This window comes from Microchirus variegatus, assembly GCF_963457635.1.
Source record: "Microchirus variegatus genome assembly, chromosome: 2".
Taxonomy (NCBI): Eukaryota; Metazoa; Chordata; class Actinopteri; order Pleuronectiformes; family Soleidae; genus Microchirus; species Microchirus variegatus.
In genome coordinates this window covers 12,858,368-13,002,546 of record NC_139803.1, presented here as the reverse complement: position 1 = coordinate 13,002,546, position 144,179 = coordinate 12,858,368, and the positions used below count along the sequence as shown (strand labels likewise).

The following is a 144,179-nucleotide window of genomic DNA, read 5'->3' as shown; positions in this document are numbered from 1 at the left end:
ATGATTTACACACGTCTTTGATGCAGGTGAGCGGGGCTCGAGTCCTACTTGGAACAAATACCTTTGTGCATGCTGTTTTTCTCCCTGTGTGATTGACACACACACACACACACACACACACTTTGAAGTCTGTTGTGAGTGGGGTAGTGGGGGCGATACACAAACACAGGGAGAACATGCAAAACTGCATGCAGGAAAGCCCATGTTCCGACCGGGATTTGAACCCTGGTCCAAAGACAAGATTGCAATACTCTTCACAGCGCTCGACCAGCTATCGTGGTGAGCTATTCGTCCTGATATACTTGTACATAAAATTTGGAAGCCTTTCAATAATAGAACATGACTTCAAAGTATTGAACTATTTGTAGACGTCCGTTCGGCAAGGGCAACCAATCAGTTAGTGTAATGGTTTACACACTCGTCTGTGAAGCAGGATCAAGTATCGCTTGGAACAAGTACCTTTATTCATGCAGTTTTTTTCCCCGTGTGATTGACACACACTGTGTACTGTAATTTAGTATTGATGGTCATACAACCAGTGAGTGTGTCAGTACACAGTGTGTGTGTCAATCACATTGGGAGAAAAACTGCATCCACAAAGGTACTTGTTCCAAATGGGAATCAAACCCTGCTCTCTTGCTCCAAAGACAAGTGTGTAAACCATTACACTAACTGTTTGGCTGCCTGTGCTGGATGGATGTTATCAAATAATTAAATACGTTAAAGTCATGTTCTATTATTGAAAGGATGCCAAATTTTCAAATAAAGTGTTCAAGGACAAATAGCTTACCTTGTTGAGCACTCTTGTGTAGAATGTTGCAATCTTGTCTTTGGACCAGGGTTCGAATCCCAGTTGATACATGGGCTTTCTTGTGTGTGTGTGCGTGCGTGTGCGCGTGCGCGTGCGCGTGCGTGTGTGTTCCAAATGTTTCAAGTTCACTTCCAAGGACAAATAGCTCATGGGATTTAGATTACAACTTAAGATCATGAGGTTTCTGTAAGCATGGGTTCAAATCTTGCATGGACTGTCTTTTAAATACAATATTCAACCAAAAAGAGTAAATAGGAGTTCGAAAAATGAAACCTAGAGTGAGGTCTTAGCTCAAGTGGTTAAGGAGCAGTAGTGAGGATCTCAAGGGTATGGGTTCAACCCTTGGTTCCTGTGAACATTGGTTTGAAATTTGCATGAACTGCTTTTTGAATACAATATTCAACCACAAACACTAAATAGGAGTTTGAAAATTGAAAGAAGAGTGTGGAGTTAGCTCAACTGGTTAAGGAGCAGTTATCAGGAACTTGAGGTTATGGGTTCAACTCCCTTATACTCCAACATTTAAGTTTCCACATCCAAAGTGAACACTGAAAAGCACCAAGAGCTCCTAGATCTCTCAGGGATGTGTGGCGTAGTGGTTTCGTTCACAACCGAAAGGTTGTACCAGTTAGATGGTGACTGGTTCGATTCCACCTCGTGGTTCCAAGAGATTACTCACTGGTGGTGGTGTGGTGGTAGGAGAACGGGGCTGGGCTTGTGTCCCCCCGGACTTCCACAGACATGAGAGGAGGGGGTTATGACATTTTATTTCACACATTTTTCCCCAAAATTCATAAAAAAAACCTTAAAAAAATGAATGGGGTTCACTCCCTGGAAAGTCCACCAGACAGTTGGGGTCCAGGTGTCCAGTAACTGCTGCTTAAAAATCATCTGCACATTAATTTGACTTCTGTGTGATTAATGTGTGCACATCATTTTGCATGGTTAACAGGTGACTTTAGTGAAAACCACATTCACTTATTTGCTGCTTTTTCATGCTCAAGCCAGCGGACTCAACTGCAGCTGTTTGGAGCTCTTCAGTGTTGGGATGTTAACACAGAAACTTGATCAACACTCATTCTGGACAAATATTGTGTTGATCAAGCTTCTGTGTGAACATTCCAACACTGAAGAGCTTCAAACAGCTGCAGTTGACTTGGACTGACTGAAACATGAAAAAGCAGCAAACAGGTGAATGTGGTTTTCACTAAAGTCACCTGTTAACAATGAAAATCAATGCAGACACATTAAACAGAGGCTCTGTTGACAAGTGCTGTTAACGTCCGTCTGAGGTGATGAAATCACAGGTGAATCCTACTTTACTGCTCCATAACCAAATACACATGTAAACCATTTGTGTTTGTTCTAGGGCTGCAACGAGCCATTGTTTTCATAATGGATTAAACTGTCCATTATTGTCCGGATTCATGGTTTGGTCTATAAAATGTGAGAAAATGCTGATCAGGGTTTTGGTGTTCTCAAATGTCTTGTTTTGTCCACAAAGCGAAAATGATTGAGTTTTAATGATTTCTTTGTTTTTATAGAGTAAAGAAATCAGAAAATGTTGACATTTACGGTATGGGCAGATATTGGCTTTGAAAAGTTTGATCAGTGACTAATATGACTAATGACTACAGTAGTGGACTGAAAAAGCTTCTACCTCCTTTTTAATTTATTTTGCAAAATAAAGATATTGTGACTTACTGTGAAATAAGTATGAAAAATAGTACATAAATAGTATGTTAATTTCACTACAGAAGAGACTTAATGACCTCTGCAGTTGGGCAAAAGGAAAGACATATATATCGGTATTGATATCGGACCAAGCACTCTGATATATGGGCATATTGGATATGGGCAAAAGGTCCAATATCGTGCATCCTTAAAAATGAATTTTTTGTGATGGGATTGTAATGGGATCGTGCATGACCACTTGCAAGTACAGGTGTAAATGAGCCCCAAGGTCAGATTTTTATCCGATTTGCCAAACCACTACGGAAGGTGGTCGGAGACACATTGTGACAACATTTTACACTGCTGTTTAATGTTGTCACAATGTGTAACTTAATGCAACGAGACACTGATATGTCAGTGTCTAACGTGAAAGCAGCGACAAACCCTGCGTCCATACAATATTGCAACTTCCCCTACAGCTAATGTTTTTGTTCTTTGGAGACAACAAACTTTTTTTTAAACATATATTTTTTTAACTGATGTTTCAAATAAACATCAAACGTTTTTGGCATTATAAAAATAACTAAATAAAGTAACATTTCAGTCCACTAGATGGTGCCAAGTGCTCACTTTCACTCACACTGTCAGTATAACCGATATATATGATTTTGCAAATATCGTAATAAATATGGAGTCTCTGATGATTTTTGAAACAAGTAGGGATGCAATGATTACTGCATTATTAAACCATTATTAAATCAATTGTTAAATACTTTCATCATTAACTGTTGTTGTTTCTTTAATTGTTTTATTTTATTACACATGTTGGACATTTTCTGGTTTCTTTGTTCCTTCAAACAAAGACATAATTAAAACGGAATCATTTTTGGCTTGTGGATAAACCAGAAAAGAGAAGATATTTGAGAATCATCAATTCCAGGTTTGAGAATCATTGATGAACATTTTTCCAAACATTTTCTGGACAAAGAAAATAATAAAATTAACATTTCTTGGATTCTTTGTCTTTCAGTAACAAACAGAAAACAACATCATTTGTATGTGAAGAGAAATTCAATGAAAGGTTTGTGTTTACTGTGGAGCAGTGATGTCACATTAGCATTAGCATTAGCATTAGCAGCAGATATAATCTGAACACCTGTGATCAGATCACTCAGGTCGGATGTTAACAACAGTTGTAAACAGAGCGTCAACAGAACATCTAAGAAATGTGTGGATCATTTTTAAGCAGCAGTTACCACGTTTGTCCCCGCTGCTCCTCGTCCTCTTGGGTGTCTCCTCCTGCTCCTGCTGGCTCCTCATGTGTGGAACTTCTGAATGGCAAACAGGAAGTGGATGATTCCAAATAGATTTATCTAAACTGCCCTCCGGTGGACACACGTGATATTACATGCAGAGAAAGAGTTGATTCTTCTACTACTGCCCTCTGGTGGACAAACGTGATATTACATTTTGAGGAAAAAGCTGAAGGAGTAGCCTTCAGTGCAGTGGGGGCTGGTCAGCAAGGGTTGAGGTTCAGTTCCACTGGACATAGCCTCCTTGCCACCAAGGCCACCTTCAGCTAGATCTTTTCGTCTCATCTTAATCTTCACTTTGGAAGATGTACTTTAAAAGGTCACGGTCCTCACAAGAACCGAACTTACGACGTCAGGGTCTTCAGAGCTGCATTCTTGTCCACTGAGCTACCTGCAACTTGTCTTTCTTGGCTTCTCTTCGAGCTTTTGACTGTTTACTTTGAACATTGCACTCAAACAGCAGTTGACTATAAGGATTGAAGTCACAACCTCTGACATACAAGTCTTCTTCTTCCAGCACAAGCTATTCTTACTTACGTTCAACACAACACGTTGCTGTTATTTTTAAATTCTCATTTTGGTCAGAAGTTCTAAGAAATTTACATGATTGGGAGTTTCAAACTCCTAACCTCAGGGACGCCTGTGAACTTCACAGAAGCTGTTTTACCCACTGAGCTAGCTGCTCCCACAGGTCTTGAGATTCTCTGAGAGCTTTTGACTGTTTACTTTGAATATTGACATCAGTAAGTCTTGGCTCCCTCTAGTGGTTGGGTTCTGTTTCATACACATATTTAGCATGAACCTTATAATCATTATTTAATTAACTCACTCTGTTTACACCATCGTCTTTGCCTGTTCATTTAGCATCTGACACACTTCATCATAGATTAATTTTTGTGTGATCACTAAAAAATACAATAGTGTGTCGCCCAAAAAGTCATACTATAGCAGGTTGTCCAAAATTTGACATTCTTAGATAGTTCAATAGTTTGAAGTCTCCAAACATTGAAGGGTTCTATTATTGAAAGACTTCCAAACTGCTGCTCTCCGGTGGACACATGTGATATTACATTTAGAGAAGTATTCCAACTGGAAATAAATAAATGGCAAAACCAACGTTTTGATGTTTGTCATGAACCAACAACAAAATATCAACATATTGAGTGAAGGTATCGGTAGTTGTAAAACTACTTTTAACACGATGTTATTGTTCCTAATAATGACAATAATTGTAAAATGATATAATGGAAAAAACCTCATAAACCTCATTATACTTTCAACGTACTGTATTCGCTTCACTATCGTTGGTTTTGCCATTTATTTACACATCCATGATTTAAACCTGAAGCTAACGTGACGTTGGTATTCATGAAAGGCCGGTGCTGTATCCAGATTTTATAATACATCCATGGGTTGCATTTTTAATGAGCAGCTTTGCATGAAAATAATATTCTATAGAAGAATGCACTGTAGTAAATTCTCTTTCTCTGGATGTCGCAGACTGTTTCTCACTAATAATCAATACTGTATGGGTAGTGAGACAATACAGAAGTAATATCTCATTGTTGTTGTTGTTTGATCTTATGTCAGTGTATGACAATAGACATACACACAATACTTGTGTACATACAGTTAGGCCCATAATTATTTGGACATTGACACAGTTCTCTTTATTTTGGCTCTATACACCACTACAATGGATTTGAAATGAAACGAACAAGATGTGCTCTCATGGTACACTTTCAGCTTTAATTTGAGGGCATTTACATCCAAATCAAGTGAACGGTGTAGGAATTAGAACACTTTCTATATGTGCCTGCCACTTTTTAGGGGACCAAAAGTAATTGGACAATTGACTGAAAAGCTATTTCATGGACAATTGTGGGCTATTCCTTCATTATTTCATCTTCAATGACACAGGTAAAAGTTCTGGAGTTGATTCCAGGAGTGACATTTGCATTTTGAATCTGTTGCTGTTAACTTTCTATATGAGATCCAAGGATCTCATAGCCATCATTAGGCTGAAAAATCTAAACAAACCCATCAGAGAAATAGCAAAAACATGAGGTGTGGCCAAATCAACTGTTTGGAACATTTTTAAAAAGAAAGAATGCACTGGTGAGCTCAGCAACACCAAAGGACCTGGAAGACCACGGAAAACCACTGTGGTGGACGACAGAAGAATTCTTTCCCTGGTGAAGAAAACACCCTTCACAACAGTTGGCCAGATCAAAAACACTCTTCAGGAGGTCGGTGTTTGTGTTTCAAAGTCAACAATCAAAAGAAGACTTCACCAGAGTTAATACAGACGGTTCACCACAAGATGTAAACCATTAGGGAGCCTCAAAAACAGGAAGACGAGATTAGAATTTACCAAACAACACCGAAAAAAGCTGTTACAGTTCTGGAAGAACATCCTCTGGACAGATGAGACCAAGATCAACTTGTACCACAGTGATGGGAAGAGAAGAGTGTGGAGAAGGAAAGGAACTGCTCATGATCCACAACATACCACCTCATCAGTGAAGCATGGTGGTGCTAGTGTCATGGCGTGGGCATGTATGGCTGCTAATGGAACTGGTTCCCTTGTGTTTATTGATGATGTAACTGCTGACAAAAGCAGCAGGATGAATTCTGAAGTGTTTCCAGTAATATTATCTGCTCATATTCAGCCAAATGCTTCAGAACTCATTGGACGGCGCTTCACAGTGCAGAAGGCAAAGCAAACTGCAAAAGCAACCAAAGAGTTTTTTAAGGCAAATATGGAATGTTATCAGTCAATCACCTGACCTGAATATGATTGAGCATGCATTTCACTTGCTGGAGACCAAACTGAAGGGAAAATGCCCCAAGAACAAGCAGGAACTGAAGAGTGTGTCAGTAGAGGCCTGACAGAGCATCACCAGGGATGAAACCCAGTGTCTGGTGATGTCTTTGCCTTCCAGACTTCAGGCTGGAATTGACTGCAAAGGATTTGCAACCAAGTATTAAACAATGAAAGTTTGATTTATGATTGTTTAGTTTGTCCAATTACTTTTGGTCTATAAGTGGGAGGCACATATAGAAAGTGTTGTAATTCCTACACCATTCACTTTATTTGGATGTAAATGCCCTCAAATTAAAGCTGAAAGTCTGCAGTTAAAGCACATCTTGTTTGTTTCATTTCAAATCCATTGTAGTGGTGAATAGAGCCAAAATAAAGAGAACTGTGTCGATGTCCAAATATTTATAGACCTAACTGTATATATTGTTATCACTCCATCACTGTGGATTCTGCTCAATCAGCTGTAGATCTTGTAACATGTTGTAGCTCCACCTGTTGGCAAGACATGCGTCTGAACATGGAAGACTGTCATGGAAAAAGACATTAGAGCAGTCATTAGCAGTATTTAAACCAGTTTATACAATTTATATACAGTTTATACAGTCTTCTAGACCAAACAGATTCAACGATTATGAAAATAATCGTTAGTTGCAGCCTTACATTAAAGTAACAATGGGGAGATGATAAAGAAATCAAACCTATATAGTCCTCCAAACTTAGCATGGATGGATGGATATACATTTTGAGACATATTTTTATTGAGATGTGACCATGGAGAGATAGAGCAGCGTCAGCCATTTCAGTCCCTTTTTAATCTTGTGAGCTGCATTTTGACTTGTTATAGCAGGGAAAGCACTGGTGACGTCATACTACTCAGTTCCATCTTGTATGCAATTACAACACAAGCAACTAACCAATAATTAATTATTTAATTAATAATTATAATCTCACAATTGCTTATTCTGTGAAATATTACTTGCATGCGTATTCTCAGTTGTTTCTATTGCCTTTTGTATTTATAGTGATGTATTTATTATTATTATTATTATTATTATTATTATTATTATTATTATTATTATTATTATTGTTGTTGTTGTTGTTGTTGTTGTAAATGTAGTGTCAATAAGTGTCCTGAAAGATGCCAATAAATAAAATATTATGAATATAATAAATGTTATTTAGGTCAGGGGAAATGTAGGCCTTGCCAGTGTTTGATTCAAACGCCAGGGGGCAGCAGTGAGCAGTGTTGAGATTGCATTGATTTGACGGTGCGGAATTCTGCAGCCAAATGTCGATTACATCAAAATTAAAACACACATGCATTCAAAGGCACTTTGGTGACGCCACTAAGTACCTAACTATCGGAATAAGCGCTTATTTTCACACGCATGTATCGTAGTGTCGCAGCAGCCCTTTTTTCGCGTGTCAGACGGTGACGCGCTCCAGCAGCGTCGTCTGCAGACTCGTGAACGCGCGCCGTCGCTCGTTGAATGGATGGGGATCAGCAGGAGGGACGCGGATGAGAGGTAACGGCAGCCTTCCGGGTTTTTTCCCCCTCCTCACTCGGGACACCACGGACACGGTAACTCGCGGTGACAGACGCTGCCGAGCACCGGCCTGTCTCGTACTATGTCGGGCATGTGGTTAAACGTGGGCGCCGTGGGGCTTTCAGGTCCACGAAGCGACCGTTACATTCACTTTCTCGAGGAGAGTAGTTTGAATGGCGCGGTAGTTCAACTACAGTTAGCTTACTGTTGTTTGTCGTTACTACTGTAACTACAGTGTCCAAGTGCAGTGGCGGTTTGTTTAAGCTAACTTCAGCATTAGCCTAAAATTTCACTATTACAGTGATTTCTCCTCTCATGTGTGTGATATAATGTCTTAAACTGGGCCAGTGCTTTGAGTTAAAGTAGTCTTGACACCTGATATTGTCAGGCTTGCTGACTGAAGACGTATACACCACATGTCCAGACCATTTGGAACAGCAACTTTGACATTTACATGAGAGACACACAGTGTGTGAAGGAGGCTGTTACACTATCCTGGCCCTGCCTGCAGCTGCTCATGTAAATATAAACCATCTTCACTACAACCACCAGCATGGAGAACAGTGTTCCTCTGGAGAAAGTTAAGGCCAGATTAATGCCACATATTTGAGAGTCTGTACTGAGATTTAATACAGCAATATTATAGCAAGACAATCATAATAATTAGGGCTGAAGTACAATAATTGCCAATTATTTATTTTTTAAATATGGACGTGTCAAATGTTGCCAAACTGCATTGTGGGTCTGTTGCTTTGATCACTGTGGTCATTTAGTCTCTTATAAGATCCTTTTGTGTTTGCTGACATCCAATAATACATTTTAAAGCCATTATCTGCCGATACCGTGCCAATAATATGCACATCCCTCCTCTCAGACGTCTGTGTTATTCTCATTTCTCTGATAAGCTGGCCAATCTAATATCGTATGTCGTATATATGATATCGTATATTCATTATCATATCGCCTGAGTCAATAGAACAACATATCGTCGCAATTGTAATTTGTCAACCCTTAGTTTGTGCTGATTGTTGATTGATTGCAGTCAAAGTGTCAGATGGAACATTGTCAAAATGCTCCTGACCACTTAAATTAGCCTCTGCCTGAAAGTCTTTGTTATGTTGTTTTTCGTTTCCACACTGTTGTAACTTCTCTCTCCTTTGTTGTCCTCTGCACACAGCAGCAGATAGACAGAGAGTCCAGCCTGCTTGAGGAGAGGCTGATGTATTTGATCAAAGCTACGTCTGGTTTGACATCGTGTTCTCCTGAGAGCAGTCCAACAACAACACCTGTCGATACCAGCCCTCCACTCAGCCAGAGGATCCAAATAAAAGACCCAGTCTGAGGACATTATTGTTGTTTTTCCTTGAAGATTTTTTGTTGGATCAAGTGCAGCCATGGCGGGTTACACTTACTATCGGGTCGTCATCTTCTTGTGCATGTTCACCGGCTACGCGCTGTACTTCTTTAACAGGAAGACGTTCTCCTTCGTTATGCCGTCCGTGATGGAAGAAATTGACCTGGACAAAGATGACTTGGGTAAGGAGGCTGTATTAGACAGAAACATTGTGCCGAAGTGCATGCATCTGGATTTATACTCACTACAAAGGTATTAAGTGTGTAATTCAAGTGTGGATTTTTTTTTCCTTCACATCCTCCACATTCTGACTGCATGTTAAATGTATTATTAAAGCTGCTGTTAATGAAATGCATGTGTCAAATGGAGGGCCTGTCCTCTGGGCTGTTATTCACTGACAATAAGTGAGTAATAATGACCTCATAAAATGACATAAGGAGCAGGGAGGGAGCGGAATGCTAATGGCGGCAACACACAAAAAGGTAGCCAAAAAGTCAAAATTAACTTAAATGTCTAAAGCGGCAATTTACTCTTAGCAGATGTCCTTATCATTTCACCTGACACCCCCCAATCTTCCTCTGGTGTTACTTGGAGGAAAATATAACATATACTATTGTATATAGCACGGTATGTGATCAAACGGTCACCTTATCTCTCACTCCATCTTCAGCTAATTTCGCTATACCAGTGTCTGTAGTGTGTGGAAGAGGAGGATGATGAGGGAGCATAAGTATCTTATTGGGAATAAATCTGCCTCCTAAAAGTTAACAATCTGTAGCTGACTTTGCTCGGCCTATTTACACCACTATAATTTCACGTTTCAAATGCACACAAATTGTTAGATTGACTATGCATCCATGGAAAATTGGACTATTGCATACTCTCATTTTAGTTTAAATGGAACCACAGTCATGTACTAACAACTAACTTGACATATCAATAACCGTGTTTTCTACAGGTCTGATCACCAGCAGCCAGACCATGGCCTACGCCATCAGCAAGTTTATCAGCGGCGTGCTTTCCGATCAAATCAGCGCCCGCTGGCTTTTCTCCATCGGCCTCTTCTTGGTGGGAGGCATCAACATCGCCTTCTCCTGGTCCTCCACCGTGTCCATGTTTTCTCTGCTGTGGTTCATCAATGGCCTGGGACAGGGTTGTGGCTGGCCCCCCTGTGGGAAAGTGCTGCGCAAGGTATTGCCCTCCCGCCTGCCACTGAGTGCATCAGTCACTTCATGGAGGCTACTGTCTTCCACCACCACAAGTAATGCAAAATGTTAATGTTATTAAGTTCTATGTGCAGTAGATTTTATACATTACATGCATGATTTTAAATGGGCAGCCTCTCAAGAAAATTGCCATCAAAGTAACAGTGTTTTAAAAGTGCGGAATAAATAGGCTTTGGCATGTGTTCGCTGTGGGGTAAGGGATCAGATTACAGGAGAATGTATTTTTAGTAGGTCCTTCATGGATCCTAAAGAAGAAAAAAAAAACTTTTGACAAAGATGTTTTCCCTCCTCAGCGAGAGGAAATGCCTCGTAATGTCCATGTCAGCAGTTTGCTGCAACAGCTGAGTTAACGTCCACACACTGGAGTCACACTGTGTTAAATTCACCTGCGAGCTGTGTTTTTAGTGTTTGACAAGCCGTTTGTGAAGTTACTGGTTTTCTGTTTGCCGCGCTGGTCGTACTGTGCGAGGAATTTTAACGGCTGTCTTCAGTTACTGTTACATGACGCTGGTGATGAGGTGTTGTCCTGATGCCATTTTGCTGAAGGCACTTTAGAATAAGAATAATTAGTTATAAATGCTGCTAATCTGGAGATGATCTGTTGACAAAGATGTCACGTTTGCTTTCTATGACTCGGTGGAGATTGTAGGTAGGGTCCTCCCAGGTTCTTGAAATCCTTGAAAGTTTGTGAATATGAAAAAAGTTTTTTGCAAATCGATCTAAATAGACGTGGCTCATCGAAAGTAATAGAATTATGTGCAAGAACGAAGTTAAGTTGATATTTATTACGACGCCACCTCCTGTTTCACGTTCTCTGCATTGCTTGACGTACAAAGATGACTTCACACTCCACCGTTGATGTGAAATTCCATGCAGAACAGTAAGAGAGTAATGTGCCCTCCCATCTTAAGCTGTTTCAGCACATTCATTTCCTTGAATTTGAGTAAATTGGTCCAGGAAAGTCTTTGAAATTGATTTCAACCAAGATGTTGGAACCCTGTGCAGGATTTTTGAAATGATGACTGTGTCCGTGCTTGCTCTCTCCTCTTCATCAGTGGTTTGAGCCCTCCCAGTTTGGCACATGGTGGTCCGTGCTCTCCTGCAGCATGAACTTGGCCGGGAGTCTGGGTCCAATCCTGGTCACAGTGCTCCTGCAGTACTACGACTGGAGGACGATTCTGACCATGTCGGGCATTTTCTGCGCCTCCTTCTCGTTCGTTTGCCTGGTGTTTGTGAAGAACGAGCCGAAGGACGTGGGCCTGCCCAGCGTCGGGGTGGTGGCAAAGAAAGGGGCGAAGGGAGGTAAGGAAACAGAAGTGATGCATCTCTTTAGGGACAAACAAGACATTAGAGAACATCATCATTTCCATCTTTGACAAACACTGATGAACGTTTTTTAACCTTTTATGGACCAAATCATGAAAATAATGGACAGATTAATCGATTACGAAAATATTTGTTAGTTGCAGCTCTAATTCAGATTTACTTGATCTCTTCTTAACATGAGTGTGTTCTCCCCTCACAAGGCTACAACGAGAGCACACTGAAGGAATTCCTCCTCTCTCCATTCCTGTGGGTTCTGTCTTTGGGCTACTTGGTGGTGTTCGGGGTGAAGACGGCCGCCACTGACTGGGGACAGCTGTTCCTCATGCAGGAGAAAGGCCAAACCGCTCTAATGGGTAGGCAACTCGAGTGCTTTGCTCCTTTCGGCTTTCGGTTTAATGTGACCCTAACCTCAGCTGTGTGGTGTTTAATAGGCAGCACTTACATGAGCGCCTTGGAGGTGGGAGGATTCGTTGGCAGCCTCGCGTCAGGCTTCATCTCAGACAGAGCAGTCGCTCGGGTGAGTAACAATATTAGTTTGACTGAAAGGCATTATTACAGTTTTCCAAACATCCCTCCTTTTTCACTTTCTCCAGCAAGGTCTGGGCACACACGGCAACCCCCGACATGGTCTGCTCATTTTCATGATGGCTGGTATGTTTGTGTCCATGTACCTGTTCCGAGTTACCATCACACCAGACATCCCACAGGTAATTTTACCATCACATTGTCTATGATCATTGTGTAAAACGTGCTCAATGTACATGATTACAGTAGATTTCATTTTCTCAGGAGGCTCCTCTTTGGGTTCAAATCATCCACCCGGTGTCTGTCCTCATTGGAGTGTCCGAAAAAGAGGTAGGCTCCAAATTTCTCAAAGATGGGGAGTGAAAATAGAAAGACTTACAACACGGCAGTTAATTTTCTTGTAATCCTTTTCAGATTTGGATCCTCTTCCTTGGTGCTGTATTTGGATTTTCTTCTTACGGACCAATTGCCCTGTTTGGGGTGATCGCCAGTGAAAGTGCTCCTTCCAATTTCTGTGGAACCTCTCATGCTGTTGTGGCCCTGATGGCTAATGGTAAGCTACAGATTCATATAACCAACAAACTGTATCTTCAAGAACTAATATGCTAAATTGTATTTAGCCATGCCAACAGGAGATACTTAAAACTTACCTTCATAGCTCTGTGGGTGGTCTTAAAGATGCTCAGTACTTCCATCATAACCTCTTAGCATAACGTCTTGAGGAAAATTGTGAACAAATGCCACTTCCACATGCCTTTGGGAGGAAAGGTCACAATTCCATCATTAGTAACAACTGCCTATGCTGCAAAGCAACCTCAGGGTGCTTACATACCAAGCTTGTTGTTCCGAAACCGGCGGGCATTTTTCCCCTGGATCGGTTCTAATGAGCTTGTGTGAACACAGCAATCAATCGCACATCGTTCCTGCACAAATACAGAAACACAGAACAGGTCAATGAATCGTGGCTTCATCAAATTGAAAATTTTTATATTCTGAACACAAATTTCCCACAAATCTCTTTACAAGCACTAAGATAAAGTGCAAAGTTGTAATATAATACTCCCTGAATCGGGATGGACCTACAGGTGTGAAATCACCCCTAAAGCTCCCATAGAGTGGTCCTATCGCACATATACGCGAGTTATGGAGGTCTACTTACATACAGTAACTTGTTTTTATGGTCAAAAACCTCCTAGTTGCTGGAAACGAGCTGATAAAAATTTCCCCCTTCACTGAAGCTCACCTCATCAGCTGTGCTGTTTCAGACTGAACACTCGCACCCAGAAGACAGACTGTTTTGTGATTGGCCAATACCTGGAAGTGACATATTCAGCACACCAGCTCTCAGAAGCGCAGCTCCCCCTCTGGAGCAATGGATGTACTGCTACTCATTATCAAAACATTATTTTAACAAATGATAAAAAATGGCTTTGTCACAACTCCCCGCCACAGTCGCTTTTATGACTTTGACCCGGAGTCAGACCCAGAGTCAGAAGACACTTGTGAAAAACCTCCACGACGGATGTCCTTCTTCTTCTGCGGTACAATGTACACAACCGGATGTGCCCGGAAAAGTGCCCTGAGCAGGAGGATCCGCTGTTTAGGAGAACTGCTGTTTACGTAACCGGACCAGGGTTTTTGCTGAGCCCGAGATTACAATACAACACAGCATTCTCAGTAGTGGCTGAACTGTTTGTTTCAAACCTTCAGTGCTTCATAAACGAGATAATGGCGCAGATACACACCAAAAAAACAGCGCTAATTGGAACTTCCGTTCTAGTTCCGCTTTAAAAACACAGAGACACAAACAAAGTGGGCCAGACAGTACAGTAAATAATAGACATGTTAATACAAGCAGAGCGTTTCAGAAATTAAGAGATTAACTCTGTTCATTTTCCGTGTCTGTGCTTATCTGGTGGGAGAGGTTCAAAACAGAGAGCCAAAATGTTACAAACTCAATTATTGCTTTAGATATTCTTTCTGGTTTAAAGGAGTAGTTTACCCAATAAATCACTTTTTGGTGGACTGTGCTTTTAAATCGACTTCAGTGTGATAATCCAGCATTGTCTGTAATCCTGTAATTCTCTGTCTCTTGTGTCGCAGTGGGCGCTTTCATGGCAGGGCTTCCCTTCAGCAGGATTGCCAAACAACACAGCTGGGACATGGCGTTCTGGGTCGCCGAGGTGGCAATGGCCGCCGCGACCGTCGGGTTCTTCCTCGTACGGAACATGCGCACAAAAATGGGACGCATCGCTGAGAAAATAGACTAATGGTCTGAAACTAGCCTGACACTCTCCGGTTTTATGATGAGACAAGCTGTTTTTGCACTGTCAAGTGCCCCACGTATACAGAATACTGCACATTGATACAGCTCCAATCTGACCAAAATAAATCAAAAAAGAAAGAATGTAGATGCTCAGGGGTGGGTGAAGGCTGTTAAATAACATTTGAAGTCACAGGCGGACAGATCATAACCGTTTAATTTTATTTAAATGTCACAACGTAGACACAAAGGTCTGTCAAGGTCTGGGTGGATTTAGTTGAGATCAAATGAATGTGTGCTGCTCACTCACTTACAGTTACACGAAACTTGAATATTTACCGATGTTTCCGTTCTTTATAGATCGCCTATCTGGCCAGGTATTTGCACACATGTAGCACGTATTTGTAGAGAGAATAGGTTCGATTATTCCACTCAGTCTAAGAGATGTGTTATTTTTATACCAAGTTCTTTGATGCAGAAGCTAAAGTCTTAGGTGTAAATATATTAGTACATGATCAAACCTTTGCTACAGGTGTTCGGTCAATGCCTTCGTACATAGTTGTACATACTACTGCAGTTACACCTATTTATTTTAAACGTACATCACTTAAATCTAACACTTATGTGTCGACTGTGAATGCATCTCTGCCAAATCTGTATCTGACTGGAATTGTGCAATGGACGAAATGGTGAATGACATTGATTGTATCTGTAAACTACACTAAACTAAAGATATAAAAGCTTCCTCTGGTATAATTCTTCTATAAAATTAAGGATGCATTAGAGTATTTCCACTCATATTTCAACCCTCACAAACGCAGTTTCTAGTCTTCTGTCTATATTGGCTGCTAAAAAAATTCTGTTATATCTTCATTTTGTGTCTTTATCTCCTCACCCTCTGCAAGTCAAAGTCTGCAGACACAAACATTTAGATAACAACAAATAGTGGTTGGTGATGACACAGCACTCCAGCACAGTTACAGTGAATAGGATTGTGGTCATTATTTGTCCAAAACTCTCGAATAATCTGTCATAATAATCTGCCCAATGTACATGTCAATCAAGTGATCTGAGAGAATGAAACCTCTAGGCCTCTGGGAGTAATATTCTGCAAAGATAAACTAAAATAAGGGGAAAAAGTCTTCAGACAAATGCAATAAAAGACATGTCAATAATGGCGGAGTTTAAGAAATGAGGGGAAAAAAGCTTGTTTCCAAGCTAGACGGGCCTGGTTAATGAAATTCTAAAAACTCGATACGCAATTACTTCTGGCCACCAATTTCGTTGAAAATGTAAACTGCATTGAAGGCACATGTATATATGGACATGTCAAGGGGGGGATATTATTATTCACAGCATTAAAACAAATAATTGGTAATAATTCATGAAAGACATCATCAGTAAAGTAAAGAAAAAGAATAGGGAATTGATGACAGATTAAAGTGACAAAACTCCAATGCTTTACTGTCCTGAATGGTTACGTTCTGAATTATGTGCAAGATGAAATGAGTGTGTGTTAATATATTTGTGAGGACCAAAAAAAAACCATGTAAACCATAGTGAAGCCATAACACGATGTGAAAGTCAGGACAAGGGGTTTAGAGTTAGAATTAGGTACTTTATGTTTAAATAAAACCATAATTACTAATAGGAAAACAATAATATCAATGTATGAATACATATGCATAAACACATACGTGCACCTCCACACTCTTAAAAATAAGGGTTCTAAAAGGGTTCTTCTACAAGGGCTGAGGTTCTACCTGGAACCACTTGCTTCTGAAAAACCCTTTCCTAAAGAAAGGGGTTTTCAAGGGCTCTTGGTAACACTAATGGTTCCGGTAAGAACCATTTTAAGAAGCGTATAAAAAGGTTCTACCTGGAGCCAAATGGGGTTCTCCTATGAGGACAAGCCAAAGAACTTTATATGGTTCTATTTAGCACTTTTATTTCTGAGAGTGTAACAGGGTTTCCACACATTGGTTGACATCAAATTCAAGGACTTTCCAGGACCAATTACCTAATTTATTTACAATCTGGTACAGTAAAACCATAGATCTAGAATATATAGAATATTCATTTAAATACAGTCACCAGCTCAGTTAAATTATAGCCACACCAACAAAAAAAACAATACTGACTTTGTCTTGTGACAGAAACTTAAGTGAATTTCCAGAATGAAGCAAAATAACAACTACCAACTGAGTTTTATTGGTTTGTTGATAACAATCATTACACAGGTACATCTATAAACAGATAAAAAAAACTGCACACTTGTACTTAATACAGATACCTAAAACCCACATGAATATTGCTACTGCTGGTATGCATTTGACATCTGAAATAAATGTACACTTTGACAGTTGGCCCTAAACCAGTCTCAAGTGTTTTTTTTTTGTTTCTTATGGATACACACCTCAGATAGCTTTGCTAAGAAAACAAATTCCATTTTTACCATCCTTACAATGTACCATGACACACTGCATATAGAAAGTTTGAAAACCCTTTTCACAGCAGCTATACAAATTTATTGCAATGCTATCACAGAACAGAGACAAACCAACACACGCGATGCACAGTTCTGATAGGGAGAGCTCCAATACTAAGGATTTTTAGCTTTATTGATCAGGTTCATTAAGAAAACTGCATCAGTACAAGAGTTAACACATAGGAACAAAGCTTACACACATCCTAAAACACTGTTCATCATTTCAAACAATAAAACAATGAGTCGCCCTGTGTCTTCATCCATCCCCACCCCAGCACAGATTACATACAATGTCCCTTTTAAAGCATATGGAATGTAATCCACGCAGGCAAGCTCTTGTGGTTGTTGCCCCTGCTCCTCGTCAACGTTGTGCTTGCGTGTGGCCGTGGTAACCTGTCCTGCGCCCCCCACCCTCCCCCTTCCTTCACATTTAAAAACTGAAATGATATCCGCTGACAGCAACAACAATGACCGCAAAATTTATGGCGATGCAAAATTGTGGGACGTGATGAAATTCCCACCTCCAAATTGATTTTGTTTTGTTTTTTTTCATTCTTAAAAAAAAGTGTTCTCTACAATCAAACTACTAAAAAACCTGTATTTAGAAAATAGTTGATAAAAATATTCCCCTGAATTGTACAAGAAAAGAGGTACAGGGAGCACTGGTAAAAGATGTGGTTTGAGAAATGTTATTCTGCGTCTTTTTTTTCTTCAGCTTCATCTTCAGCTGGTGCCTGGAAGACAAAAAAGTTACCAATCAGTTACCATAAATTTGAGAACTTTCTCTTTGTGCGTTTACCTATGATGGAATGCCTTATACCTCTTCCTCAGCTTTGGCTTCGCCATTCTCCGCCGGAGCTTCTGGTGTTTTCTCCTCAGGCTTGGCCTTCTCTACCTCCTTTGCTTTCTTTGCAGTCTTAGCAGGTCCCTTCTACAAACAAAAACACATGCATAATCACATTAGACACTCACAATCTAGTAAATGTCTAATCAGAGTTAATCAGCACAGGAAACCCACCTTTGGCTTCGCTTTGGGCTCTGGGGCTGCAGTTTCAGGCTATTGGCGGAAAGAGAAACACTCCAGTCAGCGTCAAAAGTGCAATGACACATCAAACAATCAAATCATGCATTTAGTCTGCGACCATTCTGGTCGTGTGTGAACTTACACGTTTCAACCTGAGAGATCTCCTCTTGGGCTGCAGAGAGTGAGAGACAGAATTGTGATTATTCACATTCATTATCAGCCGGTGGCTCGAGTTAATGGTGTGTTACTGACCCCTGGTGGGCACACAGTCAGTCTTTCATGATCAAAAGTATGAATTTAAAAAAAACAAAAAAACAAGAATTATCCCTTACCTCATCTGCTGCAGCTGCTGCTGCTGCTGCTGCTGTTGCTCCCTGTGATTGGGGGAAAAGAAGGAGGGAAAATTAGTGCATGGAATTCATGCTACCAATGGTGACTGCTTTAATTAATAGTGTGGCATGGGCTTTAGTTATGTAACCCAAAGGTGGGCGTTTCCACACAGAGTATTAGCCTATGGCTGCACATGCAGCTCCATACATAATTTAGATTAACACAGATCACTGGGCTAGGAATAGGAAGTGGCGCTCACGTGCATAATAAACAACATAATCACAGACAAACAAAGTAGTTCTTTTAATAAATAACCCACCAAATTAATTAATCCAAACAACATTTAAGAAGTTGAACGGAAATTTGTTTGACTTAATTTGTGTGTCAACAATGGTACAAATTAAGTTAACCATTTCCCCCCCTCCAGTGTAGTCGTGCGCTCTCTCTCTTTACAGCCGACTGTACCACTCCGGTGGAGGAGGGGCGGGCCCCGCCTCCTCACGACACATCCATTCATTGGTAATAAATGGGATTGCCGATGTTGGGAGAAAACCGAGCGTTCCCGCCATTCGTTTGAAAAACCGAAGTTACTCCGTCGGCCTGGTAAGCAGAATCCACTGGAACCCCCAGCAACAGGAGCAGCGCTGCGCTGACGGAGCCTCGCCATTGCATAACCTCAGTGGTCTGAGCCGACGAGGACACGCAGCGTACACGACGACGTACTCGCACCAAACACACGTTATTACCCACGGAAACACGGCGCATTCACGAAAAAACAACCCCACGTACACTTTACGTGAAGAAAATTAAGCCGTATCGTCACAACAAGACATTTACAAGTATTTTTTTTGGGTAAAAATTTACACGACACGATACCCACACAAAACAACATTAGCGTCATAGCTCAACTTTCGCCGAATAACACGATAATGAATGCTACTTTAATTAATACTATTATCACAGGGAAACTTTACTATCGAGCCCGACGACCCTCCCCCCACCCCCCATTCAAAACAATCAATATGCCGCCAACTTTCTCTGCACAGACGCCATGAATAGACCGAGAAACGACCCGCGCTTTGTCCCAAAACACTGCTCACAAATGTGAAAACAAATGCAACAACAGTGCATGTCCGCCTTCGGTTAAAATACAAACAGACATTTTAACAAACAGACGGTGGAGAGAAAGAAAGATCCCTCAATACAATGATTATCACATCACCGAGAGATAAGAGCAAGAACGAGTCTGTTTCACACAAAATCAAAACAGACCCAGGATAGCAAACTAAACTGTGATCTTCACGGATCGACGCTGACATACAAAAACAGAACGATTTAAAGCGACATTTCAACAACCGCCGGCGCCGAAGCGTCCATTTAAGCAACTGCTCCCGGGGATTATAAACGCTGTGTTAGTGAATGCACGAAGGATGTCGGTATACTCACTTTGCGTTTAGGCATGGTTGGTTTGTGTGGGGTGTGTTTTTAAAAAAATGGAAGAAAAAAGAACCCCAGGTAAATGTTATTGAATACAGGCGTAAATACAGTGGTATGTTCTGGATAAAGCTGTACCAGTACAGTCTAATACAGCGCTGCGAGACTTAATGTTCCATAGGAAGAAAAACTAGCTCAAACCGGATTGGATTCTCCCCCTCCCTCCCCTCTCGAGTCGCTACAGTTACTGCGTGATTGACGGCGCTTTGTCCCGCCCCCGCTGCGCGCTGATTGGACGAGGCCGTGATCAGCGAGACGATTTAAAATGTAGGCCTTTACCTGTGTGGGCGCGCCGCACGTCAATCAAACAGCCACTGCGAGCCATTTGTCTGTCGGTGCAGCCATCTGCTGTAACAAGGCGACATTATCACCAAATCAGGCTTTTACCGCGCGTTTTATTTACCCAGGATATTATGTCTGGGGCATAGCACGCACATGCATGTTTATAAGAAGCCCGTTCTGCGTTTGCAACGATGTTTTGTGACGGAAGAAAAGAGGCATATGTGGTGGCAGGAGATTGAGAAAGGGGCGTGGTCTCCCTTAGCCAAAGTCTTTTGTATTATAGCTTTGGAAATAAAATGGCGACAGGAGACGTGAGGTTACTGATCTTACAGCATGTGTGCGCTTGTTTTGTGCAAGTCCAGTGTCTTAATTCTCAATTTAATGTATCTCTGGATACCCTGTATGTTGGGAAAATATAATAATGTTGCATAGATTCATGCATTTTCCATATCTGTGACAGGGAACTGACATAAATTTGATGCAGGAATTTCACTACAGATTAGGGCTGCAACTAACGATTATTTTGTCAATCCAATAATCTGTAGATTATTTTCTCAATTAATCGAGGTTACAATTTGGTCCAGAAAATGCTACATGGAGCAAAGCAACCAGAAAAAAAATGTTTTAATTCTTAAAAAAACAATGCTTATAGATAGATTATCAAAATAGTTGAGGATTAATCAATTAATTGTTTCAGTTCTACTATAAATTGTTAATTTTTACCAGATTTGAGGAGTAAACTCGAGTGCATGCTTCAACCTGAGCTGGTATGAAATCATAATAAGGAGCCTTTGCATACTTTTGTGTCAATTCTGCAGAAAAAAAAAACTTCAAACTGTGATGTAATTGTATATTATTTGGTATAATACGGTATTAACGATAACCACACTAATGTACACTAATACAATCTTAAGAAGAGAATATTAATGTGTACAACTAAAGTAGTAACAGTGCATGCATAACTGAAAACAAACTCATCTTCTGGCTTCCATTCACCTTGGACCAGCCATAGAATCATGTGACTGGTTATAACCTGTTTTTTTTCCCCCTCTCGCTTCTACTTTATTTATTTATTCCATGCAGCGATGCAGTAAAGGCTCATTGCCCTGAACTCACCAGATCTTGCATGCTTCTTCATCTGGTGTGAACACCATTACAACATACAGACTTGAATTCACAGCAGAGTGGTATTTCCTGCAGGCTTTCTATTCAGCGTCAGCCTGTGAACACAACACATTTCAATTTGTTTGGGGGTATTTGTCTGTGACATTTTACTAACAAATGCTGGAGTATGTGCATATCTGAGTGGCCACTCAGACAAGTATCTAAGAACAAAGTTGTTCTAAGTACTGGGATAGTTTCTTCAACGTTTAAGAACTCCTGTATGCAAAAGAACTGCTTGTGATTGATTTTATTGCCAGAGACATGCACTCCTGACCTGAGATTTACTGTCATTTAATGAGATCTGAGATGTTTAAGTGGTTACGCTAGAGGATTATAACCAGTTCTCCCGTACGGGATGAGATTGTGACCCCGATTTTTAATTACAGACAATATTTGATGTATAAATACACTTTTGCAAATTTGCATCAGACACTGACTCCCACACCCAGTTGATTCCTGTGGGCGCAAAGGTGTTAACAATCAGACCAAGTCGTATGCGTGATGTTTTCCAGTATTATCATGGTAATGACAGCACCCACAACCCCATTCAACAGCACCAAGGACAGGACAGGGGGTGAGTGCATTAACTACAACCATTTGCAACAGAATCATTCTTTGTATTCAAATTGTAAATCAGCATCATCACAGCAACCTGTTCCACACGTTGCATTGAGTATACTTCTTTGTCAACTAGTTAAGTTACTGCAGGGTAATTACAGGCCTGGAGTCCAATCATTCACCTTCTGGTGCCATCTATGATTAAACACACATGATAAAACATGCTGAAAAACGGCACAGATGTGTGAAGTGATGCGGCTATGTAACAGGAATAAGTGACAGGCCTTTGACGTACTGCAGTGTAAATACAAATCTGACATAAGCGATAGCTTCTAGCTGATGTAAAACAGGCCGATTCAATTCATTTACCACAAGAGCTATACAATTCCACAAAAATTATGGACTGGTCTAGTTCACTGGAAGAAAACCCTATATTACTATATTAAAGGTGCAAGGTGTAAGAATGTGGCCAAAAAACGATTACTACATTCAAATTCAAAATACCGAGGTCTTTTAGGTTTCGTTTTCTGGCATAACTGGCAACCCGTGGTTGCTCAGCAGCTGAGACTCCACTGACTGCAACGATTGGTAGACGGCGGTAGGTGGCGCCACATGCCAAAACATGATTTCAAAACATAAACATGATTTGCAGTCTGCAAATAAAAAAAATGTATGCAAATATATTGTCTGTACTGTTGTTGTTGGTGAGTTCAGTTTGTTATATGAACATTATTCCTGAGTCTCTGTGACATATTAGGAGGATTTTATGGCCAGTTGCTTTAGATTTATTACATAATGCACCTTTAAATCCCACTGAGGAGGAAAATGCTGGCTTGCTGTGTCAGAACTATCAATGGCCGTTGTTTTTTGTGCCGTCAGTGCATCGGATAGGAATAAAAATCTAGACTTTCAACACCTGTAACACTAGAACACATGGTTTATAAGTGTTTATAATTGTTTTTGCTACAACACTTATTATTACTGTGGATGATAGAATATAAATAGATGAGGAAACTGAAAACAATAACTAACTTCCCATCAATAAAAACCTTTGATTGTCTATTTACATCTGCATTACACTGTGTTTATGGTTAAATGATGATGAGAAGATTTATTAGAGTTAGAGATAGAGTAATTTAAAATAATTTCATCGTTCAAGCGGCCAAATAAGACTACAGGAGTCTATTTATAGCACAGCCTGCTTTCCCTTTCAAAGTGGAAGGACAGGATGAGGTTGCCGCAGAGAGAAAGGTACACAAGTTAAAGTTTTGTAGCAAATAGTTGCGGAATAAAAACAGCGTTGACACAGTATATGTATAAGACAGAGGAAGGCCACGTAAAGGAAGGGCAGGAGGCAATCAGCCATTAGGTACTGTATAGGTGTCATATAACAAAACTGCTGTGTGTTGGATATATGGAGGAGGCCTTCCATCACAGCTGCTGCCTGTTGGTGACCTCTCCCTCCTTTTTTTGCTCACTTGTCTTCCTCCTTAAAGCCGTTACAGAGCAGGTTGAAACTGTTGCTCCACCTGCTAGTTTTAACTGTTTTAACCCACATGAAGATGGAACAATGCAAAGCACTTTTTTAGTGTTGTTTATCATTAATAACTCATATTTTAAAGGTGCCATATGTAAGAATGTGGCCAAAATTGGTTACTGCATTCAAATTAAAAATACCGAGGTGTTTCAGGTTTCGTTTTCTGACGTAACTGGCAACCCGTGGTTGCTCGGCAGCTGAGACTCTTCTGACTGCAATGATTGGTAGACGGCGATAGGTGGCGCCACATGACAAAACATGATTTCAAAACATAATTTGCAGTCTGCAAAAAAATGTTTTAATGCAAATAGTTCAGTTTGTTATATGAACATTATTCCTGAGTCTCTGTGACATATAAGGAGGATTTTATGGCCAGTTGCTTTAGATTTATTACATAATGCACCTTTAACACTTAAAAAGACAGAACACACAGAACACTGAGCTGTCTCAGAGGAGATGTTGGCATAATCCCCCCCGGGGAAGGAAGGGTGAGAGAATGAGAGTAAAGGTGACCTCAACCAAAGCCTCTTTGACGGAGGGCGATGTGCGCTCCTCGCTCACTCTTCCTTTGCACACATGCAACTGCCACTCGTCAGTCACAACTGGTTTTTAAGTCTTGTAGACCAGAAACAGGTGAGATGGAGCAACTGTGCACACACACACACACAGTGTCACACTGTCAGCCTGCAAATCATCAGTAGTGACAGGGAAGACTGTGACAGGTCAGCTGCATGCAAGCAAAAGCTGAGTCCTTACCCTCTCCCTCTCACTTAAGTGGATTTTCTTCCATGCGATAAATGGAATAGCCTTCCCCATATGGAGCACCGTGGGTAAAACCAGATTACACCAGTTTGTTGTGAGGGGTTCTGGCACCACCAGAACCTCACAGCGTGACTCCACATGCATGTTGAGGATAATTTAACGCTACGCAGCAACTTTTTGTGCAACGACTTCAGATGTGTAAACGTCTGTTATCAGCGAAAATACACTTATAAATATGAGGGATAAGAGGCCAAGTGCTCTAACCGAAAAGGAACCACACTCCTGCACAGATGAAGACTTGTTTTATTTTTAAATAAAGGTTAAAGGCACAAAAGTTCAATGGCTTATGAGTATATTTGGGAGGTCCAGTCAATATCCAGTGAGAGTTCTCCGGCTTATTCCAAAGATAAGATATTGTGTTTTGGTTTCAGAAGGGGAGTGACCTTTACCTGCCTTGAGCGCAGTATTTTGCATGCGACAGAGGGCGGAGACTTGCCCCAGTGGCGACACGGCCTAATAAGCTCACTAACAACGAACCTAGTCGGCTTTAACCATTGATCAGCCAACTGCTGACACCACAAATACAAATCCCACTATGGCGATTAATGCATGCTCTCGAGGCGTGCCCTCGTGTGAGAAGGCGTTTGCATTGTGTAGTCATATCTCATTAAACTTACGTAATTGTATGGAGCTACACTCACAAACAAAGACGCTAAACAATGGGCTGTTTAAGTGAAGCAGCGTACACAAGGAGGATCGCGTATGATGACTTATGACTCATGATCCATGACACGGCGTCTCTCATGGCAGAGGAGGGCCCCTGAATCACTGCTACTGCAGGCCATGTGTGGAGGGATCTGCGCGCAGCGACCCTCCCCCACTATCTTCTTCCTGTTTTTCATGGTTGTCTGCTTTGCTTGCTCCTGCCTATACAATACCAGCTGTGTCTGGAGACATTCCAGCTCCTACTATACTGCTCCCCCCCATAAAACCATGAGTGTGGGCCAGAGGAGCTGATAAGCAAGAACAGTGACGTGACACGACACACGGCCGGCTTCTCAGTGCATCCTGGAAGATCTACTACCCAGGAGGCAGTTCCACCAATGACGCTTTCCTCCTTTTTTTATTACATCATATTTATAATTTAACCTGTCTTTACAATAAAACCTTCTGCAAATTAGTTAAAAAATAGATCTAGGTTTGCATATATTTTTCATTGTACCCTATAAAAATGTACATGCATGCAAATTATTTCATAAACACACAAATTACTTTGCAAATATAGTGTTAATAGTGTCATTAAAAAAAAAAAAAAAAAAAATCATTATATGATGTTACTTTAACAATTCAGCAATTCATTCAATTTTTTTTTTTTACATAAATGATATAATAATTCTTCCTCATGTGTATTTTAGCCACTATGAACAACCAGGCAGCTTAAATTTAAAGTGTTTTGAAGATTATTCTATTAATTCCTGATTATCAAAAAATTTGCAATACTTGAATTTGACACATACAACCTTCCAGCTGGTGAATTTCTTCAGTTTTTTTTTTTGAAGTGTGTTTGCACACAAACAAATGCAAGTGCATGTACAAAAGTGTACATTTCTGCATGAACAGAGCACAGGACTCTATAGAAAAACATAATCCTACAATGGCCTCTAGTGGTGAATTTGCACAACAGCACTGAATATACTGTACACGGCAGCTCAATGCATTGGACTGTGGAAATTATCTTGATGGTGATGATGTCATTTCCGTCAGAGTGTAATAATAGCTCTGACACATAGAGGCTCTTCTTCTTCTCTCTTATCACTACAGAGCGATTAAAGGTCAGAACTCACATTGACAATAAAGATGCTGTTATACGTACAAACAGAAACCCTCACAACCCTGGTCACTATGAGACAAAACACACCCGAGGGCTTGAAGCTGAAACACTTTGTCTATATATGTGTAATTACACTGAATTGACTCATATTTTGACCTGGTTATGGAGAGGAAAACTCAATTTGATGTTTCATTAGGACCCTGAAGGTTTGGCTGCAGAGTCAAATCATGAGAAAACCAGACTCTAAAATGAGCCTCACTCAAATAACGCAGGGACACACAGGAATCAAAATTAGAATATCTTTTTCCATGTTGAGCAATAAAAACATTTTATAACCACCTCACCTGTGCGGTTGGCAGGTGAACACACACACGCACACACACACAGACGGCCACTCAAGACTCCCTATCACCATTACTCACTGACAGGTATGCTGTGTAGATTATGGCGCGGCTTCAGCGTCCACACAAGAACCTGAACCTTGCTCCATGAGAGTGTCACAGCCACAGGTGGAGAGACCTGCTGCTCACCTGCAGTTTCAGGAAATGAAGCTTTGAGCCATTTTCACACAGACACACAGAGACACACACACACACACACACCACATCCGGAGAGCCATCGCACAGTAAGTCTGTTCTACTGGATTATTTTTGTTCTGAATGCAGAGAGGATTTCAGAAGAGTTTTATTGTTTGGTATAGATAAACGTCACGCCGGCAGCATGTATCGCATTAACGGTGTTGTTCCATTATAAGGAAGTGACACTAATTTGGGATTATATTATAGTAATAAAGGGATAAAACTGGATGATATAGTTCTTTTTGTGTGAATGTGTGACAAATATGAAATAGTCCTAGATTGACCGTATTTGTCACTGTATTTTCATGATTTCATAATATCATATACACAGCTAAGGGTATCTACTCCAGCCTGTACTGTCATTAAAAAAAGACGCCATCATTTTGTCAATTCAGTTTCCATTACCAGTCAAAATGTGGAGGAAAAACTAAAAATAACATCAAAAGTAACCTAGTCATCAAATAGTAATAGAAAAGAACTGAGCCGTAACATCAGCCGGAGCCAACGTCCAAAAATCCTCTCACTATCCTTCTCCTGCTTTTGTGCTTTAACTCCAAACCACTGTGTGCATGTGGAACACATTTTATTTTAACTTTTATTTTTTTGTATGATATGCTTTTCTGATCATTTTAGCGGACGGTGTATCTCTCCTTTGTTTTACAGGTCAACAACACAAACATGAGTCTGTCCTGGAAATCACGGGCCATGCTTCTCCACATCTGTTTACTTCTGTGTGCACATGGAGGTCGGAATGTTTTTTATTATTATTATTATTATTCAGTTTATTACATAAAATATGTGCAAAACTGCAAATTCTTGACTAAAGTTTGCAGTTTTACAATACATGCTATATTTGCCCAGATACAATGAATGTTTTATTTCTATTTTATAAATAGAAGAATGTTGTGGTTCATCATCAACGTAGTAACTCTTAGTATAGAGTAAAAGCTTCTGTACAACACATCAGGTCAGACTTACTCTTATTAATCATTTCTGCTGTCCCAAAGACAAAAACACTGAATCAAACCAAGCTGTTCAGTCAGAATGTAAGAATTTTTGCTCTGAAGCAACAATAGTGGGCAAACAATCACATACTCACCCATACGTGACCTCACAGCGCTAATGTTCGGCTGAATGTTGTGTTTGAGTTTCAGTCATATCAAAAACCAGCTAAACAAGACTAGTGTATAACATTTATGTACCTTGGGCAAACACATATACATCTCACGTTCTAACAGGCCGTGCCCAATGGGCCCCCCAATCAATCAGTAACATACGAGTGGGTTTAAAGAAGTGCTTTCAAATTGCCTTCCAGTGCATCAGTGACTGATGTGGCTCAACATCTGCATTGTACACAAACTGAGGTGTAGTGCAGAGGCCCCAAGTCTAAAGGGCTTTCATGGGCGACCTCACAGTGACATCTACGTCAGTAGCTCCTCCAAGGCCTGGAACAATTCACCTTGTGATTTTGAAGGCCGCCAAATGCAGATGTCTGGTCCTGAGAAAAAGTGTGAGCAGTTCAGTTTTAACCTGGGAAGGCCACAGAGACAGAAAAGCCAATCAAGAACCTTGGGAACCTGAGATCTTGCCTCATAAATCAGAAAACCTTGACCTGATACTTTGGCCACTTCTAGTATTTGAGATAACGACATCAACTGTGGAGGCAGTGGTAGAGAATTATCTGCTCCCAGTACCTCAGGATGTGGTTGTCCCCAGGAAGTGGACACTTCCTGTCTCTAAGCACCATGTACATTCCCCCCAAAAGCTGCAGCTCACCATCAACAGTGTGTCGGAGGAATTCAAGAATTCAAGTGAAAACTGGCAAGAAGTGGCAATAATAATAAGAGCAGAGGCAAGGCTGCGGCACAACGCCGCGATAGGCTCCGTGGCAGTGGGATGGGCAAGACTGGGCAGTTTCCCTGAAAGGGCCCCAGGGTAAAGAATAAGAGCAGGCTGAGGCAGGATGTGAAGTATGTGCAGAAATGTAGAGAGCACAACAGCGAGATGCTAAGTTTGTACCATCATGGCACCAGGGCCAGGTGAGAGTGTGCCCTAGCCAGAGATCTGGGAAGCTTAAGCCACTGGAGCAAAGTGTGTAGAGGTCCTGGTCGAGGAATGGTTGGAGAACCCAATGGGCGGCACTCAGAAAATGCCTATGGATGGTTGTGGATCCAGGGGGTATTACATCAAAATGTATATTTATTTATACATTATACATTATTATTTATACATTATTTATATATATATATTTATCAAATATGTAATACACCACATGATTATGGATTTTTTTGCACCACAGCCAGGTCACAGCAGAAAACTCCCAAGTGGAAATAAGTTAATTAACAATCGCTCCCTCATTTTCAGTGATGAACTGAATTGCTGATTAATTGCTGTGATTAACTCTGTGGCTCAAATATAATTCCTTACATATCTTTTCCTGTGCGTTCAGTGATGTTGCAGCAGTTCTCGCTGCAACCGCAGAATTTAACAGTGCTGCGCGGCACCGATGCAAACTTCCAAGCCACGGTGGATGGAAGCTGGGAGGTCATGACCTGGCACGTCGGAGGGTTCCTGGTTGTAAGTGTCCCCGTAGACGGCAACATAACCTCATCCCCGCAGTTTTCTGCCAGATTCTGCTCGGCCAGTGACACCAGCTGTGTGCAGCTCACCATCCACAACGTCACCCGCAAGGAGTCTGGGCCGGTCATGTGCACCGTGCTGGGGCAGATAAAACCCCAGACAGCACAGCTTTATGTTGAAGGTAAAGGAAGTAAACTGGTCGACCAATACAAGGTCACATACTCTAATATTTCACTGAGTTCTTATAGTTTAAGCCTTTGGGAGCAGTGTTGTGATGTGGGGTTCCTTCAGTTCTATCTAAACATTCTCAAAAAAGGGTTTTTAGAGTCCAGAGAGTAAGTAAGACAACTGGGGATGGACTGACATTTTAAGTTTATGGAAACAAAGCCACAGTGAATACATGACATCAAGCTAAAGGTGGTGTGACAAAATATTTGAGTGTGCACCGTGTAACATTTATTTGGTCTGGTCCTCAGAGGCGATTCTAGAGTCTGTAGGGGCCCGAGGCAAAAATTCCCAGGGGGCCCTTCCAACCAGAGTTCATCACCATTATGTTACAAATAATCTGACACCAACGAAAAATGTATGAGTTCAAAATATTTATTTTCAAAATGAATGAAATAACATGGAAAAACCTTATCATTAAAAAGTATGTGAGAATATAGAACATTAAAATACTGTAAATAGCTTTTAAAAAACGATATAAACTTAGTAAAAAAATGCATTACACTGTAGAGAACCCACATTATAAAACAATATAAATATATAGAACAATAAATTACTGTAAATAACTGAAAAAAACATATATAAACTGAGTAAAAAATATATGCATTACACTGCAAATAATCCTCTTCATTTTCCAACTTGCAGAACCAGAGGATAAACTGAGGTGGGGCCCCTTTAGGGAGGTTTCCTACTGAGATGTCATTGCAAATCAACCATTGTTGTTTAAGGGTGACGGGGAATCGGCTGGTCACTGCACATTTCAGAAAAAGTGTTGAGTGTCGGGGGGCCCCCTATCGGCTCGGGGCCCCAAGCAGTTGCCTGCCTTGCCTGTTCACAAGCTGCGCCTCTGCTGGTCCTTCATTCTGGCGTTCAACTGTATGCATTATGTGCAGTACAAAAACAGTGGTGTAATGTTTCAGACATACTGTGGAGGGCAGCAGTGTGCTCATTTAGTCTGCTTAACTCACTCAGCAACAGCATAAAGACTCAGACATTAAGCTTTAGCTTCCCGTGATCTTGACAGGACATTTCTTTTCCCCCAAGAAGCTTGAACAATAACGCGAGAAGAAACGATCGTTTCTGTCAGCTGATAATCACCATGAATCTAAATGTGCCTTTGTGCATGTGCACACAAGCTTGCCTTTCATCACAACGTGACACCCGTGGCCCTTGTAGGACTCATTATCTCGCCATCACCTTCACTGCAGAGCAGTGTTCAAGAGCGAACGAGGGGGAAAAACCCACCAGCTTATCCACGTGGTCACGTCCTCTGAGCATTTTTGTTAGAGAATAGCTATTGTTGCTTCTGTAATGAGACAGTCTGATATACTGTCCTCTACAGGTTATATTTAAGGAAATCAAAAACAATAGGTTTAAATGCAATGATGTCCCGTTATGACACATATTACAGCACATAAATTGACATATTCTTAAGTATTTGAGGCAGAATTCTCTCATTGGAGTTGGTTGCGTGCAAGTGAGCAAGAGAGAAACATCTGTCAGTCGGCAAAAACCACCCTTCAGAACCAAACGTTGGTGGGTTTTTTTAAATTTTGTGTGGTTTTGGTAGTATTATGAATCTGTTTTTGTGTCGCAATGCATTGTGTTAGAGATTATGTGGATTATGAGGCTAAACTTAAAAACACCCATAACCAGGAAATAGTTATCCTCACCCTTTGTGCCTCAAAACATGAGTTAAATCACCACGTCCATATGCACATCTGTACACAGAACAAATAACAATGTTTAGAATGTAGAACATGTGATTCTGGTTATTGGGTTATTTAATGAAACCAAGCAATAATCTCACTGTCAAACATCTAGCTATCTCATCTGTGGTCCTTGGCTGTGAATGGATATTGATCGCGAGCCCTTTTCTCATGCCCGCCGATTAGGACTTCCCTGATAAAAAGACATATTTACGTGGCATGTACTAAAGCCTGCTGCTAAAGCTAATAAATCCGCTTAATAGACCTGCCATTGAGCACATTGATTGCTCTCTTCTGCACGTTGCGGGCGTTAATGAGGCACACCGACAGTTCAAAAGCAAGCAAAGTTTTAACAACGGACTGAAGTATTGTGAAGAACACAGAGGGCTCTTAAGTCAGTAAGATAACTGCTTTCTGTATCAAAACACAAGGCCCTAATTTATATACTGTGATGAAGGCGATGCATGCAGCATATTTGACACAGCAACTAATAAAAAGGTGTCAGGAGATGAAGCATTTATGCAAAATAGGAACCATAGATGCACAGAATCACTTGATGAATTCTTTATCTAATCTCCATTTATCTCAGAGACTGGTACAATCAACGTCCTGGGAGGGAACCTGGTCGTAACACAGGACCAGGAGGTGGAGTTCCAGTGCGTTACCACCGCTTGGTTCCCTGCACCGACAATAACCTGGACACTGAATGGACACGCCGTTGACAGCAGCCTGCACAACACCAACAGCACGGCGCACGGGGATTACTTCAACTCCACCAGCGTTCTCACATTTCATGCAGTTGGCAACACCACAGTGGCGTGTCAGGCAACTGTGCCAACATCAACAAACCCACTATCCAGCTCCGTCTTCTTGGTGGTTGGTAAGAAAGTTTACTTTTTTCTTCTTTTTTTTAAGCAACCACCTTCCTCCCACACTTTCTGCCTCTGTGCTATTCCAAGTTTGGAGCCAGAAAAAATATGATCAAAGCCCTTCCCCATGGGCTTGCTGTGAGGAGATGCTCAAGCCCACCACACACACACACACACACACTGTGCTCAAGAAAGTACACATTACCACCAAAATCCCCAATCAGTGGGAATGGAGCTGAATTAACAACTGGTTCGATGCAGCAACTCAACCATAAAATTTAAATAAATTAACCACGGCAAGAATATATGAAAGGTGACACGATTAGAGAGTTCACCACCTACCGAACAAACACTGGATTAGAATAAAAATTGATCCAGATACTGCCACAGAACAAGGAAATGCAGGTAAACCCACTTTTAGTGGCTCTTAAGTTACAGTATGTGAAATACTGAGGGGAAAACCGGTAAATGGTTTGTATTTATATAGCGCTTTTCTAGTATTAAAGACCACTCAAAGCTGCTTTACACTACATGGAAAATTATTTCTTTTAATTTTTTTTAATTTTAATTTATTATTATTTTTATATATTCCCTTATGATAACCATCATGACAATCAATTTTTTTTATTATTATTTTTTAAAATTAGACCCTACAGTATTTCAGATACAGGCCTCTACTAAACGGTTAAAACGTCTGTTCATAATAAACCTGGTTTGCATAATTCATAAAGTACAACATTCAGAACAAGTGACATTAAGTGTTAGTGAGTTCAGCTTGATGCATTTTTCAATGAGATGTAGTGACTTAAAGTGTGGTCGACCAAATGGTTGAGTAGGATTAAGTGTCTTGCTCATAGCAGCACAGATTGTCTGTTGTGTTGTTATTGTTCATTTAACATGCTCGGCACAGTGCACACACCCCATTTACCAAGTAAAGGTGCTGTTCTCAGTTAAATGCAAGCCTGACTCAGGCCTGTACCATTCCAAACACACCGTACTGTACCAAACCTGACCAAAATAACATTTGCAGGGCTTAAAGTTTTCATAATTATATTCAATGCTTTAAGTTTTTCCTTCACTAAAACACTACAGCACGATGTTCCTGGCAAATACGAACGATGCAAAGATACAGAATTCGAATAATCACAACTAAAAAGGTGAGCGAACTATGAACTAAGGAATTAAAGTGAACTCAGCTGACCTCAAATGAACTCAAACTCTAAGACTTAAACTTGCTCGCTTCAGCGTAATGAAGCAGATCAAGTGAGAGAGAGAGAGAGAGAGAGAGAGAGAGAGAGAGAGAGAGAGAGAGAGAGAGAGAGATGCTGCTGCAGAGGCCATCGTCATTAGCTTCTGTGTCTTTGTCTCAGACGACTTCTCACACCAATGGAATCACCAGCACCACTTTGGCTAGAGTTTTAAAGTCAGGGAACTGTTTTTTGTTTTTGTTGTTGATAGATGTAGTTACCTCTGTGGTGTGCAAAATGGAGAAGGCCTGCACATCTACTTATGTCTAGTATATATAAGTGCCAGAAGTTACAGTAGATCACGCTCAGTGTTCAATCTGTCAAAATGACGAACAGTCTTCAGATTTTTTCCGTCAGGGCAGAGATAAATCCGTCAATGATGGAGAATTCTTGGTTAAAGGTGCATTATGTAATAAATCTAAAGCAACTGGCCATAAAATCCTCCTAATATGTCACAGAGACTCAGGAATAATGTTCATATAACAAACTGAACTCACCAACAACAACAGTACAGACAAAATATTTGCATTAAAAAAAATATTTTGCAGACTGCAAATCATGTTTATGTTTTGAAATCATGTTTTTGGCATGTGGCGCCACCTACAGCCGTCTACCAATCATTGCAGTCAGTAGAGTCTTAGCTGCCGAGCAACCACGGGTTGCCAGTTACGTCAGAAAACGAAACCTAAAAGACCTCGGTATTTTGAATTTGAACGCAGAAACCGTTTTTGGCCACATTCTTACATATGGCACCTTTAACTTGACCCTAGACTACTATGTAGATGTTCAGCAAGACTGTAGTAATGGAACCTTTTGCACGACAGCCATTTTGACACATCTTAGCAGGAAAAGTACAGGTGTTACGACCCAAAATGGAAGCTGAGGAAGCTAAATGGAACTCAGATAATCATTGATTTGATTGCTCATGTCTGGGATTTTGCAACTGTAGCCTGACAATGACCATGCATTCAGAGGCTGAATGGATTTGCTGTAGGGCATGTGAACAATAACATAAGTGGAATATAGTTCCATACGTCTCATTATAATAAAAGGGTAAAAGGAGGTTTGATTCCATTTACAGGTACTACAGAGTTTGGGTTGACCATCTCCTGAAGTTATGATTTTCAATGGTGTAGGGGGATCTATGCAATGTTCTTTTCTTTACAGTATCTCTGTTTATATTATATTTAATGTATTGTGTCTTTCCTATTGCAGTTCCCAAGCCTCCTGACTGGACCGTGCTGATCGCTGTGGTCCTGTCGTTTTCAGGTTTCGCTCTGCTGGTTTTGCTCATCCTGTTAATCGTCTTCTGCTACAAACGGCGAAAAGAAAAGCGTGAGGCTCATTAAAAATTCTTCTGTATGCGAGACTTGTTGCGACAAGTTGTTAAACTAAAATCTGTTTGTTATTTCACATTTCACCTCCAGAATCAAGCTACCAAGATGCAATGAGGTGAGGAAACACTCAAATTAAATGACATTCTTTAAGTACTCAGCTTTCATGTGTTTCTTCATAGAGTAATGCTGTGTTTACCTTCATGTGTGTGTGTGTGTGTGTGTAGCCGCAGAGTGAGGACACAGAGTCAGATAAGCAGCATCAGTGTGCCTGCACAGAGACAGGGTCAGGAGAACACAGGATTTGAACTGGAGGGTCAAACAAGTAAGTCCATCATGTGCATGTACATGTGTCTTCTTTACTGAAATATTTTAGAATCAAATCTAGATTTTTATCACACAACCATCATAGCTGTGATATTATAATGTCTAAACGTCTCTCTGGCTTTTGTCTCTTTTGTCCACAGGCGTCCGAGCTCCGAGTGAACCCTCTGAACGCAGCTTTCACCAGGATCATTTTTATGTATGGAATTAGATTTGTCTCACTATTTTCAAACAACACATTTCACGAATCAAACAACACTTTTTCAGAAGCAGAAATATATTATTTTATTGTTTGAAAATACATTTGTTCTTTGCACTCCCAAACGTGTTCTTTGCGCTCCATGATTTGTTCTTTGCGCTCCCTCACTTGTTCTTTGTGCTCGCCAATTTGTTCTTTGCGTTCTCTGATTGTTCTTTGCGCTCCCTCACTTGTTCTTTGCGCTCCCTCACTTGTTCTTTGCCCTCCCTGATTGGTTCTTTGCACTCCCAAACGTGTTCTTTGCGCTCCCAAACTTGTACTTTGCGCTCCCCAATTTGTTCTTTGCGCTCCCTCACTTGTTCTTAGCGCTCCCTGATTGGTTCTTTGCACTCCCTGATTTGATCTTAGCGCTCCCTGATTGGTTATTTGGGCTTCCTCACTTGTTCTTAGCGCTCCCTGATTGGTTCTTTGGGCTTCCTCACTTGTTCTTAGCGCTCCCTGATTGGTTCTTTGGGCTTCCTCACTTGTTCTTAGCGCTCCCTGATTGGTTCTTTGGGCTTCCTCACTTGTTCTTTGAGCTCCCAAACTTGTTCTTTGCACTCCCTCACTTATTCTTTGCGCTCCCTCACTTGTTCTTTGCACCATGGTTTTTTGTTGCCGGGCGAGTGACAGCGCAATGGAACGGAAGTCGCCACGGTCTCGGAGGCGCAGATTAACGAGATTAAAAGTGGCAAATATACAAGAAAATAAAGTCAAATCCCAACCCCTGAGGACTGTACACATGTACAATTTTTGTCAACCCGGTGCATTGACCCGCTGCCATGCTTTGAAGAATGACCTCTCAGTAACAAACTGAGCTAAAGCCACTCATTAAGATTGCTCCACAAAGTCCTGTGTGTTATTTGAAATTGGGCGTCCTCCTGCCTCTAAATCGTGTCACTGTTTGTCAGTCATGCACCGTGCACAGGAGCAAAACTGTGCAGCCTCTGATCAGAGCCCACGCTGAACACTTTGCATTTTAAAGCCCCAGAGGCGATCATTTATATTGATCTCTCAAACAAAATAAACACTCGTCAACCACGAGAATTCATCATTTTTAACTCTGAGGATACTAATCACTGGGTGCGTCATTTATCAGCGAGGCTGAATCAGTCACTGCTGATGATTGTTGATCACTCAACTTAATTTAACTACTGTAATGGATGAGGTGGCTCATAAACACATGTGTATTCAGGGCTCACAATGACAGCTTGTTAATGGCGGGCTGATTGCATTTTTCATTTGAATAATGCACAGCGGTGACATATTTCATGTGTTATATAAACTTTGTTTTGAAAAAGCATGGGATGATGGTGATAATGGGCGCGCACTGTATGCAGATCCTATTTTGAGAAGCAAATCAGATATATTATTAATGGAACCTTTCTATCTTTCTTTCTTTCTTTCTTTCTTTTAGATGCCTGATGTCGTCAACAGTAACCAGGCAGGTGACGTCCACGTTTATGTTAACAACTACATGCATCAATCGGGCATCAGGAAACACAGACATGCTACTATGGTGTGAGGACAGACTGCAAACAACAAACACTGCACTCCACGGGATGGAAAGACTGTAGAAAGGTGGGAAGACTGAAGGCTGGACTAAAGTCAAATCTGGTGACACTGGGAGACCAAAGGTTTCATTATTCCCTGTTTGTTGTGATGACGTATTGGCAGAGTGTACTGAATTCTTTGGAAGCGAGCAGAACAAATCTATAAATAGATGAGCCTTTTTGCACATTGGACATTCTGAATGGAACCTTAATGGGGGTTAAATGGTGCACAAGGAACTAACAACTAATGCTGCATTTGATGTGACAGCATAAACTGATTTGTTTGTTTTCATATGGTGGACTAATTAGTTTATATTAAACTCTACTTTAAATTCTACTAAAGGAGTTATGTAATCCATATTAAAATTCTCTCTTCCTTTCTGTTCTTTTACATCTGTAATTGTCTGTTCTTAGAACAGTCACCGTGTGGATCGTAATGAAGGCATTTTTCATTTATAATGTATGAAACTCTCCGTCTTGAACGTTGCATTGCTGACACAGGCATAAATATGTAAACAGATGCAGTTCAAGTTTTTTGGGTTTTCCAGTCAGAAAATGTTGTCTGACATTAAGATAAAGTGGCAAAGATGACAGACTTATGCACAGATTTCATCAGGTGAGCGGGGTTTTGTTTTACTCGTGTTTCCACTGACTGCAAACAGCCATCTCAAGCTACATGGTTCTCTATCAATACTTTATGCATTCCCATTTCAAAACATCGCTTACATTGAACCTCCAAGTTTATTTGTCTCTTGTCACTTGTATCATTCAACATTACATCTATGGGTCAAAAAACACACAGCAAAACCACCCCCAGACAAACACAGACAACTGCTCTGCACCATGCAAAGGCAAAAGACAGGAAACAGAGAGACTTTATACAACAGGGAGCTGATGAGACACAGGTGGAGTCAGTTAGTCACAGGTGTGTGTGTGTGATCAGGGAGGAGAGAAACATGGAAGGGAAGGAAGAAATGAGACATGATACACACAATATAGAAAATATAAGAAATAAACCAGGCAAAATACCAAATAAGAGGAAAATATAGCAAAACCCAAAGCTAAAAATAACTGAAAAGCTATATCTGCAAGCTCAAAATGAATATTAAAAGTATGAAAGTACTTAAAGGTGCCATATGTAAGAATGTGGCCAAAAACGGTTACTACATTCAAATTCAAAATACCGAGGTCTTTGAGGTTTCATTTGACATAACTGGCAACCCGTGGTTGCTCGGCAGCTGAGACTCTACTGACTCTACTGCTTGATTTGCAGTCTGCAAATTATTTTTTTTAATGCAAATATTTTGTCTGTACTGTTGTTGTTGGTGAGTTCAGTTTGTTTTATGAACATTATTCCTGAGTCTCTGTGACATATTAGGAGGATTTTATGGCCAGTTGCTTTTGTATTTATTACATAATGCACCTTTAAAGAGTTAAAAACTGGAAAACAAACAAGATTACCAGGGCTGAAGTGACTCAAATCTGATTTTTGTACATCACATGAAACAGTATATCCAATGCACTGCCATGTGACATGAGCATCGAAGTGGCTTTTTGCCTACACACATGCATCTACATTGTTCAGATTTAAATCTAATTCAGTGCAGATTACCGCACAAACCTGAAAAGAAGCAAAAATACACAGACACTACTTAGAAAATGTGTTGATGAGGAGAAGATTTGAGAATATGAGGATAATGTTCAATTAAATACGAAAACAAGAAGGTGTAAATAACTCACTCTCAGAGTCACTCTGTGTCAGCGTGACATGCTGAGGATGTTTTTGCCCCGTGTCGTTCTTTCAAAGCCTTTCTCTAAGAACCCTTCAAGCCAACACTAAATCTGATTACCTTGCTCTGTGAATCCACCTTGGAAATGACATTAGTGCCATTAATGTTCTCCTCGATTTAGCTCCTCTAACGTGTGATAAACAGCACGGAAAGATCCTTTTCTGTCTCAATCTGTGTTTCCTCTGCTGTGAGATTACATCGTGGTAATTTTATCACGTTTTCAAACAGAGGAACACTTCTCTACAGACTCTACAGACAATCACTTAAGCAGCATATGCTGGCACTGGCTGAAAGAGTTAATGAATAGGACCAATAAAATGAATAAATAGAGCTGTGGTAATGACTATTGATAAGCCATATATATAGTGTGGGTTGTCAAGCCACTCAGGCTTTTAAGGGCTCGCTCTAAGCAGTTTTACCGTTGCATAAGGAAGGTCTGGCAAATTAATTTAGCACAGCAGAGTCCAATCATCAAATTGGCTCTGCAGGGAACTGGGATGGCACGCACGTCTCCTGCTGGCATCAAGGAAAATGGTTTTGTGAAAAGTAATGGAAAGCAAAGTGTTTTAAATATGATGAAGTGAAAGCAGCAAACTCCTTCATAATCACTCCTTTATTTGAGTGAATGATCATTTCTTTTTCTGTGACTGTTTATAACTCTTAAACCTGATCACACCATCTTACAGCTGCTCCACACTTTTATTTAATGGTCTCCTCCTCGGCGTGCTGAGTTCTTCTAAGGAATGCGTGCAGCATTAATCAAGGTTGGTTGATTGATGTTGCCATGGCGATGCTTCCACTTTCTTTGGCCGCGCGAGGATTTATCTCGGCGAGCAACATTCGCAGTGCAACTTTGAGGACACCGTCGTGTATCACAGCGAAGTAGACGTGCAGTAATTACAGCAGGAAAATATTATTATTTTAATATGTGAAGCTGTGTTTGTGCAACCAAAAATAATGTATTGCATTGTGTTGTCTTGGATGGAAATAAAACCTCGCCTCTTACAGTAAAATGCACTGATCAAGACTGACAAAGACGACTCCTCAGAGCAGCATGTCTAAAAATAGCAGTTCTTGAGGCAGCAGATATTATACTATAAAAGCCTCCCTAATATAATAAGAGTCGGGATGAAACAAGGTGAATTTGAGGGAGGAACGAGAGAAGGAACGAGAGCGAGAGCACACTTGGCATGTACATGTATCTCGTAATGGAAACCCTGCAACTTAGAGAGGCCGCAGAGGAGCGCTCACCCTGTCAGATTGTCGATAATGTCCTCGGGACACGGGGCAGAGGAAGTTTAGAGCGAGTTTGCAGAGCTGAGCCACGTGAAAGTGCCAAAGTGTTCACCAGCTGCTGCACACTGAGCGCATCCACACTCAGCACTCACTGTATATACACGTCTATAGTGTTGTCCTTGACTGAAAATGGCCAAAACTGTTTAATATGCAGCATAAATGTGCTGAGAATTTAGTGACATAAACGTCCGAAGACACAGAAACACATGGGTGGTTTTCAGGAGTGGTTCTCAAACTTATTATACCAAGTACCACCTGAGCAAATATTGAGTTCAGCAAAGCACAAGCAAAGTCCTCTCCTTCCTCACATATACTTCACACACTCAATACACATACATGCACGGTTTAATCCAGCTAAGGCCATAGTCTGACTAAGACAGGCAATCGGACAAGGTGCCGAGTACGAGTATAAATGCGGAGGAGAAAGTCGATTTATTGGCCGCGTACGTCTGACTCCGCCTCTATAAGATGCACATTGAAACTGTTTCCTGTTGACCTTTACATCACAGAAAAACAACAGGTATGGTAGTCCGACTAAGACGAGCCAGATTTTAGTCTGGCTAAGGTGTTTACATGACATTAAGGAAACTAAATTATTGTCTTAGTCTGACTAAAATTGGACTTTTAACATGCATGTAAATATATGGTATAGTGTAATTAGATTAAGATGGATTGCGAGATAAGGTGACTCTAATTATTATTATTGTTTTGTTAGTTTGAGAACCATGGGGTGTAACCAATGATATTAAAGTGATCATTTTCAGGTTTTTTGAAGTGCACTGACTGTACCGTATGTGTTGCCATCACAGAGAACCAGCCTGAGACCAGCAGGGACACACAAACAAAACAGATGTTTAACTATTTAACAAAAGGTCTGTGACATTTTTCTTCCAGTGATATGTCAGCGTTTGAAGTTGCAAGCTTCTTTTATCATCTCTCTGCAATTCCTGCAGTGTCAGGATTCAAGACAACAAAGACTATAATTCTGTGTAGGCTCAATATTCACCTTATTACACAGTGTGTGCATTTTTATGTGCAACTTGTGATTAGTGAACACATATTCACTATTAACTAGATGATTACTAACTTAAAGGTGCATTATGTAATAAATCTAAAGCAATTGGCCATAAAATCCTCCTAATATGTCACAGAGACTCAGGAATAATGTTCATATAACAAACTGAACTCACCAACAACAACAGTACAGACAAAATATTTGCATTAAAAAAATCTTTTGCAGACTGCAAATCATGTTTTAGCATGTGGCGCCACCTACTGATCATTGCAGTCAGTAGAGTCTCAGCTGCCGATCAACCACGGGTTGCCAGTTACATCAGAAAACGAAACCTAAAAGACCTCAGTATTTTGAATTTGAATGTAGTAACTGTTTTTGGCCACATTCTTACATATGGCACCTTTAAAGATTACTAATAAAGGGCTAGTATGCTACTTGAACCTGCATTAATCTACTGGATTGAGGTTAATAATAACAACCATTGCACCCAAACAGACACTTACAGTTTGCCATGACATGTAATCGCATGCATAATCATAAAGTGAGGATAGTTATGTGCTGTTTATCTTGAACCTACTCAGCGAAAAATGTGAGTTTCGAATGGCTACAGAGTAAAAAGCTATTTCTCCTGGTAAATACATTCACAGAATATTAACAAGCGTGGAACCTAAGTTATTCAGAAACATTTATCAGAAACATAAAGACATAATAAATGGGGACTAACTAAACGATGCACACGCCTTCGCCATGCGATGCTCAAGAGGTAAGCTTTAATTCTCTGTGTGTGTGTGTGTGTGTGTGTGAGGGCAGTCCAAATAAATCGATTCTCAGGCTGACTGGTGATCAATTAGTCTCAAAAACGTGGATCCTCGGGGACTCTGGCTCTGCTGGATCTCCACGCAGCAGAGAGCTCTGATTAAAAAGTGACTGATTTATGCCAAGTCAGCCTGATTAATGACACACACACACACAATTAATAAGTACTAGTATTAAACCCTTTCCCTCCCTGAGGTTCTGTTCCGTCTCGTCAGAGCAGCCACAGCAACCGACAAGAAGCTTTTAATACAGAAACGCTCGCAATTTAATTTAGTATCAAACACTTTTACTGTGTTTAGATAAAAAAGACACGCCGCTCTGCCTGCATTCCTTCTTCAAAGCCTCTATAAAGGGATCATACTGTTGCACCGGGGTGAGAAATCCTTTTATTACACCTCACACGGCCTGTGTAGTTTATTCTGAAAACAGCTCAGCACTTTTATTCTCTGTAGAGCAGAGACGCCCGCAGCGCCGTTTCAAACTGGATTTGCTGATAAAACAAGTCAACGCCGCACCAAGGGAAATAGGGTTTACTGTTAAAATGAGAAACAGTCGACTTCAAATGTGTCCGAGCTACTCAACACGGTAAAAAAAAAAAAAAGTGAAATAAATCGTATTAAATTTCCATTTCCCTCAAGTCAACAGTTATGCCCCGCCCCCTTTTAGCCTTGGATGCTGTAGTTTTTACAGATGAGAGCAGATAAGGTTCAGGTTTAAGATAGGGAAAAACCAAGTACTGCTCTTTAATCCAGTGTTAAGTGCCTCATTTCTACTGTATTTGTTGCTTTGAACGAGGGCCGAACAATTAAAGGGTCATTTTGTCGATTTTAGATGAAATATCGCCTCGATCTGTACACGTCAGGACGTTAGATCTGCACAAATATCACACAGTAATCATTTTAAAGCATGTTTTTCCAATGGAAATGAGATTAATGAAGGCTTTGTATTCAGATGCTGTGAGGATTCAAGAAGCTCTTTACGATTATATAATATAGGCTGTTTAATTGTTGAACGAGCAAATTGTGTAATAGCTGGATAAAATCTACCTCAGACACTTGACAGTGCTTTAATGCATCATCTTAAAAGTCCATCTGTATCTGTATGTATGACATGGTCCCTACTGTAATGATCTGACAGAGTGATTGATTGTGATGTTTCAGGGTGAAGTAAAACAGGGTGAGCGGGTGAATCCATTCACAATCACGTATTCTGTGTGTAACATGTCTCACTTCATTACAATCAATTTGGAGTGACTGTGAATCTACGGTACAAGGGTTTTGGGGGATCTCTCTATATTGATCCAATCAGAGGAGGATTTGGTTCTTTACACCGACTCACTTTATTTAATCAATGTGCACGAAAACATTTTCATCGTATTTTAATGAGTTTAGATTCACATCATCATTATCAAATGGAAGAGTATTTTATTTGCTCATTCCATCTGTCAGTATCTTGCAACAGTATGGAAGCCCGTTTGTGCCACTTGAAAAATAAAAATAGATATTAATAAATCACAATTATGAGATAGTATCACATAATTATGACTTAGTATCTCATAATTATGACTTAGTATCTCATTATCATGACTTAGTATCTCATTATCATGACTTAGTATCTCATTATTGGGACTTAGTATCTCATTATCATGACTGAGTTTTTTCATAATTATGACTTAGTATTTCAATGGTATGACTGAGTATCTCATAATTATGACTTAGTATCTCATAATTGTGACTTCGTATCTCATAAATATGACTTCATGTCTCATTATCAAGACTTAGTATCTCATAATTGTGACTTAGTATCATACATATGACTTAGTATCTCATAAATATGACTTAGTATCTCATTATCATGACTTAGTATCTCATAATTGTAACTTAATATCTCATGAATATGACTTAGTATCTCATAATTGTGACTTAGTATCTGATTATCATGACTTAGTATCTCATAATTGTGACTTAATGTCTCATTATCATGACTTAGTATCTCATAATTGTGGCTTAGTGTCTTATAAATATGACTTAGTATCTCATAAATATGACTTAGTATCTCATTATCATGACTGAGTATCTCATAATTATGACTTAGTATCTCATAATTGGGACTTCGTATCTCATAAATATGACTTAGTATTTCATTATCATGACTTAGTATCTCATAATTGTGACTTAGTATCTCATAATTGTGACTTAATGTCTCATTATCAAGACTTAGTATCTCATAATTGTGACTTAGTATCATAAATATGACTTAGTATCTCATAAATATGACTTAGTATTTCATTATCATGACTTAGTATCTCATAATTGTGACTTAGTATCTCATAAATATGACTTAGTATCTCATAATCATGACTTAGTATCTCATTATCACAACTTTCTCATATTTATGATTATTATGACTTAGTATCTCATTATCATGACTTAATATCTCATTATCATGACTTAGTATCTCATTATCATGACTTAGTATCTCAGTATCATGACTTAGTATCTCATAAATATGACTTAGTAACTCATTATCATGACTTAGTATCTCATTATCATGACTTAGTATCTAATTATCATGACAGTAACATAAAGATACAACAGAGTGAGGGGAAAGTCAAACAGGAGGCGGATTATAAAAATAAGGAGGTTGGTGTTGAGTGCAGCGCTGGAGACAAGGAAACCCCGTATCTACTGGTTTTGATGGAGATGAGATGTGAGAGAGAGAGAGAGAGAGAGAGAGAGAGAGAGAGAGAGAGAGAGAGAGAGAGAGAGAGAGAGAGAGAGAGAGAGAGAGAGAGAGAGAGTGAGAGAGAGAGAGTGAGAGAGAGAGCGAGAGAGAGAGAGAGAGCAGCTATAAAAGCAGCCGAGCTCTGCGTTCTGGAGAACTAGAGAGGCAAAGAACAGAGGACTGAGCTTCACTCACTGACTGGTGCACCACCACACACTCCTGGATCCACACGCAGACACAGCGCGACACAGCCATGAGTGAGGTAGGAGCATCTTTTAGTCATGCAAAAATGAAATTTAAGCTCTCAGTTATTCTTCAGTATCAAAAAAAGAGAAAAACTTCTCAGCAGGGAGTGTGGAGACATTCTGAGACGCTTAAATCTCAGAGGAATTATTGTCCAAATATGCGCAAAAAGAGTCATAATAGCTTCATTTTCCATGCTGTTTCGAAATATTGTTTGAGAATAAAGAATGGATTGTGGTTTTGTTTTGAAGTGAGTGGGTTTTTCTTTCAGTGAGAGACCCACAGTTCTGCACACAACCACCATTCATCTGCTGTTACAGACAAACAGTTTATAGTGTTGAGACACTGAACATCAAAATCAAATCAAATTCTACCCACTAACCAACACACAGTATGAAAAGAGGGAAGATGGTGATGAAAATACTACATTATTGTCTTTTTAAAGAGAATTTAAACAAGTTTCTTAAAATGTGAAATTTTTCTGGTTTCTTTGCTCCATGGAACAAAGACATCATTCTTGGGTTTGTGGACAAGACATTTGAGAACATCATTATGTCCAGGTTTGGTAAACACTGATCAAAATTCTTCAACATTTCCTGACATTTTATATTATGCCATTATGAAAATAATAGTTAGTTGAGAGTCTGTCCTTTTGGGCTGCAAAGCATTAAAAAAAAAACAAAAAAAACAATCGAGTGCAATATCGGGATCGAAAAATGCTGCAATTTGTTATCTGATGAGTCAGAATGTGTCCAAACAGCATTATGATGACATTCAGGATTCAAATACAGGAATTAAATGGCCCAAAACTCTTATCTAATATGTTTTTATTCATTTCCAGACTCCCAAAAATGTCCCATCTTTCAGATTCTCATGTTGTTTCAATGAAAATTTAATTAAATCACTAATAAATAACATCACAATTGCAATATCTTTGATATTTCAGTCATAAACAGGCCTGCAGCGACAGAACGTGTGGAGCTGTGTTTACATAAAGCCATTCCAACTTATTATGTATGCATATGTGGACTTAAAGAGAGAGAGAGAGAGAGAGAGAGAGAGAGAGAGAGAGATAGAGAGAGGAGCTGATGTCAAGACCTGAGTGAGAGTCTTCACTGGAAAACAATTCAGTTGCAAAGAGCACATCCTTTCATCACTGAATTATTCAAAGCTTGTGCTCAGCAGGAGAAATAAAGCACGGTGATAAGAGCGGGAGACTCTGGCAGGACCTCGTCATGACTTTGTTCAACTGCACTGACTAAACAAAAGCATGGAAATGTGTAAATGCGTTGAGTTAAAGACGATGGCGTCCACTCCTGCTGACCATTTAATCAATAATATGAGATAAAAACGTGCGATTGCTGCGATAATGTTATCCTTCATCATCTAAACACCCGGTCTTTATGAATCTGTCATTGCAGACTTGCTGCACTAAATAAATGAGACGTTATTGTTTTTATGGATAATAAGAAGGATTCTGCTCAGGCCCACACACACTAGTTTATTTTAAGGTTAATTAAGCATTCCAGTCCAGTTTGGACCATTTACAAAGCGAGATAGAGGAGAAAAATCGTTCTTAATCATCACTCATCTCTCTTGTCAATAAGTCTATATTCTCACCGGACACTTAAATATTGATAATATAACTGCAGGAAAGCATAATATCGACAAAACAATAAATAGCCTTCGCAGAGGAAGCGTCATAAAAAGGGTTGAATGATTATAGGGAAATCATCCACATGCTATCACTTCAAAATTGCTGTATTTTAAAATGAAAATGTCCAAACTGAGAACACTGGTTCATTGATTGTGTTTTAATTCTACATAATAAGCATATATTCTCCATTGCCTTTAAGAATATCACTATCATGACGGCCACTTTGCTGCGATTCTCGTGCAGAAACCAGACAGACAGCAGCTGATTTATGTTCTGTAGGATCCGTAATCGTCAAACAGCTTGAGCAGCTTTAATGTCTCTTGCCTGTCACCATAGTAATAAACAGCGCGGCATTTCCTTCCAGGCTCTGCACCAGACACGGATTGGAGAATTTTTAGCGTTAATGTTACATTACATGGAATAAACTAGCCGTTAAATCTTGATTCTGGATCTGTCAAAGTCACCCTCGGCGACTGCGTCTCATGTTTTGTCCATGTCAAACCAAGTCATGTGTGAAGTGGTGTCACAAACGCTGTAATAATTTCATTTATTCATTCATTCATTGTCTACAGTTTGTCTACTGTAGAGTGTCCACTATTTCGATAACATTTTAGTAAGTTAGTAAGTAAAAGTACTGGTCTAAAAATGTACTCAAGTTAAAGTAAAACAAGTAGCTTGCTTAAAATATAGAGTAAAATTTACTGAGTTACTCGCAATTCTTACATCAAAATACGATTTTGAATCAAATCGTAGGCCCAAAAATCGGAATCGTATCCAATCGTGGGATAGTAAAAGATTCCCACCCCGAATTGCAATGATTATAAATACTAGCCCACTGTTTTAGAGCTTCATAAAACAACTCAACAGTTACTATAAATGCTTTACATTTATTTATTTCTGTATTTCTTCATCCATAGTTGACTTTTTTCCACCCTGTGTGTGAACTCTTTAAAGACAGGACGTGTTCTACACTCTTAGAAATAAGGGTTCCAATAGGGTCCTTCTACAAGGGCAGAGGTTCTAACTGGAACCATTTACTTCTGAAAAACCCTTTCCCCGAAGAAAGGGTTTTTCAAGGGTTCTTGGTAACACTAATGGTTCCAGTAAGAACCATTTTGATCCAGAGAACCCTTTAAATCCCCTTTCCTGAATAAATGGTTTTAAAAGGGAACCTTTATAAAAAGGTTCTACCTGGAGCCAAAAAGGGTTCTCCTATGAGGACAAGCCAAAGAACCTTATATGGTTCTACTTAGTACTCTTATTTCTAAGAGTGTAGTGATATCTAGCATCTTTTCAGACTTGACTTCAGTTACTATTCATTGACAGTATTTGGTAAAACTGTCCAACAATCTCCAAAACACACAAGACAATAAATGACAGAACAAGAGAGAGCTTGGAATATGACGTCATCATTTTCCTAAAAGCAGCGTATTCTCGGTCTAAAAATACAGTTCCAGGTCGTTGACGGGGCCATAAGTTGTGTCATTTTTGTTCAGAAACATGAACCACAGGTAGGAAACGTATGAATTTGTTGTGATTTCACTCTCAGTTCATTGCTGCTCCCTACGATGAAATGCCGCCTGACATCAGAATTTACTGCCCTCCGTGATGTGAAGTCTCTTTAATGCGTATATGCGTATATGTCGCATTTATGTGGGAGGGAGCGGCGCGTGAATAATTAAACGGCGATTCCTCTCCCATCAGTATAAAAACGGGTCGGAGGATGTAATTACCGAACGACTTCCATAAGCAGAATTAAAAGGGACATCACGGTTTACAGACGACCGTCCTTTCAATCAATGCATCAACATTTAAGTGGTCTCTTGCTGCGCGCGCCTCCCCCATACTTTAATTACAGGGAGAGAGCTGGAGCTGCTTGGCAAAGCCATTTGTTTCATCATCCAAAGTGGGCCAGAGCCCCTTTTTATTAAATTAATGAGATAAGAGTGTTAAAAGTTGCTGATCAACGAAGAAAGAAACAGCAAACTGAGGTGGAAAAAAGTGGTTGGAGAAGGATTTTCTTTAAAACTGCCTTTTTTTATTGCTGACTTTGTGATCCAAAACTGAAACGGTGATTTAAAATCATCCAAATATCATTTAAAACCATTTGTTGGTATGATTATTTTCTTCCCTCATCCGAAATACAAACACTCTCTCCGTCTGTGATTTGTCATGAGGCATGTCGCTGACCCTAATCCCACTTTAAACAATGAACAGAGATTACACTGGGAATAATCTGTAATCCATCTGAACAGTCAACAGGCTTCAGTGGGGTAATCCCAGGGTCCTCGAGGAGAGAAAATTAATGTGAATGCTTTTCGACACACGAGGAAATCGAGCAGATTGCGGTGAAACTTGACCAAGAACCCTCGCCCTGAGGCTCTTTAAATGTCACACATCATTTTCTCAGGAATGACATATACGCATGTAATCTCACAGGACAGCTGTTAACATTATACCCTTGAGAACACACAACTGTTTCCACTCTGCAAGATGACAATGTTGCCTTATAGGGCCGGCGTGGAAAATGGAGGTGGAATTATTTGTATTATACAATAATTGCATCCATCTTCTACCGCTTTATCCTCCACATGAGGGTCGCGTTGGTCGCTGGTGCCAATCTCAGCTGACATTGCGATAGGCGGAGTCCACCCTGGACAGATCGCCAGTCCATCACAGAGGCCACATAGAGACAAACAACCATCCACTCTCACACCTACAGTCAATTTAGAGTGTCCTAATCCCCATGTTTCATGTTTTTGGACCGTGGGAGGAAACCAGAGAACATGCAAACTCCATGCAGAAAGGCCCTCGAACTGCAAAGGCAAGAGTGCAAATCACCAACACCAACCGTGTGACTGCATGCAACTTCAGATGTTGCTAAATTGTTAAGAAGAATGCAGGAACAATCTGTCAATTTAGCTTTAAAGTGACAGAAACCTTTACTACACTATCCTTCACATCCCTTTTTGTTGGGTTCACACACTGAGAGAACAATAAATCCAAATGTGGGATGTTAAAAATCAACTTGTGTACTAGTAAAAAAAAAAAGGGTCCCACTGTTCCAGGCTAAAACACCACCATCCAATAGATCTGACACAGGATGCAATGATTTTAATAAAAAAATTCCTCCTTTATTATCATTTATTAGGGTCCGTGTGCACAAAGTGTGCATTATTCTCGAAATAAATGGCCAATTTGAGGTATAGTATAGTATAGCATGTCCTCCAAATATGGTCAAAAAGTCAAAGTATATTATGTTGTCCAAAAATGGTCAAAAAAGTCATAGTATAGCATGTCGTCCAAAAATGGTCAAAAAAGTCATACTATCATATGTTCTCCAAAAATGGTCAAAAACGTCATAGTATAGTATGTCGTCCAAAAATGGTCAAAAAAGACATACTATCGTATGTTCTCCAAAAATGGTCAAAAACGTCATACTATAGCATGTCGTCCAAAAATGGTCAAAAAAGTTATACTATCTTATGTCGTCCAAAAATGGTCAAATAGGTCATAGTATAGTATGTCGTCCAAAAATGGTCAAAATAGTCATACTATGGTATGACCCAAAAATGGTCAAAAAGTCATAGTATAGCATGTCGTTCAAAAATGGTCAAAATAGTCACATTTTGCACACCCGCCAGTCTTCAAAAATGTATATCTGAAAGTGGTTCGGTTTATCAGGTTGGTACGCTCAAAAAAGTAAACAAGGACCTATGGCCTTAACCCAACAAGAAGGCGGCCATTTTGGGTCGAATGATGACTCCTCCGAGAGCTTTAGTTCCTTTTGTTTGACTTAAAATGCATTTTTCTGAGTCAATTATAGTTATAAGACTGCATTAGAGAACAAGGTGAAGCTGTTTCCCATCAAACTTCTGCAGACGGTCAACAGAGCAGTAAAAAAGTTGCTTATTCCCTCTGTTAATGACCCCTCACTGTGTGAACAGTCGCTCTGTGAAAGAGAGAAGACGACTGTTCTCTACAGTTTGATGTATTTTGCTGGGAGGCTCAAACTCCTAATGCCTAATGCATGCTAATGTTCTTTAGTCATAACCGTGCTGCTCTGCCATTAGTTGTACTCCAATGAGTCCAGCATGGACGGCAGAGGGTATCGACCTCATACTGTAGCGACGCTGTTAAACAGCCAGTAGACATAGAGGAGCTGAGGTTTAAAGGGACATTCTGCTGAAGTTACATAAAAAATATATCATTTAGAATGTTTGTTGGAGTCACATAATAAACTTTTATACCTTACCAAAAACACATTCATCACCATTCATTATAAATGAATTGATAAAGAAGCACCGCCAACATATATTAACATATCTTTATCGCTGTATTTGTCGCCTGCAGTGGTTTCAGTGCTGTTTCTACTGTAGAAAACTGTCACTGATTAATATTTGAGTATCACATTAGTGTCCGGCATATAAATGACTCATTTTAATAAGTAAGTGTGTTAGCGTTACGGAGAGAAAGTCGTTCAGCTCTGCATTTCTTATGCATGAAAACAGAAATGTCCGATGCCACGTGAACACGTCGTCCGTCATCGGAAGCTTTTTCCTATCGTTTGTTTGTGCCGTTTCAAACGAGAATAGTATTTTATGCAGCTGCATGTTGAAATATCCATCTGAAGTGCCACTAAGTTCATGTTAAAATGTGGACAGCTAATGAGCCAGAAACTCCATATTGTGTCTAAGAGACAAAGAGACAGAAAGAGAAGCTCAGCACAAAGTCTTCACTTTAATTAATCAGACACAGTAAGAAGTGATGTGATGCGGTGATGTTGACAGCTGTGCTGCACCAAAGAGAGACATACGGTCTCCAGTTTTTCCAAAAGACAAAGAAAAAGTCCTATTTGGACTGATTTTACATCAAAGGTATGATAATGGAAGGAGATATTTTATCACAACCATGGAATAAACAGGTCAGAAACAATTGAATATGGATGAGACTGTCACATGACATCATCTGAAGTCTTTTTTAAGCTTCCATTTCTCGTTTCTGAAATCGACTGTCAAGCAAAACTATCAGTCTGTCTGACTGAGGGAGAAGGCAGACGGCAGGTGGACACAAGAATAAACCGTTGAACAACTGCGTTTTATGAGGATTAGAATTGGCTTTTGAAGGTTTTCTTGGGTCGCGTTTCTATTCATACTTCACCCAGTTTGCAGCTGTCTCGCTTTACTAGCGCAGTGTTATTGCTTCCGTCTGTCTTAACAAATGGTTAGCATACGACACATTTTCTGTACACTGCGGTTTTAAAAGCATCAAAAGCATGGCGGATTTTGGTGGTCACAGATTCTGTGACAGCAGATTTTCTTTTGCTTGTGAATGTGTTATAATACGAATTATTTTAGTCTCATATCACAACTACGGTGGCCCTGAAGTTCAAATCACCAACACAAATTGGAAAACACAACAACATTGTCAAAAAATTGACTGTTTTTATTGAATTTTTGCTCATAAAAACGAGCCAAGCGAACCTTGAGTCACAAAACATTTAGTCACAAGTATCTGGAAGTGAAAAATATGGTATTTCACATTATGATTAGATGCTAATTATTAACAAATTCATCCTGTGGGCTGTCTGGTTGGCCGGTTCTGGCCCACTGGCCATATGTTTGTCACCCCTGGTCTAGGTTGTGCTGAAAAAATCATATAATGTATATTTTAACATAGTTATGGGAAAAAGCAGCCAAAATGCTAAGGGTTAACAGGTAAAGGTGCACTTCCTGATTGGCTTCATTCAAATAAACAAGGAAGGATGAGTTTTAATGATGGCTTGTTTTAATCAAACCTGCTTTTTTAAATCCAGCCTTATCATAAAGAGGAAAGTTAGTTCTAATGCAGTACAGACAGACTGTGATTGCCATCAGTGCTGCTTCACACCGTGTGTTCGGTCAATCATCCCTCTGCGGTGTCACTCTGCTGCCAGTCTGGTGGCAGGGAACCTGCTCGGGAAAATGTTAATGGTGCCAGAGACGAGCCGTCTGTGACCCAGTTTTCTCAGTCTCCTCCTTTAATTGTTAACAGATCCCTGAGTACGGCATGGGACCTCTCTGGAGAGGCTGGAGCTGCCATGAGAACCAAAAATAGCACCTCACAAACACACACACACACACACTCTGCTAATGTATTTCTGCCAATCCCCCAACATCAACCAGGATCATAGAGGTGTAAATGTATGACAGGTGGGAAGGAAGTGATGGGAACCGGTCTGTCTGTGAGTGCCAATTTTAGAGTTGTTAAAAGCGTATATTCTACTCTAAGAAGGAAAAAAAACAGGACATGTAAAAAATCTAATTGGATGAACACAGGTGTCACTGTGGACATTTAGGTTTTTCTTCAGCACAAGGACAAAAAAATGAGTTGTACTTTCTTTAGATTTACATAATCCTCTGACCCTTTGTCTTTATGGGGTAAATGTCTCAGAATTTGGCCCAAATACAAGGCTAAAAAAAACCTGGGCAGACAAGGAACAAAAGCTGCAAAGGTCAAAGGTCAAAGGTCATAATGGACACATGAGATCTGATACAGATTCTTTGTTGTCATCAGTTTTGGTCACAATCATCAAATCTGATGACTTTATTTTATGACCAAATTCAGCTTCCGTGTCGCTTTCTGTAGTTGCCATGGTCACATGATGAAAAGTTGAATCATTATACTGTTTGCTCCCAACGAGACTCATTCTCATTCTGCCTCCCTGTAATTGCTGCTGCTGCTGCTGCTGCTGCTGCTGACCTTGGCTGTTGTGAAAGCAGAACCTTTTCTCTTCCCAAAGTCCTGTTTTATTCCGGTTAGATAAAAACCTCCAGCTGTGAGAGACGGTGGCGTTTCTGCAGTTTTAGTCAGAAAAGGATCATTCGGTGTTCCTGTGTTGTAATGTGTTGACGCCGCGCTTTAGTATTTAACAGCTATAACACGGTGGTTATTAAATTAAACGGCTGCACTGAATCATCTCCTCGTTAATGAGAAGTATTTATAGAGCATAATTGCACGAATAACAGTGCATTTGAATATTCCTGCATAACGATGAAAATCTCCATGAATTGCACAGACGTTAAATATTGCAATTAAAATGAAACGCACACAGTGGCTGTGGCCGAGTTATTGTTAGTTTAGGATGTTAATTTGAAGAGGATTAACACAAAGAGGGCTAAACAGTACACACAATAACACATAATAAGTGATTATTATACTATTAAATACTATATTATATGATATACTATGACTAATATAATATCAGTGGCTGTTAAACTAATATAAACAACATTTGTACTGCAAATTAACTGACAATAAACAAGAAACGAGAAGCCAAGGCAGCTCACCCTCCCACAAAATAACGATAAAAATTGTGATTACGTCTACGGATTACGCCCATAATGTAGTCACTTGTTCCTGGTCCCATTGTGGACATTTCCTGAAAAATTTCATCCAAATCCGTCTGCGACTTTTCGAGTTATGCTGCTAACAGACAAACAGACAAACAAACTCCTGGCAGAGGTCAATAATCTGAAAATATGAAGTTAAGTTGTCTCTGTAATTGCAGGATTTCTAGAAAAGCTGCAGACCTTCGTCGTCCTCCCTCTTCCACGCCTGTCTTTCTAATTTTAAAGCGCTCAGTGCTCCGGCTGCACCTGCTCCTTTTTGCCACTGTTAATCATCGTGAAGCTCACAGCTTGTCGTCTCCTGCCAGCTCCTGCGTCTCCTTCAAAAACCGGGACGCCGACGGCCCCGAGCCAAGGTCACGTCTGACAGGTGTGTGACGTTTAATGTGGTCCCCCCCCCCCACGTGGAGAGAAGAATCCAGGTGGCCTACAGCAACAGCTGATGCTCGTCTGAGTCAGTCTGAGTCATCCTCTCACTACTTTGACCTCTGCTCACTTATGCAAAGACTCATCGTTTGCAGTGGGTCTTTTGTAGGCAGCAGAGGAGAAGATTCTCTCTGCTGATAGGTAACTGGAGGTTGGTTAACACATTTGTGTTTGCTGGCTGAAGCCAGAATGTTTAGGTTTCTGTGCAGCTCTTCAGTTTAAAGTGAAACAGCAAGTATAATAAGTATTATCTACCAATGGTGATGGATTTCCACATCTAAGGCGACACTGTACCCATCACAGACCATCAATTCTGATTTTAAAATCAAATTTGTTTCACTTCACTATCAAGATCAGATACATGTTTATCCAATATGTGGCCACATTTGCTGGGATAGTTTGCGTTTTTATCTTTTTCAAATCAAATATGACGTTTGAGACTCGTCGTAGTGTTCACATGCAAGATACTTGTCATGAAAGTGAACTGTCGAATCTGATCTGAATCAGATCTGAACTGGTAATCTGAACATAGCTTAAGAGAATATGGAGATGTGATCAGATTAAATTGGGTTCAGCAAAAGCTTAGTTTTTTTTAAAAGATACTGGCACAAAACCAAAACTAACAACTAGAAAAAGCACTCGGAGAGCGCAGACCTCCACCAAGGCAGCTCAGTGCCTACAAAAAAACACCCGGCCGGTTCGCCTGGGTCGTCTACGGATCACGTCCAAAATTTAAATCACTTGTTCCTGGTCCCATTGCGAACATTTCCTGAAATCCATCATCAAATCCGTCCATGACTTTTCCAGTTATGTTGCTAACTGACAGACAAACAAACTAACTCCGGCGAAATCCGGCAATCAGAGATGACAGACTTTACCCCATTCACGCAAAAAAGCCTCTGGCGGCCTGTTGGTCATATTGGCAAGTGCAAGTGTGGAAGCACAAACACATTTTTCTGTCGTCCGGAACTGGCGTTGTAGAGGCGATGATGTTTTACTCTTGCGTCTTCGTCGTACAGTCTGCATACATCAAACTTAATGTCCTACCAGAGGAGTTATTAGCTCCATGTCCATGAGTGGTTTGTAATAAACGTATACGATTGCTAAAATCTCATAGTTTTAGAGGATTTACACTTACATCATTGTTGGCCAATGTTGTGCTGAATGGTTAATAACATTTGTTTATGGTGTCATAAAAAAATCTGTGTGTTGTTTTCCCGCTTTACAGGGACTAAAAGTTCCATAACTCAGTTTTATTTCTGGACTGTTAAAAATAATCTCACTCAGGCTTCTTTTAATCACAACCCAGCAGACACAAATAGCTCCAAGAGGAGGTGTGATCAGGAAGCGTTTTTGTTCTTTTATCCCTTCGATGTCTTACAGCTAAAGTGAGATCTAATATGGAGCAAGTGTGAGGCTTTGAGCGTTGGATTAGCTTCACTCGTACGTATCTGTGTGGTGAGATCTGGTCGTAGCTAAAGGCCTTTAGATGTAGACGCCAAGGAGTGAAGGAAAAATGAGAGCGTGGTGACAGCAGCAAAGTTGTGGCCTGCATCAACTTTGTTCATTTGTCTTGATGTACTTCCTCAATATTGCATTTCAACTTTTTAAAGACCGATCCATCACGCGTTATTGCTCCCCGTAACCAAGGTGGGCGGAGGACGCCGCGGCATCTGGCGCCGTCGATGTGTCACCGCGTGATCGTATCATGTGGGTGAGTGTCGGCTCAGCCCTGGAAAATTCTTCAGTGTGTAAACAGAAAAAGCAGATGATGATGGAGTGTTGACTCCTCCAGGAGGAGGATGTTGGGTTTCTGGCTCGGACTTTATCAGAACTTGTTTTGGCATTTGCAATCCACTGAACACATATGATTAATAATTTAGAGTCAGGCCAGAGGGAGGGACGTCCTCTGCTGTGAAAGACAATGTGCTCAAAATCTAATCTCACACACGTCACACAAAGCACAGACCTGCTCTTGTTGGAAACTCTGGGTCTTATTCTGGGAGCTGAGTGCATGTTGTCATGTTGCAGAGCAGCAGCAGCAGCAGCAGCAGCAGCAGCAGCAGCAGCAGCAGCAGCGTCAGGGGAGAACAGTTGGATGGAGACAGCGTGAGCGTGCCTCTGCTGCAGAAACATGGATTATAGATCCACCTCGGCTCAGCCACACTTGCCCTCACATACGTCAGCCGAGGCGCAGGCTCACCGATGCCGTTTCCGTCGGGAATATATCACTGTATCATCTGTATCGCGATGTCGCTACTTCACGAATAAATACTGATCGTGTTTTTTCCTGTGTTGTCGTTGCAGAGACAAGCATTCGGAGCAGCGTCTGGAAACAGCAAACCATCTGCTGGCCAAGGTAAATTCTGACCCTTCTGTAGTTGTACAGAATGGTATTGTTGTTGGTCACAATAGATAAGCAGAACCTTGATGCTCGAAGTAAACATGACAGCGGAACTCGCCATCAAATATTTAGTATCCTCTGCTGTTTCCTTGTATAATGTCCTTCCTTCTTCCTTCTTTACACCTTTATGACACGACTACTGAAATTTCCTTTTCAGGTTCCATATTTACTCAAATGATCTTGAGTAAACATTGCAAACTCCAGCATATCGGAGTGTTCTTTCCGTCTGAACAAGTCCTGAGGTGCCTGCACAACATCGGCAAACTAATAACATTCCATCAATACTACTTAAAGGACTCATATTATACCCTATTTCTACAAGTTAACCTAGTTCCCTGGTGTCCTAATGAACACGTCTGTGACCTGCTTTGGTCAAAATACCTTAAAGATGAAGCACCATAGCAGTTCAATCACTCTGCCAAAACAGCCCTGTTCAGAACGCTCTGTTTTGAGAGCCTGTCTCTTTAAATATGCAAATGAGACACAGGAAACTACGTCAGCTAACAGCAGTTAGCATCTGGGAAAAGCCATCATTTGCCGACTCTAGCCAGCATATTGCCGTCGTATATCAAATGTATCCGCTGGACACGTGAATCCTCTGAGGCCGGAAGTTTGTGTAGAACTCTGTGCTGCACTGTGCAGCCAAGAATAGAACACTTTGCGGACTTCCGCTTTTCCGGAAACTATTGCCATCGCCTGCACTCTCGTGTTTTTTAGGGACAAAGCGGAACTCCGCGAGACAGCAATTCCAGGAATGTGCCATTGTGACGTACAAATGAGCGCGGAAGTCAACATTGCGTGTTTATCTCCTGATCTTAGACTGAGGCGGACCACAAAAACATGAGTGAGTCATCTTTTTTCACACTTTGCCGACTCATAGAGCCTCCAGAGTCCCAAATATAAGGATTAAAATGATTAAAAAGTTGATACAAAACTGGATCAAACCGGTACATCTTTGCTTTAAATTCAGCGATGAAGACGGGAAGCTTCTCCACGATCTCACTCACTCCGAAAAACTGATCCGCCCCACAAAAAATCTCGTAAAAACAGACCTAAAATTTGGTTGCACACCAAAGAACAGGATCACATTCATTCAGAAAAAAATCAGACAAAAGAATGAATTAGTGAGAAAGAGGTCCCTGCTGTGGTCATGGTTTCCTTCACCGTGGTTACGATTTACAGCGAGACCTACTTGTGAAAAGTAGGTCATGGTATTTTTACATTATAATGTAATTCAAATCCCTTGAGTTATAAACTGTACAATTGGACTCAGCAAGATCCTTTGGAATTCATCAATGGTGCAAAGTGGAGAAATGTCATTCTGGCAAAAAAATTTAGAGGAAAGAAGAACAAAGTGTGTGTTTCTAAAGAGGCTCACGCCAGTTTTAAGGGTGAAATCTAAAAACTTAGCAAAAGAAGCAAAGTGGACAAAACCCACAGGGATGGAAACTACAAAATAATGCAAGAAAAAAACCAGAAACAAGAACTGAAAGTTTAAGAAAGTACAACAAGAAAACTGATTGTCCAAATAACGCAGAATCACCTGGAGAAGTCAGGGCAATGCAGTCAGAGAAAGTAGTTCAATCTCCTCCATAATCAGCCATGCTCCTCACTCAGTGGAGTCAGTGGGAGCCTGTTCACCGTTTGAATCACTCCATCGACTCGTGCCGCACATAAAACAGCTCCAGTTGTACCTGGAGACCAGGGAGTGTCAGCTCCTCCTCTCTGGTGCTGCTGATAACACTGTTAAAGCAACACTCTCTCAAACGGATTCCTGTCCCGTCTGCTGGGATGATGAAGAGCGCTGCAGTTCAGGCTTCAGTCCTCAGAGAATCTCAGCAGCTCGGTTGAATTTGATCAAGGAGTAAATCACATTCCTGACCATTTTTCTTCATTTTCCATTCCCTTTGATAAATGTATAGAAAGGAAAAATGACCAAATACTTGCACCCATACAGCGACATTATTAGTTTATGGTTGTTAAAGTAAAAAAACATACAAATTCACTTAATCTTTCCTGAGGTTTTCCAGTGTCACTACACAATTAGAACCATATAAGGTTCTTCGGCTTGTCCTCATAGGAGAACCCTTAGTGTCACCAAGAACCCTTTTAAAACCCTTTATTCAGGAAAGGGGTTTTAAATGGTTCTCTGGATCAAACTGGTTCTTACTGGAACCATTATTGTTACCAAGAACCCTTGAAAAACCCTTTTCTTCAGGAAAGGGTTTTTCACAAGCAAATGGTTCCAGGTAGAACCTCAGCCCTTGACAAATGACCATTTTGGAAACCCTTATTTCTAAGAGTGTACTCTGATAATTTAATTTATTGATGTAAAAAATACAAAATGTTCATTTCTCCTTTTATTTATTTCTCCAAAGACTTCAATGTTTGGATAAATGATTTGTTTATTTGTCCAAAGTTGAACAGAGGTCCAATAAAGTTGAGTCTGTGATATTAACTTACTGTATCAGCTTTTTATGCATTTGTTTAATAGTGATAATGCACTTTAACATAGTTTCAAGACAAGAGTCTGAAGCTGAAGAGTTTATAGGAACTTCTAATATGCAACTCCAGTCCCTACACTCATAGAAATAAGGGTTCCAAAAGGGTTCTACCACAAGGGCTGAGGTTCTACCTGGAACCATTTGCTTCTGAAAAACCCTTTTCCCGAAGAAAGGGTTTTTCAAGGGTTCTTGGTAACACTGATGGTTCCAGTAAGAACCATTTTGATCCAGAGAACCATTTAAAACCCCTTTCCTGAATAAAGGGTTTTAAAAGCCGAAGAACCTTATATGGTTCTACTGAGCACTTTTATTTATAAGAAATTAGTTGGGTTTTTATATATAAAAAACAAATACATACATCTCAATGACACATACATTATACTAGAATTAATTAATAATTAATTAAGTTAATATAAAAATTAGTATAACTCTAATATCCATACCTAAACCAATGCGTGTCCTTTCTTGCTGCCAGAATAATAGTTATTTAAAGAATAATACTTAGTTAATTATAAGAAAACGGAGCTAAATTTGGATCAGGAATGATCTGCCATCTGCTACTATGCCTTTGTGATCACGAATAAGGATCCAGACAAAAGCAGTGAGTTACAGAACCACAGTTAATGATGGGATTAATTCATTGATTGGCCTAACAGGTCCTTCTCTGTGGCAAAGTATTTTTTTATTTTTTTTACACTAAGCCTTCATCAATCATTGTCCACGTATTCGTAGGTTTGCCTCAAATCTCACAGGAGCCAATTTAAACGTGACCTTTCACAAACCTCTTAACGGAAATAACGCCATCACCTCCCGTTGTGCCGGTTTGATTCTTTCATGCAGCAGCAGCACATAGAACTGACGCTGTGGAGCAGGTGTAGATGTACAACAGTGACGCTACAACACTGAAATATGACTCTATTTTCTCATCCAAAGGGCGTCAAGGTCAACCAAAGGTTCCGTCCAAAAGTAAGTAAGGAGCTTTAGAAACATCGGAGCACTGTGACTGCATGACAACTGTGCTGCGTCAGTAAACATCTGACCTTCTGCTGAAGGTGGGAGTGTGAGCAGCAGCAGCAGCAGCAGTGTCTTCACGAGTCTTCACCAGTTGTTTCACTGACACAGCATCTTGTGTTTGATCGTCCTTCACCGCGCATTCACACGTTTTTTGCACTTCTGCACCGACTCTCGCTCACTTTTGTTCCAGCGCCGCACTAGAGTCTAATCTGGAACCAGTTCTTTGGTTTCTGACTGCCAACAGAACTGGCAGGGAGGAGAAAAACAAACAATGGGTATAAAATTAAAAAAAGCAGAGAAGACAGTCTGTCTTTAAGCCATTTGGAACTAAGTACAGGCGTCTGAGGACAACTGAGAAGAAGAATAAAGACACATTATGGTGCACTAAAATCCGTCCTTGGGTTTAGACGAGTATGTCAGAGTCACCACTGCTCTGAACCACGACACCCTGAGCATGTCTTTGTCACACCGGCACTAGATTCTCACGTCTAAGGGTGAATTCACACCAGTCCTTCTTAATCGAAGTCTCGGTTCGCTTCAAGTGAACCAAATGCAAGAAGCGGACTACAACGCAGGGCATTGTGGGTACAATACGATAGCCCTTGGAGAATGGTTGAGCCCATTTTTACAGCGCATAAGTGTAGTATGTTCTCATAAAACTAAGTAAAAGATGATTCCGCTATATATGTTTTGCTCTTATGTGCATTAACCAACAAATGAACAAGTTTTCAGGTTCATAGTCTTGTCTTCACCTTGAGTAATTATTGATGCAGTACCGCCTCAGGCCAGGAGGGGAATACGTTAATCAAAAGAGACCCTGATCGTACCGAGGCTATTAAGTGTGAAAACGACCTAATTCAGGTCATGCAGGAGGTTTAGTTAAGAGTCAGAATTAAATCCCTTCTTTGCACTACACTCTTACAAATAAGGGTTCCAAAAGGGTTCTTCTACAAGGGCTGAGGTTCTACCTGGAACCATTTGCTTTTCAAGGGTTCTTGGTAACACTAATGGTTCCAGTAAGAACCATTTCGATCCAGAGAACCCTTTAAAACCCCTTTCCTGAATAAAGGGTTTTAAAAGGGTTCTTGGTGGAACACTAAGGGTTCTCCTATGAGGACAAGCCGAAGAACCTTATATGGTTCTACTTAGCACTTTTATTTCTAAGAATGTAGTCTTCTTAATCTTCTCTACGGTCCCTCCACGAAAGAACAAACAGAGTTTAGTCTCACCAGGATCATGTGTCCTATCTACTATATGTTTCTGCAAACAACAGACACGTGAGCTCATGTTTGTGAAGAAAACATACTTATTTATCAGTGTGTTAGTGTTTAAACCACTTTTCCTGGTTATGAATGTGGTTTAGGAACAAAAAGCAACATCTTCCTGTCCATAAATCACCTCACTGTTTCAGAGTCAAAGACAATCCTTCAACACATTCTCAGTTCCAAACACAGACAGACGTTTAAAGTGAGAAGGTTGACAGTTACATAAGTTAGAGAGTTAACTGTGCATCACTGAGCTGAAGTCACCAAACAGAGCAGTGACAAACACAGAGACTATAAACAGAGGAGAGTTCATGAGGCTCAGGTGTGACCAGTGATGAACAGGTGTGAGTCATCAGGGTTTACAACTAAAGAACACTCACTTTAACAGGTGTGTGTAAACCATGAGTTAAACATGACTCTGTACACACACACACGGGTTTAAAGACACAGACGAGCACTAAGATTCAACTGGAAATGAACCGTTTAAAACTCACATTGAATGTTCATATGGAAATGAACTCCAAATATAAAGTGAATGCAGCAATAACTAGTGTGAGTTAAGATGATGAAGTTTAGTGTTTGTTATGTTAGTTAGTTTAGATGATCAAGTATAGTGTTAGTTAGTTTAGATGATCAAGTATAGTGTTTGTAACGATTATAAACTAGTGTTGGGGAAAAGATGGTGAAGTATGGTGTTAGTTAGTTAGTCAGTTGAGATTATCAACTAGTTTTGGGGAAAAGATGGTGAAGTATAGTGTTAGTTAGTTAGTTAGTTAGTTAGTTAGTTAGTTAGTTAGTTGAGATTATCAACTTGTGTTGGGGAAAAGATGGTGAAGTATAGTGTTAGTTACTTAGTTAGATAGTTATTCATGTTATGGTTATAGTAAGTAGTGGTATAGTTAGTTATAGTATAGTTATAGTGAAGATTATCAACTAGTGTTGGGGAAAGATGATCAAGTATAGTGTTAGTTAGTTAAGATGATCAAGTATGTTGTTAGTAAAGATGATCAAGTGTAGTGTCTGTTAAGATTATCAATTAGTATTAGTTAAGATTATCAATTAGTATTAGTTAAGATTATCAATTAGTATTAGTTAAGATTATCAAGTATATCATTGCTTAAGATGATCAACTAGTGTTGAGGAAAAGATGATCAAGTACAGTGTTAGTTAGTTAAGATGATCAAGTATGGTGTTGGTTATAATGATCAAGTATAATGATAGTTAAGATTATCAACTAGTGTTGGGGAAAAGATAATGAAATATAGTGTTAGTTAAGATGATCAAGTATGGTGTTGGTAGGGATTATCATTAAGTGTAGTGTTAGTTAGTCAGTCAGTAAAGATGATCAAGTATAGTGTTAGTTAGTTAGTTAGTCAGTACACACAGTGGACAGGTCACTGGTCCCTCACAGGGCAAACATACAGAGATGAACGACCACTGACTCGGTTAATGAGTCAAAGGAGTGACTAATTAACCTAATGACCAAACTGCATGTTTTTGGACTGTAGAAGGAAACTGCTGTGAACCAAGAATGGGTTTTATCTCTAAAGCCTTTTAAATAGTTTTATTGACCAAATCTTGAAGCAATCCATCCTGTAGCTGTTGAGATTATTCAGTGTGGACTAAAGAGATAGGAAATATAAGGCTGACCTTTTCTCACCAATGTCCTCCTCCTCCTCCTCCTCCTCCTCCTCCTCCACAGATGACAAGAAGAACGACGTGCCCGAGGACTTCGACATCGACATGGAGGCCCCGGAGACGGCAAAGGCTGCCGTCACCATCCAGTCCCAGTTCAGGAAATTCCAGAAGAAGAAGCAGGACGTGAAGTCGTAGAAAGAAATACCTGATTTGAGCCTGATGGGTTTTTTTTGCATGTCAACCAAACTGCACTGAAATGTTGAATGAAGTGAGAGGGAAAGGGAGGAGGGAGGGAGGGAGAGAGGGAGGGGTTTAAAAAATGATATCTTTGTGAAAGTCTTTGTGTATAATTTATAACCTGGAATGACGATGATTATATACAATAATGTTTCTTAACCAAAATATGAGTGTAATACTATAATTTAACGTGTTTTTTTTTTACCTGAATAGCACTGGAGTGTATCTGACTATACTACTATACTATTACTGCTGTTTCCTATGTCACAGTCAGTGTAATATACACATTAAAAACACAACTTTGACCTTAATTCAGGGGCGAGTTAAAGCCATGTGCATTTTCATCATCTGCAGCCTGAGCGAAGCGTTGTCATCTGCTGAAGGTGTCGGGTTAAACCATTTCACACTAAATCTTTTTATTGTCTCTGATTTGTCGGCGTTGGTTGAGCTTCGTGTGTTTTTAAGCAGAGCCTCACATCTTAGTCACATCTTAGTCCTCTGTGTGTGTGTCTTAGTAGAAATATCTCGATGTCGTGTTTGTGGTTTGATTCTCCAGCTGTGCTTCGGTCATTGTGTGCGATTTAACCATGTGTAGGTTGTACACACACACACACACACACACACACACACACACACACACACACACACACACACACACACACACACACACACACACACACACACACTTGACTTATGCATGCAAGCTTGCACAAACACACACACACATGCAGCGAATCCATGCAGCGAAATAAATAATAAGTGTTAAAAAGCAGTGTACGTGGCTTTACTGTCATATTTCTCATCCTATAGGTTGCAGAACATCCTTTAAACATCAATATGAGGCTTGTTTTTTAATCATATGATAGCGTGACGGACCGCGTGGCCACCAGAGGGCGCACACAAGCGTTTTAAAAGTTCGACTCATGTGATAAGTCCGACTTTAGTCAGAACAGGTCTATTATTAGTAGTATTTAAACCTTCAAGAGTATCTAATACGACACGTTTGCATTACCGTAATTACGCTAAAAACGGTAGTAGGGCTCATAGAAGTTGCACGTCAAAGCTAACATGTGGTTATTACGGTAATTTCACTTTGAAATGTTTTTGGACATTGAGACAAAAGCTCAAACAAATGTTTTGAATATGTGTTGTACTGTGCAAAATCTGGTGTTCATGTCCAACTACAAGTAATACTTAAAGGTGCCATATGTAAGAATGTGGCCAAAAACGGTTACTACATTCAAATTATAAAAAAAACAGGGTCTTTTAGGTTTCGTTTTCTAACGTAACTGGCAACCCGTGGTTGCTCGGCAGCTGAAACTCTACTGACTGCAATGATTGGTAGATGGCGGTAGGTGGCGCCACATGCTAAAACATGATTTGCAGTCTGCAAAAATATTTTTTTTAATGCAAATATTTTGGCTGTACTGTTGTTGTTGGTGAGTTCAGTTTGTTATATGAACATTATTCCTGAGTCTCTGTGACATATTAGGAGGATTTTATGACCGGTTGCTTTAGATTTATTACATAATGCACCTTTAATTTTAAATTGTTAACATGCAGTGAATTGTAAATAACTGCCAGATATTGAACGTTATTCTGTAAAAACGGGCAAAAGCACTTACTCACATGACATTTTCGGGCCCTTTTATGGTTAACAGATGGACATTTTAAGGCGTCGAAGGGTTAAACGTTAAATATAAGAGGGCACAAATTATGTTGTTTTTAGACAGACTTTACAGCTCTAAATCTAAATAAAAAAAGTCAGTGTTTTTGCCATTTCAATGACTAGATTTTTGTCGCTTACTTAATACTGAACCAAGGATTTCAAATTTCAAGCTATAAACCAACAACTATTTCGTGCTGTGACGTAAAGTAACTGTCCATTTAATCATTGAGATGATCAACGTTTCTCTGGGACTCACCGCTCTGAAGGTTTGAGATGTTTCCTCTGCTCCATCACACCTGATTCCTCAGGTCAGCTCATCAACAGGAGCCTGATAATGAGCTGTGAATCAGGTGCTGGAGCACAGAAACCAGCAGGGCAGTTCAGTCACTTATGGAGGACAATTTACAGCAAAGCACATATGGATGATTTAATTTTGAATTAAAATAATATATATTTTTTAATTATTATGATTATTGTTATTATTATTTTGGGTGAAACAAGCAGCTGTTTGACACATCTGACCGTTCAAACCGGCAGATTTAAGCAGCAAAACATGAACCGTACCATTTGCAACAGTCTGTGCTTTTACTTTCACATTACTCCACCACATTGTTAGCGAGCCGCAGATTAAGAGCCACGTTGCCATGGAAACGTGGCTCTTTTTCTTTTTCGAGGGTCAGCGGCTCACTTTAAAGTCTGGTTTCCCAATTTTTTTTTTTTTTTTTGGTCAAATCTTGTACTAAAAGAATCTAATTCGGGGAGTGGCAGAAGAGAAAACCTGAGAATATGCTTAGATGTTTCTTAAATAATCCTCTTTAAATCTAAATTAGACAGGAAATCAATATGGCTAATGTTGTACACTGACATTTCTGTGTTTAGTAATAACATATGGCGGTTTTCCAGTGCCACATCTGAATAAATGTCATTTTTTCGTTTTTTCCCCCTCCAAATTTCATTATTCATGCTTTGGCAGGTTAATCTGAATTTGACACACACTTGAGAAGAAATGTCAGATTTTGCTGTCGTGCCTGTGCTAAACCCCATGTTCTAAAAACATGGAAGGATTCAGGACATGAGGCCAGATATGAAAGTTAAAATGCAGAAGGTGGATTATTGAGCAGCACAACTCTTGACAACACTGCCCCCTGCAGGAAAAGACACCAACAACAGCAGGAGCGCTCTCGTCTCCATCTCCACAACCAACATCAGTCACTCATGTCAAACCCGGGGAGGACACTTTGGGGAACAGCCATTTTATTAATCAAATTTGAACTTGGTGTTAGTTTCTCTTTATTCCAGTGTCACCAGGGTGAACACCCATGTTAAAAATAAAAAGTGACATTGTTTTTTTTTTTCTTGTCTTTTTTTTTTTTTCCTTCCTTGTTAAAATGTAGAATCATAATGAAAGACAGTTAATCATAGAAACTAATCATAGAAACTGACAGAATGACCTCACAGCATTTTGGATCAAACTCTTCTTTCTCCCTTCAGGCTAAACTCATAAAAACAGAAAGAACAGAAAAGGGCCAGGGGCAGACAGAACAAATAAACAGCTTCTTTTTACGTATATCCACATGTTTTTTTTGTGTGTTTTTTTTTCTTCTTTTTCGATATTTCCCATAGACTTTATAGGTTTGGTTTGAAGGGGGGGAATCTGCTGGATTGTCTCACATTTTTTTTTCTTTTTTTTCCCTGTAGAGGAGCATCACTGCAATGCAGCAACAGTAAATCTACTGAGGATAGTGAGAGTCTTGAAGACTCTACCTAGTGCACTGAGAGCAGGGAGATCTAGCATCTGGACACACTTTGAGTCTGGGTGTTTGTGAAGTGCAAACCGTTCAGTTCTCTAAACCCTCCCTGTTCTAGCTAACATTATTTACCACCCTGGCAAACAAGCAGTGGCAAACTACACCTGAATACATAGCTGGAGAGTGTCCGGCCCTGTAAGTATACTCACAACATAGTTATTTTTCATCATTACAGTACAGTATAGAGCAATAGTTTTCATATACTTTTCATATCTTTTTTCATATTGCACCATCAGAGAATGGGACACAGAGAAAGATCAATAGAGACTCCATTTTTCCTAATTAAAACAAGATATGTGCAAACATGACTAAGGACTTTATTAACCAAATCAATTCTTCTTCCCTGTAATATCCACAAATAAAAGTGATTTCTCTTTTTATATATATATTTATAGTAATAAGAATAATAAATCTTCACATTGGATCATTTCATAGTGTGACAAAATGCTCGACTGGGCTGTTCAGCCTCGATCGGAATCCTCATTGTCTTTTTAATTGGTCAGTCCCCATGCATCCATAGGAAATAGATTTTTTTTGTTGTTGTTGTTTTTCTTCAAAAAAGTAACAATTGGAGAGCAGCTGAAAAGTTTGGACTGGTGTCAATTGCTTTCATTCCAAGATTTCTCCCAAGTTTCAATCAACGTTTGAGAAGGATATTCCATAGGAAAAAACATGACTCCAAATCGTCATCTTCCACTCCAGGAAAAACCAAAAGAAAACAAAAGGAAAGAAAAGGAAAAGGATGTGCGGCTTCTTATGAAAAACATCGTAGTAAGGGTGATAATAGATCATTTGGTAATCAATAATTAATGATCATTAATAGCTGACGACTAACAATTAATAATCACTTGATTAATTAGAAAGAATTAACAAGAATGAAGAATAAATAATGCTCCCTCGTTACTCAATTAGTTTGGCAATTGTTTTCCGATGAGTGAATTCTTTTTTTTTTTCTCAAGTGAAACACAAATAAAAATAAGAAAGAAAAAGAAATACAAACAAGAGATAAAATAATTTTCTAAAAAATAAATAAAAGAAGATTAGTAAAAGTGACCCCACCCTTGGAGAGAGGGGACGTTTATATATATACAGAACTGTGTGGTGAAAGTCAGTTTACTGCACTTGAGTGTTAAGTCCAGTGTTAGAGTGAGGTCTAGTCCTGCCCCAGGTGCCCCTGCTGTTATACCAGCGTGTAGGACTTTGCGTAGGGGTTGCTGCTCGGTTTGAGATGTCCTCGCGAGTCCAGCAGGGACTCCTGGGAGGTGCTGAGCTTGGCGGCCTGGGCCAGCTCTGAGCCCTCTCTGTGGGGGAGCGTGGCTGCAGAGCCCGGCTGCCACTGGGTCCCTGGGTCCCTGCTGGCCTGAGGGGCCTCTGTGGGCGTCGGCGGCGCCATGCGAGAAGGTCGTTTCAGAGAGCGACTCTTCTGGGGCTCCAGGCACGCCTGGCCCATGGCAGCTCTCTCCCCGCTCGCCGTCCCCCTGGATGAGCCCGAGCAGGACATGCCTCGGTTCAACAGGAAGTCCATGCGCAGGTACGGAGGAAGGTGAACCAACTCGCCCCCTGCAGGGCGACACGGAGCATCACGGTTAAATATAAGAAGAATGACATGAATCAATTCCTGCACCTTGTACATGTATGATCACTTTACTGTTTAAAGCTATATTTTATATCTTATGTGTTGAAGTCCACTTCATATACTGATCAATAAATAGGAAAGAAAGAAAAAAACTATTAACTCCTACTGATGTACATCAAGTGAGATGTAGGCTGATTTTCCCTTCTTTTGCGCCCTGGTGGCTATTCAATATATTGCTTCTTCCAGGTTTGCCTCAGGCAGCCAACTCCTTAACTTCCAGTCAGTTCAAGGGAAACTTGGGACTTGTTAAGATAATTTTAGTGATTCCAATTTCCAATATCTATCAAAAAATATTGGTCTTTTAGAAGCTGCATTAGGAGTTCGCCCTAAGGGATTCAAGATGACCTAAAATGGATTATTAAAAAACAGGAAGTGACCGTGCTTGTGGTCAGTTCAGCTTCTCAGAGCCATATTTAATGTTATCAGGAACACCTGTGCTTTTTCCTGCTGCATGTCACCAGGTCTGCTGTGAAAAAAAGGCCTATAGGGCCATCTAGTGGTGAGATGTAAGAAGTACAACAGGGCAGTCTTGTTTCATAACTTCTGCTTCCTGAGATTTTGAATTGGTGTTGTTGATTTTTAGACACATAAACACTTTGTTAAAGGTTCAATGACCAACTTTAGTCACAAAGTGAGTTTAGTGATTACTGATATGACTGTCATAATGAATCCAGTAGTGATTAATTGTTAGCATGTCACCGGGTTTTAGGCACCCAGTCCTCACCCGGTCTGTGGGCCTTGGGCGCTGCCATGTTCATGACCCGGCTGACGTCCTGAGGCTTGGGCGGGGAAGCAGTGAAGCGGCAGATGCCCGACTCAGACGGTGTGCTGGAGGTCAGGCTGTCGGTGTAGTCGTTGGTTCCTGCCGTCATCTGCTCCGAGGAAGTGTCAGAGATGAAGCACTCTGTGATGGTGAACTTGGCGTGCCGCAGCTGCTCCTCCATCTTGGCGTGCTCGTAAGCTCTGGCGAGCTCCTCGTAGGTGGAGGAGGCGCTCTCCGTTGACACCATGCTGCTCCTCGCTCGGTCTGTTAGTGGACGGGTTAGTGACAAGAGCAATGGCAGAATTATTTGAATGTTACTTTGTTAGAGCTGCTGATTAGTTATTGTTTGTTGTAAGAGATGAAGATTGGTGTTTTTAAAGCTTTTAAAGAAACTGAATCCACAGACGCCGTTTACCTGTGTCCTGAGATGGGCTGACGCTGTAGCTGTCGCTCTCCTTGTCAACAGAGCCCGCGACTCTGGGTGTGGGCAGCCTCCAGTCAGTGCTGAGAGTGTGGGAGGAGACGGGCGGGTGTGGTCGGTTCAGAGTCCACTGGCTGGCATATCGGTTGCGAGCAGCCGGGCCGGCTTTGGCTGTGCGTCTGGCCGTCGGGTCTGAGGATTAGAGAGGAGAACGTACGGTCAGTATTAATGCAAATCACGGTCATGAAAAGTGAACTGAAGATAATAAAAGCACCTACACACAGTGTCTTCACTCACTCTTCCAAAATCTGCAAATTTGTGGACACAAATATTCAAATTTTAAGAACTCAATTGTAGAAAGAAGACACTTTGATTGCAAATGGCTGAAGACAGAGGTTCCTAAAAAAAGAGGACTGGGAGGAGGTAATGCATAATATCATTTATATGTGATTACTTACTCTATCTATGTAATCTATTGAATTCTATGTTATACTCAGGATATACAGTATAAAAGAAAAATGATAAGTGGATCCCATTCTAAATAAAAAGAGAGAAAAAAATACATGAATGCAGATAAGCTGAAAGTAACATTTCAGTTAAAATTGCATATGATATGAATGTAGAATTTAGATTCTCTGAGCCTGTCACACCTAACAAGAAAATACACGAGTACAACACAGCAGGGAGTGAAGCTAATTGTCCTCCTGAAGTGAAAACATGGACTAAAAGTAACTACAGACAGATGCTGGATGCAATTCTTATTAAACAGCAGCAGCAGCAGAGATTTCAGGTGAATGTTGAGGCAATGAGCATGCAGCAAAAGAGTGACACCATAATCACACCTACACAGCAGTGACAAGAGTGGGTCAAATAAGTGTGAAAAGCACTTCAAAAGCATGTATCACACACATCGAGAGGAAAATAGAGGAACAATAACCACAAGTTAAAAATAAAAAAGAGTCCGTACTGGACTTACTGGTTCCTGGTCTGGCATCGGACACATCTACCAGTGGACCGGTGGCCTGAGACAGTGACTGGTAGTGGACAGTGTGGGTGACTGTGGACGACTTCTGTTTCTGGGTCTCTCCAAAGTCGTTGTCGGTCAGTAACACGGTGGACCTGTCGTCTGTGGGACAGCGACACAAACACACTCACGAACTCCATATAACATAAAAGGTTCATTTCCTGGGTGAATGAAAACAAACAGAGGCAGAAAACGCCTCGGTGTCTCTCACCAACTGTCTCCATGGTGTCTCGCTCCTCTATCAGAAGCTGGGCTCTGGGGATGTCGATGTGCATGCGCAGCGTCTGTTGCTGTTTGTTAATTGGCTCTGCTGGGCGTGTGTTTTTACTGTGGAGCACAAAACAAATACGTGAGACTAACTGTGTCTATAGTGAGAAAACTTGGCTTGGCTAACAGCTGAACAGATTTTACCTCATGAGCATCTCAGCCAAACTTTTTGCATCTGGAAATCAAACAGAAAACCATCATTTCACTTGTTAAATATTAGGCAACAGAGACTTAAATCTGTCCATGTGCTGCTCTGATCTTACCTCGGAGCCTCTTCAGCCTCTGCTCCCTCCTCCTCCTCCTCAGCACCAGCAGCCCGATGAAGATCACAACAATACCGACCAGTACACAAGAAATGGTGACCATCATCTTCAGACCTTCACCGCCTCCTGAGTGGTCCTCACTGATGTTGGGCGCCTTGACCAAAGGTGCGATGGTACCTGTATAAAGATCATAATGTGACGTGTTATGTTATAGAGTGTTATCTTAACTACATTCTCGAAATAAAAGTTCTAAGTAGAACCATATAAGGTTCTACGGCTTGTCCTCATCTTCTTTTTGGCTCTTGGTAGACCCTTTTTATAAAGGTTCCACCTGGAACCCTTTTGGAGGGTTCCACCAAGAACCCTTTTAAACCATTTATTCAGGAAAGGAGTTTTTAAGGGTTCTCTGGATCAAAATGGTTCTTACTGGAACCATTAGTGTTACCAAGAAACCTTGAAAAACCCTTTCTTTGGGAAAGGGTTTTTCAGAAGCAAATTGTTCCAGGTAGAACCTCAGCTCTGCTTCTTAAATTCACATTTAAGAAGCAGAAAAATCAAAGAAACTCGAAAATATGCACATTTAAGAAGCGAAAATGATCATAAATCTTGTTTTCGTTCATTCATTTAGTAAACGACTAATAATCAAGTAATTTTTCAGCCCTAAACTTAACTAATCTTCACTTTAGATCTGGTGGTGACAGAAAACCACAGATTTTCCAAAGATTTCTAGCATCATTGTTTATCTTAATGCCAAAACTGTCATTATGATTCCATGTTTTTTACAGTTGGTGGTTTAGAGCAGTTCTGTGTTTCATCCTATACATAGGATGGTCTTTCCTCTAATTTATAAAGAAAATTATAAAAGAAAACATCTCAAAGTAGATCATGCCATGATTGAACTGATGCAGTGTACTTAGTGAGTGAGTGGGGAAAAAGGAATCGTCTTTAACTCACTGCCATCGTAGCTGAGGGTGGCAAACTTCACTCTCTTCTCAGCGTAGCCGGCACTGTTATAGATCTTCATCTGCAGCTCGTACCACGTGGCCTCCTGCAGGTCGTACAGGATGTAGCTCTTGGTAAGCGAGGTGCGCTGCGCCGTGGTCCACGACGGCGCGTCCACGGGCCGATACTCCAGAGTGAAGGAGGTGACGGGGCAGCCGCCGTTATTCCAGCCGTTCAAGTTGATCTTGACCCGAGTGGCGTTGATGCTCGTGATGAGCTCCTGTTCTTTAGAGTACTGAGGTTCTGTAGAGGGAGACAAGCAAATATGTAAGGGTCTTTAAATTGTAATCAATCACATATTTAATTACATTATCAGAAAAGTACAAAAGTTAAATCTAGTAGGTTATTTAGCAGTAAAGAGTATTGGTACTCTATATCATTTATAGTGTTTTATTACCCATTTAGAGCTACATCAATATGACTAAAAACATAATTGCATGTTGTATTTATTACATTATCTGGATCGAAATTTAAGTCCTTTACTCAAGCAAAATCATACCTTTCCCATGAGTCTTCGCTTCAATGATCTCGCTGATGCGTCCCGGCCCCACTGCATTCTGGGCAGTAAGGGTGAACTTGTACCAGGTGCCGCACTTGAGGTTCTCCAGTCGATAGGAGCGCTCACTGGGACTGATGGCAAAGTTACCCCACTGCTCACTGTTGTCCTCCGAGTACTGCAGAATGTAGCCTGCAGAGGAGCACGGGTGAGGAGAGGAGTTCAGATCGACGTGAAAGAGAAAAAATAGAATAAGGACTTGAACAAAAACACAGTGTGGTGACTGTCTGACCTCTAATGGAGCTTCCTCCGTTGTCTCCTGGGATCCAGGAGAGGGTGATGGAGGTGGTTGTTGTCTTGGTCACAGTGAGGCGAGGCTGGTCAGGTGGAACTATAATAAAGAAAACAGCAAAAAAAATAAAATAAACATAAACAGTCTTTAGTTTGCCTCCACAGGTGCAGTATATTCCAAACAACACCTGTTTGTTGAGCGTTGGTCATTTTAATTGGTTTATTTACCTTGAACTTGCAAGTTGAGGACAATCTTGTCAGACACAAAACTGTTACTAGCCATACAGGTGTAGTTCCCAGAATCCTCTGCTTTAACTGTGCGGATAACGAGGCTGCCATTACCATGGACACTGCGCCGACTGTCAATCACAACAGGTGCTGGGGTACCGTTGCTGAAAAAACCAGAAATGATTCAATCGATATTTAGAAAGTGACACTATAAGGATTTACAATTTGCAGCTTTAAGGCTGACGACAACTCACATCTCCTTCAGCCACTTTATGGTTGGGGATGGATCGCCCACAGCTTTACAAGGCAGCACTATGTCCCTCATCCATGGGGTCGTTACCGTCCTGTTGAAGGTCAGAATCCGAGCTGGAGCTGGATAGGAACAAACAGGCCACAGAGGAGAAATGTCAGCACATAAAAGGGTTTTCTCTGAAATGCATTCACACGTTTGTTGTGATCTCTAACATCACTGAGTCAGGGCTGCAGATTCAGGGGGCAGAGTGTGATGCTGCTTCTTCTTCCGTCATGAGCAGTGGAGCAAAGAGGAGAGGACATCCATCATCTAGACCTCAGACAGGGTGTGCATGTCCTAGAAAGTGTGGGTCCTAGCTCCAGACGCTACGGGGGCCTATCAGCATATGCAATCAGCTTATCAGCGCTCACAGAGCATGATAATGCTGACAGGGCCAAACAATAGGTTATTAACATTCAGCTGATGCTTTCCTGCCAGTCTACTAAAGAGACACTGGGGATGAGGCACTTTTTCAGCCTCCACATGGGTGACGTGATGTGAGGAGAATGGGGTGAAACGGGGTAATCCTTACAAAAGAGACGCTGCAAGAATTTAAATGGGAAGTGTGTTTTAGAATTGTTGACCTAACACACAAACTGTAGATAGATAGAAATTATATTGTATTTTCCCTGCAGGGAAGCAGAGTAAGCACAAAATACAACGTGACCATTTGATATACATCAGAAAATTATCCTAAATAAACTGACAAACCTCAACATCATTATTATTTTAGGATTTATTGTGGTATGAATGACAGATTTCTTCTACTTCTTTACAGCTTGAGTAAGAGACAGCGACTCAGAACTGTAAAAACTGTGTGTCTGGGGTCTGATAAAATCTCTCTGTAGATATTTTCAAGGCTTTTCAGACTTCTCTCTCTTCCAAGCGTCACCTACCCTCAGCCATGGGTTTGACAGTGATGATGTCACTGGCGTTTCCTCGTCCCGCAGCGGTGACCGCCACCACCCAGATACTGTACTGCCTGTTCCTGCTCAAATTGGGGATGCGGTAGAAGAACACATCTGGGGCCGCCTCGAACTCACTGCTCACCTGGGAGAGAGAAAATATAAACTATGTTCACTCCATGTCCTCCTTATGACAAATGTGATTATAATGCATATATTTCCTATTGTCAATAAATTAAATTACTAGTGTTTATGAATAGTTTTTCTAAGATTTTTAAACATGTTACCGTGGGGTGTGGGTTGGAGCAGAAAACAGTGTATTTCCTGATGATGCCGTTCACTTTGAGAGGAGGAAGCCACGACACAAACACCACAGAGTTGGATGCAGCTGCTGCCTTCACACCTGCAGGAGGACCAGGAACTGGACAGGAAAAGACGACAATTACATACAGTGAAATATGAGTCATTGCTGCATATCATTATTAAAGTCATAGTTGTGTTGTCCTCATCCTACCGTCCTCCTTGGTGCGAGTGTAAATCTGTTCACTGCGAACACCATCTCCAGCTCTGGTGAAGGCTAACACTTGAATGCTGTAGTTGGTATACTTCTCCAGTCCATCGAGCTCCAGCGAGGGCTTTGCCGTTGTCACGTTCCTTATTTCTCCAAGCTCTGATGGAGAGGGAGCAGGAGTAAAGTTAAATTTTGTCTCTCAACTCTCTCATTCTAAATAATCTTCTGATATGACAAGCTGACAAACACCCAGATATGTGACTAATATCATGTTGCAGAACACATACATTAAAGTAGATGTCGGGCCTTAGGTGTCATGGCAAAGTCATGGCAAAACCCTGGATGTAATATCATAATGCATCCACTTACTACAAGTTATTGTACCTTTAATGTATTACTTTGTAAATAAAACACAGTAACAGTGACATAGTTCCTAATCTTTGTTGGTTGGCTATATTATATTATGATTTTTTTTACCAAGGGTTGGGGTTATTACAGATGAATCACAACTTCATTTTTTGCCTGTTATTTACTATATCTTATGTAAAATGATCACTTTAGGTGACCCAAAATAAAACTCCTGTCATACATCTATGGATCAGGCACATTCTAGGAATGACTGCTCTAAGATATGCACTCTGTATTTATCTATACCACCAACACAGTAGTGTGCAGGTGTCAGTGTGTACCTCCATCAGGCAGGTTGGCCCAGTAGATGACCCTAAAACCCAGCAGGTTGCCGTTCAGAGCATCTTTGGGAGGAGTCAGCCAGGATAGAGAGATGACCTCTGGATAAGTGGCTGTGGCCTGCACGTTCTCTGGAGGACGGCTGGGCACTAAAGGTGAAAAAAAGAAGAAGAAAATACAGTGTAAAACCAGTGGATTTGGAGTAGTAGCAGCACACACTGATCTCCACTAGGTAGCGATAAATCCTCACAAATAATCTCTAAGATTAAACCAAGCCTGCTTCTTTAACAGGTACAGAAAACATAACATAAGATACAATAAAATTCCATTTTAAAGTCTGACACCATGTCCTCCTCTCCTTCCTGACTTACCGTCCTCCAGTGTGGTAGCAGCCACTTCTGTGGAAGAGGGCCCAGTCCCAGCACTGTTGCTGGCATGCACCACCACTCCGTACTGGGTGAACTTCTTTAGGTTGTCCAGAACCAGGCTCTCTGCGTTATCCCCTGTGGTTTCCACACTGATCACACTAAACTGGTAGTTTCCACCTGAGCTGTATTCTCTGTAGCCCACCTGGTAGCCTCTGATGGCCCCGTTCTGAAGGTGTTTCTTGGGCGGCTGAGAATGACAAAGAGTATTTGAGACACTTTAGACAAATTTCCATCTTATTCACATCAATATATTATAAAGAAAATGCTGTAAATGACACCAATATAAGAATAAAATGCAACAGAAACACTATTCATGTGTTCTGTGCTTTTGCCTTGTCTTCTAAAGACCTTTAAAGTCCAGGAAGGTACAGTCTGTGGTGTTTTTTCCAAACAGTTCCTGTTCTCACCTGACATTATCACATGTTGACAGCACAATTATTCCCAAAACTGAATTAAGACACGACTGTTCAACTTGGTAAGACAATGAAGTAGAAGAAGAATAGGTTTTCATTTCAAAGTTTGAATGATTTTCTGTCATGAGCCAGAAAAATTCACATTCACACTAACTGATGTAAAGACAGTAACCTTAGCTGTCTGCTGTGAACGTACGTCTACAGCCAAATATATATACTCCATATAAAAACATACACACAATTTGAACCCATATGTTTGGATTGACTTACCCTCCAAGAGACCCTGATGCTCTGAGAGGAGAGCGCTTCCAGCTGCACTTCCTGAGGTGGTCCATCAGGAGCTGTGGTCAGATTACCAACACATACATACATGTCATCAAACTGTACACATCTGACAGTTCAGGCCTCAAAGAGTAGAATGGCTGAGCTATTTCACCAGGCTCTGTGGGGGGAAGATGAAGACATGGAGGGGTCCAGGCCTCACTCTATTGACTATAGTGTGACATTTACTACTGAGGACGCTAATTGAAAAGTTCTGCTTTTAGTGCGGGGTCAGCGTGTGTTCAATAATGCAACAGAACCAATGGAGGTGATGTCACCAGGCTGTTAATGAATTGACTCACTTGGCCTTTTACCTCTTTTTTGCCTCTTGTCTTTTAATCACCTCCTGCACTTAGATCTCACAGTTGTTACTCTTTGTTACTGGGATTTGTTTGGATAATAACAAATAAAAGAAAATGATTTGCTTCTTTGATGAGTGAAAGGTGTCTGTGTCCTTTCTTTTCACAAATAAATATGTTAAAGGTTCTCACCTGCTTCATCGGTGGTGATCGTTAGCTCATTGCTGGCCTCACTTTTGCCGATCAGGTTCTTGGCGAACATGCGGATGTTGTATGTGGAAGAGGGGTGCAGGTCGATGATGGTGGCCTGGTTGAGCTGAGGTGAGACATCTTTGGTCTTCTGCGCGGTGTCCCAGGAGGCTGTGGGGGGAGAGAGGGCAGGGGTTTATTGGGGGTGCTAAAGTCAAGAGGCGAGAGGTCAAATCCACTTAAGTGCATTAGGACAGGCTATATTAAATGTTGCTGTTGAGACACGGCACATGGAGGGATAATTAATCAACCAAAACACACACAGATGGACATGCCATCTAATGATTACCTGATTTGTTCTTGCTCTCAATATCAAAGCCTGTGATTGGGCTGTTGCCATCAAAACCCATAGTCCAACGCAAGGCAATGGTTCTGTCCTTCACTTCTCTAATCTCCACTTCTGGGGGGTCCGGGGGTTCTACAAAGCACAAAGATGACAAGCTCGACATTTGTATGGGGTTGAAAATAATGCTTTATTTCCAAACCATGTGTCCCCATAAGGACAATAAAGCAATAAAGTGTTGTGTGGTATTATGTCTGTACCTTGCACTGTGAGCTGTATAATTCCTCTGTCCTCACCGAAGGAGTTGATGGCGTGGCAGGAGAAGAAGCCAGAGTCCTCTCTGACTGTGGGCATGATCTGATGGATGCACATAGACAAAGTGAAGATGACACTATGGTGTTGGTATGTTGGAAATTTCCCTTCCAACATCATTTAAACGAGTGGTTTAAGTGTGTGTTCTTTTGCTGTTGCACGTTCTCCTACCTGCAGGGTGGAGATGACTTCATCGCCCACCTCCTTGACAGAAACCACGTAGCGGCTGGTCTCGGGGTTGATGATGCGTTCCTCCTTCTCCCATCGCACCATGATAGGCCTCTCGCCATGCGCCGTGCAGCTCATCTTCTTCTCCTCACCCTGCGTGGCCAGAGTGGTGTTGGGGTAGGACGTGATCATGGCTGGGACTGGTGTGAAAATAACGCAATGGGTAAAAAGAGAATTTGAGTCTTGTTAGGTTCATGAAGAACTGAATGACATAAATATATTACAATACAACCACTGCAACAAATCATCATACTGGTTTTCAAAATGCAATTTCTTTTAGGTGTTTTCACTGCTAACGTGTAGGTCACAATTTCAAAAACCCATGCTTACTAACATGCATATACGTAGCATAATAGCCCTTTATTAGTAAATATTAAGTACAGATTAACACCTTATGTAGGAAAAATCATAATTCATGTCGTGGTAGAGGTGTTACCCACTTCTTTAAAACATTAATTTGCAACATAAAATGCAAACACACTGTTAAAACTGTGAAACATTCAAAAGAGAATGATGCCAAATCGGGGACTTTCCAGTAGTAACCAAATTTGGTGTGTGCCAAAAACTGTAGGCAAATATTAGCAATACAATTAAATTTCAGGGCAAATGATCGTGTCTTCAGCCAAAAGCCGACCCAGGTGTTCTGATCTTGTCTTATAAGACATCATCAAAATGGTTTGGAAACATGAATCAATACAGAAAAAAATAGGTCAGGAATGTAGACAAATGCATTCTCAAACCACTGTGGTTTCTGATCGGATCACTGCACCGGTTAGTGCGATCTGGCCATGATTAGATCAATGAGGACGGATGTTAATATCAGGTCTGAACAGGGTCTGTATGACAACCTCATCAGATGTCCTTACTGAACCTCTGCAGATGTTACATAAGACATTCCTCAGAAAAAACCACAGAACTCAGTTCAAAGATAATCCATCACTTAGGTTGTTGCTGTCAACTGCACCGAGCTACTAAGCTGGTTAAAGTTGCTGACTGAGGCAGAGGACATATTAAGGTTAGAGGTAGAGGCTGATGACTACTTTGTCATGAAAAATGTCTTCATGAAATAACAAAGTCCTTGGAAAAAGGGCATTGTAAATACTATTTATGTTGTACTATTGTTGGGTGTTTTGTGTCATTTAAATCACAAGATGCGTTGTGTGCTGAACTAGAAGCTACAATGATGGAAAAAAAAAACGTAAAGAGAGGATTGTTAATAAACTATAATGATCGTATGCTTGTCTGTAACGCAGCGCTAATGTGCATCTTGTATCTGAGGATCCCAAATGGTACAGCGATGCTCTAACAACACTCTGAAGACGCCACACTAAACACACACTAACTATATACATGCCTCATTACACCCACAGTAGAGTGTATAACAACCCTCTGCTCCCAGATGCTCTCACACACACACACACACACACACACACACACACACACCCCCCCCCCACACACACACACACACACACACACACACACACACACACACACACACACACACACACACACACACACACACACACACACACACACACACACACACACACATGCATGACTCCAGTGATGTGATGGGAAGTGTCAGGCAAGAGGTTGCAAACATTTAAGCCTCATCTCTTATTCACTCTGCAGCCATTTGGGGCTCGGCTGTGGAAAAGAATGCTGATTTATTTTGCATGACAAGTATGAATTTTTTGTGAGAAACACTTGGATAAGTGAAGGGGGGAAGGAAAAAAAAAACAACTGCTGAGGCTTTATGTAAACGTTATCATATTAGAGCACAGTTACTTTCATTTTGCCTTGTAAGTGGCTCAGAGGTAGCACAGGGGCAATGTTGTTGACATGAACACCGGCACGCAGGGATACAGGGCGAGGTGACAAAAAGTAGGATTGGTGAAAGGAGGTGTGTATGGTGTGGCATTTTTCATCCTGCATGGTTCCTATGACTTTCATACATTACAGCTCAATAGATAGAGTTCATTAATATGCTAATACAGGAGTTTGATGATGATAAACATTTGGGTTACTGCAAAAATCACAAAATGCTACAGGCAGTTTTTCTTGGTATTTAAAAGGAAAAGGAATGGTGAGAATAAAATAAATGTAAGCAGCCAATCAGAGGAGTGCTTTTTCGGTTATTTATTGAGAACTGCACAAAAAATATAAGATAAAATAAGATAAAACTAAATAAAAACAAAGGGCACATACTGAACTGGCTGCATTTTGTAATCAATTGACACATTTTACCTGAAACACACTTAAAAAAAGCAATAGCTCCAGGGTAGATATTAAGTGTGTCCATGTATTAACAATAAATGATATGAGCAGTGCAGCTTCCTTCATGTTTTTGAGGCCAAACTTATGTAGTTAAAAGATAAATTTGAAACTTTCATTTTCAGATATCGACTAAATTGATTGTCTGGAAAACCTCTGAGAAATAGATCCACTTTCTATTCTTGTCAAAGAAACCTTACTGCTGCATCATTTATCTTCATAACTGTTCATTTATTTATTTCTCCTACACTCATGACTGACAATTTCAACAGAACATCATTTTAAATATTATTATATATCATATTATTATTCTTGATAAGAGATTGATATCCAACAGAGGCAAACACAGCGCGTCTCTGCAACATGACACAAGTGTTGTTTTCTTTGCAACTTGTGTATGTACACAAGTGAACAAGTGTGTGTTTGTGTGTGCGTGCAGCCCCAGCTGAGCCAACCCTCCCTGAGGCGCACTGTGTGGCCGTGTAATTGTTACGTTGATGTATTTCTTTAATATTGAGTGGAATAACAGGAACATGGCAGGAGGGACTGTGAAAAGACAGATGGACAGAAACACATGAGACAAAACAAATGGGCTGTAACCCTAAATATTGTCTTATGTTGATTCACTTATAATCATCTCTTTGTTTCTTTTTTTTTATCCAGACACATTAGGTATAATGTGATTAAATGAAGCATAAATAGATCACTGTCCTTCACACATGAAGATAGACACAGAAAAACCACTGTGATGTGATGTGTTTATGGGGAAGAGTGGAGGATGCTCGTGTGTATTTTTCATCCAGCTGCTGCATCCATAGCTCATGTTAGTATAAAAGGGAAAATAATAAAATAAAAAAAAACACAGAAAAACATCAACACTGCAGTTTCTGTGAAACCAAACAATAACAGGAGAGAAGCAGAGAGAGTGTGTGTGTGTTTTCTGCACAGTCCAATGTGTCTTTTATGTAGAGGTGAGGAGAGCCCTGTTCCTCCACAGCAACCCAGAGGGCAGTGATGATACATTTAGGCCTGCAGGGGATTGTGGGGAAAGGCTGGCTGCTGATAGGCTACTCCCATGAGACAAAAGCATCCCCCCCCCCCCCTTCTCCCAGGCTCCCTTTCACCTGGCCAGGTTACCATGCCAACCAGCATCGGACAGTCTCTCCTCTTCCCTCCCAACCTCACCTCCCTCCTCCCTCTCCTTCTTCCCCTCTCTCTCTCCAGGCTCTACTGTTGGAAAAAAAGGGCCATTTCTAGTAGCCAGGAATAGAACATGGACCTGCCATTGATTTTCACAGGAGTATGATGATGACTACACAATCACGCCTTGAATGTCGCAATGCAGGGCCCAAAAAAAAAAAAGGTTTCTGATATTTCTAACTCCTAGTGTTAGTATCAAAAATGAACCAAATATGAGCAATCGAGAGATTAACACTAACACATTACATTACAGCAGTGTGGCTACTGTACGTCAGTGCAGGGCTATTTATCAGTGATCCAAGAAAGAACGTGAGATGGTTCAATGAGATATGACAGGTGATTAAAAGCATTACATTTACATAATTTGAGGCAGATTAACCGTTATTAGCGAGACAAATGGCTGGAAAGTCAAGTGCTATTTATAGGATGTTGCACAAAGAAGACTCAGTGAAAAAAGTTTGATTGCTAGGATTTAAATAACTGACTGCCTGTCCATCTGAATGTTGCCCGCTGTTAGCCAAATAAATTCTATTGTTTATTAAATATTAAAAATCTGTAAGCAATCTTTACTTCCCTCATCCAGATTAAATTGCTTCACCATCACCCATGTTAAGCACATAGGGATGTTAGTCCGTATTTCACCCCACATCATGTTCCTGGCCTGTGTGGTGCATGCCCCGCCCAATGGGGGCCATGAGGGCCAGACAGCAGCAGACAGGGCTAGGATGTGTAGAGCTCCCTGCCCTAGAGGCACACTGTGAGTGGGCACTGGGGAGGAGACAGCCTGGATGGTGGTGGTGGTGGAGGGGTGGATGAGGGCGCTATGGTGATCACACAGATATCACTGGTTCACCGGGCTGCCTCAAATGTTCTGAAATAATTCCCTTAGCTGCACAATTGGCTTGGATGTGAAGCATGATACTAAATGAATGCCTGCAGACCGGGTGGACTTCTGTTGAGAGTAGGGAGAGGAGGGAGGGAGGTTTGCAGATGAGTAAATAAGATAATAAAAGAAATAGAGATGAGAGGAAGAGGGGTCTTCCTCGTGGTTGCGTGCTGGAGACTGCTCAATCAGTGACCACAGGACCATTTACCACTTCTCTTCAGTGCAGCCTCATTATGTGCTCCGTCCTCATCACTGCATCTGCTGACATTATGATGTCTAATAGGCTTGATTGGTCTTAATTGGCCCTGATAAACATTGAGTGGCTGTTGACTGACTCTGATAGCATCCGCCATGAATTGGTAATGAATTGACTGAATTGCGTCTGTTTTGAAGGTAGGGATGCTTTTATGGAGATTGCATAAAAATCATTTGTCAGAGCCACCACCTGCTGCCGCCGTTAAAGCGACACAGAAATGACGAGGACTCCTATAAAGCGGCATGTGAAAGGAAAACTAAACGGCGCATAAGCACATCTGTGCAAACACACATGCAGTCATGTGCAACTTAATCCTGGTGCAGCGAGTGCAAACCGTTTTTTCTCCTGGATGTCATTCACACAGGAGGATACATGGTGTATTATGAGGAGACATTAGCCGATGCACGGACACTCATAACAAAGAAAGTGCCCAGCTACGACATCACAATAGCTGCTATTAATTTTCTGGGAAGTCGCACCACAATAGCCATGCAGAGTGGGATCTATCTGAACCGCGGCATTAGCAGCCTGGACCATCAGTCTTTTGTAATGGCTGCAGTGTGCTTCACCGTATCTCTGCCTTTACATTAATGTGTCGCTGTGTGTGTGTGTGTGTGTGTGTGTGTGTGTGTGTGTGTGTGTGTGTGTGTGTGTGTGTGTGTGTGTGTGTGTGTGTGTGTGTGTGTGTGTGTGTGTGTGTGTGTGTGCAAACACAGCCGGTCCCCCCTGTGTGCTCATAATCATGTTTGCTCATCTGTGTCATCTACAAGAACTGATAGCATGTTGTTCACACTGTACATCTCAGAGTTTCTATTTGAATCTATTCATTTTCCTTTACTGATACTATTACTACTACTTCTCTTGTAAGGTGAGACCTTTTTTCTGCAGCACTGACTGCACGAAAAAACTGTTTTCTTAAAACATTGGCATCCAGGGATGCAAGCACAGATGGCCATTTTCTTTGTGACAATCAGAGTAGTGAAGAGGACTTTGAATAAGTTTCACTTGGACGTCCAACGATACAGAGTGAAGATCATGCTATCCATCACATGAGTACTTCAGCATGCGTCAGCTTGTGTGCTCTCTAATTGGCTCCTAAGCCTCTTAAGTAGCTGCCACTGGTCAAGTGGTGTAGGCTGGCCTGGATAAACAACATAAAAACAGCACAGAGAGTACAGAACATCACAGTGTGCGACATTACAAAGTATGAAAGCCTCAGACCGTTACCGTGGACTGCATACTCAATGACATTCATTAACATACGGCATTCTCTTGCCATAACCGTTACAACTAAATGCCTAACATCATCCCCTTAACCTAACCTTAACCTCAACCTTAAAACAAATTCTTAATCCTCAAAGTGCCCTTTGAAATCTTCAATGTCCTCAGTCCATAATGTCCACACATATACACATAAAAAGATGATTCATTCGATGCGATGACACAGATCCTGCAGTGTCATCAAATTATCTGGTTAAATCTAAAAATACCCAAATATCCTTTCAAATCCATCCAAAATCCATTGTCACACATAAATGACCGCATAATAAACTGGTGTTGATGATAAGGAGCTGAATTTGAAGCTTCATTGATGCTAATACTTCTTGAAAGCATGCATTGCAAAGACAGTTTTGGACAGAGAGACAGAGAGAAATAGATTCTCCACATGTTCTCTGGTGAATCACTTTGAAATCATCAACGGGACTTTGTGAAACCAACTGTGAAATAAAGTCTCTGAGTGTTCAGTCGCCTGTAATATTGTCTATATGCTGCCGTGCTTCAATCCCACTATATGTTAAGTTTACTCTGATTGAGCAGTAAACCACATATGATATATTCCAGATACATGATAATGTCAGAATGTTGTAAAATAAAACCTTTAGCATCTCTATTTTTGAGGTGCTCAACCTGTGCACTGCATTAAGGGAGTGATATTGATGGTTTTATAACATATAAGATATATAAGGTTATCTACCGCAATTTTGAAATTAGGAAGAACTGTGGCCTACAAGAGTGAAAATGTACAGTTGAGGAAAGGCAGTACAACAGAGGATGGAAAGAAAGGCACATGGAGGAGGGGAACAGACATGAAACACATTCCTCTTCCAACCCCCTTTTTCTCTGTCCCTGAGCTCTCTTTTCCACATGGCAGCCACTGGATTCACAGCTTCAGATTCAGAGCTTAATGGAGGGGAGCTAAGTCTTTGGCCATACAGCAGATAAATGCTGTACTTTCTCCAAAGATATCAGGTGCAGGTGGAGATGGCTGTGTACATTGGTTTCATGGGGTTCATTCAGGCAGAAAGCACAGAGGCAGCACCATGACAACATCTTGCTGGTGGCCTGGCTGTCGCAGACAAAGCCGACTTCAGTTGAACTTAACCTTTAGGCTTTAGCATGGATATTGTAATGTTATGGAGGAGCGCGATAAAGTCAGGTGTGAGCGTATTAACTTCACGAACATGATTGTCTACAGAAGGCTGCAACACTAAGGTGTATGATGTATGTTACCCCATACAGGTTTAGAAATGTGCCATTTTCCCACGAGACTTACTTTTGACATTGAGATACATGGACTTGCTGACATCAGCTCCAACATCGTTGCTGACTCGACACAGGTAGAAGCCGCTGTCTTCTTCCAGCACGTGCTTAATGAGCAGGGAGCCATTGACCAGCACCTCAATACGAAAGCCTGAGTTTAGGGCGATGGGTTTGAATTGAGGGACCCCGGCGCCTGACACAAAACAAAGACAGAGTCATACATTTAGAGATGGAAAAAGTGAAAATGAAAAAGATACATGAGGGCATTCAACTGTGTGTAGCTGAGTGGTAACATGTTTTCTATGACTGAAATACAAACTATACACATTACAGGCATCACAACAAGTAAACCAGTTGGCATTAGATCCTATAGGTTAACCTTTAATAGTCATTGTTCCCTACAAATTTTTTCATTATTCATTTTCATTAGGATAACATTTCTGCTCAGATCAGTTTATTGATTTATTTAGTACACTTTGTGGTCCACAATGTGATAACATTGTGACCTCAAGGCTATTTAGTACATTCTATGTTGGATTGGCATTCACAAATCTGCCACTGAGAATAAGTTTGCCCTAGGACAAAATTCCAAACGCTATCAAATGAAAATCCTCTGAAACATAACTACACTTGCACCAAACCTGGAATGAAGAGTTGTGAGTTACTACAATATGTAATGTATGTGTAATAGTAATCATATATTACCTTTAGAGTACTCCCACTGTATAGTAGGGACAGGATAGCCTTCTGCTGAGCAGTTTAATATCACTGCCTTTCCATAGATGCCATCCTGATCCTTAGGTTGCACCACAAATTTGGGAGGAACTGCAAGACAAGTCACCACAGTGTTCTTACTACATCATATTATTGTATCCAGGATTAGAAAATAAAATATTAACTTCCATTATAACCATTTCAACAACTTCTGGTGTTGCATTTCTCTGTAAAACTTGTACATTTCTATTCTCTTCCCTCTCCTCACCTCGGACGATGAGCTGGCTCTGGTGCTCCACGGCGGCAGCCTGGTTGCGTGCGATGCAGGTGTAGTTGCCGTTGTGCATCAGCGTGAGATTGGAAATGCGCAGAGAGCTGGTGAAGTCGATGTTGTCTATGGTGACGCCCAGGCTGGCCGGAATTGAGCGACCGTCCTTTTGCCAGGTGATAAAGACGGGTTGGTCGCCAGACATGACCACACAGGGGATGAAGACTCGCTGGCCAATGGAAAACCGAGGGAACTCAAATGGGTGGATGGTGGGTGGGACTGTAGAGGAAAAGTGCAAATATATTTCCTCTTTAGGAAGTTTTACCTCAGGCCTGTGGGTTAACATGCCTATAATTTAGGTTTAATTTTAGCTACAGAAAACAGGTTTATGACTTGAGCCTCAGAAGTACCCCTGCTATTATTCTGTCATGGCTGAGGTGCTTTATAAAGCACTCCCGTGGTACCTTATTAGTTACATTTCTCTCTTTATCACCCTCTTCTCCATGGAAGAACATTATGCTGTGATTTTTGCAGGAATGGGAGAAATATTTTATTACTTCTCTCAATGCAGAGCAGCCGAATTCCCTCTCTCTCAAAGAACATGCATATAACATTCTCTCTCACTCTCTTCTGCTCTCTGGGGACACTGTAGCCATCGTGAGAACCAGATGCTTTGGAAAATTAATGATTTAAAATAACATTGGAATAAGCGGCACTTCAGCGCTTATTTAATTCACAACAAAATAGGGATAATAGGCTCCTGGGGATTCCCTCACGGCAGTGGCGGAATGCTAAGCAGCTGAGAGGCAAATTAGCTGAGGCAGAATGGAGGCATAGCTTTGTCTACGGTGTGTGATTTCCCCCCTCGCACACTCGTTAGCACGTCAAGGCCCACCACAGAGAGGGAGGGAGAGGTGGTGGTGGGGGGAGATTTCGAATTATGCAGCGTCACTGAAAATATCTGAGGTTATCATCATCAACTGAGCGCCATTGCATATTCAGATGAGCTCCAGATAAGGCGGCTGGGATGATGGAGATTGCGCTTCGCTATCAGCGATGTGTGTGTTTGTGTTGTGATATACAAATATCCCTTAGAATATCTTGTGTTCTACAAGGAAAAGGTAGATACCAAGGTGACACCTTAAAGAATGGGTCTTTTAAATGCGATCTACAGCATACAGTATGTGCCAGATGGAAAGACACACTTAGGGTCAGCAAATAAACAGACTGATAAAAGGATTGTGTCTTAGGCACTGCAGACTGAGAGATTAATGATGGACTGCCGTGAATGTACTCAACAAATCCTCAGGTATAATATAGTATGTCATACCCCATCTCAAATAAATGGCCTAAGTTGTTTACTTGACACGGGAGATTGTTGGTAATAATCATGATGGACTACCTGAGATTACATGCAGCTACAGCAACTGATTTAATTTTTTCCTCAATGTTGGACCCTGGTTTATTATCCAGTAGCACCAGTTCATACCTTTGACAGTAACATAGACACTCTGGTGTGTGGAGAGCTGCGGTTGCACCAGAACATTACACGTATATTCTCCTTCATCCACGTCCTTCTGCACATCGAACAGCTTCAATGTGCCGTTGTTCTCGAAGGCCCGCTGCCTGTGGTTGTACGGCAGCAAGTTGGAGTCCTTGTACCATTTGATGGAGTAGTACGGGTAGCCGATGACGCGGCAGTGGATGTACATGTCCCGCCCAGCGATGGCAGTGAGGTTTTTCATCGGTCTGATGCTGGCAGGCCCTTGAAGAACACATTGGAGAGACAACTCTCTTAAAATGATTTTGAGGCAGGGGTGGTGGGAGCAAAGATAGCTGTGCTGTGTTGTGTGTGTTTTTCAAGACACCACAGAGTTTACATGCCTTGATTTATTCAGATTAATTAGAAATGTTAGCCGTAAGGAATGTCAGACTGCGTGAGCGAACATACTTGCACTCTTTTAAATACCAAGCTGTTAACAACTACCCCGAGCTGGCTATATCAAAAGCATAAAGTTCCAACTGTAAAACACATATTTTTGCTCTAAAGAAGAAATAAACAGTTCAAATATTAAGTCCATGCTTTGTGACACAGAAACATATTAATAAGCGTTTTTGGTCTTTTTCCAAACCAGTGGTTTTCACCAGTATCACACAGATACGTCACTTCAATCTGATCTATTTTTCCTTCCTATTAAAATACACCTAAGTCTCCTGTCAGAGCCAGTTCAGTTCTGGCTGTCACTGACTTTCTCCAATCATGGACCTATTATAGATATCATTACTTATGTTGGCTGGATTTTGTTCTCACTTCAACCCATGTGGAAAAACCAACAGAACAGACTTCCTCAGTTCGGTGTCTATCAGGGAACTGGGTTATTAGGCTTCTTTTTATAAAGCATTGCAGAAAACAGTTTAACTAGGCTCTGCAGTGTACTCTGAGCACAAGCATATCCTGGGTTGCGACTCTCTTTAGCGCGATTAAGGAGCCAACGATGTGAGAAAGAGTCATTACACTTTCTCCGCAATGGCACCTGTGGAGATTTATCTTCATTGCTCGGCTGCATTTGGTATCCAAGAAACCAATGCTAAAATGGCTAAAGGATCACCCTGTTTAGTCTCACAACATGCAAGAATGAACGCAATCAAAGTAAAGAAATCAGAGTACAGAAAGTACCTCTGTACTGGTAATAGTGGTGAGTGAACTGGTATCGGTCCTACATGACGACAGAGATCCAGTCAACCATAACACACTACAGCCATAATATAAAGCTATCAGCAGGTGTTGGGTAGGAAACAGAACATGCGAGACGTTCATGTTGACTCCAGTGACTAATAGAGGAAGGATCGCATAGAAGCTGCAAATGCTAAACCTACATAACTAGGTTTCTACACATGTCAAAAAGTTGAAATCTTGACAAACGTAGTCTGGCATTCCTTTAACATCTGCACACCAATGTGCTTTCAATTAGAAAAAGATCAAGGCAGAATATATCAAGACATGTTGATGTGTATATGTGATGATGTGCTGGAAGAGTTGATTTGACAAGCACCTCTTACGTTTATTCGCGCCTGGTAGGAAACTCTCCCGGCCGAGTTGTTGCAGATGCAGCGGTACACCCCTCCGTCAGGGACCTGGGTCTGGCTGATGTTGAGGTAGCTGACCACGTGGCCCTCGGTGTTGGTGTAGTAGGAAATGCGGTGGCGGCTGTCTCGTATCACAGGCTCGTCGTCCAGCGTCCACGTCACCCGCGGCTCTGGCGTGCCCTTCACCATGCACGACAGCGAGACAAACTCGTTGATGTTGTAGACCTTCTCGCTGAATGAAGTCAGGATCTTGGGGGTGCCATCTGGTCAGTAGAAGGAGAGGGAAACAAACATTTCTGCACTGAATAAGTACATAGGTGTATAGAGACCCATTTCCAGCAACCATCTCTCCAGTGTTCTAATGGTACATTGTGTTTGCTAATTGGGTTAGAAGGCTATTGGATGAAAAAGCAGAATCAGAGCATAAAGCAAATAAATACAGCTCCTTTTTCTGGTTGCACAACATCATCGATTATCATTATTATCCTTATCCTGAGGTGGTCATGTGACACAGACACTGCAGCACTCTCAGCTTTTGTAACAGTGTGCAACCCTCTTTCAGAGAATCAAATCAAATAGATTGGGCCTCAGGTGTATTGCAGCAATCAAGCACCATTCTGAGCCCAGAAGAGAGTGTGAGCACACATGTGGCACACACAAAACAAATATAAATTACATGCTAATTTGGTAACACTGACCTTCCAGTATGACTTGAACGAAGTCCTGCGCTGACATCTTGCCATGTCTGGCAAAACACTGATAGGCGCCTCCATCGCTCTTGGCCATACCAGCCATGACCAGGTTCTCTCTGTTCTCGCCGGTCATGCGGACGCTGTTACTGGGGTAGATGAGCTCTCCGTTTCGGTACCAGGACAACTGGTACTCCTCAGAGCCGGTGACACTGCAGGACAGTGACACCTGGCTTCCCACGCTGCCCTTCACCTTCCGTGGACTCACCATGACCTTCAGGGCTTCTGTAGGAAAAGGGAGATTGATGATTGGGTATCAGGTTTCAGCAAGTAAAATTTAAGATTTTTAAGACCTTGGCACCTTGAACAAAATTTAAGACCGAAAAAACTATAAAGGCGATAGTTGGGGGATTACAATGTATTACAGACGCGAGTCAACTTCAAAAACTTTGTCCAGCCAACTCTCAAAAAATGTGCACTTAACCATAATCATTGAAAAGATAGCAAGCATGCAGATAACCATTTAATCAGCATCTCTCTACGTCGCCTTCTTATGGAAGAGGTTTAGGGCCACACAGGAAAAAAAATATTTGAGTTCTGACTTTAAACTGAGAATTCTGACTTTAAACAGTCATAATTCTGACTATATTCTCAGAATTTCTGACTTTAAAACTCAGAATTTTGACAGAACGCAAATTGTTTTTTTATCCTGTGTGGCCCTAATCCTCTTCCGTACCTTCTCGAAGTCCCGCGAGAATATAACATTACATTTGAGACCTTTGAGTAATGTATTTAAGACCAGAATATAACATTTTTAATGAATTTAAGACATGTCAAGGCCTTCATTTTAGATACAAGAATTTAAGACTTTTTTAAGGATGCGGGGACACCCTGGATTAAATCAAATTAAAATTATATCTCTGAGTCATCCTAATGTATTTATCAGTGACAGATTAAATAAGCTATCTGCAACATTTGAAAAAAATCTCAAACTGCATCATACAAGGTACAAAAACAAATCAGTGAGAGTGAGTCAAACTGAGTGGAATCTCGTTCTTAAACCAATTAGACTTCCCTGCTGTTAACTGTTATGAAGCATCACACCACTGATATAAACCTCCCCAGTGATTTAAACAACAGCCCATGAGCACTGACCTTTCACCAGCAGTCTGCCAACCACCTCAGCATTGCCGTAGCTGTTCAACACCTCGCACACATATGTCCCCGTGTCACTGGGATGTGCTCTCTCTATCAGCAGGCCTGTCACACTCTGTCTGAAGCGCGTGTCGGGCTCCAGCGGCCGGTTGTCCTTCAGCCAGCGGTATTTGGGCGCCGGGTGACCAGAGGCCTTGCAGGGCAACTCCACTCGATGAGACGCCATCACCTCGCGACGCTCGAAACTGTCCAGGATGTGGGGGGCTGAGTTGGTGGGATCTTCAGAAGAAGGGAGTTGGTAAACAACAGTGGTCGTGTGGATAAAAGGACACACTCACAGTCTCACACCATGATTTCCTATATGACTTATGGGCAGGTGGTGTAAAAGAGTAACAGTAAAACTACTTTTATATCCACAGTGTAGTAAACTTTGAGCAAACACAGTTTTCAAAGTACTTTTATGTGAAACATCGGCGGCATCGTCCCTTTAAATGATTTAAGGTAAGGGGGGGACAGTCTTCGTGCTGGCAGAGCACCAGTGACCTTTATCACATGTCATCTTGCCTTTAATTCATGTTTATTTTCCTGTCACTCTCCATACTACTCAATGTATCAAGACTATTTTTTCACGAGGTGGAATTTATTTCCATATGCTTCGGTTTTATGTCATCTTTTTAAACCAAAAACAACAGGGTGACTTGCATGATATGTATTAACATTAATGACTCATTTTTTTTCACTTGTGTTATTACATATTAAGTATACTACATATATTACATGTAATGTGTGCGTGAATGGTTGTTTGTTTGTGAACCCGCCTTTCGCCCTATGTCCGTTGGGTTTGGCTCCAGCCCCCATATGTAACCCTCATGTGGAGGATAAAGTGGAAGACAATGAGTGAGAGAGTAAAGAATGAACAATATAACACAGATATTTCGGCACATCCTCCTCTTACCTGAGACAATGAGACGGGCGCTATTGCTCTGCCGGGTCTCTCCTGTGTATCGATGGCGCGTCATACACCTGTAGTTGTACAGCCCGTCTTCCATTTGCACATCCAGGATATACAGGGCTCCCGTAGATGTGATGAGAAACCGAGACACTAAAAATAGATAAATAAATAAATAAATTGGTTTATTATAAAAGTTTCTAAAAGAAACACAAACTTACAGCGAGAATACACACATTCATTAATGAAGCTTGAGTGAAGCTCGGTCAGAAGGACTAATCTTTTGCTAATCTCCTCCTCCTTTATCTCCTCTCATGCATGCATCCATACTCTCTCTGTTATTTTCTGGGACTCAGTAGCATAATAAATCTTGCTGCCATCTTTTCTTTTAAAAAATATATTGTTCTCTTCCTGCTTTGGGTCATCCATGCGGCTGCAACATGCACCCATCTCTTCTCACATTGCTTATGTACAATCTGAACTGTGCACGTGCCAGTGATTTCTGAAACAGTGTGTGTGTGTGACATCAGAAAGGAACAGACAAAAGATCAATATCCTCCGATTTCATTACTACAGGACATAGCAGGTACTTTTCAACAAATACACATCTTACAAAAAGCTTGAGCGTGTGTCGCACGCTCGTTTTCATGCGTCGAAACCGCAACCTTCCACGTTCTAAAAAGCAGAAAACACAGCAAAATCCAATATTGAAGTCTCTTAGCAAATATTTGCAAGTCAAGTGAGGTGCGCGGCGCAGCGATGTGTGTGTGATTGTAGTCACCAAACATCTGCTGCAGCCCATTTAGCTCAGCACAGCTCTGAGGCACTGTGACAAGGCTGTGTGTTGTGCAGCGGTGTAACACGGCTCGTTATCATGTAGCTCATCGCTCTCCTCTCTCTCTTTCTGCATCTCTCTCAGGGGATCTCTCTCTCTCTCTCTCTCTCTCTTTTTCTCAGCTCCAGACTAAAGCACAGGCAAGCCAGGGATCACAAAGCACTTTGATAAGGCATGGCTGCACAGGTCAGACATGCTAATATCATGCTAATGTTATGCAAATGTGCGCGAACACATGGCAGAGGAGAGAGGTCGTCGGTGTTTATGAGGAGTGATGTGTGCTGGAGCTGGTGGCTGCTGGGCTATTTCATGTCGCTGATGATGGGGAAGTACTGTGGCAATATTGGCAGATATAATGCAGACTTTATGGGCTGTTGAATTACTCTCATTAAGCCCTGTCATGACAGTTTAACACAGATTAAGACTTGCTTGTAAAGGCTTGTGCATGTTGAAATAAGGGGGGAAAAAGGCCTCATAGTGCAGCTTAAGAATCTTTACATTTGGTCATATTTTATGATACAGACGAACAAAAATAAGCCTAATGTGTGATTAGTTTTTTTTTTCTGTGAGGACCCTTTGAGTTTGTTACAGTCACAGAAAAATTGATGCAGTGATTACAGATTGCTCCCAACAGTATTTACAGATTAAATTAACGTTGCAATGAGAAAGGGGTGACTGAGAGGACAGCGTGAAATAAGGAGGAGAAGGAGGAATGCACAGAGGAGTGTGGTGTCGAGGAAGCTATTGTGAGCAAGTGTTGACCTAGTTAGAAACGAGAGAGCATGGATTTGATATCCTGAAGGTTTCTTTTTTTTCTTTTTCCAGCTTGTGGTCGAGATGCTCTCATGTGTGACAGGTAACCAGCGGTGAAACGAGGCGGACAGGGAAGGTAGTTCACAGCCGACGCTGCAAGTATGTGTCTGTAATTTCTGCTCATTTACCAGGACACAGACACAAAAATATTACCAAATCTGTTCATTTTCATAGAAAGACAATTTTTTTTGCCAAGGCAGGAATGCAGGCTGTCTCTCCTGTCTTTCCTTTCTTGCTCTTCCTGCCTCTGAAAGTTGCCTGGCATCAAACGTTGACAAGGCGGGCTCATGAATGAGCAGAACTTTCATTAGAGCAGACTGCCTGTCACTGTAACAAAGGCCCAGTGCTGAGAGAGGGGAGTACGCTTGTGCTTTAAATGTGCGTTAAAGCAGACACTTGGTGTTCACGTGTGGGAGTGTGTGATTGTTTCTTGTCTCCCTGTGAATCAAATTGGCTCTGCATTATTAATTTCTAACCTTTGCATACATTTGATATATGAGGGCATTAAAGCAGGTTTAAATGTAGGTTTGGGAAATAATCTTTTATCAGTATCTCTTACATCAAGTGACCCAATGGTCACAGTTATGTAATGAACAGACAGACAAGACAGATGTCCATTGCATTTATATATAGATAGTTCTGATGGTAACAGATACCTATGCAGCACAGGTGTTAAAATAGTCAGAAAATTGTTCCAAGAACCAGCAAATTCTCACCTCTAGCACATTGCACAATAGCATGTCTTTGCAAACGGAGGACATTTGTGCCTTTGTGCGCGCACCAGTGCTGCAAGTGTCTTAGATCCCACTGGCTTGTGCACGTATATAAATGCACAGAATGTGTTTTCTTTACATGCATGCGTGTAACTGAGTGCCAATGTGTTTATGCGGCATACAGCTGCATGCAGAAATGGTCAATAAAAACGATCAAAGGCGCTCCACTACACTTTTCCCTGCTCCTCTCTAGTCCACCTACTGCATAGTAATGCCACCTAAGAGACAGCCTCCACTGTTCCTGCAGTGTGTGTGTGTGTGTGAGAGTGAGCACACATGTCCACACCTGGGTGTATTAGTGTATATTTCTGAAACTATGGCTTCACTTTCACCCCAGGTGGCTCGCAGGACCATCAGTCGTCTCCTCTTTCCCTTTCCCTGGCTCACCCAGCTGCTTTGGCATCAATGGTGCCACAAACACACAGTCCCCTTTCTGTGGATCCACACTCAATAGATTCAATTAATCCCCCATATAAGCCACGGCGAGCCTGCGAGTCGACTCCTTGTTTTGTACAAACAGGGATGCTTTGCAGCTCTTGTGGCGAAACCGAAATTGCTTCTGAGACATAATAGAAAGAGTAAGAAAGGCTGAATCACGAGCATGTGCTGCATTGCTGTTGTTAAATCGTTCACCAAGGACGGTTGTGTGGATGTGTCATCGCTAGACACACAGGTTTACATACGAGTGAGAAGGCTTGCATAACACAATGACATCGCTGAGCACTTTGACCCATACTTCAATCTGCCTATCTGCAATACTTTGGAATTATTCCAGGTTTTATAATTGAGACATGAGCAGAGGAAGGGTGACATGGGAGGAGGAGGAGGAGGGAGGGGAGAAAGAAAGAGAGAGGGGGAGGAAAGAGAAAATAAAAGATCAAGAGCGAAAGAGCACTTCTGGGATACAACCACTCTCTGTCATCTAAAATGACTTACAAATTAGCTTACAGCGGTGTGCTCCCAGTGCAGGAAAAAAATAAAAAAAGAAGAGACAACTTTCATATGCTAATTCAGCTCATGCAGAGCAATTATCAAAAAAAAATGTCAGTACTGTCTATCTGACAGATCTGAGCAGGAACCCAGTCTCACCCGGTCCTTTGCCTGTCTTCCTCAAAGTAAAGATCAAACCTTATCAGCTTTTGTGATTCTTTCGACACAATTCTACACACCAAGTGCAAAATGTTGTTATATTACCATCAAATCATTTTGTTAGCATTGAAAAAATTACGACAGTATTTTATTACATGACCTTATACATCTGAACCTGCTCTACTTTGCTTCGGAAGAAGATTCTAATTGTCTCGTCCATGGTCTACAACAGTCTGGGTGCCGCTTATGACGAAACCCACGGAGTCAGCTAAACAATGCTGATAAAAAACTGCTTCCTCATCACTCTGTGGGCAGCGTGAATGTCTTGTGTGTGTATTAGTGAGTGCAGCGTGGTCCCTGGAGAGGGCTGTGGCTCACAGTGTCACACTCACCTTGGCCACTAAAAGTCGCACAAGTTTGACCAAATAAATAATAACCAATTTCTTTGCTCCACATAACAAAGAAATCATTAAAAACTGAATCATTTTGGTTTGTAGACAAAACAAGACGTTCGAGAACATCTTCATATCCAGATTTGACAGACACTGATCAACGTTTTTGAACATTTTCTGACATTTTAAAGACCAAACTATTCATTGATTAATCAATAAAATAATAGACAGATTAATCGATTACGAAAATCAGAGTTAGTTGCAGCTCTAATTGCATATGACAATAAAAAGCATGCACAATAATTATTAGGGTAATTGTGACTGGGTAAATCTGCATGAGTGACATGAAGAAAAAAAACACACACACAAATATATATATATATATATATGTATATATCAAATATATAGTTGTATATTTCCGGTTATGCAAAACACTGTCAATTCAACTCCTGTGTGGTTAAATGAAACATTTAACAAGCTCCTTATCTTTAATCATCTGATACTGCAGCCATCCAAACACCATATGTAATGCCACATTGCTTCCCACTATGAGAATGTCACACACTGTCTGGCGCCAGATTTGCCGGTGCAGTCTGTGAGTAATAATGAGTGTATGATGAGCCCAGGAGGGCCTGTGTTGTAATTAGGCCTGGTTAGAGTTATTGGCAGAGTGACTCCAGTTTGATCAGGCTGGGGATAAGCAGCTCTATGCAGAGGGGAGATCCCACCGATTCGGAGCCTGTCTAATAAAAATCATTTGTCATTCTTACAGAGGGCACAATGACAGCTGCTGGGGAGGTTGCCGTAGCAACGTACTGGCCGCCATTCCCTTAGCAAGCACGACTCCCAGTGCTGTAAATGGTGGAGAGGCGGAGAAGCACACGTGTGCATGTATGACACTGTAAAAAGTTGAAATGCTTTCACAAAGGATGTTACAGAAATTATTCTGCCAAAATCTTTATTTATATTATATTATATTATACTTCCACTGCTTCTGCTTAATCTGTAGCTAAATCCTTAACATATGGTTATGTTATTTATTGATTCAGATGCACATCTTCATAGTTAGTATAGTAAAGTATTGAAATGCGCTATTATAGTCCACTTTTTCTTCTGGGTTAGCTGCAGAGGACTGGGTTTAGTTCCACTTTTAAAACTCTGAACAAACAGAAATAGCCAAATATTATAGTTCTGGGCTTTTCAGTTCTTTGTTTTCAGCTATGCATCATCAAAATAAGACATTTAAAGGTCGAATGTTAGGCTCTTACGCTTACAATATCTGCTCTTTAGAAAACAGGCTCCTGATCTCGAGCTGAAATTATTACTAAATTAATCGGTTTGAAGCTTTTTTCATGATGTAAACAAGATTTTTGATTGTTTCAGCTTCTTAAATGTGAACATTTTCTTTGTTTCTTTGCTCCATAAAGAAAAAAATTTTTTGGGTTTGTGGATAAAACACAACATTCGAGAACATCGTCATTTCCAGGTTTGACAAGCACTGATCAATGTTTTTTAACATTTTATGACATTTTATGTCCAAATAGATGAATCGAGAAAATAATCCTGCTCTATCCTGATGTAATCAAAAATTCAACTTTAACTGTGTAATTGTCAAGATATAATTTGATGGTACATTGATTAATAGGTCAATGGGTTTTGGGGTGAAAAGAAGGAAACAAAATGTACACCTATAGGATCAGAAGCCTCAGAAGCAGAAGCACGCTCATGTGGCCCACGCACCTACAGAAATAAATGAGTGCAGGGAAACACACAAACCGAGCACCTGGCCTAATTTCTCATCACACCTGGATGACAAAGTTGCAGCAGTGGCTGCCTACACTATCTGCCAGTGACACAGTCGAGTCAGAGTAGGGGGCTGCTTTTTTTTTTTTTTTTTTAAATGGCTGCTCCTAATCAGCAGCACCATCCCCCTGCTCATTAACTAGACACATACTAGCCTAAGGCTAACAGCCTCATATGTCAGCCACAGATAAAGCTGTCATCTTCTGCTTGACTGAATAAACTGCTATTAAAACTAGATGCAAATGGATGTTGAGCGATATTCAAATCATGAGGCAACAGGGAGGCTTAAAACCCTGAGGCGCTGAGCCTCGTGGCCCGCTCCACATTCCTCTGTCATGTTAGAAGGAGGGGGGGGGGATTTTAGATCCTGTCTCTGTTCGAAGTAATGTTCCACAAGACACCTGAGATCTCTATGAAACATGAGGTGGGTTTCTGTCAGCTTGTTCTTGTGCGTTTGTGCCTAAAAACCCCTTTATGTAAACACAGGAAAGTTTGTACACTTGAGGGAGGTGGTAAAAGTGCTGTATCTGTAAAAGGTAAATGAAAAATGAACAGAAACAGATTTAGTGAATAAAAGAGGACGTTTATAAATCACGGGACGTCCCTTCTGCATTTCGGTGAAAGAAAACCACAGCATTCTTCCACTTAGTGCATGAAACAAATACTACTACAATAGTAGCTGGAAGCAGCAATGAAACACCACCATGTATCAACAACTACTGCACCTTCTTAGCTCCAGATTCACTCTGGATGGATGCGTGACAGGAACAGCAATGATCTGCTGCTACTTGTGCGGCTCTGTAGTTCTGTAGGTTTGCCTTTAAAAATGATAAAAATACACTTTTAAACAGTCTAAATAGTCCGGTAGTTAGTTGTCTAAATAGTCAACTACGAAGCCACACAGCTGTTAGTTCTGCACATATTTCATAATATGCAATCAGGGATTCCTAGAGTGCTTTTACTTGACTGATATACAGTCGATGCAGAAACTGCAAATATTTGCTTTCCAGCAGTGGATAGAAACACAGATAAATGCACATTTATTTTACCCAATATATGATAGTTTGGAGTTAACATGATAGTCTGCATGGTCGAGGCCCCTTTTTTGTAGTCATACAGTGATAGCTAATGTGAATATTATAGGATGTGACTGTGCACTTTGCCTTACTGGAAAAAAAAACAGCTGCCATGTCAACCCAACAACATTGGCAGTGCAAGCACAGCTGGCTGTGTGGGCACACCGATGAAACTCTATCTCATCAACAATTTACCAAATCAAATACTGGACAGGGTAAGAATGGTCTGTATTCATACGCAGGATACATTTTGCCGACACTGACATAGACGCACACTATGCTCTCCGTTGTTTCCGGACAAATGATTGTCTGGTGATGTCAAAACTATGGAGGCAAATCACAGTATCATCACAATAGCTCTGTGTGCATTATGTGTGAGTGTCTAATTAGCCAGTGCTAGAGTTAGAGTTGCGCCATTAAACCCCTCATGGTTGTGTTTACAACGCTATCATTGGCCTCTCTCTGGCCAACACTAAATGAGCCAGTGTTGAGCCTCAGCTGTATAATCATGAATATTCATCTCTGTCTGTGTGAGAATCTGTGTGTGTGTGTGTGTCTGGCAGGCGTAAAGGAAGCTATTAACATCTACTCAATCACAGTCCATCACTTTGTCTGGATAATAAGTCAAGCTGACAACAATTCTACTTATCGCCAAACCGCAAACAAAACAGGCTTTGTTTCGGGAGCAAAGAAAGAGTTGAGCGTGTTTTCCTGCCAGCAGATGTTCACCTCAAAGAGCCATACACCAGGTCAGGGTTATCAGGGTGTCCCACACAGTGTTGTTTTTCATGGTTTTATTTCTACTTCCACGATGAAAGCGTCAAATTAAAGGAAGGGAAAGGCTTTGAATACCCTTGGTGGCACTTTGAGAAGAGAAATATCAACTATTATGAAGGCACTCTCTTGCACAGAGACACACTTGGAAATAATATTTGTGCCCACACAAGGGCCATTTTCAATGTGCAGCGATGTGGTTTCCGTGTAAATGTTCACATCATGACACGATTATTAATTATATTTCCTAAGTGAGAACAAGACAAGCCCTCAAAGCCCTTGATAAAGTGTGATAACCTGAGTGTAAAAGAGTTACTCCCACAGTGCTGTTCCCCTGAGACTTTATGGCACCACATTCCCGCTTATGGACAAGGACTTAAACACAGTGCTCATTGGTGTTTCATGGTAATTTGCAGTGGCAAGTGAAGCAGGCAATGCTGCACTGTGAGTAAAGCAGAGGGGGCACAAGGAGGATTAGATAATCAAACAGTGTGCCACTTTAAATAATCTCTGGCTCCTCTGGGGGAGGTGAGACTTAAAGCTGGAGCCCTTCTGCTTTAATTGTCTGATTTTCCCGTCATTACTGTTGAGGGCCTCAGTAATTCAGGCTCATTAAATATTCAGGAGCCACACTGTGAAGGGGAGGGATGAGGAAGTGGCAGGAGAATGACAAACGTATGGAAGGGAGTGAGCGAAAGAGAACACAAGCGGTCACTGCTTGACAAAAACTGAAAGAAAAATATACTTGAAACTAAGTATGAATGATAATCTACAACACACAGCCCATGTTTTGCATATAAAGCAGGAGCTTGCCTCATTTTCTACTAAAATAAAAAAGTAAAATCCCACATAAAGAAAATACTTGAACATTTTTCCTAATTTTCCAATGTTTAAAAAAAGTCAAAGACAGAAATCAGAATATGGGAGCACTGAAATGTGTTGATCTAAAATAAATAAGAGGAAAAACAACCCATGAAGCAGATTTTACTGAACCCTGAATAGACAAGCTGAGTGGAGCTATCCATGGTGCTGAACTACACCTTCTCAACTGTACTGGCTTTAGTGGAGTGGCACTATGAAATAAATGCCTCAATGGACCACATATATAATATAAATGATAAACTGCAAACTGTAAGAACCTTTCTAGTATTAGACTGATGAGAAAATCTGATATTTTAATCCAGCAAAAGTTCTTTTATTACTAATCACAAATTGAAAATATAAAAGTAACCGCAGACAGGTTTAAACCACTGTGACATACTGCGAGTATGGACATTATCTATAAATGGAAAAGACTGCAGACCACATTACAGTGATTATGTTGAAGAAAGTGAAGAGACAGAGTGCTGCTCTTTAATGAGTCACCGGCTCTGATCATGGCCCCGAGCAACAGCCTGCATCTACAACGCTACACAACACAAACGACAATGTTGACATGACATTTAATCTGGGTCTCAGTCTGTAAGACCTGGTTTTTCATAAAAGAGAGAGCAGAGAGCAAGCTAATTTTACTCGTGTGTTACTGTTTGTTTGCATTTTAATAGAATCAGAGTACATTTGCCTGTTCTACTTACGCTGTGCCAGATTTTAAACAACAACCTTTTTAATTACTTTGTACTTTGATAAAATACATGCACATGTATAATATTTACAAATAAGTGCCTTTTTCAACTTACATGAACATTATTAGTATTATTATGACATTTGGGAAAACTTCTCTTCTCTTCCTCTGTTACATATTATAAAACATACTATTTAATTATTATTGCTACTAGTACATTAATGTGATTTTGTTGTAGCAGGAAATGGTTGCACTAATAACTACAGTACATTAAATGCAATTGGGTAGTTTAGTAGAATGAGAATTACCCAAATACTCTTAAAATACTATTTTTAACAGCTGTTTGTCAAGCTTATTAAGATTGTTTGCTTAAATTGTTCCCTAATTTACCTGCTAATCAAGATGCAAAACATGAAAAATGCCAATAATTATACTGATCTGTGGGAGTCTCTTAAACCCGTTCAGATGTTGAAGTAATTTGCAGACGCAGATGTAAACTGATAAACATGTTTATCAAGGAAAACGACAGAGGCTTGTGGGTAGAGGATCCTCTTTCACCAAGGCCCTGCTTTGGATCAACCTCTTTTTAAATGTTTCAGAATCTGCTGCAGTTACAATAAAATAAAAGCTCCTTTCACTAAGAGCCACATTCATTTGCATAATCATATATATATATATATATATATGTTCTCGCATTGCATGTTACTAATGAGGGGTTGGAACAAAAGCTATGAGCAGATAATGTCTCATACAGTACTGGTACATTTCAAATTGTACAAATATGCTGTGTTTCCAACATGTACGGTACAGTTTGGAACGGTACCTTTACTTGTTAGGCAGGGTGTGGGCTGTGCCCGATGACCGCGCACAACAACAGACAACAATGGAGTACATCCAGCACTTGCTCTTGTTCTTGCCCGGTTTGTGGTTGTTTTTCACGACAAGACATCAAAGCTTTGTATGAGAATAGACCGCGGGCGTTTGCCTCGACTTCCATTGGGTGTTTACACTGATCACAAGGGAGTGACTTTTTTTCTGTTGGCAATCCCCTGACTGTCGTTAGGTGGAGCCGGTCTAACCACATCGTACCATTTCACTCCGGTACCCCAAGGAAAGGGCGGGCTATTTCTGTACTATTCCTAATGGAAAATGCAAAAAAATATACTTTACAACACCAAACTGTTCCACTCTTTAGTTAGGATTTAGTTCTGGAACCTGAATTAAAATATATATTTTTTAGATTTCTGTAAAGGTGAAACAATTAAAAGGTACATCCAAAAAAATTATTAAAATGTATTCATTTTCTATGGCTTTATTCTCCACATGAGGGTCACATAAGGGCTGGAGCTAAAATGACAAAAGGCATACAGAGACAAACAGTTGTTTACTCTAAAACTCCAGCTACGGTCAATGTAAAGTCCCAATCTTAAGCATCTTGAGCATCTTTTAAGCATCTTAAAACCCATTTTTACTCTTTGGCTTTCTACCCAGTATAAGACGTTGGTTTTTATCTTTTTTATAGTTTTATTGTGTGAGCTGTTTGTTTGTGTTGTTTTTTATATTTTCTCCAGTATTTTTTTTTTTGTTTCTTGTTCTTAGGTCGATGAGGGTGATGTACAGCACTCTGTTTCAGCTGTTGTTGTCTTTATAAATAAAGCTGGATTGTATTGGATTGGATGCACACAGGAAGATGGGAGCACACAAAAGGACTCTCCGTCATGGCTGAGGGTCAAGGTGGGGGGAGGTGACCTTCTTGCTGTGAGGCACAAATGCTAGCCACTGTACCACTGTGTCACCTAGTAAGTGAAATGGCATATTTCATTATCAACCACTAGAGTCTATAACAAACGGACTCCTCGCACCTTTTATCCCTGTTACATCTTTGGTAGCTAGAATGCACAAGCGTATTTACAGGATGACGTGACCATGACATGTAACCACGTTCTCACTGCAGCTGCCTCTCTTCCGACAATGACACAAAATCACAATAAAAAAAAAAAACACATCTCTCCTTTTCCTTGATATTACTGCTTTTCAATTTCATCTCCCTTCACCCTCCCTTTCTCCCTCTTTGTAGCTGTCCACTCTGTCTCCTTGCTTTTCATCTCTTGCCTTTTTTCCTCGGTGTTTCCCTTCCCTCCCTCCCCCCACCTCCCTTCTTTCTCCGCCACCCCCCACTCTCCCCGCAGAGCATTAGCTTGCAGTGGTCAGGCTGCTTGACAGCTGCTCCACCTGAAGAATATCAATCAATGTTGCTTTGGAGACAGAATCAGGCTCTCCTCTTTTATTTTCTAGCCATGTTTCCCCTCCAATCGTCTCCATTTTGCATGTGGCTACGTGGTTTGTTTTGTTTCTCATACACAGTGAGAAGATTTATATATATATCCTTTAGGTAAAAGCCTCACTGAGATAAGATTGAAGCATAAGAATATGGTCTCATAATTAAACAATACAAACAGACATTCAACTGTCAGTATTCAACATAATATTGATCTGACGTGCTATACTTTATCACCTTACGCTGCTAATTACACTGAGGTGTGACTAATTGAGTTGCAGATTCCGAATCCCAAGATGTCTCACACTATCACTCGAGATGAGCCAGGCAGACAGGCGTGGGACGGAAGTGTCTATCACTGCACAGAACACGCGACAGAAGAGTGAGCGCTGTACAAATCGTGCTGCTCGATATAGAACAACACTCAATATGCTAATAATCACCATGAAGGACTCTCTGTGTGTCCATGTAGAAGAAGAAAAAACCTTCACTTAACTATATATACTTACTTTCCTATGTTTACTATTTGTTTCCTCACCTACTTTTGTGAAAACAGGTTTTGTGTCATCATATCACCTAGCAACAATTCCTCCTGGATAGACAAATTATCAGGAGACCAATCAAGTTCTTCTTTCTAATTGCTTCAATCTACCCTCCCATATTGCTCACACCCCCACTTTGGAGCCAGTGCTGCCGCTGTACTGCGTATAACAGCGAGCGGTGAAATGGCTCCCAATAGACACGTCGTCAGTGGCACTATAGTGCCAGGGCCGCCAGCACAGGGTTAAGTAAATATTGGGCAAAGCATCTGCTCTCAAAGTACCATTGTCTGCCTGTGTTCCTGCCTGGTCCTGGCCTGGCATAAATCACGCGCAGCAATTAGTGCCACAGTGTCCCCCTGCCCTCGTTAAACAACCCTGCCTGCTGAGGAAGCCTATAAACACCAGACACCAGCCCCGCATGGGTGGAGGAGGGAGGGATGGATGGATGGATGGATGGACACTCAAGAGAATCTCATTGTTTGCATACATTGTTCACACTAGTGTTCTACTGCTTACACTTCAATAAGAATAAAGCCAATTTCACACGTTACACTAAGAAAGGGCGAATTGACACCATACCCAAAATGTGACAAAATCAACGACAGCACAATGGACCTGAGTTATATAAAAAAGAAGGTGAATAGCAAGGTGAAATCAAATATATTGAGTGCTGTCCCAAGTAAAAAAAGTAAGGGTATAGCTAAAAACGCTCATGACGAACGGGATATTATGCTGACAGCCAAAAGATAAATGCGCTTTGCTGTCCTGTTTGTCATCACTATGTTGCTCATGTGTAGTTTATGATCAGCGTCAACTGAATCTTTTAAAAAAAATGCATGATATAACACGCATGGTTGTGCACATCAACGTTTATATTCATATTTATACCATTTAAGGTCCTGAACATCAGAGGAGGTCTTAAGAAATGTTTCCACCTATAATATAACAGGTTTATAATTGAAATCTCCCTTCTAAATAATGAATAACAAACAAGATTTATTATTTAAAAAAAGGCATGTCTGCTTTATGCCTGTGTGTATAACCATTACAGGCGTATTAACACCTTATGTAGGAAAAATCTTAATTTGTGTCCTAATAGAGGTAGAATAAGGTTATGTAGAATAAGGTGTTAATACGTGCTTAATGATTACTAATAAAAGGCTTGTATGTGACTTATATATCTTAGTAAACACCTAGTTAATGGTGAATATGTATTCCCTAATCTAAAGTGTTACCAAACAATCAATTTACTGATTCAGGCGGACAAAAACACAAGTGGGACAGCTCCCAGAGAGAGCCAGAACAAGTGTGGCCTGCTATCCTTATTTAGCTTATATGAGTAAAACAGTATGAGCCAATGACGGCCTAAATCATGCTTTAAAAAAGTCATAATCAGAGATCAGTGGACTGATTGGCCAATGAGCTGAAACACCTAATAAAACGTCCAGTATAATTTAGTTGACAACAGCTCATGAAAGGACAAAAACAGCGGCTGGTGAGGGGGAGAAATGGCCATCAGCAGGCCTATTACCATATTGCTCTAAATTACCACAATCACTGGGGGAGCATTTAGCATGCCACCACCCAGTAGACGGAAAAAAAAACTAATCAGAATGAATGTGATTTACATTCTGTTCTCTTTCTGATTGTGCGACCAGTTGCTGTTGTTGTCCAGAGTAATTAGGAGATAATGAGGGTGTTATAGGACACTGGGCACAAGACGGACAGTGAGAACGCTCAGGTGCTGAAGGGAAGATGCCGCATGGACACGCGCTCTCCACCACCTGACTGTCACTCTTACACATCAAGGCAGATGACAGGGGAACGGTGAAGGACATGGGGAGGACTGATGTGGAGGAGGGGTGCGTGGAAATATCACTGGAGCAGGTTGTAAAATCACATTTGTATTCCTGCTTGCTTTGTAGTACACTGGTTCAAATTAGGGCTGCAAGGAGTGATTTAATTTATCTTCAACTATTTTGATAATAGGTTTGAGTGTTTTCTACTAATTTAAAGAACTCAACATTGTGCACAATACAAGACATTTGAGAATTTTATGGAAGAACTAATCGATTAAGAGATACTCGAGAAAACAACTGAGACATTCATTGATTATGAAAATGATCATTTGTTGCCTTAGTTACTTATTTCTCCGTATTCCTTTTCTTATGCTTTGCATCATCTGCACAGAAAAGACAGGGCAACAATTGTGAAACAGCAATCTTTCTGAAATATGCCTCCCTCCAATCCCCCTTTTCTCTGTCTCTACTCCCAGACTGAGACCAATTCTCTTGTTTAGGTGCATTGTGTGTGAGAGAGAGAGAGACAGAAAGATGGGGAGAGAGGTGAGCTGGTTACTGTGGCAACCAGGAGAGTGACTCTTAGGCAATGGCATATGCATAGGGAGGGAGGGAGAGAGAGGTGGAGAGTGCTGATGAAGGGATGCAGTGGAGGGAGGGCAGGGTAGTAGTGGTGTGCTGGGGGGGATTGGAAGAGGTAGAGTGCAGGAGGCAGATCAGAGGGAGGTGTCAGTGGGTTACTGCACTCAGAGAGATCCACCCTCCATTTCTACCCTGGCAGAAGAAAGGGAGGCAGAAACAAAAGGAACTGTCTTTTGAATGGTCGCAGTGCTGGATTGGACTGTCAGCGCTTCCCTTCCTAACAACCTCACTTAGCTGGCTGCTCCCACTCCCAGACACTTCCTTTCTCTATATCTCTGTCTTCTTCTTCTATTTTTTACCACTGATACATGTTAACTGTTGCTGTTCAGCTGATGAAGTAAAGCATCACCTTTTCATGTTTTCATAGAGCACAGGGTGACATCATTAAATATCAACTGACAAAACATTCACTATACCACAATTAGACAGTGAGTCCTGACTTCTGAGAGGCCACACCCATCAGCGACGTTCATCACTCTCACAAAGTTTAACTTTAAAGGGGAAGTTCAGGTTTTTGTAAGTAATGGCTCACCATATACACTGCTTTATCGCTTATTGATGGTGGGCAGGTCTAATTCTTGGTAGCTATTGGAGGTTAGCAGAGCTGTGCCAGAGCAAGGGCAGCTATGATGGTCATGTGATATTCCCCATGTCAACTATTGCTTGGTGCACTTAAACAAAAATATCAGCAATGGGGAGAACAACCTTGTAGAGGAAAAGAAGAGCCCTTTTTGGGTAGTGTGACGTTTGAGCTAAAGGCATTCGTGTGATTAGATAGATAGAGGAAAAGCCCTCCTGTACCTTCAAGATGCTTCAAAGTTTCAGTCAAGTCAGCAGATATTACTGTAAGAGTAGACCGCACTATACTATATTTGTGCTTCAAATTGGAGACAAACATTTATCTAGGTCTTATTTTTGTTTACAATAATTTCTATGGAAATGGAAAATGACAAAAAGTATATGATATTGTAAGACTCTCAACATTAGACAGCCTATTACTCACTGGAAACTGAGATGTGTTGCTTTGTAAACCACCTACCGTAGCAGTAGACCACAAATGTTCTGCATGTACTTTGGTGCAGCAGAGTGAGCCGTTTAAAAAACTTCAGTGCCATTATGACTTTACTGGCCTCCACAAGGAGGATGATGGTAAATACCCTCTAACCTTATGACAGCAGCCCACAGAGAAACAGCCTGCCAAAGACAAACAGAGCTATGGGGTGGTTGTAATGAATATGCTGCCCCCTATGGTGGGGATGACCTTATAAACAACAACAAACTGTCACTACGGCCAAACCTGCTGGGAGATGCCCTCTGTGCAAGGGCAAATGGCCTGGAATCCACTTGACAGGGCTGCCAAAGCTCACGGAAGGGACTCGTATTGGATGTAATCACACGAGGCTGCCGGTTTATTGTAGACTCATTTTAACAATGAGTCAATCTCAGTCACAAAATCCACCCATCACCCAGCCGACGAGACCACATCCATCATTTTTTGCACTTTCATGTCAAAGTTATTTGCCGTGTTCACCCGGGTAGATCATCAAAAGTTTCATCAATTGCTGCGTAGGTAAAGGCTCCCACTGTGTCGCGTAACGCTAACTGACTGCTTTTATTATACAAGACAAGTTACGCCTGCAGTGGCTGTGATCTCAGCAAGATGCTTGGAATCAAACAGCAGAGGAGAGACATGCTCGTGTTACAAGGGGGGACTTTCATGTCACCGTGAAGGAGACAGAGAGGAGCGGCGGTGGAGGGTTAGAAGTCAGAGCGAGGCATATGGCATCTCGAATTTTAGGCAATGAGAGCTGACAGGTTAACTGAACATTTGGCAAAGGGGTGCACAGGGAGAGCGGGTAGAGGAGGGGTGAGGAGGCGGAGGAGATCCGTGTAGATTTTTGCATGTGCAAACGCGTATATGTGTGTGTTTTGGGTGAGAGGGGTAGGTGGGTAAGGTTGCTAAACATTCCCATCTGTTCATATCCCGAGGCACTACTAGGGCAGTTAACTACAGTCTTATGCAGATGAGGTGTTGCTGCGCTGACTCCTTCCACTTACAGCAGATATATTATTCAAATATATTTGAATAATAGGAATGACTGGATGGGGAAACAAGGAGTAGCTAAGGTCAAGCTGTTTCCTAGGGACTGTTTGCCTTTTACCATGCAATGATCACAGCTTCTTCAGAATGTGTTAGTGCCCTAACTATGTCCTCATTAGGGCTCGCCTTCCTCTGGGCCTCCAGTACTATCCCAAGAGAGAGATCTGCCTAACAGGAGTCCTCTATGCACACTGACATGCATGATTTGAGCTATTAGGATATTGCTGGATGCTAAGTGAAAGTTAAGTTCCTTGTCTCTTGGAATTACTTCAAACATAAAATAAAGGAAGTCGCTCCTGCAAGCTGCGTTTGCTTTAATTAATTGATACATAAATGTTGTTCCAAGAGATTTTAATCCCAACATGACTTCTAAAAGAAACGCATACATGTTCTGTTGTGTGATATCGTGTTGTCGAAACATGAGGGTACACTCAGGCGATTTACACTAACAGTATATACAACTAACTATAAAAACATGTACTGTAATAAAGCTGCGACCAGTAATGAAACTGTTTACATTTATTATTCCCAACGCCCTCAAGTAAGAGAAGTGGACAGTCAGTTAAGCCCCTGAAAGATTTCTCAGCATCATAAACACAACCTACAAAAGTGACTTTAAAAAAAGGGTTTTGTGGGGTAATCTACATCCCCATTCTTAGACACAGTTATGTCGTATGTCTGCCCCCGTACATGTGCATGATTGCATGGTCTAATGAGGATAAGGAGCTTTTGATTCAACGAGGGAGACGGAAGGGGGGCGGAAAAAAATAAACGGGTAAAGAAGTGGAAGAAGAAGAAAAGCAAAGTCCGGACTGATTTGAATCTGGTAAACTGTCAGAGAGTGGGATTACCCCGGCCAAATCCCTGGCGAAAATAGAGGCCTAAGTTATTTACTAGCCTTACAACCAGCTGCAAACCATCTGTACTTAATTGTAAGACACAAACTTTATGAAGATCAACTGGGGATTTGACCACAAAGCCTCTTATGCCACTGAATTGGTGTCCCTGCTTTGAGGGAGAGTATGGGCGGGCGCTCAAGACATGTCACATGGACTCTCTCGTTCACAGATCCTGTTGTAGACTGTATATGCACAAATCTTTTGTATAAAAAATAACCAAATGCCTACAGCTCTCACACACGGAGAGGCCATGTACCTTCAAAACATTTAATTAGCTTTTTGAGTTCAATCATTAGCTCTTCCAATTAGGCATGTAAGTAGCCTGCACTTAGCCGTGGAAGTCAGCATGTGAAAGACAATACCTAGACTGGACATAAGATATAGCCCTGTACAACAACATGGATGTAGTATTGTTAAATGTAGGTCGTGCATTATAGTGTTCTGGCAGCCATCTGAAGACAGGAGATAAGAGGTCCTGTCCAAGCCATTGAATGGCAGGTAGCCAGCCTAATCCTATTTAACAAGATCTGGGCTGAATGTGGGATGGGGTGTGTTGGTGGGGTCACATGAGGAGCCCGTAGGGGTCAGAGCGTGGCTTTGTGGTTGGGTGGCTGCGAATCGCTGCATATCTTATCAACGATAAAGCTGACACCGCACTGCTCTGCCTCTGCATATCTGTGCCTAAACAGAGATATACAGCAAATGCATTTTGAGTGCCTGTGAGCAATGTAATCGCTAAAGCACACGTTCATGTGGAAAATGGCATGGTGATTTACATGTTTCTGAAGGGGGAGAATTATAAAAATAAAAAGGGCTTTTTTATCGCCTCACTTCGAGGAATGACAGACAAGTTACCCAGGAACATTGTCGGATCTAAGCTGCTGGCGGCTTTAAATCATTTATTCTCTTCCACTGCGCTAATTCCTCACATCTCCATATGTTAACGGTGGAGAGGGAGGAGGCAGTGCGTGTGGGCAAGTGTGTATATGGGTGGGGTGGTGGTGAGGGATTAGGCCGTCCTGTCTGGACATACGCCTTGTAATCATGCTGGAAGGCCTGGTCATTGTGTATCTCTGTCCATAATGTGTGTGTGTGTGTGTGCCCCTTAATGGCCATCCAAAAGAAAAACAAAGTTAGTTAGGACACACCAACACACTGAATCTGACAATAGTAGTGATCACTTAACATATAAACTTTCCAAGGATATTTAAATACAAGGTAGATCAGCAAACGGAGATTTTCGGAATTAACTGTGACATTTTTTGAGCGTCATACACTTCGTTGGCTTCATAAGTGGAATTTGCTCAAAATTGCTAAATAAAAGGTTACTATCTGAATTTTATAGTCAATAACATGTAAATCCAATTAAAAAAGGCCAGTATTTGTCATTTAAAATCACGAGCAGTAACATAGAGAATCTGCAGCAGTGTCAGGTGTCTGTCCTGAACTCCACATGGTCATATCAGAACTTCATCACTCCGACCTTGCCCCTCCCTCGCCACCCCCCCCACTACTGTTCCACCTCTCTTCATTAGCAGGTATAATCCCTGATGGCCCATCTGCCAGACGCCAAAGCCACAAAACACACACAGAGCAAACAAGACGGGAGAGATGCGGCCCATTACGGGGCCCATTTGAATGGACCGCCGATCACTTACGGAGACTGTGTGTTTGCTCAGGCCACACAACGCTGCCTCTATGGCGCAGCAATTTTTCACATAGATGGAGAAGTAAACTAGTTGAGCCTCAGGAGAATGACACGGATGAGCAGCACACCTGCTTCCGGACAGGATGTGTGTGTATACAGAGGGGAGAGCCATTAACCCTTTCACCTCATCAGAGATCAAAATACTGTAACGGGATAAATAGCTTTCTTCAAAATGCAGGAGAGTCGCTGTGTCCTGTTTCTGTGTAGTATCTATTAATAATACATCAGTTCACTAACAGTTAAGTCAATAAAAAGGATTTGATACCTTAGTTGGGTATCAAAATAATACAAAATAATAATAATTGTTTGTCTCAGCTTTTCAGTGTGAACTGAGAATGAGCACTGTCAGAGTGGTTGACACAAAATGGCTGCCTTGGACTGAAAGAGGCAGTAAGCCAGAGCAGCAGCAGCAGCAGCAGCAGCAGCAGCAAATCTTTTACTGGTCTCCCCTCTCTTTCTTCACGCTTACCGAGGAAAGATTAACAAATCACCATCAAACCACCACTTGATTGCTTTCAGCCCCCCCCCCCGCCTCCCCCCTCCTTTAAGACTTCCACAATATCACAATCACAGTAAGACATTTGGGGGGGTTGCAGTGCAACCCCGAGGCCGCCAAACCCAGGATTACACTGAGGAAATGTAATCCTGGTTTGGGGGCTGAAGGGATCAAGGCACTAGAAGACACAATGTAATCAGGAGGAACGTCTACACCCAAAGAGTCAGACCACGAGATAAATCCAAGCAGAGATTTATCCACGTAATCAATAAGTTGACATATGTTGGGGCGCTTTAATTGACATATGACACAGTTACTGGCTGATGCACACTGAGGAAAACACACATTTGAAATTGTCTGGCAACATTTTCACACCTTTTTGTGCAGATTTTTGATTCAGACTTATGTGAGAATTTCATCTCATAATGTATTCAGTATGTGTTTATAATAAATGTATGTTTACAAGTATAGGAGGGTGCTGAAATCGACAAAGCTGATAAACTGAATCGTTCCCTGTGACTAAATAGCAGCACAAGGAGTGTGTGCAGGTTCACGGATTGTCAGACACACACAGAAGAACACACTGTAACTTTAAAAACCTGCTCTTCGCTGACACCGAGCACACTGAGGTGACAGCTTTAAAAAAAAAAATCAAGCTGAAGTGAAAAAAAGGAGAAACTGTCGAACATACAGTGAGCTTAATAGCTGCTGAGTGAGAGAGGAGCTTATCTTCCCACCACAGCTAATATGAGCGTCTCAATTAGATGAAAGGCTCTCTCTCTCTCTCTCTTTCTCTAATTTTTTGTTCTATTTCTCCAGGCAATTTATTTAGGGTGGGCAAGAAAAAAAAAAAAAAGAAAAAAGAAAGAAAAAAAAAGGAGCAGAGCCTGAGCAAACCGTATTGGCCAAACATATGACGAGTCATACCAAGATCCAGCCAATCAGGTGCAGCTGACAGCGTAAACTCAGGCCCTCAGCAACAACATGACTATTTACTGTATGCAAGAGAAAAAAATGTCTTTGGGATTCATCACAGCTCGTCCAAACACACACTCACACTCACACTCACACGTACACATTCAATTCTCATGTATTTTTACCTTGAGTTGCTCAATTTTATATTTTTTGCACTATATATATAAAATCAGTAAGTTTGGAAAAATTAAATGCAAAAAAAAAAGCTCTTATATTAACATATTGATAGGGAAAAGCAGTAGAACATAACATGTTAGTTTCCGTTGCTATTTAAAAGTGTTTATTCTGCTTTATAGATTAACTCGGATTATGCAAAACACCTTTCATGCATTTGCATATCTAATTTATTTGTCGCCGCAAGCATTTCTAAAAAAGAAATAGAAAAGAGGTTTCTTTATCTTTGACAAAATGTATAGCTTTTTCTTTTTTACAACATGCAGTGTGCAATTCTTTTTTACGCTATAAATACAGAACGAAATCCAGAATAATTATGTCAGCTCTTGTATTTAAATACATAAAAGGAACATCTTAAACTTTATCACAATAAACAGAAATAACCACAAATGCTTATGGTTTAATTTTAGGAAGATTTCAAACATTATTTCAATAAAATTAGCATGTGTTTTTATGGTCACAATTAAAAATAGAGAATTAACATTTAAAAAAAAGGCCTAGCTATGAAAATTTTTTCTGGCCTTAAAAATGCAGATTTGATGTTTGTCGTCAAAATATTTATATAGTCAGTAAAAATAAATCAAGTGATTTGTAATTTCAGTTTTCAGTCAACATAAATTAATGTTGATTCCATGTATGTGATTAATGAACGTTATGATAATAATAATAATAATAATAATAAAATTAATTTGTACAGACAGTTTACTGTCATAAAAAAGTTATATAACAACAAAATCACCTTGAATAAGCACATGGAGTTTCTTCACCAGACTCTAAATTATCCTTCTCCACCATCTGCTCCTCCTCTCTTGTAGCAGGAGTCAAGGTTACACATCAGAGCTTGAAAGACACTGCTGCAGGAGTGGAGCAAAAACATGACAGGGCACCTGGGCAAAAAAAAAAAGATGGCTGAGGCGCGAGGAGGGGAAGGTGGAGGTTACGAAATTTTTCACAATATTCGCTCTGCATGCAACATGCATCACCGAACCTGGGGATGTCACTTCCCTGTAGCCTGCGCTTGGACGTCCATCTCTCAAGGTGATTTCCCATGGCGGCTCGTCTTAAACATTACCTTTCCACGGGTCACCTTTATGCATTCTGCCACTGGCTCTCTACTGAATTAATTCACTTCATTATTCGTAGTTTTGATTAGCTTCATGACGGAAGGGAGGACAATTTGCTGGGATTATCTCCTAAATGACTTGAGGGACAGTTAAGGTTAATATCCCTGTATTTACGTCTTTATTTCTCTAAGCTTTTAGTAAACTATAAGTAAACAGTTTTCCCTATTTTTCCTGCAACCACTTTCATGTGATTTGGTATAGGGACAACAATGTAGTTATCATAGTAATTAATAATTTACAGCAAATTTTGAAAAAAAGAAGACAATTTTGATGATTAAGGCCTGAATAACAGAAACATATTTATGTGCAACTTTTATTTAAATTTCTAGGCCTGCTGAGTTATTGAAATGTTCCGAAATTGGAGCTGAGAAAGAAAGACGCTAGAAACAATCAGACATCAGTTGATGTGACGTGGTGATGTCCAGTGACATTTAATTTTCTGCCTGTCTCTTATTATAAAAATCATCACAGGGACGAAGGGGCCTGAACAAGCATGAGTCTGCATCAAAGCTGAAGTCAGGATTTCTTTCTTTCCCTTTCTTTCCTCACTTCCTTGCTGTAAAAAGCAGTGCAGACAAGGATACATATATATATATACATACATACTGTATGTATATATATATACATACTGTATATATATATATATATATATATATATACATACATATATATGTAGAGATATATAGAGAGAGAGGCTGTGAGTGGCATGCATGGACAGCCCCTCTGTCTCTCAAAGACACTGCAGCAGCTGCATGCACGCGATAAGAGCAGCCATTCACAGCCAGATCCCCTTTTCCTCCTCCTACACACCAACACACACACATGCACGCACGCACACACACAATACATTTTTCTCCTCTCCCTCTCTGTCTCTTACACAGCACGCACAAACATAATTCATATGCTCATCTACCTTTCTGCATATTTCTCCCCCCAAAAAAGCTGCCTTTGTCACCAGTCAAAAGTCGTACGAATCATTTTGTTGTTGTTATGCCCCCCCTTCCTTTGCCAAATTTTAATTTTTTTGCTGTGACGTCAAAGTACAGCAGGGTTAAACATGGCTGAGATGAAGAGGTGGTGGGCGTCGGGTCACCTTTCTTTTTACGGCTGACAGAGAGTAATCATGTAGCGCTCAGCAGGCACCAGCTCAGGCATTACTGCAGCGCTGTGACTGACGCTCATCTCGCCGTCGCCCTGCTCAGCCTGATTTTGTTCTGGCTCGCTGTGATCACCTCGCATTCAAATAAGGACGCCTCAAAAATCGCTGTCCCTTAATGACATAATTACTGCCACTGTGGGTGCACATGGCTCTGTCATCCCTGTGTAATGTGCTGTGGAAGTGGGAATGACGTGCGTCGTCTCTGCTCAAGAATTGCTACGTGCGTTATGTCACCTTGTTTTGGCCTCGATGCATCACTTGTGTCTTGTTGCCTTCACCTCAAACAGGAAGGAACATCTCTATGTGTAAACACTGCTCCACAAAACACACACAATCTGCCCTCACCAAGCAGCACTCAGGTCTGAGCATAAATTTGACACACATCCATTTTGTCCTTTTTTGCTTGTGACACATGTGACACATGAATAAATCAGACCGCCACTGACATCTATACCATCTATCCGTGTGATCCACTGATAACATCCAGCCTCAAATCTATACAGTCCAAAGAACGACTAAGTGCCAATTAATCGGGGGCTCCTTCCACGATTAGCTCATGTTGCGCTTATAGCTAATCTGTATCTTGGCAGGAAGCCATGTATGACCTGGCTTCTCTCCAGGTCTGGGAGTCACAGAGGCAGCAATCGTGAGCTAGCCCAGCCCAGTACAGCCCAGCACAGCACAGCAAAGTACAGCACAGCACAGCCTGGAGAAGATGTGCCAAAACTGCAGCGGCACAAAGGAGACCTCACTGTTTATCAAAGATTAAGCAGTGTTTAGTATTTTCTCCCCCAAACCCTCCTCCTCTCCTCCTCCTCCTCCTCCTGCACACACACACACACAAACACACCTCGAGCTCACACCCTAATTGTTCCGAGCCTTGAGAGTTTAATAAAGAACAAATTGCGGTTATTGGTGAACAAACAGCACAGTATGGAGGTGGGAGTGTGATCATTGCAGCAGCGGTGAAGTAACAAGAGAGAAAGGGCATCACCCAATATAATTAATATCTCTGTCAGTCTCAGGCTAAGACTGGAGCACACACACACACACTATCTATCTATCTATCTATCTATCTATCTATCTATCTATCTATCTATCTATCTATCTATCTATCTATCTATCTTTACATGCACGTCAGTATATCCTGTTGTTTGTTTTGTTAAGTTTTTTTATATCCAGCTTATCATGCTGCCTGCATGCTGCCCAGCCCAAGTGTATCTACCCGTCATGTTCCCATAATTCTTTGTGGCAGCTGCAGCCAGATTCATGCACACAGGTATTGATTTTCCTCCCAGTTCTTTTTCTTTTTTTTCCCTTCTCTTCCTTCAGCGCAACCCTTTATTTATCTTGCTAAGCCCCTGCCACGGGGTGTGAGGAGAGAACCAGCGCGCAGCTTGCGAGAGGACACAGTGAATTCAACATGAGAGACGCTTACCAACATAACCTGGATTTAGTTTCATTTGTTTGTTATTTATCTGCCCGCGCTGCTCTGCTGCGGAGTATAATCCTGCTCTGTGTGGGATGCATGTGTTGATATGCATGTGTACATACACATGTGTGTGTGTCTGTTTGTGATGTCTGTCCATTCCTCCATACAAACACTTCTTTCTCCACAGGCCACCTGACCCATTTTTCTGTGTGAATAACAATACTCCAGCCAATCATGGGCAGACAGAATGACGAACGCTTGGAAAAAAAGACTCTACATCCAGCCTGTCACGCGTCAGAGTTCCAACCCTGCCTGTCGACAGAGGGAGGCAGAGATGGAGTGGGAAAAAAAATATAGACGGAGAGAAAGAAAGAGAGAGGTAGTTATCCTCTCTTCTCTCCGCTCCTTCGTCCTTCCCCTCCTTCTCCTTCTAGATCTCTGCCAAACAGGGACCAGTAAAACCATTACCCGCCCACCCCAGCCCCCAGCTCAAGGTTGCGCTGCGCCAATGGCGGCGCTTCTTACACAGCATTCTATGAAAAGGGAAAAAAAAAGCGAATGATTTGCAAGGCTGCTCCCAACAAGAGACATTCATTATTACGTCTTACCTGTAGGCTATAAAAACACACGGTATGCGATTAAGTCCCATTCTAGCCTGTACATGGATGTTTACAGCAGGGTAACAGTGATACAAGGAAAGCTACAATCCCTTTTAAATCATATACCTTTCTTATATTTTCATTATTTCATTATGTTTCATTATGTTTTATCTGTTACAGCCGTACTACATCACACTCTGACAACCTCTCAGGCTTGACTAATTCTATTCTATCCATAGTGGTCAGGATGAGTTTAAGGGTGCATTCACACCAGCCTTGTTTAATCTGGATTAGTTGAATCGCACAATGGTGCATTTACCCCGTGTAGAATGATTCATTTGGATCAATGTGAACATAGTCCGAGACCTTTGATGCGGACCAAACTGAACTTGTGTCCCTTCTAGGACCACATTCAAATCTGATGCGTTCACACTAGCCTTGTTAAATCTGGTTTGGTTGAATCGCACACTGGTGCATTTACCCCCGTTTAGAACGATTAATTTGGGTCAATGTGAACCAAGTCCGAGACATTTGATGTGGACCAAACAATCGAAATCTGGTCCCTTCTAGGACCACATTCAAATCTGGTCTGAACTCAGTCGCCACCTTTCACTGAAGGGTAGTATTTACGGCTATAGCTTCAGCGTTCTCAACTGCATAGGAGAGGGGAGAACTGGTTGGAGGGCTAATGACAAGCAGAACACTTTATGAGGGCAACACCTGGATCTACCATGGGGCAACAGCTGTGGCTCAGGACCATCCTGCCCACAGCCGAGAAAGGGCTGTGACTCTAGGGTTTTGCGGCACTCCAATGCTAACAATGCTGGCTCTGCAAAATGTGCAACCTTACCTGCACAGGAGGAAGAGTAAATGCAAGGGATTTGTCTTTTTACCAGCCTAAATATCTGACCAATAACTGAGCTGTATTTTTGATTACTTGCGTGCAACTCTCAAATGTCTGCATGGCCATACCATACCAGCCTACTTTTGTAGCTGCCTTGAAATGGAGGAGCAGAGGAGGAGAAACAGTGGCTACTGTGGGAACACACACGTCCAGCAGCCTTTTGATGGTTAGCTCTTGATATTTACTTTAAAGGCCTATTATACACAGCCAATTAATCTGGTAGAGCGCAACTGACTTGACTTCCTCTCCGCAGTAGCTGCAGGGTTTGGGGCTGGCTGCAGAAATGTCTCAAACACACATCCCAAATGTCAACAAACATGAAAGAGTTTGTGAAACACACAAGATGGTTCAGCATTTGGCCAGAATGAGAGTGTTAATCTGAAATATACTGAACTATCAACTATCTGTTCACACGACTAAACCTAGCAACCACTTGAGTGAGCGATTTAATAAGAGATGTTTATCACTAATACTGTGCTGTTGTGGAAGATAAAACACATGATTTGCTTCTGTAACAGAAAAAAAAATATCGAAAGGAAAGCGAGATGAGGGGAGCAAAGAATCTGCGGTGTGATGGCCGACGGCCCTTGTGCTTAGCTCGTGTGCTGAATGAAAACGAGCACCAGTGTGTGTGTGTGTGTGTGCAGTCTACAGTAGTGCTAGGGTTCAGCCCCCTCTCGGCCCTGCTGGTGCTGAATGCAGAGCAAGCAGCAGCAGGCCAAGGCAAATGACTACAAGGCCTCCTCAGTGACTGCAGCACAGACTGCACCTGGGGAATGGCCCTGCCCTGCACAGCAACACAGCCACAGCCATACACACACACACTCCATCACACCCTATCCTGAAGAACAGCCCTATGGTAGGAAGACGTGTTCTCAGCAGGTATGGTTCAGGGAAAGATCTGCTTTTTTTAATGTGTTTAATGTTTTCTACACTCAAAATGTATCTATACTTTCTAGATTTGAGAGTTTAAAAAGTCATACTGACATTTTTTTAAAGCAACCAATTATTATTAATAAAAATAGCAGTTCCCTCAATCACTGTCATGTTTTCCCAACCGTCAATTATTAGCTGACAAGTGCAGTATATAGAGCCTGATAAGATAATATATAGATGTATCCACATAAACGTATGTTTGCTCATGAAACAGCCAATCCAGCTTTCAGTAAGTCAGGACATGAGTAATGCACCATGCGACACCTGCACATACTGCACCATACACACGTGTGATCCGCTCCATCATTAAAAAACACACAAATCCGTGTTTTACAAATCCTTACAATTCCGTGCTTAAAATATCATCAAATAATATGATACAATACGATATCATTTCATGCGCTCGAAATGCACAAAATGCATCTCACATTTGCTATTATGACCTACAAGAAGTAACAAAAGTGCAGTTTCCAACATGAATGGCCTTGATATATTAAGCTCTGAGGTCTTCAAAAATACTGCAAACAAGATGTCCACTGTTAAGCAAAACATCACTGCAGCATAGTGTAAAATTACACATATAATTTCATTAATATATATACATATATATATATATGTATATATATATAGCATTAATTCTCTTCTATAGGGCCTGGCTTGCAATAAATAGCATTTTTAACAGGACTGTGAAATAAACAGAATAATTGTGATGATTTTTTGTGTCTACATTTGCTTATTTGACACACTTTTATCGAAGGGACATTTGAGGGACAACACTTGTGATTTATTACAATACAAGTCCTTGATGTTAGTATTACGTGTTCACTCAAACACTAAAGCGAGTTATTCGTGTTTGTGTGTTAGAGGCATTAGGTGATAAAAGCTCTCCTGCAGAGATCAATCCGCATCAAAACTAGAAATTGTCACTTTATGATAGTGTCGGTTATAATGAAACGCACACTTTCTTATTATGAAAATGTGAACTAAACTCATAAAATATGTGGCGACCTCTGACCACATGGGCTACGGCCATTTTCACACATCCTGACAATGGCCGTTCTTTAAGAGCCTCCTCATACAAAGCCTAGATGTGCCTCTATTGTGTGCACGAATCATCGTAAAAACCAGTAAACCCTTCGCAGTGAGATTTGATCCTGAATGCAAACAATTACTCAAATCCTCTTAATTTTGACATTCTGAAGCCTGAATTGAAAACTGAAGCATTTTAGGTTGTTCAGTAAAGACACAACCACACACAACTGCTCTACTGTTTAAAGTCATTTGTATCTTTTGCACCAATTTATTTGTTTATCAGTCAATGGGCCCTCAAATGCACAGCAGCCTTTTTGACAGATTAAATCTGTCAAAAAGAAAATTTTTTAGCAAGAAAAGCACAGGTGCTACTGAAGTCAGGACAGTCATCATTAATTTGAGTATTCACACCTGTGCTTTTCCTACTGTGACCTGTCAAAATGGATGCTCTGCCAAGGGTCCAGTAGTGTTGACGTCCTGCTGTGGCGAACAAGAGTTTCGCCCCAACACAAGGTTCAGTTACTGCACAGAATAGAACACACGTCTAGATCAATTTTCAAGTTTAGTACCAAAAAGGTAAAAAGGTTCAGGAAGCAGGTGGAGAAAATATATAGAGAGAAGGTAGAGAAGGTACATGAGAAACACCAAACATAAAAAAATAAAGAGAAGCACTGGAGCAAGAAGTTTATATTTTCTGCAGTGATTCTGTTATAACCTCAGCCTCACTATAAAAGCACTGTATCCGACAGCTTTACTGACCTGTTACTTTTATTGGCTCTCTTGGCTAAATGCATTTTTCAACATTATTTTCCATTCTATTCTAATGGACGCACGAGTTCTTTAAGTGGTGTTTTGTCAGTCTGCCCTGCAACAGCTCAAAAAAGGTCGGCGTTGTCCAGTGAGACTGAGAGAAGGCCTGTCTGACCAATTATCTGCATCTGGATACACCTTCAACTGAAGAACCAATTCAATTATTCATGTCAGAGTCAGAGAAGCTGTAATTGACAGATATTTTTTTGTTTCAAGTCAAGTGTTATGATTATTTTATTCATTGGAAATTAAAATGTTGGAGATGATAAGCTTGAGCCATCTTGCTTTGATGTCAGTCATATATAGATAGCACAAAAAGTGCACTTAAAATGCGTGTACTATAGAAGATGAGGGGAATGGACGGTTCGTCTGAAGGATGCATGCACTGAGATGTGAATAAAGACCATTTGCTCATGGATTCATAGGCTTCCGTCATCCATTATTTATCATGGAGAAGAGCAGTGGATTGGTGGCTGGATGATTTTTCTGACAGCGATTACATGGCTGACTGTTACAGATGTGGCGATTTTTACGGCTTGAGATGAACACTTTGCTTTGACGGCGTTGAACTTTCCCTATAAAGATAACAAATGGAAAATCCGGAGGGTTTGGTGACCTGAAAATAGAATTCATTCAGCACGGCCGTAAATGTCCAGAGAGGCAGGTCCCTGTTCAACTGCACAATTTACTTTGTGGCACTTTCTCCCCTGGTGTCATGTTTGTCTTTATTGTTCATTTTAATGACAAAAGCTTCAACAATATATATAACAAAAGCTAAGAGGTTTTCTTTTTTAAACATCTTAAAATATTGAGTTATCAGTATTGCAGTCAAACCGTAAAAGACTAGAAATACCTATAGATGCAACATAACCACTATACAGTACATCCCCTTTGAACATGCTTGGGGCAAATCCATTTGTGGACAATTAAGAGATTGCTATAGATTTCACCATGGCTGATTTCACCTCAGTGGACAAACGTGAAACGTCAACAAAAAACAGTCAGTGGTCAGCATTTGCCCTCCATCCAAAAGCAAAATGACATTAGCTCTTGTCTATTGAGTTTGCTAAATGCCCCACATAAAGTGAATTTGCCCCCCAGGACTGGGAACAATCACGCAGGCGAGCGTTCCATTTAAGTGATTTGAATGATCGGAGCGCTGCAGTGCTACTATCAGCCAGAGAAAATGGGTCAATACCCTGAGACTAAGTGACACGGCTGGCAGCCTAACTTTCTCATGGAAGACCGGGCAGAGGACGAGGAGCAGGAGAGACCTCACTGTCACTGGGTCAGACAGATGAGGACACGCGCACGAACACAACTGGTACAAGGTAGGTCTATGTGTCGGTTTATGTATAATATGGCACCATGAAGAAATCTGTTGTGTATTAAAATCGTAGTCAACCATGACCACCCAGCTGTGACACAATGATTCTAGATGTAAAAAGTAAACCGGTATGAGCAGATGCTTTAAATATATACATTTTAAAATGTATCACCATTAGATTTAAATCATTCTTAATAATCTCTTATAACTGAGGCCTCAAAGAGAACCTTACAAGATCAAGTATTTCTTGGGTCAAAGACGGAAAGATGTGACTTACTTTCAGAGTTGATTGACAATGTGTCTTTCTCCCAGGACACAACAGTGATGTAGGACTCCACTGAGGCAGGGATAATGCACTTGAAGACCGCCACATTGCCTCTCATGGCTTTCTGGTCCTCCACCCGGACAGTGTAGGGCTCTCGAAGGACTGGGGAGGAGAAGACAAAGAGGAGCTAAGATAACCGAACCTTGATGATTGACCATGACTGTTAAATACAGACTTCAAGAAAAGGAGAAACTGACCAGCCTTAATGTGGACATCTTGGCTCCTGATTCTCCCTGAGGGGTTCTCCGCTGTGCAATAGTAGGTGCTGTCATGGATGAGTTTGCTAAAGCTGGAAGGGGGGATGTGGAAGATCTGGAGGGTGCCATTGGGGTGCACATGGCGGATCCCTGGCACGTCGTAGATCTCCTCACTTGTGGCCAGGTACCAGCGCAGTGAGACAGGGGGCAGGCCTGCGGCGGGACAGGGCACCGATGTCCCTGTGGTGCTGGCGAACACTACCTCTTGCACAGATGCATTGACAAAATATAAGCTGGAACGTAGATCTTCACAGAAAACTGCAGGGAGAGAAACAAACACAAGTGTTAGACAAGCAATTTGAATTGTCTTTTGATATTCAACACTGCACTGCGAATTGCTTTAAAAATAAAATCAAACTGACAAACTGCACCCCTGCCCTTGGTAGACTCCACCATGTTACACAACAACTGCCATATTTGACAGAGTTGTGCTATCCTGCATCTCTTCTTTTTTTTTAAGAGAGTGTTCTTTTCCCTGGTTGACGGATGTGTTTGTGCTCACTGCAGTGTGCTTTTTCTCTTATTGTCTATGGTGAGACATTGCAGCAAAGCTCTGAGAGAGCAGCAGCAGTGGGTGTGAGATAACAGCCAGCAGAGAGATAAACCAAGCATGCCTGCAGAACACACATGACGGAAGGCACGCCCCTTTCTCTACGACTTCCACATATGCGTGAACACATGCACACAATGTGTGGTGTTTTGTCAATATTAATTCTATATAAGCAAAATCCGTCATCTGTTGATGAATCACCCCAACTGAGGTTGGTCCAAGAACAGAGAAATGTACATGGGACAAACACAAGTGGCTTAATGGGCCACATGGTGGAATGGCGGCTAGAACAAAAAGACCCAGTTTTGCAACCTAGTCCAACTTTCTGGAGTTTTGCATATAAATGAGAGCATGAATAGTCGCTTGTCTCTGTGTGTTGGCCTTGCGATGGATTGGAGACCTGTCCAGGATGTACCTCGGCCCCCGCGAGGATAAAGTGGTATACAATGAATGAATGAATGATAGAGTGGCTAAACATGTGATGAAGTTCACATAAGTTATTCTCACACAGAGAAACAACTATGCGGTCTATTATGTGGATGTATTTAACACTCTTACATTGAGTAGAAGATGCTCTTTGGCAGTTCCTCACCAGTAGATCGAGCGATCTGGATTAAAAATAACAACTAAAGAGCTCAATGTGAGAAGGCCAGCTGTATCGGGAGTACAAGTGTTTGAAGAAACATTCAACAATACACAAGCATAAAAAAGAGCTATTAGCTGATTCTATTTCCAGTATAAATGGCAATAAGGGTGAAAAAGAGTGCGGGCCATTTAAACTGCTGTCAGTCACATGATGGTAAATATTTCAGGAATCTCTACTGTATCTCTGTGCGAATGCGTGCTCTCTCGCCTCCTGTCACCAGCCTGCCTGCAAGTGCGACAGCTGCCAATCCCTCCTCCCCAGAGACCAAACATTTTAGCGCTCCATAAATTCCTAATGAGCGTGCTCAAATCACCGGCCACTTCCACCCACTGGTCGTTCAACCTGTTAGGACAAACAAACGTCGTGGCGTACACATGTTTCGGCACATTGCTGAGCAGTGCTCACTTCACACACGTGTGGTACTCAAGAGGGCCAGGCCTGGAGGTGTTGGAGAGAGAAGGCTTGTAGCTGTCGACAGCTTACAAGCATTTGGTTTCTCATCCAAGAGAAGGCAAGAAGGAGCCATGACACAGGGACGGTTAAGGGTGATTTTTATTGATCGTCTGAAACCGGAACATTAAATACTGTTGGGAAGGGTGGCTGGGGAGTCAAACATTGAGGTGTCACATTACCCAACGTAGGAGTAACTTGTCAACAGTTTGCAGATAAATGAGCGCTCTTGTTCTCCGAAAGCATTAACCGTCGTTCTGATTATTTACGACTTTAATTCATTTATTTTAGTTGTGGTGCCTCGAACATGAGGTGATTTTTGCAGCACAGCAAAGTGGCTTTAATACATTAATACAGGAAATTTGCAAAAATGGCCACACTGAAATTGCTCTCTACATAATGATGCATTGGGAACTTCTCAGGGGTTAAATTACAGCCATGTAATCACACTGAGTAACAGCTTGTCAGTGGTTTTCTCTCGTATGAAAATCTGCCGTCAAGATGGTCGTAAAATCTCAGCATCTGTTATGAGGAGAGCGGGAAGCCTCTGTGACTGTGTGAATTATCAGTGGAGTAAATATTTCAACACGGTTTAGCTCATTTGGCTCCTAAACAGCCACTCGTCATCTGAATGATGATCTCAATTTTCTGTTACGGCTACATTGGATTTCGTGTAGATATCAGATCATTTACAAGGCACTGGATTATCAACACAGTTCATTTTTATTTGCTTTGTTAAAGTGACAGTGCGGCATGATTTAGACCCGCACTGTCTCAAAGCACATATTTTATGTTGAAGACACCGACCATGACGCTTTAAACCATTTAAACACTTCCTGTTTACTGTGTACAGAAAACAATTGTCTGAATCTCCTTCCACACTGTGCTTGTAACAGTTTTAACTTTGTTTCTGACTTAATCTGTGTCAGTACTTATGTCTAAAATATATATCATGCCTAAGAAAGTATATCACCTTTGTCTATCACCTTCAAACCTCCAAAACCATTCAGGAATTAAAAGTGGATAACTATCAAAAGCGCCCAAATGCTGCCAAAACATAAAGTGAACCCCTGAAGACTTCAAACACTGAGTTTTAAACTAACATAATGTTTGCAGTACTGGCTGTTTTCTTCAAAAAATAGAAGCAATAATTCAAAATACAGGATACATTAGATGCTGGTGCAGGGGCCGACACCATCTCAGAGAGAACAAACAGTCATCATGCAGCCTGAGGTCTGAGTGCTTTTGAAAGGCAACTGTGCAAATAAAAGCTCCTGCTTTTGTCCTAATCTGCTTTGCACCATCTCATAAAAAATTGACACCTCCACCACTACCATCTACTTCTGGGTGGCTGATTCCTTAAGAGGAGAAAGCCTTAACATGAGAACACCCTGCCAGATCCCAATAGTTCAGATAGACAGAGGGAGTGCATTCATTTTTCATTGGAGAGCCAAGGAAAACAGAGATGACTGGGGTTGAGTGGGGAGATGAGAGAGATTTAAAGCACTCAGAAGGTGACATATGGAACAATATCAGGAGAAAAACTGAGGGAAAAAAAAGGCAGAGGGATGGAAGACGGTGTCATAACAGAGGTCAAAGGCGTACTCCATCTTATCTGCATTCAGCAACCTTCCAACATCTGCTCTCTGCATTGTCCTTTCACTTTGTTTCTTTGCTCTGCTTTGTTTTCATTCCTTTCTAACCTTCAACTCTCCTTCACACTCTCTCTCACATTCGGAATTGCTCCACCTTTGCACAAACAAAAACATTACATGTGGAAGCAGGAAGCAGAAGAACTGTCCAGAATGTCCCCTGATTTGTGTTTATCATCCACTTGGATCTAAAAAAGGGTTCTTCAACTAAAACATTAAATGCACAATATGTATTTTCTGCTACTAGTCAAAGCAAATACAAAATACCTAGTTTTATGATGTCTGGAAGCTTGGAATCATGGCAAAGGCTGTCTGGTTGTCCAATTGTGGTTCCCGTATGCATTTGTACTTTACAGGAAGAGCTTCAGAGGCAAAGTGTGCAGTGAATGGCAATGAGTCATGAGTAGAGTGATTCATTATTCACAAATACACACAGCAAAATGTCAAAAACTAAAGACAATAGGCTCTCTAACTAGTAGTACTGAATATTTCATTGCTTACTCTGGTGTTTCATAGAGGTTTGCTCCAGAAGTTACAGCAAAGACGGGGAGAGAAATATAGTACACTACTCAAACAAATACAGTATATAACACAAGTTTTTATATTTGATATTTTAATGTAGAAATGTCACATATTATATCTTTAAAGAGCACGTACACTCTGCTGTGTCCTGGTGTGAGCCTAAAGGGGACTGTTGGGTCAAGGTATTGATTAGAAAAAATCCCCTGCTTGGGCAGCTCATCCAATAATGCCTTTGAATCAGGTTAATACAGGACACTCCTTCAGGTTTGTGCCCTGTGCCTTCTCGCTGCCAGATATCTGATAGAAATGACATCAATATCATTTATATTTTAGGGAGTTTGTTTGAATATTCAGTTGTTAATGAATAGCCCCAAGACAAAGTGTCTTAGTTTATCACAACGCTGGCTTGCAAGCAAAAGGAGACGGCGCGTGGGTGGCTGCTGGCTGTCATCACGTGTGTTTGTGTACAGCGCGTTGTTAAATAATAATCTCATTAACGCCTGTCATAAAAGAGTAAGATGTAACACATACAAACGTGCAGCAGTAAGATATGCAACACGTATGCGCAAGAGGGATGAGGCTCACTTTGGACGATCTATTGACATGGAAACAGAGGGGGGAGATCAAAGCAAGAGGAGATTTGCCCTTGAAACAAGATATAAAAGATTTATCTGGACCCCATCAATCGTCGGTCAGTCATCGGCCTGGTGGGAAGATTAAGACTGTAACACTTTGGCCCACATCTCAAAGGATTGTTGTCTTAGTTGACAATGCCTGTTTTAATGTTGTTTTAACATTTTTAAATCTTTACAACTGCAATGACTTGATTCCACACTACAGATATAGGACAATATTCTTATTGATATGGTGTTAAAATCACATGCATAACCTCACAATATCATATACACACCACTTGCTCTCACTAACAGTCGCCATATGCCGGCCCGTGCCAGAGCAGCTCTTAATCGACAACAGTTTTTCATGAGCCAAAAATCACAAAGAGGAAAAAGTGATATTGTTTAAATATAAATATTACTCATCTATAATAGATGGGCTCCCTCTCTCTTTGTGTCTTCCCTCTTAGAAAAACACAGAGGAGGGGCAAAAGGGGTGGGAGGTCCTGTTAGGTTGGCAAAGGATTCTTATAGTGTGAAATAATGTCTGGCAATGTCCCAGATGTCAGCACCTATTGGTGGCAGGCCCTGCTGAAGCCTGTGCCTCCTAAAGCAGTTTCTTCTGTTGTCGAGCCTCTGCTACTACATTTGGAGTTCAAGGGCAGCAGACATGCTTCAGTCAAGGAGAGTGCATGTAGGCATGTCACAGAGGATGCAGTTCAGCATACAATATAATGTACTGAGTAATGATTCAAATAAGGTAACTATAAAAAAAATATTTCTTCTATAAAGACTACCTAATTTGTGGTTTATATATATTACCACCAACAAGAGCAAGCATTTAGTGGACTTCATGTCTGCAAAAGTGATGACAGTGACGAGGTTCCTTGAATGCATTTTGAAGCCACTCCTCTAACCTCCCAAAATTCAACTCGAAAATTTACTAGGGTCATTGACTACAACACACATGCATCTTATTAACTGCTCCCTTTTACAACTCATCACACTATGAACCATGCATTTATCTTACTCGCTCTCATGCAGTGGAGTTTGCCCTCTGAGCACTGACATTGTTTTCCTTCCTCATAAGGAATGCAGCGGTTTGAAGAATCCCCAGTGACTGTCCAATAGCTGCCCATAATTAATTTTGACATCAGGAACTAACTCAAAGTTTGAAAACGCCATCCTCCATGATAATTCTCATCAACAAAGCACAAACCATATTTTCCCCTGTAAAGCCTCCTCAGTAAGACCTCTGAACCTCCTGTCTGACAATGTCCATCAGTGGTTGCTTCCTATTCACTCAAGCAATTTATTTAAGTAAACGTCTGATCGATACAGGTCCCGCACAACATAAACAGGCCGTTGCATTAGACTTTGCATTAGCCCGCTGATGTGTCAGGGACATTTTGGTCAGCCTGTGTTTACCTTTACCAAATACCAATTGCTGAATGTGTTAGGCAGCTTCTTGATTTCTTGTTCAAATGACAAGAAAATCTCACTGATGCCTCATATTTATTCATATGATCAAAATTGCCTCATTTGGCCTTTTTGCAATCACAAATTCACCCTTATGTTTTTTTGTTTTTTTTTAACTGAATTAGCCATTTGCCACAGGATGTTTGCCCTGCCCACAGCCAATAATGTATTTAAACATGAAAGCCCACTTGGCTCTCAGTCACAGTGTGACCCTCACCGGGTCACAGATCGTCTGTGGCGCTACAGTGGGCACCACAGACATTAGGGCAGTTCCACTGGGCCAAACAGGCACTGAGCCACACTGACAGCTCATGGCAGGCGATGCAGGTAATTAAGGCAGAGCTCTACAGAGACCGCCTAGGGAGGGGTGAGTGGGGGCTGGGGGGGGTTTGAAAAGGGGGAGGGATGGAGGACAGGATGGCCTCCCAATGACAGTGAGTAAGCATCCACCCCGCCCAACATAGCCACCCCACCCCCACAACCTCACCATTCTCCTCTCCGCCCTAGGGGCTTACACAATAAGCAGTAAAGACAAGTGCTGCGCTGATGTGAGTAAAGTGATGCACAGATCAGAGAACAGGGTTCCCCTCACTCTCCCAAATCATCGGCTCCCAATTTGCCCTCATGAATAATGGTGAGCGGTGTGCTCTGTTCCGCGCTGCCACTATGTAAAACCAATGATACCCTCCTCTGATGTCAACTCTCTGGAGGGTGAGATGCGAGTCACTGTGGAGAGGGTTAGTTGATGCATATGAACGCTCATTTACATGAGCGCCAACAGGAGAGGAGGGAGTTCCCACGTGCTGAGCACTTTGAAGACCTTAATCAGTTACATCACCAAGGTGGGAATGGACAAATAGTCCCAAATTATCTGTGACAGCAGGAGTGAAAGAGGGAAAACGACAGAGCGACGGCTGACGAGAAGAAAGGCAAGTGCTAGCTGTTGCCTGCTGACGCTAATGTGCAAAGGCAAACCAAGAGAAGGAAGAGAAAGGGATAAAAACGGCTATGCATTATGCTCCATTAACCTTCTGAAGCGGCGCGGCACCGCACTGACACAACAGACCTGATGTAGCAGCTTCTAATATTATTCCACACGAATACTACTTATGAATCAGATACTGATGCAGATGCTGGTTAGTTCCTAAAGCTCGGCAGCCACAGAGATGATAAATTACTGCATGACGTATGGAATCTAAATGGACCTGAATAAAGCTAGAGCACAGTCTCCAAATCATGTCATGTAAAATCATGGATACTTCAGATAAAAATAAAATACTGGATTTCTGCAAGTATCAATATCGGCTGGTAAGTCCTCTTAAATATATCCCCTGATTTTTATTCCATAACCAATTTCAGGTTTGTATTATTATTATTTTCAGTGAACTTTCTCAACATAGGTTGTTGGATGACCAGGTAAGATTATTTCCTTATTGCTTAATTCAAGTTATAGATTTATACACATTATTCACAGTCATTTTGGTGATGTACTTGAACAGTTCAGTACTCGATCTACATGTAATACTGTAACATAATATGAGCTTCGAAGGATGAGAGGCACTATTTTTGTTTCAGTAAATGCCAACTACCTTTGCTTGAGACTGTTTCCACGGAGAGAGGACTCAGGTGAGCTGAGAGTGACGACATTAAACTCAGCAGGAAAGGATGAGCGGGGAGATTAACTAAAGGAGGAATGCTAACAGCTTGAAGTTGATCTACATAGAGTACTGCACTTATCGTGCAACTCAGCAGCCTATAGATAATGTACACTGTATACACCAAAGCCACCTGGACATAAGAGTACAATTAAGTTTTTAAGAAAGAAAGTGAGGAGAAACTGTACAGCAGTTGTTTTTCCTTAATACTTTTTTTTATTCAGTGTATTTTGACATTGAGAGCTGAAATTAAACATGAGTGCAAACCGGAGGCCAAAAAATTTTTGTGAAGGCAAAAATTGAGAGCACTGACATTGACAGCATTTCTACTTTTTGTCTGGTTTGTCACGTGTTTCATAAAGAAAAAAAAAAAAAGACTCAACAGTCGATATCTGTCAGTCGATATTAATAATCATCATGATAAATAAAAGATTATGTCTTTTAGGTGTTATTGCTCCCGACACATTTCACAAAACGTGGTAAAATATTCTAGTTTACTACAATTATTGCATGTATCAAATTTGTTATTTTAGTACAACACACTTTATTGTTACCATTTTATGACCCTAATTCCTGGCATTAAAAATACAGACAGCAACGCTCTCATATGAGATAAAAAATGCTTTTCTGCACCAGTTATCAGCACAGAGGAGAAACAGCGAGATGCTGTTGTGGTTTACAGGTCCATAAAGATCACGTTGTGGTTTTTGTTTTTTTACAATTTAGGGGAAATTTTAAAAAGACGATGTGACTAAATCCTTGCAATAGTTCACAAATACAAGATGTACAATACTGTTGGAATGCAGGAATTGTTTTTATCGTATGGAATTTTGCATTATTCTGCACCCAAATCTGAAGCAAAGTGTGAAAGGGTCCGTCTTTATAGCTACATGCACTTACACTGATTTGCCTTATTGCCTATTCCAAATAATTATTTAAATCGAAATGGATAAACAGAAAATACACTCTTGGAAATAAGGGTTCCAAAAGGTCATTCTACAAGGGCTGAGGTTCTACCTGGAACCATTTGCTTCTGAAAAATCCTTTCCTGAAGGGTTTTTCAAGGGTCCTTGGTAACACTAATGATTCCAGTAAGAACCATTTTGATCCAGAGAACCCTTTAAAACCCCTTTCCTGAATAAAGGGTTTAAAAAGGTTCTTGGTGGAACCCTCCAAAAGGTTTTTTTTTATTAAGGTTCCACCTGGAGCCAAAAAGGGTTCTCCTATGAGGACAAGCCGAACAACCTTATATGGTTCAACTTAGCACACAGAGAGTGTAGCACTGCCTGAATCACGAGTAAAAGACAAAATATGTTTGAACGTCTAAGAAGACAACAGCAAAACGAAAGCCATTTGCGAGCGAAACAATGAGGTGAAATGAGCTGGCAGTTGACAGTGGAGGGCAAATCAAAGTCCGGGGGGTTAAATGGAATTGTGGGTCAGATGACTAGACATCGCTGCCGTCCCGTTCACAGCCATCCTCAGGCAGAAAAATATCAAACCCCCCCTTACCTACCACACCACACCACACCGCCCCCAACATGGAGTCTCTCTCTCCACCCTACACTCAACAACAGTCCTCCATTTGCCTCAAAGGCAAGAGTATTTCATCTTCAGTGACCTCACTGCAGAGAAGATCCTCACTTATGCAAAAGACACAAAGAGAACCAACGCAATGTCACGGTTTCTTTCCCCTTAAATTAAACTGAAATCAAACAAGAATCGTCCTAAAAATGCACTGTGTGAATCCAGAGCTGCTCTGAATCCTATAGTGGACATTCACTATAGTACCTATTCATTAAGCCTGTCTATACAGCGCTATTATAAATCACCCTGATGGATACACGGTTAATTGAGAGTAACAAAGACAGGCAATCGCTGGAAAAATGGCAGCTTTCTGCATTAGCGCCGCACTCAGTCTGCGCACAAACGGGAGTCATCCTTTATTAATCATCGTGTTTTCCATGATTACTGGACCATGCTACATCACAAGCAGCATTTTCATTGATGTTCACTGCACACATACGTACATCTCGCCCCTGTCCTACACCTGGATCGTACGTATCGGAGCGACTGTCTGTCTGTGTGACAGCAGGCTCTGCAAACACTGCCAGGCTGCAAAATACACATCCAATGTATTCAGAGCGTTTACTGCCTGGGATTAATCAAATTATAATTTAATCATCTGATCAAACAGCAATTAGCATAATCACTTCTGGGAAAGGCCTGATAGTGCGGAGACTGGAGCGGAGAGTGGAGCTGGGGGCTAGCAACACTTAAATGGAACATTTGCCAGAATGTTGGAAAATGTTACACATTTCAGGCAACAGGGACAGAGCTGGACTCTCAATGCTAATCAGCGCCATTTGGTTACACTTAATGAATACGTCCAGTAGGCAGCCACCAGGGAAAACACTGTCAGTCAGATCTGATTGATAATGTTTTTTACTATTCTGTTTCTCTTATGTACTCTATAAGCAAAATTTCATGGTTTCATTTTATTTCTTAAACCTCAACATTAAATAATAAAATGTTAAAATGCCCGAGTTACATTTAATTCAACACTGATAACATTTTACCTATTTGTTTTGTATATTATTTTTACCCACCTGATGAAGCCACACCCTACAGACGCTACAGACATCTCTACGTTGTTATGAGAGCTGCAGCGCGGGGACTTGGCCACTTGAGAATCTCGGGTTCAAAACGCCCCGTCTGTTCTTTCATTAACTGCACTGTTGGGGCCTTCATTTGGCATTTTGCCCTTGTTTATTTCCACAGAATTCAGGGTGTTGTTGTTGTCGATATAACTTCAAATTGACATATTCAACCCGTATCTGCTGTATCTTCGTTGACATATTACACATATTATAACAAAGCTGCTGCAGACCCATATGGTCCCAAAGGGTATTCACACTTTGCATGTTACAAATCACGTTCTACTGTGTCGTCTCACATAAACAAGAGCATAAATAGGTTGTTTACAAAACATCCCAGAAATGAAATGTATGCCATTTGAAGTAATTTAAAGATGAATACCTTTTCTATAATCCCTTCATTTTCTAACTGCAATGAAATTAAGATAGTAGATGACGGTGCTTTTACTTAGTATATTATATCAAAGAGATGTCAGAATTAATCCACACAGATATTTTCCCAGTACCATCTTACTATACAATACATACTGTTCAGTGTGAGGCAATTTAGATGTACTTATCCGGGTGATATCGGTATCGGTAGATATTGGCTTTAACCCTTTAACACCTAAGCTTTAAAATGTCCATTTGGACTTTTTCTTATTTTATTTTAACCATAAAAGGGCCAGAAAGGATCCTGTGAGTAAGGGCTTTTGCCCGTTTTTCCAGAATAACTTTCAATATCTGGAAGTTATTTACAATTTGCCACACGTTAAAATAGTGTGTCAACAATTTTAAATGACTATATGACAATTTAAAAACACTATAAATCATATTCAACATTTTAAAAAATTAGTTTTGTCTCACTGTCCAAAAACAGGCCAAAAAAAATGGAAACTATGTACATGCATGTTTCCCTTTCTGGCAACAAAGATGCCGAATGGCCGGCTTCTTGCAACCACATGTTTGTTTTGACACGCAATTTCTCAGCTTTCAGAAACCAAATTTTTCAATTATCGGCAAACTCACCAAGATCTGCCAATATTTCATTTTCATCACTTTCATCATCGTCCTGTTCTCCCAAAAGTATCCTATTGTACACAAGGCTACTGCTGCATTCAGAAATACACATTCTGGGGGTTAAGACAACACCACTCGACAAATTAGCCAACATATTCACACTAGACATGAAAAAAGGTACCAGGGATTAATCTTTCACAGCAAAAATGTAGAAAAGATGTATAAGAATCGACCCAAACTGATCTTGGGAGTCACTGCTTTTCACTGAACTTAATAAATGCAAATGTGCATCTGCCAGTAAACACACATTATTGTCACAAATTGTCAGTGTATTATAATAATAATAATAATGCATAATGTGCTGATGACACTGGAGAAAGCCCCCCCCCTCATCCTGCCTGCGTTTCTTTGCCTCTGGCTTTTCATCTGCTTGGCTTCATGATAACTACATTCATCATGATCTCGGAAGAAATCACGAACTCAACGGGGGAATCGTCGCACAGCGGTTTCCTCGGCTCTTAAACATGTACGGTGTGCAGTGGGTCACCTTAGCTGAGCTACACCTGCAAAACCAGCCCCGAGCTCCTATTGTTTGAGTCTGAATGGAGAACAAGCAACAATCTGTGTTTTAGTTTAGTTAATACAGTAACGTACAGCTGTCTGGTGCTACAGCTCTACTGGGTCTGCCATGTTAGATATCTACAATTGCCTTAATCAAAATACAATTTGGAAAGAACTTGCAGTTAATGTGGGAAACCCCAAACAAGGAGAAGGGACCTCTGTTTAGGGCCTTGATTTTAAGTATATCCTGAGCTCCACTTGGCATATGTCTTGCTGTACCTGTGTGGCCAAATCATTAACCTACTGCCCTATTTCAGAATGAAAGTCTTCAGACACAGACAACACAACTAATTTTCATGGCGTTACGTCACTGGTGCGGTCAACAGACGCCGAAACATATGGTCCACTACCAATACTCAAATATTGAAATAAATATGACACGACCTGGACATCAACATCTCCCACTTAGTGTGAAAAACTGGGAACTTTGTCCTTTTGGACGTGACATAAAAACTATTGCGTTCTAATCAGTGTCCAATTGTATAAATGTCTGATGCATTGCTGTGCCTAAAATAGGCCCATTTCTGTGTGGAAAATCAGGCTGATAACACAAACTGTCTCTTTGTGTCCATCGTCCCCCCTCCTCTCTTGCTCTTTCCTCCTCTTTTTCTGCCTCACTGCACACTAGCATCTCCTTAAGCACTCTGGCCTGGGTTAAATGAAACCTATAACAGTTCAATGTGCACCCATTAACATATGCTTGAGTCTACTCTTGTTTGAGCAGCCAAGCTCGGGGTTCAAGCGCACACAGTGGAGTGACACAAAAATCTTGACCCGGTGGCACTGACTGGCAAATCCTAAAGCTATTAGTGAGTTCGCAAAATCAGTGCGACGGTGCTACCTTCTGGGATGAAGCCTGATGCATAATTTCAACAAAAATCACTCAATATTGCAACGCTATTCAACATAATTCAGAACAAATACGTTGGCCTACATTGAGCAGTGTTATGCTGATGCTAAGAGAAGCTGAACTCAGTGTGTTGCAGTGTCTCTGTCAGCGCGTCATGGCTCTATGTGAAGTGACAGATGTATACCAGAAGACACTAGTCTGCCCAGGCCTTCTTCCCACTGGCCTAAATCTGACCTCTAACGCTGGGCTGTTTTGACTGCTGGTAATTGGTCAAAACAAAGCAGGAACTCCACTATTTCAATGTACAGTCATTCAAATGAAAACAATTGTTTTGGTGGTTTGTGGCAAGAAATAAAATGCAGACAATCGGGGAAAAGTGTAGAAGTTTGAGGAAAAAGAGGCAATACGTCATCCCTACACTCTAAGAAATAAGGGTTCCAAAAGGGTCCTTCTACAAGGGATGAGGTTCTACCTGGAACCATTCGCTCCTGAAAAACCCTTTTTACGGGGAAAGGGTTCTTGGTTACACTAATGGTTCCAGTGAGAACCATTTTGATCCAGAGAACCCTTTAAAACCCCTTTCCTGAATAAAGGGTTTTAAAAGGGTTCTTGGTGGAACCCTCCAAAAGGGTTCCAGGTGGAACCTTTATAAAAAGGTTCTACCTGGAGCCAAAAGAGTTCTCCTATGAGGACAAGCCGAAGAACCTTATATAGTTCTACTTAGCACTTTTATTTCTAACAGTGTACTTGTTCAGACACGTTCAGTGCAAACATTGTGAGATGTTCATTAAACACTTTCCCCTTCAAATAGATTACTAGATGTGCAAGGGATTGGAATATGAATGTTTTACCTTATATATTTCTCTGTCCAACAAAAAACTACAATTAAAAGGGTTCTTCTTTTTTGAGCAGCCCTGTATGTGACCCATATCTTAAAACTACGCAAGAAATGACACGACAAACGTCTCCCTCTGGGTGAATTAGTAAACTACGTGGCAGATATTAAAATCAATCAGTAGTCCTTAATTGGTAAAGTGATATGGATGCACGCCGTTGAACAGTGCCCACATACAGGATATATTAATATTTTCATTACAAACCCAGGTGTTCGCTCTGATCATTCCTCTCCTTCGCGGGGGTTAATATTGTGCATGTTGTACTACTCGTAAAAATGAGCAGCATAACTGCTCATGACAGGTACTTACTTAGATGCTTGCGGGTTTTTTTTGTATTTTAATCCTGTAAAAAATGACTGCTCAGCCTGGGGAAGCTATAAGAGAAGAGTTTGCTGTGTTCACTCTGTTGCTGTTATGATCTGAAGTGAAAAAAAAAAAAAAGATGTCAAGGGAAAATAAATTCTGCATAATCATTAATCATGTTTGATGTCTGGGTTAAGTCATACCGAAAATGCTTACTGAATGTTTTAATAAATGTAGGTACCGTTTCTCCAGCAGCCCCTCGCCATTCTAAACTGAAAGCTAAAAATACACATGCACAGAGTGATACTAAAAGCCAACTGAGGAGCTCCGCTGTATATTTACACAGCTTATTAGTGTCCAATTGAGCATGTGTCAGATCCCCCCCACCACCCTCCCGGTGTAGCTGTGCAAAAACAACATTATGCCATTTCCCCAATTTCATCTCTTCACAACTGGAATACGTTGTTCCTATTCCATTTAGATTTTAATAGACACTTTTGCAAGAGCACTTTAGAAAGCTCAAGCACCACTGCAGTGAACTCTCAGCATATTTTACTCTCTCCACACCAGTGAATTGTTTGTATCTACTACCAGATGAGCTTTAAAATTAGTCCACAAATTGGCAAGTCAGAGCAAAAATGGACAATAGGGACTATTCATAAATGACCATGACTAACTCAGACTGTAGCTGGAGGGCAAATACAAGGGGAAGGATCAACGTTTTAATCCTTTACTCCTATTTTTCCATGACAAAATAAATATATTAAGCATTTGAAAAATCAGAAATGACTCGAAAAAGGATTGCCAGGGTCACCTGAAAAGAAAATGCAGTGTTGCTCAAGCGGTGCTCACACCGCAACAACACTCATTACCCTGGTCTCCATAGAGACAACCTCAGTAGCCTTTACTGGACCAGAGCCCTAAAAGCCTTCACGTCAGGCTACACCTTTCTATCTCAACATACGTCCTCCCATCTGGAGCTCCTCATTATGTCTTATCTTCGCTCAGCTGTCAACAACACAGCACCATAAACCACCACAGCTATAAGATCAACAATCTCGGCCCTTTAATTCTGCCACAGAAGCACAATAGAAAGAGAAAGATTGTCATAATGCACTCCCGATCATTCCGGTTTCTGCCACGAAACCAACATTTAAATCTTGGAATCAATAAGAAAAGGTCAGCCTCAAATGAACCGTCTGTCGATATGAATGGCACTGCAGCCCCGCAGTGAGCACAAACGTAGCATTCATCACAATTACGAGTGCTGTTGCTGCCATTCAAAGTTTCCATGTAGATGTCTCTCCAGCAGCAGCCATTTTGCAAATGCCGTTGCCTGGACCAAAGAGACTGAAAAAGCCATTCACAAGCAAAGCGTGCTCTCAGCAAACAGACATTTTCGGCACATCAGCACTGAGGGGAGATTTGAAATGGACATCAGCGTCCCCTCAGTTTCATGAAATCGTCTCGCCTCTGTGACAAAACGGACTGTTTGCTACACCACCATCACTGCTTTTGACTCCATTCTACCCCCCTCCCCATAAATAACCAATGCTTTCACTGAACCCTTAAACAAGCCACAAAATGGTTTTCCTGTCATCTTTGCTTGACGCGTCATCTATCCTCAGTTCACATTGTGTCCACTTTTGATTTGTTTAACCCCTTTTCCACCGCGTACGCTTTCAAAAGATCGTGTAAATACACCATTTTTTTTCTCCTTTTAAGCTCGTTTCTGCCCCCCAACACGCGAACATCCCACCCTTTACCCCACAGCCCCCTGTCGTCCTCAGACCCCCCCCCCCCTTTCCCTTACACACCCTTCATGTGTTTGCTGCACAAAAATCTGCAAAACCCTCAAATGCAAAAAGAAATAAAAACAAACACTAAGAAATTACACATAAACACATTTAGCAAGATGTGCACTTGGACAAGGGTGATAGGGCTTGTCTTTTTTTCTCTCCTTCCAATCCAAAATGACTCCATGTCTGTGCTTCTAATATGGCGGGTGCAATGCCAGAAAAAAGGCACAGCCAACCTATTTAATCCTGTTTTCTAGAGGACCTTCAATAAATCGAACAGCATGTAACGCACGCTCACACATGTGCAAAACACATTCCATTTGATGCTTTTTTGTTGTTTTTAACTCAACATCATCATCATTATTATTATTACTATGCAATTGCAGGATATATTGCATATTTTCAAGAAAAAATACTTCTTGGTGAAGGAGAATATTTTTGAATTAAAAAAACAACTTCTAGCATATGGGAAAAAAATCAGTTCAATGAAATGAAACGACGGTTCTGAGTGAATGCAAATCATAAACAAACTGAGGATGAGCACGTCAATAAAAGATACAAATCTGTCATATCAAATTGATCTGATAGGAGATATTTTTATCATAAGCCAAAAACGTGAAAATAGGATTGAAAACTGTTATTATGCACCTCAAGCATACATATATATGTATATAAATTAAAAAAAAGGAATGCAGGAAAATGCAGCTAGAAAATGAGGCCCAGTGCAGTGTTGATTGCTTAGAAGACACAACAAATGAATGAAGCAAATGATGAAATTTCATTTAAGGCCTAAAATGCCCGGTCCTGACACAAAGCTACAAAAAAAATGCCTTTTAATGTTATTGAATTGTGTTGCTTGTGCAGCTGCAGGCTGCACCTATATCCTCAACCTACATTTCATCCACCACAACCCCCCTCTCTCTGTGCGTATTTAACAAAAGGTCAAAACAAACTTAAATCTTTAAAATGCACAAGTGCTTAAACCCTTGTTTGACTTAATCCATGCACATGTTAATGTTGCATGTATCAAACCCATCAAAAAAACATGCACAGTGCCTGTGTCAGGACATAGCAACAGCCTGTTCCTGCGTTCAATGAAGGACACACACACACAGAGAAAAAAAAGAATCCATATCTTCAGAGTGGAAATGCTTGACCATTTTAGAAAGCAAGTGTACACTCTGTCCTGTGGGATAAACTTGGAAGTTTAATGTGCAAAACCGCATCACCTACCATTCAAGATGCACTGAGAAAAGAGGAGAGCCAATATCCACATGCCCCGCTCCGTTCAATATCCAAGCTTATGCTTTTTTTCTTCTTATCTCCCCGCACTCTTTCTTCTTATTCCTTTCTTTTATTTCTTCCTTCAACAAGTCAAGTGCAATGAAAGGAAGGGAGCTGGGGAAAAAAAATCTCTCTCCTCTCTTTCTCTCTCTCTCTTTTTCTCCCTCAATTCTTCACGTTTGGGAGGAAGATGAAGAGGAGGAGGTTTAAGCTTCTTCCTGCTGCTGATTGTCTCCTGGTACAGCGGGGGATAAGTATATGATCCACAACTGTGTGCGTTCCCCCCCTCCTCCTCCTTTTGTCGGACTGACCGCACCGAACCGCACCGCGCCGCGCCGGGCCTTAGTGCAGTGGTCCCCCAGTGTCGGAGCGCTGCTGTGAGAGGAACATGAGGGAGCGGTGCTCGGTGCGCTCAGGTGCAGGTGAGCTGTGCCGCCGCCGCCGCCACCGCCGCTGCTGCTGCTGCTGCTGCTGAGTCAGAGACTGGATGAGACGCATATAGGACGAACAGCCTGTGCGCAAACCCCAAACTCAATAAAAATAATAAAAACAAAAGAAGGTTTAAAGAAAAAAATAACCAATAAATGATAAATAAATCAGAATTCTTTGCAGGGGAAAGCGCCAAGCATGTCGTCTCAGGTGGGAACGGAATAGAAAATGCGTAAAAGTTGGATTTTCTTTTTTTTTCGTTTGCAATAAAAAGCGCAAAGAGTTGATTGTTAGCTGCGCTGGAAACTCATTCTCTCTTCGCCGCCTCTCTCCGTCCGGCGAGCAACAAGCACACGCATCTTCTCCTCCGCTGCTGCCGCACACACAAACTGCGCACACTGGTCCCTGCGCTTAAAACCTGCCGTGCCTCAGAGCGCAGTGGAATAAACCCTTGCCTCCTTCTCCGCAGCCGCTGGTCTCCCTCTCCATTGCCTTAAAGGTGCAGGAGGTGGGGGTGGAGGGGGGAGCACAGCTGAGCCTCTGAAGGAGCGTTGGGAGAAGGGGGAAAAAACAACCTTTTCTTTTGTTTTATCACTGAGGAGAGGCATCAAAGTGTCCCACTCTGAGAGGGAGAACTGTGCATTAACATAAGCAAGAGAGAATTAGTCCATGCGGGACATCCTTCTATGGTTTGCTGCTGCTGCTGTGGTGTGTCAGGCTGGAGAAAGGATGCTGAGGAGGGAGAGGGGGATGGAGGGGCGAGAGGGAGACTGGATGCTATGTGGGCATTTGGTGGGGAAAAATCTAAATTATCTTAATTGGAGGAGATCACATCCTGTCTTTTAATGTGTTTTCTGGATAATTTATGAGCCCTGGGGGTGTTTTGGGGGATCCTGCCAGCCCTAACCCTTGCATTCATTAATTGACCTTGACAAATATAAGCAGCGACCACCCCCCAATGCACCAGGGGGCATCAAACGGCAGCCATGTCAGACATCCACACACAGCCACACTGCATGTGTTCACCTCCAATCAAAACCACAGAGGCGACAGTGTGTGTGGATAAAGGGACATTCTTATTATTTGGACGGATTAGTTGTGAGCTTCCAAAGCAATGTGTGTTTTTCAATAAGCAGTGTTCCTCTTTGAAGTGCTGTCTATGTGGAATTGAAGGCAGCATGCAGACTGTAATGTTCCCTTCCATCTTAAGCAGCCATGTTTTGCTGCAATGAGAAAATCACATTTGCATCATGCGTGGGAATTTGAAAAAGATTTTGCCGGGCACAGACGCGACAGAAACTGCAGTGACATCCGCCGCCTTGTGACTGCATGAATTGAGCATGGCCCATTTACGTTGGAATAGCAGGCGAGTCAGGCTATATACTGTAGTCCCCCTCCCAGATGCAGTGTCCTTAGCGTCTGCATCAAGTCACCACATGAACATGCTGTGCGCAGGAATGCAGGACCTGTCACTGCCTGTCTGGCCCCTTGCATGGGCTTCCAGCCAAAGCATCCCCCCAAAATAAAACAGATCATTATCACTAGACTACAGCCACCCAAAAACCAAGACGGCGGGGAGGAAAAACACACTATTCCTCACATGTTGTATACAAAGTATGGTTTTTGTTTGTGTTGATTTTGTCTGATCCCGCTCGCCGTCAGTCTCCTCGGCTCCCAGCAGTGACGGTGGTGGTGTTGCTCAACCAGTTAGGGCGATATGCACACCTCCTCTAACTTGCTTTGCAAATGCATTTTGGTTCTTTGCCTCCATGAATGCAACTTTACCATTAAGCCACTGTTAAAGTTGTCCGACAAATATGTCAAAGCAAAATAGCTTGTTGAAACTAATTCTTTGGCCAACCGGATAGCTGAAACTGTCATCAACTTCACACTGGAGAGGATGATTGAGAAATCATTCAAATAGCATCAGTGGACACATCTGACACTCTACGCTTACAAGCAATTGGCAAGTTATATAAAGAAGTAAATCCACAGAATATTCACTGTTAAAGGCAGGAGAAGTGTAGTCATTTGCAGGACTGTGAGTACAACAGAAGAGTGGAACTATAATATTCTATATAGGGTATACATGCATACAAGCTCTAGTGCACAGCTCAGAATCTACAAGAAAAACAATAGTATCTTAAATGAATCAAATACGCATCATTTGTGTACTATACTTATTCTGTGATTTTTACTTTGAAATGTCGCTTATTGCAAGCTTTGGTGTTAGGATGAGAAGATGTGATCCATCGCAAATTCTGCGAGTCATAAGTGCATTTTCCAAGTCATATGAGAGCTATAGAAATCATATGTGAGCTTGCACATTAAAACCTAATGACATTGTTTGCAGACCATTACATTTCTTCTTTTCTTAAAAAATAATCGTAATAATTTTCATTTCATGCATAAAAAAATATATATTAAATCCAGAATATAAAAGGGACAAACACACACACCCTGGTTTTCACATGCACTGCATCGACCTTCATTCATTTCGATAGAATTAGCCCTAATATTAACCATAACCGGTTAATGTCCAAACCTTAAACTAACCACAGTTCAAATCTTTGCCTTAAACATATCTAGTTCCTCAGAAAACAGGTTTTGCCTTATTCGGACCAGGTTTTGGTCTCCGTGAGAACTACTGGTCCTGATAAGGTCAGTGTTTATGCCACAAAAGGTCCCAAAGAGGGAACAAATACAAGTACACAAACACACACACACACACACACACACACATAAATTGTCTTGGCGCTGATCCATCTCCTGATTGCCTTTTTTTGTGTCTTGTTATGTCCAATCACTCAGCCATATGGTGTCACTCCAGTGAATAGTTGGGGTACAGAGATTGGATTAAAATACGGTCATCACTCATAAGCGCTCAATCCCTATTTCTCTAATCCCTGCTTTGACTCCATGATACGTTGTGCGGTTATGATGAAATCAAAAGGCATTATCTTCTGTAAAACCCGGCTGTTATTTAAATATCAAACAGCTGTGGACGTTGCTGGGACTTTTTTCTGGATTGATAAATGTTTGTAAAATAGTTTTTGCTACTGTGTTCTAATGAGATACTTTGTAATAAAGTGTAATACACATGCTGTGTTTACAAAACGGCGTGTTCAAATGAGCTGAAGACGAAAACTTAACATGAAGATCAGGATGAAATGTCAGCATTTTGTAATCATTGAAGCTGTGAAACACACCAAACATCCTGCTGTGTTTTAAAGCAAAACGCTGCTTTGACCTGTCTGAGCTGTCGGAGAGGATATCCTCTGCTGCTTGCTCTGCAACACAACAGCGAATACAAATGATTCCACATGCACATGCACTCAGATTCACAAATAGTCACATTAAATGATCAACTTTCTATGACGTAACAAATAATCAAATATGCATGTCCATCCCTGACAGGCACAAAGTCTATAAATAGCATGGCAAAGATTGGATGCAGCCACTTGTGTAGCGATTACTTCATATCAGGTACAAAATCCAGTGCGAACTATAATTAACGCCTTGTTTGTTTTACACGCTTTTATTGCTAACCCTAACCTTAGCTTTATACGCCGTAGAATGAGGGAAAGTTGAATTAATGTTGAATTACTGCAGGTCTGGAATAATAAAAAAAGCACCCAGGGGAGTATTATAAGGATCAGATTTATTCAGTCTGTCAGGTTTTCTGCGATATATCGTTTGATCTCTGTGGATTAAAGTGCGCGGTGAACTCTGACGACTTTAAACTGGCACTGGCTCGGTTCATTTTTTGCAGCAGCAGCTTTTCCTGCTACCATGACGGTGTAAATGACACCGACAGGTAGCGTGTGCAACAAAAGGTACATTGCATATAAAAGGTTTGATTACTCCAAGGATAAAATTAGCTGATTACTCCGAACATGTGACTTACATGGAGTCA

General features: G+C 41.1%; 4 protein-coding genes across 9 annotated transcripts; 2 read left to right on the top strand and 2 right to left on the bottom strand.

The window, feature by feature from the left end:
• The first annotated feature begins 8,087 nt into the window (after window positions 1-8,087).
• LOC310944791 (glucose-6-phosphate exchanger SLC37A4-like) lies at window positions 8,088-17,748 on the top strand. Of its 5 annotated transcripts, none has more exons than XM_083910622.1 (10): window positions 8,088-8,148; window positions 9,347-9,705; window positions 10,482-10,714; window positions 11,805-12,051; window positions 12,276-12,428; window positions 12,507-12,592; window positions 12,669-12,782; window positions 12,865-12,930; window positions 13,015-13,153; window positions 14,704-17,748. In XM_083910622.1, exons 2-10 carry the CDS (start codon window positions 9,564-9,566, stop codon window positions 14,868-14,870), a joined length of 1,347 nt encoding a protein of 448 aa, XP_083766748.1. In that variant the 5' UTR covers window positions 8,088-8,148; window positions 9,347-9,563; the 3' UTR covers window positions 14,871-17,748. The 5 variants fall into 5 exon arrangements, with proteins under 5 accessions (XP_083766748.1, XP_083766752.1, XP_083766750.1 ...); XM_083910626.1 differs by lacking the exon at window positions 14,704-17,748 and adding an exon at window positions 13,839-13,968; XM_083910624.1 differs by having other exon boundaries at window positions 8,104-8,148; window positions 9,350-9,705.
• On the bottom strand, window positions 17,745-20,305 carry hmgn1b (high mobility group nucleosome binding domain 1b). Its single transcript, XM_083910627.1, has 6 exons — window positions 20,152-20,305; window positions 18,708-18,749; window positions 18,518-18,547; window positions 18,370-18,408; window positions 18,172-18,282; window positions 17,745-18,085 (listed from the first exon to the last, which is right to left on the bottom strand). The coding sequence occupies exons 1-6, from the start codon at window positions 20,164-20,166 to the stop codon at window positions 18,041-18,043; spliced, it is 282 nt and encodes a 93-aa protein (XP_083766753.1). The 5' UTR covers window positions 20,167-20,305; the 3' UTR covers window positions 17,745-18,040.
• Window positions 20,306-28,934: 8,629 nt separating this feature from the next.
• igsf5a (immunoglobulin superfamily, member 5a) lies at window positions 28,935-35,361 on the top strand (the record flags this gene model as incomplete). Its single annotated transcript, XM_083910549.1, has 6 exons — window positions 28,935-28,950; window positions 29,361-29,672; window positions 32,015-32,305; window positions 34,757-34,876; window positions 34,969-34,993; window positions 35,343-35,361. The coding sequence occupies 6 exons, from the start codon at window positions 28,935-28,937 to the stop codon at window positions 35,359-35,361; spliced, it is 783 nt and encodes a 260-aa protein (XP_083766675.1).
• A 32,703-nt stretch (window positions 35,362-68,064) lies between these two features.
• dscama (Down syndrome cell adhesion molecule a) lies at window positions 68,065-139,826 on the bottom strand (the record flags this gene model as incomplete). 2 transcript variants are annotated; one of them, XM_083903963.1, is made up of 33 exons in its annotated part: window positions 68,065-68,444; window positions 69,245-69,547; window positions 69,699-69,896; window positions 70,645-70,830; window positions 70,940-71,055; window positions 71,140-71,170; window positions 71,259-71,435; window positions 72,213-72,503; window positions 72,760-72,948; window positions 73,049-73,147; window positions 73,276-73,439; window positions 73,530-73,647; window positions 74,464-74,617; window positions 74,760-74,893; window positions 74,987-75,142; window positions 75,673-75,819; window positions 76,042-76,285; window positions 76,782-76,852; window positions 77,324-77,491; window positions 77,670-77,798; window positions 77,924-78,020; window positions 78,147-78,343; window positions 85,374-85,553; window positions 86,066-86,185; window positions 86,343-86,621; window positions 87,832-88,107; window positions 89,396-89,692; window positions 90,128-90,403; window positions 91,274-91,552; window positions 92,229-92,375; window positions 122,553-122,702; window positions 122,798-123,115; window positions 139,784-139,826. In XM_083903963.1, the coding sequence occupies 33 exons, from the start codon at window positions 139,824-139,826 to the stop codon at window positions 68,065-68,067; spliced, it is 6,114 nt and encodes a 2,037-aa protein (XP_083760089.1). The 2 variants fall into 2 exon arrangements, with proteins under 2 accessions (XP_083760089.1, XP_083760090.1); XM_083903964.1 differs by having other exon boundaries at window positions 70,681-70,830.
• Between the last annotated feature and the right edge of the window lie 4,353 nt (window positions 139,827-144,179).

What these genes read in the sequence shown, in the direction of transcription:
- LOC310944791 (XM_083910622.1), top strand. Translation starts at nt 9,564, where the DNA reads ATGGCGGGTTACACTTACTATCGGGTCGTCATCTTCTTGTGCATGTTC. An exon ending in AAAGAAAGGGGCGAAGGGAG is followed by an intron (nt 12,052 to 12,275) that starts GTAAGGAAACAG and finishes TCCCCTCACAAG; the next exon opens with GCTACAACGAGAGCACACTG. An exon ending in TCACACCAGACATCCCACAG is followed by an intron (nt 12,783 to 12,864) that starts GTAATTTTACCA and finishes TCATTTTCTCAG; the next exon opens with GAGGCTCCTCTTTGGGTTCA.
- hmgn1b (XM_083910627.1), bottom strand. An exon ending in AGCCCAAAGCGAAGCCAAAG is followed by an intron (nt 18,283 to 18,369) that starts GTGGGTTTCCTG and finishes TTTTGTTTGTAG; the next exon opens with AAGGGACCTGCTAAGACTGC. An exon ending in AAGCCAAAGCTGAGGAAGAG is followed by an intron (nt 18,086 to 18,171) that starts GTATAAGGCATT and finishes TTTGTCTTCCAG; the next exon opens with GCACCAGCTGAAGATGAAGC.